Here is a 144,179-nt window from a genome sequence, read left to right on the forward strand (position 1 = left end):
GAAGAGTGAATAGTGTTTTTAGTGTTAATGCTAATTAGAGAAGGAGCAAGCAGTTAATCAGAAATTTAAACTCTTTGTGCAGGATTCTCAAAAATAAAGTTTAAAGAGAAGGCCTGTTTACTATCACAGTGTTTACCAGCCAGTCTGCCATGTGGTACACATAATTTATAAAGGAATCAATCACTCCTCTCTGATTATGGAGAATAATAACACTGAAGGGACTGATTTCTGGAACTGCTGCAGACATGGAAAATACAATAGGCAGAAGGTGTTAAAATCCAGGACACTGTGTCAAAGAGTTTTGAGTATTAAACTATTTGGGTAGCATTTTTAACAGGAAAAGGAGGTGGAGCTGTGGAGTTCTGCAGCATGTAAAAATAACACATTGTATTCTCCCTAATTTATGGTATTTCCAAAATATTACACTTCAGACTTTTGCTGGCTTCACAGGAGACCTCTTCAGTGCCTTTTCTCTTGTAAAGATTTAATTGATCTCTTTTGAGGCTAGGAGAGATCTAACATTTTGCAGATCTATTTTTATTTTCAGCTTTTGCCTTAATCCCCTTCATACACCTTTAATTTCTTCATATGAATGAATTAAGCTGTCCTCAGATAGATGAAGATGATGTGATTTCTCGACCCCATTCACCACATGGGTTATTCACAGTTCTTTCATGAATTTTACCAACAGTTCTCAGCAATTTACCAAGATAACCCACTTGTTACTTGTGTGTCGGTATTTCAGCAAGCCCATGAATAGGACAGCTGGCACTTTGGAATTTGCAATGAGAGCATTTATCTTTTTCAATGAATTCCATTTTAATGACATAAAGTTTATTCCTATAGCTTTGTTTTCTAGGTGACAATAGGACATCAAGGAAAAAAGTACATAGTGGTTTGGGTTAGCAAGGACAATAAGAAGGGAGTAAAACCTCCAATTTTTTTAACTTTCTGTTTTTTCTTTTGGAAGACAAAGGACAAGTTAATGGTATAGTTTATATGCTGTATTATCTCCTCTCAGCCACCTGGTTTTGTGTTTGGATCACATTTACTCTTATATGGTGTATCTTCAATTTTCATTTTTCATCCTTCAAATGTTATTGCATGAAAACAAGTCTTATCAATCAGTTTCGTGAATATATTGCTTATGGCAGAAGAACTACAGAGTCTACTTTAGTGAATAACTTCATCATCTTTGCCTCATCATCTCTGATCAGATAGGTGTCTGGGCTGCTTTTCCCCTGTAGGTGGACTCCTCTCTAAATATTATTCAGAGTATTGCTGGAGGTGGTCTACTGCAGAAATTTATTTGGCATTGCAATCTTCGTGCATAAAATATGTGCTGATCTTTTAAACATGAAAAGATTCATTGCTAGTCCTGCAAAAATGTTTAAAAATCGAGGAAAGATACCATATTGGGGAGGAGCAGGAAGAAAATGGTTAACCAAGAGTAATTTACCAATCATTCCAACAAAGAGACACATGGTTTCAATTTTCTTACTGAAATTGAATTTGTGGTTTAGAACAGGTTGGCAGGGTAAAACCATTTCATATGTAGCCATCCAATACTCCCTCCCTTTCTTTTTCATCTCCAAGTACATGTGGCAAGTTCAGAGATTGTTTTCTGGAATTTAGGAATCCCAAACCTAAGGATTCTCTCACTGTGCTATTTTTTTCACACTTTTATATTTTATTTTCTGATAATACAAACTGAACTTTGTAAACTTAAAATAACAGAGAATAATTTTGCTTACTTTTTGAGTACATTTTTCTTAAACATCTGTGAAGGCAAACACTCTGCTCTTACAACCCTCAAATGAGAGGAATATGTAAGGGAGTATACTTTTTGGAGAAATAGGTTAACTGTGTACATCATCATTACTTGAATTGTCAGGGAAAACACCTAGAAAATATTTTTATCCTTTTTATCACTATTACAACCACCAGGCACAAATATTCCTGTGTAAACATGAAAGAATGCCCCAGTAATCATTAAATTTATGTTAGTGTTATTGCACACCTAAAAATATCCTTAAACATCTGGGCAATATTTTGTGGCATTCCCAAACCTCTGCTCCTCTGTCTCCCTGGTCTGTATGTGCTTCACATGCTTGCACCACAGAAGGGAGACATTTGCTTGCAAGGTGTGTGAGGCTGTTTCTGAGGCTATTGCTGTTCACCTTCACTATGGCCTCTACAGAGCTTCACTCAAGGGGACCTGGTTTTCCTTGCACCTGAGTCCACTACTGGATTTCCTGCTAAGAAGCCTGAAGAGTGGCTACCAACATCTAAAGTGTGGCTTCACCTCAAATTCCTGTAGCTGTTTTGCAAACAAGGTTATGCCAACACACACTGTTTCCTTTCGTGAGCATGCCACACCTTCCAAACTCATGGCGGTCCTCAGACACCCGGAGCACTTGTCGAAATCCATGTCCTCCTCCTCTTGGCATTGTTGGTCTAGCTATGGCTTGCAATAAATTTTGTGGAGAGGCAAGCTGGAAGGTCCCAGAGGAGAAGGGAAAGGACATGCAGTGAGAGTGAACTAATAGTGACAGCTGAGAAAAGACCTTCCAGCTGGATCAACAGAATCACAGAACTGCCAAACAAGCTGAGCTGGAAGGGATCCATGATGATCATCAAATCCAACGCGTGGCCCTGCACACAACATCCCCAAAAGTCACACCAAAAGCCATAGAAAGAATAGATGGAGCAAAATCATTACTGCACAGGCTTTATTCCCTTACCTCCCTGACTCATCATAACAGTTGACATCATGGAGAGGGTGTCTGAGTTTCAGAATACAAAATCAGAATTTTTAATGGAAATAAACAAAATAGAGCAAGGAGAAAAATCAGATCATGGTTCACAAACAATAGATCAAAAGCTGAAGAGTTATTTTTCAAATTTATTTTTTATTAATGCCACTTCTTAATATCTACATGAATAGGTTTTTCTTCATAAACTACAGAGTGACTGATTAATAATTTTCAGCAATTCAGTCTGGGAGCAGGAATCATTATGTCTTGGCAAACAATCGTTGGCATGAAAGAAAAACTGTACAGGTGAGGTAATGCATGTGGGAACAGAGAATTGGTTCAATTATGTTTTGATAATCCATATAAAACTTGGGAATTACAAATAACACTGTAGAAACTAGGATTGTGAACTAATTCCCAAATGAACAAAAGCTAGGAACACTTTTGTGACCAATTAATCTAAGTGTTTTGTTCTAATATATATTATTATTTTCCCAGATAGATTTAACAATATGAAAAGATGAACAAAATTACTTTGTAATAGCATAAATCCTTAACCTGATGGATAACATTTCTTATTTACTTCATCTACTACTTCATTAACTCAATGAGTGCTTCCAAGTTCCAAAAATTAATACTTCCCAGGGTTAGAGTCTTTTAGACAAAGGATCTGAGAACAAAAATGAGCAAGTACATTGAAACTAAGAGGGAAAATCAAAGAGAAGGGTCAGGAATAGAAGCCATAATGCAGGTAGCTCTCCTACAGCTGGTTCCATGAGCTGCTGCTGTACCCTAATGCTTTATCTGACTTGGATTTGTCTCCTCCTAATTTTTTTAAGTATTAGAAAGTAATTTTAGCCTTAGCTAGAAGACTGCATTTCTAGGCAACCTTGACAATGACTATTATTTCTGTTGATTTCTGTAGACATCTGGAATTATTGAAAAAATCATGGATCTTTATACAGGTTTATTTAATTTTTTTTCCTGTATTATAAAGCTTCCCCTGTGGTAACAGAAAACAAAATTATTCATAAATATAAATTACGGTGTATTTTAGTGAAACTCAGAAACCTTAGTTATATATATACTTTCAAAACCTTGAAGAGGATATTCTCCCTAAAGGTGGAATAAGTATTTATTTTTTAACAAAATGCATTTTCAGCAGCACTTTCTAAATTTAAATACACTCTATAACCAATTTGAACTGTGATGTGTGCAAATGTAAATAGAATTTCATCTCATAAAAAACTGTCTTTGGTTCATAAAAACTCCTGTTCATGAATGAGAAGATACAGAGAAATGAAATGCTGAATTGGAAGCATGAGCAATTCAAAATCTGCCTTCCAGACTGACCCACAGACACAAAGTTCTGCTCTGAGACCCTTAGAGGGAAATTTGCCACTTGTCATATTACAATCATGAGTACTCTTTATTTTCCAGCTTTTACTGAACATGTTGAAGATACTCATGAGCTGTTTTGGCAGATACTTATTGATGCAGTTTAAGTCTTCTGTTAGCTATAGTCTTTAGTCATTTTAGCACACTGAGAACTAATATTCAAGTCTGTCAGTCCCATTTTGCATTACAAATAATTTGTAGTTTTATAACTGTCATTTCCAAGGACATCTGGAAAAGATGGATTTATGAAAGGTTATCATGCATTCTAAGGAGGCCAGGAATTAGCATGACTTTGTAAAGGTTCTTGTAAATTGAGCAGCAGCCATCACTGGCAATAAGCTGTTTTCTGCTCTAGTCAAGTATCTTTATTTAAATATTAAGGAAGAGGTGTGACCTTTGGCCTTAGAGATGACTATGATACAGCAATAGCACAATCTATTAGCTGTCAATGAAGTATTATGGCCCTGGCTCTCTCAAGACACCTATTTGTGGACAGTGTTATAATAACCCTTCCATTAGGCATCCCCAAGGCAAATAACCTTGGCTTTAACAGAGTCAGTTTAAAATTCCTTGGAGTAACATTAAGAGAATATCTGGTTTGTGTCAGTTTAGGATCAACTACCAGCATTAGTCCCATTCTGTAAATTGTAAGTAGCTGTGGATTTATTAGAATTTTTTTAAACATGCCCACAGGTAAATATTAAATACAAAGAATGTGAAAACTCCTATTGCTTCCTACTTCCTACATGGAATATATACAGATTAATGGACATCTGACAGCTTGGACCATTTTAAACGGGATCCATTTTCTACTGTATACATTTCATTTCTGTTGTTGATGAAAATTACACAGTGCCACTAGAATTAAATTGCACCAAAAAAAAAAAGAAAGAAAACAGTAAAAGCAATAAAAAGTAGTCTAGATAACATTCCTGTGAGTTGATATGTTCTGCTATATAAATTGTTAGGTACAATAGGATTAGAGACTATCGAAAAAGCCAAGAAATTTTCATATGTCATGTCTTGTTTGCCTCTGCTGCATTTTGATATCAAGGTGTCAGTATATTTAATACTCAATGTTCAGATCAAGACAAAATATTTTCAAACTTACATGGGATGTTCAGAACAAGTCTTTTCTTCGTGTCTCCTTTGTTGCTTAGACAAAACAGATCTGTTTATTCCCCCTCCATTATCAGCTGAACAACCTTAAAAATTAAAAGATATTGTCTCCATATATAAAATCTTCTAAGGTTGTGCTTTGCACCTTGTGCAAAAGAGCATCTCTAAAGTTGCCTTTCCTTGGAGGTAAAAATCAAGGTAAACTCCATTTAAATATTTTGAAAAATTGGAAGTACATGCAAATAGTAAGAAAAAAACCCACTAAAAATCCAATTAACATTTCAAATATTTTTGCCAGTATCCTGGCTATAGTGTTTCTTCTGAATCCAGCTTTAATATGTTACACAAATGGCATTTTAAACACAAACAACTGAATGTGCTTGCAGTTCTGAAATCAGAAGCTTTCCTGGTTCTGTAAGTATAGTTTCTGTAAAACTTCATTTTCTGTTGATTTTTAGCAGTGGAATATAATTCCTTAGACAGGAATAAAAGCATTCATGTGGTGGGGAACCACATGAGCTGTCCCCCCAGCAAGATTCAGTGCCTCCACGTCACCTCCCTGTCCCCAGAAGAGCTTTGATGGAGCCAAGACAGTAATGGATCCCCTCCAGCCACAACCCCCAGGAGTCCTCTGCTCAAGGAAGGTTTACGCATTGCAGAAGAAGAAAGCGCCTGAATTAAAATAACTCAGTGCTAAATTGGCCAGTTCTCTCTGCTAGTTTTGAAGAGTCCCCTCACCACCTGCAGTTCTTGACCTCCTTAGAGGGTTTTACAGGAGGAAGACGAATAAAGGGAAAAAAACCTGTGGAGGCAATAGCCTACCATGCTGTGATCCATCTTCTAATGGGTGCATTGGGATTTATCCCCTTGCCTGACAGAGGCAGAAAGACAACTTGTACTTGTACGTGGGTCAAGACTGGAAACACTCAAAACTGTCAGTGCAGATTCATGCTACACCCAAGAATATTTGGCTTTTTTACAAGGGCCATCACTACTCTGGGCAACATGGCCTTCAGGATTATTTTCAGCCTGGGAGCTCTGCTTCCCCCCCAACAGGTCATGGCATGGTAGACAGTCCCTGCAAGACATAGAAGATCCTGAATCAGACTGGACAATTCAAAAATGTTTTGACCCTGACATTCTCAGAGTTAAAAGCTGCAGGTCCAAAAAGTACAGCCCAGTGAAAGATGCATTCACTTTTCTTGTGACTCTGACAAGCTTATCACAAACCAGTGTTTGGGAGCTCCACACAGTTACAAAGCAAACAGTTAAGTTGAGGATTGCAGCAGTTGTTTTCAAGTGTTCAGTTCTCACATATTGCACACCATGAAGGCAATTTTCGCTCTCAATAAAGGGCACTTGACTTTTGGTTCATTCTCCCTTTAGCACTCCTCTTACACTGATATTGGATACAAAGCCATTTTCTTTCATAGGGCAATACATGGCAGAATCTAGGATGTAATTTAAGGGGCTCTATTGATATCATAAATTACAACAAGTCTGCTGAAGCAGTTTATGAATGGCAGTAAAAACCTGAAACTGAACTACATCATTAGAATCATCCATTGCATACATGTATTATTATTTATAATACAGACCTAAGTATCCCTGCATTTTATAGACAAAGGAGATAACGCAGGACCTTGCACTAAATGGGAACAGGGCTTCCACAGCCTTCTTGATAGCAGATGGGCTCTAATAATGGAATAGAAAAGTGATGTAACTTTATGAAGTTACTTCATAAATGAGAAAAGAATTAAGTCTTGGAAAGTGTGATACTGCTGCAAGGCTTTTTATAAGATCAGTTCCTCGTGCTGCTCTCTGAGTAACATCTTAGCTCCATATACCAGCAGACTGAATCTGAGAGGGACACTTAGGACCTTAATTATTTCTGTACACAAAACCTGTGTCCATATTTTTCCATATATTCCAGAAGTCTGATTTGGCTGTAAACCACATCACTGTCTCTATTTCTACATTTAAATTATTTGGCTGCTACTGGCATTTAGCAAAAACACTTTTACAATACAGTTAAGCAAAGAAAGAAAGAAAATTAAAAAGCTACCATCCCACTGAATGAATAGTCCTGAATCACTTGCTCTCAGTTTGCTGAGAACTTAGTTCTCCAAAATGAAATAATTCATAGCCTGTATTCAAACTTCAGACATCTGCTTCAGGAAATGGGCTTTGAAGGGGAAAGTCCAAATAAGCATATTTTTGCAAATATTTTAGTGTGTAATTTACTTAATTCTCTGCATTACTTTACTGTTCAAAACAGGACATGAGGCTGATGGTTGCAGTAATAACCATATATTTCTTAATTATCCAAAAAAATAATTTTGAAAGTGCAAGCATGAACCCTTATTTAGAAGGAAATCCTCAGTTAAGCCAACATGCTCTTGATGCAAAATCTGGTCCCACCAGCAAGGTTAGCAGGCCATGAGAACCTCCTAGAAACAATAAGAGTGCCTGAAGCCAACAACCATCCAGTTTGGGACTTCAGGGGTCTGAGGGAAGCAAATATCTATGTCTTACTGGATTTCAATACACTGAGCATCAAAACTAAATTAGCTCTTCTGAAGCAACAAGGCTTAAAGGGCAAATATGTTTATTTTACCCCCATGCTCAGTAATTTTAAGATCAAGATATCTAAAAACCCAATCTGGCCTTTTGAAATAATCACATAAATACTTGTCATCAGTAATATATTCACATTCTTTCAGAGCTACCAACATGTTAAAGCACTGACTGGTCTGGCAGGTTCACCTGGAGCTGCAGCTGCTCCCTGAGAAGCAGGAGCTGATGCTCCTCACACTTCTACCGGGCTCTTAGGGAGGAAGATCAGTGAAGAAGGGAGGGGACAATATTTTTTATCTTTCAGAATGAGGCAGAGTTTGAAGAGGGAGAGAATAGAATAATGTGAGAGGTGGGCAAGAAGGGGTACTCATAACTTACCCTACTGAAAGCTGCAAATACACTGAAATAAGCTACCTTCCTTTGGGAAGGGACAGATTCTGCCAGAGCCCAGCCTGGTACTCCTCTGCCTGCTTCTCAGGATGATATTTGCCCTTGAGCAGAGATCTTCCTTTGGGTGTACATCCCATTTGTGACATTTTGGGATCAAGAATGTATCTTGCTTTGTTTTCCATGCTCCTTAACTTCAGTTGTCTCACGTTTTGCTTTCACTTGCCTGAAGGATTCTCTGCCCACTGCAAAAGAGCAAATTTTAAGTAATTTGGAGTTTAAATTTCCAAGCTGAGACACTGTCCCTTGGGTGCTTATTGCAGGAGCCAGTTCTCTGGTCCATGCTTAAAATTGACCATCCTTACTTTACTTTGCAGTAAGACTAAATTGCTTTTTGTCAGTTTGTTTTTATAGCAAGCTAGCTCTGTATATTAACTGTTCTACAGTAGAAACTATTTTCCAGAGGAAATGATGGAATGGTATTTCTGCAATTAGTTTTGTTATTGCCTTTATTTTCCAAGTGGCTCTGTAGAAATACAATTTTATTTCTTTTTTTGAGGTTCCTCTCCCTAATGACACGAGGTGCCCAGGTCACAGAAAAATTAATTGATAAAAAGATATTATGTTAAGAACTTTTAAGGTTGTCACATTATGTTTTCAAAAGAAATATTTCCTTTAACTCAACCTACTCCTGGAACAGTATGTAAAATACTTTAGCTAACACATTTTTGTCAAATTCTGAGTATCAAACTTAAACAGTTTTGAATCTTTAGGAACTGAAGACAGGCTCATTAGGAGTAAATTCAATGTACAAACATGTTTTTCGGTAAAATTCTTAAAAATAAAAACCCACCAAAACTCCTGTTAACCACCCTTAAAAAAAGTTAATGTTTTCAGAGGGTTTGTAGGAGGGAGTACTCTTGGTCTGAGATTTTGGCTGCCCTCTTGTTCAAATCTCCTTGGGCTCAGAAGTCTGGGAGGTCTGCAGAAGAGCTCAAGTATGTTGCCAAATCCTGGCTTGTATCAGGGGCCAATACCAGATCGTGTAATGTCAGTATTATACTTGCAGATTTTGAACCTGTTGGATGTCAGCAGGATTGAAAAGTGACCCAGCTCTGGATTTGAGGCAGGATGATTAGAAGCCCTGTGACCAGCCATCTGAAGAAGAAACCCAGATGGAAAGTGAGACAGGGAATAGGTGTCCTTCCCTGGGGACACGGGCCCATGGGGCTCACCACCAGTTTAATTTGAATCTTCTGGCAGTGGGACTGTTTGCACAATGGAGCAAATGCTGTCCCTGCTGCCTCAGTTTCACAGACACTTGAGGGTCCTGAGTCATGCCTGAGGTACAATTTTGTGGTGATTCAGGCCACATAAATGTTACATTCTAGAATTCTAGAAGCCTGAAAGTAAATTTCTAATCCAAGGATTATGTTTTAAAAATTCAAAAGCACTTTGAAGAGCCACTACTTTTTGAATGGTTCCTCTTTTGCAAGAAAAACATCCATCTAGAAATATTTATGCATTGATTCCAGAAAATTAATAGATATGATATCACTTGAATCAAGGTCCTTCACAGAAAACACTGTTTATTGCCTCCTTTCACACAGAGGAAAGTTTCCAACAGAAATGTGTCTGCTAATCACAGCAATCTGTGGTGTGTAACTTTTTTGACAACCTAGCATCAAAAAAACCCAAAAAACCAAAAACCCCACAAAATTTCAATAACTGAAAATTAATATCTTAAGTCCCTCCTGGAAATCAAAGGGAAAAGATCTCAAGTCTAGTCCTAGGTGCTAATGTAAGGACTCATAGGTTTTCCAAGGAGGCAAGATAATTAAGATAATTTGCCAATGAAATCTTTTGAGATTCAACCCTAATATACACTGCTGTAAAATAGGAAAGTAAATATAAGAGTCAGGAAACTTCATGGCAGGTAAGGATGCCGACATCTTAAAGAGCATGAATTACATTAATGTATTAGACACAATCTTAGCACTTAAGTATATATGCTTAGACGCAGGGATCTTATTTGGGCAGGAAAATGCAGTTTGGAGAGTCTGAGATTTTATATCTCAGTGACATTTGAAAAAAAACTCACTGATTATTTCTATGATTGGAGTCGTTTCTCCTTCTCATACAAAGTGTTGTCTTGAACTCATAAGCATATGAATCTCTTTGACTATACTACTGTTTAATCTGCCTGTTCATAACTCAGCTTCTTATTCCATTATAATGCTTGAATGATTCACATGCAGTATTTCCAATCCACTTTTCCTATCTTGTGAAACTTTTTAACGAAATGTTAGCATTTGCAGGCACCAGATGTTTTGACATAAGGAGAAGCAATATGTAAATTTTAATCCATGGTAGGAACAATAGCCTGGAGGCACCTTCTTCTTATTACATGAATCATATACTTAACCACAATGTGGTGGATTATATCAAAATCATCACCACTCTGAATATAGAACACTTGTCTTGTGGTTGCCAATTAATGAAACTGGTATATATTTAACTTGATGGGTACCAGTGATTTAACCGATAAGCCTTGGCATACTTCACTGCTGCAGTCTCCTTTATAATTAGACTTTTGATCTGATTATTATCACAACTTCATACATTCTCCTCTAATCTCCCATTGGCTGTCACCACAAATGATGCTGACATTAAATCCGTTTGTCTGTCAGTTGCAAACATCACTACTTTTAATCAAGCAGTGTATCATATAGGGCTTTTATAATCTCTGAAATAACTTCTGGTTTTATTTTCTGTCATTGTTTATTTAATCATTAAGTCCCTGAGTCCTGAACAGGATGAGCATTGGCTTTCTACAAAGCAAAGTGGGGGCTTTCAGTCCCTTCACAAAGGAGCTGAGTACCTTTTATGGTCAAATCCTAAGTACATAATAAATATGGAAAAAAGCAAAGCTTCTTTCCATAGATAATCACTGAACTTTAAATAATATTTAGAATAATATTCAGTTTTAATACTGATAGGGGTGTCTTAATTATTTGAAAAAATAAAGAGACTGAAGAAATCTTTAGTACAAATAAAATGTTTATCTGATGTACACAAAAAAATGAGCACTGTTTTACATGAAATGATAAACTATTACAAAACTAGTTGAAATTTGTATTACTAGTCAGCAACTTTTGCATCATTTCATGCACAGAAAGCACCAAATATCTTCTAAAGAAGGCAGCACTTTTGATATTAGAAATTCAAAATGAAATCTGAAACCTTAACTAACTTCCTTAAGTGAGTATCTTTAAGTGCCAAATGTACCAAATTATCAGCTTTAAAAAATGTTTTACATCTTAAAATACAATATTCTGTTTATCCTAGATTGTCTGGGGAACATCTAGTACATTAAAAGGTTTTTGTAGAGCTTCTTAGTGATTTAACTGATATCATCATGCCTGCTAGCAATTTTGCAACATTCTGAAAACACTTTCCATAAATCAAAGCCTTAGCAGCAGGAATAAGCAGATGGCAGGAGACCATATTAAAGAATGTATCAATTATTTTTATTAATGGGATGCTGCTGGATCATGATGAATCATAATGGACTAAATGTTTAGCTGTTGTGAAGTATTTTGTCTGTTAGGTATCTCAGATGTTCTTACTGGATGTTACTAGATTGCCTTTTGGTGGCATTTTTGAGGGTCTGGACAGTGAAGTTTCACAAGGGACATGAAAAAGATGTTTTCATTTCAGTCCTTTAATTATATTCATACAATAAACATAAAATGCCCGCAAGTATAAAATGTAATTGTAAAAAGATTGCATATATAGTGCTTAATAAAGTACATTCTGTCTGCATACAATGACTTAGAAAACAAGATACTATATGGTTAACAATGAAAAATAGCAATTATTATAAAAATATTCTACAGACTCATAATAGCAATGTAAATGCCTTTACTTATCTAAGAGACAACATAATTTTAAATTACAATAATTTTACATCCTCCATTTATATATACAGTTCTATTAAATTCAGAAAGCATTATAATATCAATGTTCTTATTAAGATTAAGCAACTGAATTATATTTAGTTATTTTATTATATAAAGCAACTGCGTTTCTGTTTGTTAAAACTGTTTGCACTTACTGTACCTTTTCATACTATCCATGCTGTGCACAATGAAATAATTTAGTTTTATTTTCTTAGTATAGCATCTATATTCATGTCATGAATTAAACAGGATGTTAATATTTCAACTCCCTTTCTGTTTGTGTAATTACCAGTCTGCTGTTTTGTGGATTCTGTAGGAATATGTCCACCAGCTTTGAACAGCTGTTACTGAAAACAAGTAATAACTCCTCATTTAATACATCTTGACAAAAATAGCCAGTTCTTCTACCCCCTGCCCTGCTTGAGGTCCAGATCTGCAAGACTTCAAATTCTTTTCTCGGCCCAGAGCCATGGGCATATTATGCATCTCTTTCATGAGACTTCACTAAACAGATCTCTGCTGGAAATAACTAAAAACTGTATTTTTCTTGCACCACAACTCAGCCCAATAAAACTTGCATGGACAGCAAAGAAATTCTGCCTGACAGAAGATGTCAGGATTTGTCCCCGTAGTTATGAAATCCCTTTCCTCTGCAGAAGTTGGTAGGACTGGCCTTGGCTCTGCCCTAGAAGTCCTCTCAGCTTCCCAGCATTGTTTCCAAGGCTGTGGTGGGAGAGGGAGTGTTTACTCCAGAAAGTCTGGGATGTGACTACCAGCACATGCATTTCCTAAATACCTTCAGCAACATCTCTTAATTCCCAGAATGTCCTAGTCTGGTTTTGCAGGCTGTACCACCATTTAATTTCAAGGGTGAGCCTGTAATCCAAGTTATAATTATTTGTTGAAATACTAATTATGATGATTTCCTACTAGAGAAAAATGCAATTTTGGTGAAATACCATTGCCATAGTAAACACCCAGGAGGATTGATGTATTTATTGTTTTGGGCAAGGGAGCTGGGGGTGTTGTGTGCAGGAAGATGGCCTGAATATGTTTAATGATAGATGCAATACAGCGCCTTGCAAAATGAGCATTGACTATCTTAAGTTTCTCATGCAAGGAGAGAGAGAAAAATTCTGGTGCCTTAGACTGAAGCAATTGTCAGAAGAATGAAAATCAACTTTAAAAAATTTAATGGATGCACTATAATGTTTTTTTAGAACAGTGCTTATAAAAGTGATGAAATTCAGGATGTTATTTAAAGTCAGTATAGTTCAGAAGTATGGTCAAACTCACATGTAAAAGTTCAATGGGAAAATCATGTAATACATTCATATTTAATTTCTTTTTCTCCATTATGAGCAATCCACACTGGTGTATTTAAAACTAATGTAGTAGAAACTGCAGTACAAGGACAAATGGCATTTGATATTAACCAAATAACCCTTCCTTTCATCTGCTGAAATGGACAATACTCATACTAGGCTAGACATAATATGGGCATGAATGTTACTTTTAATTCATCATGTTTTGTATTCAGATGTCAATATTAGCAATTGTCTTTGACAAAACTATGACAAAGTGGTTCCTCTTTTAATTAACCCAATTAAAATAGGCAGTCAGTCCTATATCCAGTTATCTTTGGTTAATACTTGTTTGTCTTTCTGATATGCTATAAAAACAAAACAAAGAAAAAGTGCAAAAAAAAAAAAAAAAAAAACCAAACCAAAAAAAAAAAACACCCCAAAAAAACCCAAAATCAAAAAGCTAAACCAAACCAAACAAACAAACAAAAAGACAAACAAAAACACCAAACCAAAACAAAAGAAAATTACCAGAATGTGTCTGTTTTGTGGCTTTTTATCCATGACGTTTGAGTGTATCAAAGCCTCTTCTAATGGTCAGGTCTGTGCTTACAGGTCACCTTACATCCAAGTAGTTTGCACAAACTCATAGAAAACCTTGAGATTCCTAAAATTATAAACATTCTTGTGAAACTGGACAGACCATCATCTTTCATAGCCATCTGAGTGTGATTTATTATCCAGCTGCTAATTTTCCAGTTATGAAACTCTTGTGACACTGCCAGGGTTGGCCAGGCATGTGCTATGGCCTGGCAGGAACACAAACCTCACAAGGACTATTAGGAGGGGCCAGGTACCAATAACAAAAGAGGCAATTGTAAGAAAAAATTACTCTGGTTTTGGATAGTACGTTTTTAAAAACTTAAAATGTTCATGCAAAAAGTATCCACTTTGATCTCTTCTTACTGTTTCCAAACCTATGACACTTCTGAAGTGAGGTAGGCTCAGCGACAGCAAAATTAATACACACTTTTGAAACATATTTTGAGTCATTACAGAACCCCTGTGGCGGTTTCAGCTGGGGTAGAGTTAAATTTCTTCACAGTGTCTAGTGTGGGGCTGTATTTTGGATTTGTGCTGGACAGAGATGTTTTTGTTGGTGCTGATCAGGGCTTACACAGCCAAGGCCTCTTCTGCTTTTCATACTGTCACACTGGCAAGGAAGTTGTGGGTGCATGGGAGGTTGGGAGGAGATACAGTCAGGACAGGTGACTCCAACTGACCAAGGGATATTCCACACCATATCAAATCATGCTCAGTATTTAAAGTGGGGAGGAGGAGAAAGGGGGGATGTTCAGAGTGATGACATTCGACATCCCAAGTCACCATTAGGTGTGATGGGGCTCTGCTCTCATAGAGATGGTGGAACACCTGCCTACCCATAGGAAGCAGCGACTTAATTCTTTGTTTTTCTTCACTTGTGTGCATGGCTTTTGCTTTCCCTATTAAACTGTCTTTATCTTAACCCAAGAGCCTTCCAGATTTTGCCCTTCCAATTCTCTCTCCGGTCACCCTGGCCAGGCAGTGACTGAGTGGCTGCATGAGGCTTGGTTGCTGCCTGGGGTTAAACCACGACTATTCCCTAATGTGATATTTTGGCTTTGATTGAGAAAGAGCTATGAAGAACCTGTTCCAGTTTATTTTCCTATGTTTTAATATTACAATTTGAATGATTGCACTTAATGTTCTTTAGGAGTGTACATCACTCTCCAGAATTTGTCTATGTATAGAAGTGGGTTTTCTGGATGCCCCCTCCTAGCAAGCAGATTATGAGAGGCAGTGCATCGCATCAGTGTTTCTGAATATTGCCTTCAGTTTGAAAAGTCTTCCTTTCAAGCTTTTCTGCAGGGAGTCCAAAGCCAAATATGAAATGAAATTCTTGTTTTTTAGAGTGCATGCAGTAGGAATCTTGTAATTTCCCTCTGCTTCCAAATGGATCAAAAGCACATAGACAGATAGAGTCCCCTTGCAAAAACCTCACTGTGCCATCAAAGGACACTGAAAGTGTCATCCAGCAACCCAGTATTGTATCTGAATTCCAATTTCTTCCATATAAAAAAGGACACAGTTTGAATATTCTGGGAATAAATAGCTGACATAGCACTGTCACAAGTAGTGCTTGTTTTAAATTGTGCTAAATGTAACATGGAGTGTCTGTGCTGTCTTGTATATCCACACAGTCTTTCTGCTGCAATGCTGTGTCTTTTTCTGTCTGAGTTCATTTGAATCACTGTCATTGCATTAGTTTCCATTTTTATTCTGTGTCATTAAAATAGATACTTAAAAAGAGTGTCCTTTTCCAACCAAAGAAATAAAAAAAAAAAAAAAAACTAAAGGCATTCCATAGAAAGCTTAATGGATTTTCTCCTTTTAAAGAGAAGCCCACACAGTTTAAACTTCATGCTTGCGTGAAAGCATTACCATCTGACATTTTTAGATTTTAAAACCTGTAACATCTCTACAGTTCCCAGCTTAAGTAGTTCTCTGTAGCTTCACATTTTGTAGAATTTTTAGTTATAAAAAAATAAAGAAATTAGCAAATTACTAAACCTCATATTTGTAGCAGAGAAATGTGTGAGCAGATTGAAAAGAGTTTGAATACAGTTTTGCAGCATGGGTATTCTTTTGTGGTAACCATTTTCATAGTACTGATAAAAGTCATGGAATGACAGTAAAAATATTCCCAGTGAAGAGAGATTTATGCAAATGTTGGCTGTGAACAGAGGGTGAATTTGGGGCAGAGTGATATGGGTTCATGTCCGTCTTATTTTCTTGTGAAGTAAGGGCTGATTGAAATCCTTGTCATGTAGTAATTGATTCTTACAGCGTCTCTCCTTATAAGTATTTAAAATAAGAGCAAGCACCACGCTTACGTTTAACTAAGTCTTTTAACAAGTGTTTAGAGAAGTATTAGACCCTTTCTGCTTTTATAAATCATCTCCATCATCTGTGCTAAAGCTGCTTCTCCTGCTGCTCTCTTTTGATGCAGCTGGAGATGTGGAGGACAAGAGTGGGTCTGTTCCAAATGGTGACACTGTGTCGTCCAATAAAATTTCCTCTAGCCGTTGCTCCTCTTTTAAAGCTGCGCTGAAGGACAAATCCGTGAAGTGTGAAAGGGGATCGGAAAAGGCTGTAGATCCATTGCAGACATCAGAATTTTGTCCATGTACCAGAGGCATTTGTTGAGAGTAGTCTACAGAGTTCTCCTCTGGATAAGGCTGTTGCTTGATGACTTGTGCAGCTAAATCGACAGCACTGAGCGAAGACATGACCGGAAGGCCGTGTGCACGTGCCTGGATCTCCAGTTCCTAACATTTCAAACACAAATAATTAGACAACAATTTTAAAAGAGAAAACAGTCTCTTCAGAACCATTGCAGAAAGTATACAAATCATGCATGAAAATTTTTTATTGAAGAAAATTTGCCAAGTGTTTTTATATCCCTTTTTGTTATTAAGCAACTATTCTATGGGAGCAGAAGAGGTAGAGAGCCTCTCTAAAACCATTGCATACTGAATTCAATGAAGGTAGCAGAAAAATTTTGCAACTTGATAGTTCATTATAAAACTGTTATCCAGAGAAAAAGAAGATTCTTTAGTTGATAATGCTTATATTATACAGATATATAAGTAAATCAACATATGTAAGACGATCAGTTTTATGTCTATCTACCTATCTACCCATCCCATTTCCATAGGTGTGTGTCTATATTAGAATCTTGCTTTTTAAGCCATGAAAGGCTATATTCTACCTCTTAGTGTCAAAAGCAGATATAACATAAGATAGTCTTACTGGGGAGCCTAATGCATTAAATACTTTGAAAGGGAAAATTAAAGTACTGAAGGGAACTTTGTGACCAGCATTGATTTTTGGCTGCAAGAATATACTTATTTCCTTTTTTTTTTGTCTTTGTTTCTAATACATGCATAATGAAACTGTTTGTACAAATACTTTATTACTTTTCCACTAGTTACTTTATGTAAAGTATAATTATCAAAGAGATTTCCTAGAAATCTAAAGAATACCCCCTCCCCAATATACACAGAAATAAAAAGGCAAAGTCAATTTATTTTTAATAAACGTAATTTGAGGAAAAATTATATAGATTAACAAAATTTAATGGGGGATAAGTACTGAGAAAGCCTTGTAGTTTATGGCAACGCTTATACAAACCTGAATTCGGAGCAGAAGTCTTCTGTTAGCATGCTCTAATTTCTTCTGCCTGTGTTCTAATTCTCTGGCTCTCTGTTGTTCTTTTTGTAGCCACTTGATGTACTCCACCGATGCTTTTAAAATAGTTCCTTTGTTCCAGCGCATATCACTGCAGAATGTAGAGATAACCTTTTCACAATTGTGCATGTCAGCAGAATTCATAAGAACTTACAAAATCTTTTACATTAATATGAAATAATGATTTACATGACTATTATTCACTCTTAGATATTATTGCTTCTGAATGGAAATTTTAATAGAATAGTTAAGAAGCCCTTATATAGTAAAATTAATCCCAGAATGAAAATAAGTGTCAAAAGAAAGTAATAAAGTGACTTTTTGTGGGAGAGCTAAATGCAATATCATGATTCTACCATTACAGTTTTTATATTTTTAGTGAAAATTGCTTTTATTATTAACTCTGAGATTAAAATCTATGTGCAGTATTTCTGCATTAATGAACTAGGAAATATACATTACTGAGGACTTAAGCCTAAATTTTTAAAGATCATTTTGAATATACTACTCCTTTTACCTGACTTACTAATGAGGTTGCTTTTATGCTTGTAGAGAAAAAAATGGTCTGTGCTGACTGCCGCTCCTCATTGATGACAGACCAGAAAAATCACACTTTCATAACCATAATGGCTAGGGAATGACAAAAATCATGTTCAAAAATCTTGAAACAATTTCAAAAACAAGTTAAGATCTACAGCTACAAGCAGACCCCAACTCAAAATAAAACCTTTGCAAAAAAATTAGATTAAAACTGTGCATCATTCAGGAAATCATGGTTTGACTTCCAGCTTACAAGCAGCCTCACTAGCAACAGAGCACTTGTTCAAATTAAACTGTCCAAGACTTTCATGTATCCATTTATCAAATTTTTATGCAGTCTTTTAGGTAAGGTCTTGGAACAATAATGAATTTTGCTAAAAATATTTAATTTCTAATAAATTTCAATATTTTATGATGCTGGATGGGTTCACTGCATTAAATATACAGTTAAATGGGCTTTATCCAAACTATCTGCTTCACTGCAAGTTGCTTAGGCTGAGCAGAAGGTTGGTCAAGCTTCTGGTCCCAAAGCAACACAAAGCTGTTGTTAAGAACGAGTAAGAATCTGATGTTGGGTGGGACAAGCATTTTTTCAATACCTCTTCCAAAGACATATATTTACATGCTGTCATTTATGGAGGAAAAAATTAATTATATGCCCAGCTATTATCACTTTCGCTTATTCATAGAATCATAGAATATGCTGAGTTGGAAAGCACCCATCAGGATTAGTGAGTCCAACTCCTGGCCTTACACAGGACACCCCAAGTCACACCATGTGCCTGAGAGCATTGTCCAAACACTTCTTGAACTCTGCCAGGCGTGGAACCATAACCACTTCCCTGGAGAACCTGTTTCCAGTGCTCAGCTACCCACTGGGTGAAAACTTTTTCCTGATTTCCAACCTAAACCTCCCCTGCCTCAGCCTCATATCATTTTCTTGAGTCCCATCACTGGTCATGAGAGTGAAGAGATCAGTGCCTGCTCCTCCACTTCCCCTCATGAGGCTAAGCATCCTTAGAGATTTCTGCAGTTATTTATCTCCTGAAGGTATAGTGCAAAAGCCAGGCAGGTACAGGATGTAGGGACCCAGACCACCCAGATTTTCCAGATGCTTTACTATGGACAAAACATTATGGAGCTGATAACTTTAAAACACTAAGAAGAATATGCAAAATTAGTTGTGATAAAGCATGACAGTGTTTAACCATGCCACAGCATTCAGGTAATTTGCTAGAGATTTGGGAGTAACATTTTTTTTTTTTAATCCAAGAGTGCTCAAATTCAAATGTCAGTTACTTCTGGACAACACACAAACTGCGAGGCTCCTGAACACAGGGACCTCGCCTCCTCTCAGTGCTGCAGGCTAGAAATGCACAGCTTTTGGAATTAAAGGTTGAAGAGGTCAGAGAGAAAATAATTATTGTCTACAACCCTACTGTCTAAAAAGACAAAACATAATTGGGTATGTATTCTGATTTAGACATCGCCTGGTCAAAAAGCTAGAGCAGAGGTGGGACTGGGAGCCAAGAGCAGAATACATCTGTCCCATGATGGCTGAATCATGTCTTGGCAGTGCCTCTGCCTTCTCCTTCCTGTCCTTGTACCTCCTGAGCAGGTGGAAGGACAGAATTTCTTGCCAGCATCCCTTAGGCGCCCTCCTAGGAGAGGACATTCTCCTCTCAAATGGCTTACCTGTGTTCAAACTGAAAAGGTTAAGGAAGCTTTTAGTATGCATATTTTCTGGACAATCTTTGACTGCCATCACCATGTCACAGTTTCATTTCCACCACACCTTTTTAGAAAGTTAGGTAAAAATACTGAGAGGTCTCTGTTTATGGCTAAATTGCAGTGGAGTTGGAAAGGCAGTAAAGTGTCTGTCTGTCTATGCCAGACCACTCATGAATAAAGAAGCTAAATAAAATAAATAAAGTTACCAGGACAAGAACTTTTCAAACAGGGATTCTCCACTCCCATCTCAGATATGAGCTATATATGCTGTATGGAGAAACACAGTCTGCCTTGATGATGAGGTTAATCTCTAGTAAGTGCTAAAAACAAAACTAAGACAGGTTTGAACTGATGTTCCAAACCTAAAGATATAGTACTATGAAATTAGAAATAAACCCCTAGCTGGAAAAATGGAAATAATTGAGGAAATGTAACAGCAGCAGAAAAATTTTAATATATCACATATTTAGAAAATATTTAATTGTGTTTTCACCAAAAAAAATTCATGGATTCAAAATAAGACCAAATTATTTTTGGTTGATTTTTCTGATTGACATATGAATGAGTCATATATTCACGACTGTATTAGGAATATTTTTTGATGAGATTCATTCATAGTACACTTAATATCATCTTGTGATATGGCTTACTTTTAGTTCATGTTTCCTTGATAGTTTTAGCTTTTATTTCTATGGTAATTTTTTTCGTAGTTTTGAATAAATCTTCACTGAAAGACTAATGCCTGGATTCAAACTACCAGAGAGATACACCTGGTCAGCTTTTGCATGAGATACATATGGATAAATATCTCTTGTGGTAATATTTACAGATCTGAGAGGCAAAATTGTAATGGAGAGCTAGGATAAAAATGCAGAGGTTACTATTGTTATTTAAGAGACTGTTCTTTAACCTGTATACACGTGTGTATGTGCCTGTGCATGTGTGCATACCCCACATATGGCTCTACATCACTTCTCATATGTACATACACTGGTTAAATGAAGAATATTCTTATTAAATGAAAAATATTGAAGTTCTTCCAGTGTCTGAAGGCAACATAGCAAATGAAACAGCTGATGACCTTAGAAGTCAACATGTATTTCACTTTGTGTCTCTCTTTACCAGGATCTAAGGAATATCCTGGAGGTGTCTGTGCTGATTTTGCATCACAGGCACTCTTCACTCATTGCAGCCCAGAGACTGCAGCCACAGGACAGTGCTGCAGAGCAGCAGAGGCTCTGTGCAGATGTGCAGGGCTGGAAGAGCAGCAATGCAACTGGTGAGGATGAAGGCAAATTTGGTCTGGTAAAGGTGAGATTCCTGCAAACCGATAGTCTGAAGTGCATCTAGCTTTACAGACCAGGCAGGCAAGCAGATTCATCTATGATGGGAAGAAAAAACAACTCAACATTTGAAAATTGATTAACTCAAAGCACAAGAAGTGCATAAGAGGAATTCAGAATTTCTCTGCTCAGTTATTTGTTTTCTGTTATTTCTCTGAAAACAATGAATTCTAAATTGGGTGTAAATAAAACTACCTGAAAAGTTATAAAAATGTCACTAGGAAATCATAGTTTTTGCTTTTTAGAGATTTGTTAATTGCACTTAGAGGTAAAAACTGAAATGAAAAACCCTACAAAGACATTTTTAGAACCTTTAAAAATTGAGGAATCACTAGCAGTTGTTACTAATTTAATTGGAAGTTTCTGTATGAAAACAGAAAAAATACTTTCATTCTTAATTGTTTTGATTCTAAAAACTTAGCTATACACCTACTGATCTTCAGATATGGCAGGAATTCTTTTCTTCATTTTGATCTTTCAGTTCTATTAATTTGCTTTGGTCTGAATTTTTTTGGTTTTCAGTGTTTTTCTGCTGTTGTTTTTTTGGCATTTGTCTTCTTAATCATGATTTTTATTAAATGCATGCACGGCACCGTCATGTAAATTCTGAAATACATGTGAAATTTTATATTCAAGCCAAGTTTTTTGAAAGCAGTGAGATGTTTTGCCAGTCTGGTCATCAGAAATTATGCAAAGGAGGGTTACTTCTTTGTTCCTGTGTGTCCGTGTGGTAATTTGAAGTTTCTGTTAATCCACAGACATGTTAGTGAGTTTAATTAACGGGGGCCAATCAAAAATAATAAGATTTTTATGGCAAATTTTTTAAAAAGTAAAAAACACATTATGTTTTATTTGTCTCTGAATCCTGTCTCCTCTTAACTTTATCATCTGAATCTCTCTACAAAACTCAAATGCCCAGAACAAAACATGTAACTCTCACCAAGTAGAGTTTCCTATATTGGAGAAATGAAACATGGAAAAGAGACTGATCTTCAGCTCATTTCCATTAATTTAACTTTGTTGAAGTCAAAGGAGCTTCACTAGTTAACAGAAGCTGAACTCCTGTAGGAAGGATGGGAGCACGTGGTCATCTAAGATTATAACTAATTAGTAAAAGCAGTGTTTGAGAGAGTGTGATAGTTACAGAGTTTGCCAGACACAGGCCAGTTAACTAATAACAAATACATTTGCAAAGTTGAAACTGTGTTTGCAGAACACTTCTCTCCCTGTTTCCAAGAAATTATCTTTAAACTAAAGAAATTTGCTCAAAGAAGTACTTGGAAGGACTTTGTACTTGTTTTGAGGACTTGCACAATTGCAAAGTGTTTTATTCTGAACGAGGCAGCAAGTTTCCACTTTATAACAGCATGAGTGTACACAAACTTCTCCTTTGCAAGGAATGTGTCCCTGCTGGCTGCTAGAGGGTCTGTCCACAGAGAGCACATGGGTCAGGCCCAGGTAAATCATGCAGAGAGCAGAAAGGAAAGAGTGAGAGCAACCCACTGCTTCTGCCCAAATCCTCAGCAGTTCTCTTAATATTCCAGCTCTGTAACAGTACCAGAATTCCTTTTTCTCATTTAGCTTTCTGAGAATTTAAGTCCAGCTACCATTAAACTGTTCTTGTGTAGGCATTGCCAGACTCCATCACAATAAGGAATCCTGCTAACCTCCTAAAAGTTGGATTCTGAAAGGTTGAACACAAATAGAAAGGCAGGTATAATTAAAGGAGCAGGTTATGAGTTTTTCAGCAAAATATGACTGAGTATTTCTGGCATTTTTAAATTCTATTTTTGAATTTTGTTCTTTAAAACTGATTTGCATTTCTGAATCATCTAGCACTTGGATATCTAAGCACTGAAAGTTAAACAAAAGAGTCATAGTTCTTTGTAACTTACACTTATCTTCATTTTCTAATGCTGATGAAGGGAACTTAAAACACCCATTCATTTAGGTAATGTAATCCACACTTTTCATCATTAAATTAAGGAAAAAAGAAAAAAGTGAAAAGAATAGGGGTTTAATCCAGTCAAAAGAAAGTCCCTGCAGAAACTCTGCAGGAGCCAAACAAGCTCACTACATAACCAACAAAACAAAAGTGAAATAAAAACCCCACACAGCACTTCTAAGAAATATAAATCACAAAAGGTTTCCAAATGGCGTAAAAAAATGTCCTTTTCTGTTTCTGATTCTGAATGTAATCTTCTTGAAGCGAGCCATCTGGGACAGGCATGCTAACCACAATGGCTTAGTTATAGTAGTGTTTGCTCTTCAGTGCAGAGGCTGATTTTCTTCACTGTCATTAGTCTAAGCATCAGTAAGCTTTCTCCTTTTACAGCTAAGTTTCCACATTAAGAAGAATCTTCTGAAATCAATATGAGGCAAAAATGCTATGTGTGATAAAACGTTACAGATAAAGTATTGTAAGCCATGATAAATCTCTTTTTTTCAAAGAAGAGGGGGCAGACTGGGGGCACAGTAAGGTGCTATGAAGTAAAAAGCAAGAACTGAAAGAGAGAATAAGGATGCTGAGTTATGATTTGGCAAAACAAGACCATACCAAAAGGTAATAATAATGTTGATCTGCTCAACCAGTAAAACAACATTTTCAAATTACTATATTTCTGCCTAAAAATACAAATACAAAAAAAACTCCAAAACCAACTACGTATATTTCTTTGAATTAATTTATCCTTGCACTAAGCTATAGCAAAATTGTGTTGCAAACTGGTTTGTCAAAAGCCCGGCAGGTTTTGATGCCTTTTTTTTTCTTAGCACCAACTTAAAAGCTTTTCAGTAGGCCTGCTTTCCAAAGGAGTACTGATTATCAGCCTTTTGAAGACAGCAGTCTTTAGAATGTGAGATACTTAAGTTCACCTTGTGCTTTTGTAAACATAAACCACTCTGGGTCTGGTCACGCTGCTGAACTCAGTCATGGGTTTGCAAACTAAAACAAGATAAGGCAATCATTTCAGAATCTATACCTGAAACTTTTTCATCAGGCAACAACACCAAAAACTGAGGGTGAGGTCCACCATCCACTTACTGGAGCAAAACTGCAGGGCCAGGTAAATCATTTTAAGAACAGCTTAAATGATTACTCTATGTATTAATGTTTTGATTAAGTTCACAAAGTCAACCTGAATCCAGACCAAAACATGTAGGTGAAACACCTTTATAGGCAATCAAGAAGTGCAACTGGAATTTGTACCCCATGCCCATCTCTAATTGCAGTATTACCAGTTTCTATTTTTGCTTTATAGCTGCAAACCAACAGTGCCATCCTCTGTTTTTCTGAGAAATCTTTCAATTACTTGCCCAAATGGTGTTGAATACTGAAAGATGCCCCAGCAAAATTAAAACACTTCTATCAGTTTCTGCTTGCAATGGATCACATGTCCAAAACTTTATTTAGGTACTTAAAGTGCTTTTAATTCAGCTTTAACACCTAATTCCATATTAATAACAAAAAATCACGCCCATTTATCCAATCTCTGGTGGATGCTACAGAAGGAGCTGAGTTTGTGAATTCCCTAAAATGGATGCAGTATGTTAAATTTCTCTCTGGTGGCTTCACTTCAAATAAAGCCAACCTTCTACTTGTGTAAACCTCACACAGCTTTGTATTGTTGCAGAAATCCTTAATGTAATCAAAAGTTTCTTAGTCCTAAGGTTAAAAAAGCTGAAATATCAATAGATGTTTTCATTTGAAGTATCCTGCACATCTGTATTGACATGCAAATGACAAAGACAAAATCTGTATAATCAATTTTATGCAAGTTACAATCATGCTGCTGCATTGTCTTAAGTCTTCCCTGAGTGACAAGAGAAATCTAAGGCTAAAGTTCTGCATTAAAAATCACTCTGAATTGTTATTGTTAATCCTGCAATGGGCTTTTCTCCAAGGCAGCTTTTTTCCTGTTGATGACAAATATAAGCTTTAAGGGAATGCACATATAGTTCGAGCAATATGCATTTTGTGTTTCTGTAAGTATACGCATTAGTATAAAATGATATTATTATATCAATTATAGCAATTATTACTTTTATCCTTGCATTTTAGGACTGGTGCTTTCCCTGCAATGAGTTGAGGACTTTTGAAAAATGCTCAGTCTACAGACTCTTAAATTGATTTTTTTTTTTTCTCTTAGTCTGAGGGCAGACAGTGGCAACATAAATTTTGTGTTATCCCACTAGAGGGCCATGGCAAGAGCTGAAAGCACCACTGCTTCCTTCTCCAGAGACACCACACAATTGTGCTCAGGGACAGGGAGATGGACTTTCTGTTAGTTGGCTTATATTTTGTTTGTTTGTTTGTTTGTTTTCCCTTTAAGTGGCAGTTTCTCTTAAACACCTTGAAATTGCTTTCATATTATTATGCTTTCACATAAGTTTTTCAACAGGCACAAAAAATCTGTCAAAGGTTTGTTACTTCAACAGCCTGATCTGAGCCAGTGACCTGGTATGGAAGATTTTGTATCCCATTTCTCAATCCTATAGCCAGTATTCACAACTGTCTCTTTTCTCCTGTATTAATACTATAAACATTATTATAGGAAAGACAGCTGAACTCACGGATCATTAGACTTGGGGATGAGTGTGCCAAGCTCCTTGATTCGGTAATTAATATTATACCTTCTTCTTCTCTCGACTGTTAAAAAGAAACATTTACTATTTTTACACTGAAATATTTTTGGAGAAATTACACATAAAACATTTTAATTAGTTAAAAACATGTTATTCAATATACAGAAAAAATCTTCCTCAAATAACAGTCCCAACATGAGCTCCTACCTGTCTCTGACTTACTCTCAGGACAAACTCTATCATTAGTACTGTTTGTATCTTACCTTAACTACAGGGTTTTCCCCCATTTACAATTCAATTTCTAGAGAATGAAATAGTCACATATTGCCTAAATGTGAGCTAACATTTCTTTTTTCCTGATCTTTATATATTCTGTCTCCACCATGCTCCCACAGAACAGAGATTTCAGCTTAGTGGAGTCTGGTTGGTGACTCCAACAGGGATACTGGACAATTCATCCAGCAATTAATATTTTGGCATAACTCCTGTTACAAACCACAAGGTAACAGCTTCATTTTCCCTTATTTATGATTACCAGCATTTAAACTGACAGAGAGTACATAACTACAGCTCTATCCACCCTCTGAAACAGGGCAAGATTATGTCCCAAAACCACTTCACCCCCGTAGATCTTTCCTTCGGTGATGGGCAGCACAAAAAATATTTATGACAATTTTTAAAACATGGAGAAAATGAAAAAAAGACCACCATGGTTTAAACTATATATATTTTTTGGATTTAAATTTATGCTTTTCCTAAGATAAGCTATGTAGGTTTCTTGTTCACTTTGTAGTTTATTTAGAAGAAAAAAAAGAGAAAATAAATCTCTTAAAATTAGTACCCCTTCTGCATGCTCCCAGTTCACTTTACCAGCATTGTACTGGTATCCAGGCTGGTGTGTGTGATCCTTCAGAAAATTCACATTTTTCTAGTGGATAGGTCCAGAGAACATCACAATGCTTTGGGGAATTACTTGTATAAAATTTTGACACAGAAAGTGTATTCAGTGAGAATGTAGTTCCATTAGGGCACTGCTGGGTGTGAGAGACCAGCAGTCTCTATTGCTGTCCCACTGGTGTGAGCTCACCCTTTTGTCCACTGCCTCCGCTTTAACTCAATCCAAATCTCACTGAATAAGCAGGATTCAGCTTTTCTCCATCACTAACATCACACTGAGCTCTTTCTCTTGTCTTTTGCATCTTGGAAGACCTTACCTTGGGCTCAATATGCCAATGCCACTGTGCTCCGTCAGCCCAGCCCTGCCCAGCCTAGCACCTGGGCAGAATGGATACGTGCTCCTGTCTGGACATGTGCACTTAAAATCTAATGGCCTAATTTTGGATATAAATACAAAAAGCCCAGTAGAGCTAAGTTACAAGTGTTCAGCCAAGGGCATCTTAGTAGGTCTTCTAAGGCTGACTTCAACATTCTCATAGTCATATGAGCCTGTCACTTTCAGTCTCAGCCCCACCACCTGGATCACTTCTAGTCCTCTTCTTCCTGTATATAAAATGGTTTGCTTCCTGTCTGTGTGAGGCTCCTTGGTTTGTGCAGCAGTCAGTTATTTCCTCCCTAGCAGGCTCAAGCTCCAGGAACAACCTGAGTGTTATTATTTACTCTGATGAAGTACTCTACCTTGGTGGGATGCATTATCTTGTCTTGCTTTCTATAGAAACAGGAATTTCACTTAACAAATTAAAGCGTCTCAGGTTTATTGGTGATGATTCACAAATTCAGAAGACAGGGTTATAATCCTCCTGAGTGTACTGCTCAGTGAGCCCCTGCATTGCACAGGAATGGATGTGCTGGATCTTGCAGGAGAGCCCAGTGTACAAAAAGAGAGAGCAACTGAAAAATTTAAAAGATTTATTTCAGTTGTGTTGGCAAAATAATGGCACGGCAAACAAAATTGAAGAATTTGCTTTAACTATACTTTCCTATGGCATAATACCTGTTGTTTAATTATTATTTATGCTGTAGAAAACTCTGTAAGATATTCATCAAAAAGTAGTCAACTAAGCATTAGCTATAAAACAAGGCAATGAAAAAATATTCTTACAAGTGAACACTTGCAGAATTCCTTTTCCTTTATATTTTTGCATTTTTTTTTCCTGAAAAGAAACTTCCAGTGATTGTGTCAATGAGTTAGAAAGGGAGATTTTTAAGCTTGGAAACATGTTGCAATAGAACTTTCCTGAGGTGTGTGTATAACCTTTCCAGAGATATTCTGAGTTATCAGTAATATTTCAAAAATCAAATTATACATAAACCAAATCAGAAAATTATTTTTCAAACTGCATGGACAGGATTATAATATAACATTCTTTGTTTGGAAGTAAAAAACACCAAAGTTAAGAAACATTAGGCAATGTTTTAAACTCTGTCTGTTGCATGAAGGATTTCCAGTTCTTAAATCAAGCTCCTTTTTCATGGTTTCATTCAATATACAGTCTTTCAAGGGGACTTTTTCCCAGTGCCTTTATGGCTCCTTGTTACAAGAATCTACAAGAACATTTCTGTGAAATGTAGGCCATAATTCAACCTGAAAATTGAAAGTTTGTATCATTCCAATCAACTTTCAAAAACTGATTTTTCAGACCATCCCTTAGAAACCTGATCCCCTTAAAAGAGTAAATCACACTGATAAAGCCTTTATAGGCAATGCATGACTATGTCCAAGCCTTTAGACAGCAGAGCTATGTCCAGAGAGCCTTTGAGCTCTGCAGTGAACACCAGGAGCCCAGCAAAACAGATGCTGCCTGTCTGCAGTGCCCTTCAGTTTAGCTGCCAGTGGTGAGGGAACGTTCTCAGACATTTCTTCTGGGATCAGGAAGGACTGTGATAAGCCAAAGCAAACAGTGGAGGCAATAGTAAGACATGGCATCCCTGATGTATCTATGATGAGCCTCTATTTCCCCTTGTAGCTCCAGGTAACTTCTACCCACCCTCTTTCTTAGTCCAGCAAAACTCCCCATTTCTGCCCTAACAAGACAGAAAGCAGCTGCACTGGCATTTCAGAGATTATATGCTAGCAACACATCTAAAAACCTTCATGTCCTGCCTGTAACCCAAAAAAAAAAAAATTACAGACAGACATAAGGATGCCTTCTGGAAATTCTAAGTAGCAGAATATTGTCCACAGTGATTGCTAGCACCAGTGCCAGTGGATGTATACTTTCAGGTATGTAATTTCATGCAAGTAAAGCCATAAATCCCTCTTTGATTATTGGAAATCAAATAGCCAGAGAAACAAGACAGAAGTAAGATAATAAAGATATAAATAGTGGCTATTAACTAATTACTAATTTAGGTTTAAATATATGGAATCATAGAGTATCTCAAGTTGGAAGTGATTCATAAGGATAATTTAATCCAATTCCCATACTATTTCTGTTGGAAGAACTGGAAAGGAGAACTTGAAAATTTTAACTGCTTTATTCAACACTTTCCAAAAAGAATCTTGCAGCCTTTTTGTTTCCAATTATGCTTTAGAGGGAAAAATTATGACATTTTATAGGCAATTTCCCAGTAATTAAAATGATGGGGGTTTTTTTCTATTCTATATAAACTAATTTTTTTTAATTTTTTTAATTCTAATATTTAGACACTGAACTATGAATTTCATTAAGATTTTAATTTCACAACAGTTTTAAGACTATTCCTCTAAAACCAGCATGCCTATCATCTGTACATATCTGCACTGTTATCCATAAAGGAAACAGAAGTGTATCCCAGATGACAGGGGTTGTGGGGCTTGTGTGGCAGAGTCAGAACACTGGCGAGTCTCACAAAGTCCTGCACTGATCTCTTTTGGTGACATACTATTTCAATAACTTTAAGAGGTTAGCAACCACTTAGAAGTTGTCTGATGCAATTTTTTTTCCTACCCTATCACCCATAAAGAGATGGAGTAGGAAAGCCTCTTGCTTTGGCGCTTCAGTAAATATGGTGTGAAGACTGAATTTTCAGTGTTGTTTTTCTCATAACCTGCTTCCTTCTTGTCTGCTTTGCACTGTAATTCTTAGAGAAAACATCAAGTAAAGTGTGCTACTATGGAAAAATAATAGCAGGAGATTACATGGAAATAAATTAATTGTAGTATCAAAGTGTTTTGAAAGACAAAAGTCAGAGACATAAAATAATTTCAAGAAAGAAAACTTTATGGTCAGCTGTTTTTGTAGTCTGAGTTGGCCTGCTGAGAGGCTGGTCTAAAAGAAGAGCAGAGATGTGGTAGCTAATGTATCATGGTTTTGCATTCTCCATACATTCCATGTAATGAGATGGAAGATGAACATATACTTACTGAGATTGTGGTTATCCTTTTTTTGTCTCTCCTTTGCCATTGCTCTTGTATCTGCTTCTGACAGAAAGTAACATTTATTAAAATAGTCCTTAAAATGCAATTCCAGTACTTCTTTCATCTTCTGAAAATGGCCTCTTGTCACAGAGACCAGATTTCCAGTCCTTTTACTGCATTACATTTTTTTATTATTAAAACAGATCATAGACAAATCTTTATTCTACCAGTACTAAATTTTAAGCAAGTCTGGCAGGTTGCTTAACATTTTTTATGGTACTTTTTTCAAATTTAAGAATATAGAAATGCTATGGAGGGGTATTTTTCTCCAGTTTCCTGTATTTTACATCAGGATAAAACTTACAATACACTAAAGTGAATATGGATTTTCTATATCCCATAATGCAAGAGTTAATCATATTTGTAAGATATTTAATAAACTCACTGTTTCCTCTGAGTGACATTAACAAACTGTACATGATTTTTAGCATTCTTTGGATTAATTGAATGTAACTTTTAAAGTTCGTAATCCACTAATATAGCTTTACCTTGAATAGCCTTATTGTAAAGTTTTAAAAGAACTATTTGTTCTACCCTGGAACAAATTTAATGGATGATAATAATTTATATTGTTGGTCAGAAGCCAACATGTGGAAGAATATACTGTTTTCTAAAATATTAAGGTTTTTTAGAAGCACAATGTTCATAGAAACAGGGGGAAACATGGTTTCTGAATTTCTAAAGAGAAGAACAGAAAGAAAACATTTCTCATTTATCTTTGTTGTTTTTCTTAAATGAAACCAGAGACTGAAAATTCTTAGGAATTTAATTATGGATATCTTTTTCATGGATAAGATTCAACTTTTAAGAGACACACCATCACCTATGCAGTTATATACTAAAATCTCAGAGTTTTTACCTGTGAGCTCCCTTTTTACTGGTAGATTAGCTGGGCAAGAAGCATTTGTGAGACCCATATTAGCTGGTGCCATCCCCTGGTCACTGTTATATATATCCAAAATGCTGCTAGATAGCTTAAGGGGTAGGGAAGGAAAGAAGAATGAGGAAAAAAAATTAAAATAAGTAAAAGACTTGACTTTTTTAAAAAAATTATGCACGCAAGGAGAAAATATCTTTAAATATGAGTCTGGTCTTCTTTAGAAGGAGTATATGTGCATATATCTAAAGGGAAGGATTCCTGTCACATAATATTAACTAAAATTGAAGGCAAAGAGTCACTGTCTGCCATTTTTCTACAGGTGACATTTGTGTGGGCTTTAGATCTACAGCTGCTTCCAAATTGTATTTTCTAAATCCAGTGTCGCCATGTCTGCACTTCAAATATCCATTAGGTTGAAAGTCAACTTTACCATGCTGATTTTGACCATACTCTCCAATATGAATTTTTTAACCACAACTCTAAACTCTGAATTGGAACCTCATACAGGGCCTGGTCCAGCAATATATTCAGGGACCTAGTTATATGTAAGAGTTAAAATTAGAGTGGACAGAACATCAGAGAATATACTTTGAAGAAAGGAACTGTACTGCTGTCAGGACAGACCAGTTAACCTAATGGTTTTAACATTAATAATGTACAACCATGTATACCAGTATCCTTATTACCTTAAAAAATATAATATTATTTAAATAAGCCCATAGAATGCACACTAAGAAAAGTAAGGCTAAAGTATGTGGATTTCAGGTAATTGTACAATTACCTTTATTTGACTAAGTTTACACATTTGAAAAAACTGTAAAATATGCAAAAGTTTACTGAAGAACAGTTCAGGCTTTGCTCAGTTTTTATGACCCTACAACCAATCTTCCAGCATTGATCCTTTGCAGTAAAAGAAAAACTTTTTTGGCTTTTTTAGTCATGCATATAAAATTTGTACTGACATCTTTGGGGTTTTTTGTGGTCAACCCTCAAGGATTTAGAAACTGATTTTGGGTCCACATGGCCAAGAGAAAATAAATCCAAAAATAAACAAAAGAAAAACACCAGAAACCCCAAAAGGATTTAAAAGTAGGTGAAAAATATGTGGATACAAACACTGACTTGAGACAGTAAAGCATGAAAGGAAATTAGGAGTCATTTAAGAAAATTGTTTTTCATAGACAAGAATATGTGTTTTTACAGATTTGCCCATCAGCTATGGATCCTGAAACAACCTGGAATTTTCCAGACAGGTCATCAAGACACCAACCATAGGTCTGCTGGGAATCAGACTCTTGTAATTTCTCTTTTTTCAGACTCTTGTAATTTCTCTTTTTGTAGCGACTGTGAGTTTCATCACAAGTTACTTTGAATGGAGACAATTTTCCCAATTACATGCTCAGTGTGAAGTTTTTACATGGCAGTGCTCCCTGTATTTTACGTTAAAACTGGAATTTTAAACTAGCTTTATTTTTAAATAATGATTTTGTTAAATTAACTAATAATTTACTAGATAATCCGAGAATCTAGTTTGAGGTAAAGTCTCCCAGTTCTATCACATACTGTGAAATGAAGCAATCAGATTTCTTATTGAACACATATAAGTAACATGCTCATTTTTAAACAAGAGTTTTATTACTTAGGAAAACTGAAAATTCTTGAATACCATTAGAAATCACAACACCAAGTCAGTTTTGAAAATCTGCTTATACATTTGATCTCTCAATGAAAATACTTTTTTAAAGAATGTTTGGAATTCAGATGAGTATTACTCAGAACAAGCTTAGTTCAAGATGCAGGATTTGAATGCTAAGAACATTCTCACGTTAGATACCTTTGTTTCATTTGAGGGGTAAACTGACAAGTCTTACAGAATTCACTGCAGTTTTACCTTTGCATTTTCTTTGTTCCAGTGATAGGAACAAAGACATTACAAGAGTGAACTCATATTAGCTCTCATCATGTTTAATTACTTCCTATATTCATGTAAATGAATTTGATTTATTCAAATGATATGAAAACAGAATGACATAAAAAAATTGAGAGTCAATGTGACTCCTACACTCCTGCACATCCAGGTTCCAGTGGACTTTGGCAAGGCTGTTCTATGACTTAGGCCTCTGTTTTTGGGAAAAGTTAGGGAATATTAACCACTGAAAATAATATAATTAATAAATAATCTAAGAAATGAGAAACACGTATGTGTCATTCTTTACATAGTTCACACAGCTGTGTACATAAGTTCAATAGTTTGCATGACACTGGCGGCAATCTTCAATTGAGTAGATTATCAATGCCATTAATTAAAAAAACAGGCATGTAAACCAAAGCTTGATACAAACATGAGATACTTAATGGATTAGTTCTAATTTTCGGACAGAAATTCAAATTTTTCCTTGAAAGATAGTGAAATTTCTAAAGTCTACTTAAATTTCTAAAGTCTGAAATTCACCTGAGGGCCCTGAGAGAGCTGGAAGAAGAGCTCACTGAGTCATCTTGAGTCATTCACCAGAAGTCCTGACTAACTGAGAAGGTCACAGTTATTGGAGTAAATGTGGTGCCCATCTACAAGGCGGGCCAGAAGGCAGATGGACAAACAACAGGCCTGTCATCTTGACACAGATGACAAGAGATGTTATGGAAAGTTACTGCCAATTACACTATCAACTGTCACTTTCTTCTGTGAATTTAGTAGAAATCTGAATTATTTTGCAATGGCCACTATGACAGATAAGTGGCTTTGTAGATATGGCCACTGGTGGTCTCCCTTTGACACACTCATTCATAGTTAACACAAAAAATCTGCTATGAATTATTGTGCAAGATATAATTCTCAGTGTCAGGATTCAGGATCAGGAGAAGAAATAGAAAGTTATTAATGTGACCTGTTTTGGACACCTGAGTGTGTCCAAATGAACTGAATGATCTCTGTCCCTTATTCTTGACTCTGAAGAAAGTTTGGGGTGAATGTTGCAGGCCTCCCATGTGTACCTTCTCAAGCAATCTCACTGGGCTCCTAATGTGAAAGTCTCCAAATAAACTCTTACATTAAAAATCGCATAAGAAAGACTTCCTTTAAAATTAATAATTGTTCTGATTACCAGAGACTTTTATAATATACAGTCAAAAATATGTCAAAGTATTTTGTTGAAACTGTCTACCTGAATTTGCTCTGCTTTGATATCAAGTATAGAAAGTTCCAAGGAATTTCTTTGCTGATGTTACCGAACACTGAGCAATCTTATAGTAGAAATTGGCTGATTTTGATACGACATGAGGAAATATACTTTTTGTCTGACAAAACAGGAAGTCCTTTTAGAAATGTAGACATCTGTAAGTAACTAATTTTCAAATTATAAAATCAAAATATATAACACAATATGTTATAGAAATTGTGAGTCAAAATATATCCAGCTGTTTGGATGTGTACCAAAATTCCATACATCGTAATGCAATTTATTGCTTCTAGTGTTTAAGCAAGGAAAGTTGTTGCAGTGCTGAGGCTTCAAATAGCCTCCAGGCCTACATTAAAAGATAAGTTCATATATATATACATACACACATAATTTCACAAAAATTCAACACAATGTTACTAAAGGTACAAATCACCTAAAATGGCACAATTATACAATATGTGTACAATGATGATCTTACAATTCTATAGCGCTGTGAAACTTGATGAATCCCAAAAAACTTTAAAAATCCAGCTGATTGCACCATATCAAAAGCATGTTGTGGTTTTCAATTTAGATGTGGAAACACAGGGTTTTGGGTATGAAAATTCCTAGGTACCAGCAAACCATTTATCTTGCAGGTGTCATGTTGGTTCACACCTGTGTTGTTCTGAGAAGCCCTTGTAAGTCACATAATTTCCAAACCTTGCATTCATTATACTTATGTTTATGTATATATTTCAAGGAATTTAAATGCAAGTGGTTCATAAGGAATGAGAACAGAAATATTAAAAATAGCAGAATATAATAAGCCATCTTTCCCACTTCTGAAATACAGCCAGCTTTGGATAAAAGATCAACAACCTTTAGCACAGCAAATGGTTAACTGGGAATAACCAGTGACAATGTAGTACAGGAAGAGAATAATACAATTTCTAATTAAAACTGCAAGGAGCATTGAAGAAAGCAGGCTGTAATTAACGAAGTTAGCATTTGGCAAGGACACTGGGGTTAACATTCTTCCTTTTGTATAAAGTGTCATGGGATCTTCAATGCCTGTGCGCTGACTGGAACATGAGAATTTCCATTCATGGGGTTCAGTCCTGAAAGATACTCAACTTTGAAGCTTAGACCAATTATAAAAGCAAACTTCAGCTGGACTACCTGAGTGAATACACCTCACAGGCACCTGTGACCTTGTGCTTGCTGACAGTGTCCAGGGGAAGTCCTATGGAGGTCTCATCGAGAGAAGATTGCTGTGTTCAATACTTGGGTCTGAACTGCTGTGCAGGCAGGATTGTGTAGCAAATACTAAAGGTTTATTAACAGCATGGATGACTAGCAATGGACAGCTTTGATTACAATTTGCAGTCTCTAATACTAAGTTTGGGGAGGTTTTATAAAGGAAAACATAACGTGAAAGACATTGCCTTATGAAAGGAAATTATATGGTATTCCAAATCTTATAGCATGAAAGCTGTTGGTAAATATCATGTAATTTTAAGGAAGACTTAGCATTTCCATATTTTCCAAGAGAAGGATTTTGAATGCAGAAATAAAAATATACCAATACAGGTTGTCTATGCCAATTCACATCTAGTCCCTGAACAGGTCTATGTCACAAAAGTGTTTACTTGTATAATCACATATTATTTCAGTATTTTTCCATTTTGACTAATCTTTGCAAAATGTGTTTGTCTTACAGTACAATTCGAGTCTGTAAGGATCATGGTTGTATCACAGTGAGTGTTGCCAAACTAGAAAATAACAGAACAACCTTTTCCAAATCTAGAATTTTCTTAATTTGAGAATTCTGCTGAAAATGGTAATTCCCAGCCTGGACTAAAAAGCATTTCCTGGACCTTGAGTTTCATTTAACATATCATTACATAATCTAGTTCATGAGCCAATAATGCTCTGTCTAAAATCAATTAGGTTTCACATCCCCAATTGTTTTTATTTGGAGTATGTTAAAAAAGTTGACTGATTGCAAATTATTGTCAAAAAGCTTATCTTTTATTTCCATTTGTAGACAAACTTTATTTTGTTTTGTGTTCCTTTAACATATATATCATTGTTTAATGTTGTCTCCCACCAGGTGACTACTGGGAGTGAACATAGATCCTTTGAGACTTTGCTTTGCTAAATGGGACAGGCTGTGGTTCTTCAGACAGACTTCCCATGCAATGACATGTTCTAACAAGAGCCTGTCTCTACCTTTTCTGCTTTGAATTAGTTTTTCTGAAGGGTGGACACCTTTTTTGCCTATATATTTTTTGCCTATTCAAAGAGTTTCGTGACCAGCAAATCCCACACTGGATATTTCCTCATGTCTCTTGGAAATCAGTCTCATGATGGATACTAAGATCATATTTATCTCCTTTATGCCATCCCATCATTTTGATGGCTTGTAGTTATCCCCTGAACAACTAATGTAACCAGATCTTTTTCTGTCAACTCCAGTTAATGAGTTCTCAACTTACTGCAGACATTCCTGTTATTAGTATTTAAATGAATGATCTTCCACTCAGTACTATTACATTCCGTCCATTTAGACTATTCTGTCATCACAGTCATATAATTCTTCCTCTATGATACCCTCATCCTTCTTTGTATTGGCAATATTTTTACTTTTGCTACTTCAGTAAATTTCATCAGCATAAATGTATCTTTTTGTTCCAAGATCACTAATGATAATATTAGGTAAACTGAGATCGAGGATTGGTTATTGGTGCACTTCATTAATATATTTTTAATTTTAAATAGAAAAACTTTATTTTCTCTTTAGCTTGCTCCTTAGCCTGAAAGGAATTCTGTCCAGTTACTTTCTAAATAACCTGTACTGCATTTTACTAAAATGTGTTCACACACAAGGTTGTCAACAGCAAACCTTGGATATGCAGGACTAGCTAAAAAAGATTAATTCCGTTAGGAAACAGCTCTCCATAAACCCAAAGGATGATGGAGGGTGTGTTTATCTTTAAAAAGCAGACACCTGGCATGTTCTAGTCATCTAAAATGGCCAAACCCTAAGATATCAAGAGCTCTTCATAAAAGGTATCTGGACTGTCCTGACAGGTCAAAACAGTTCATCAGCCAGCCTGCTTTCCCCTGAGGAACCTGCAAACAGAAAACAGGATAGCCTGTCCTGTTGTCCAGCTGCCATTTCTCCAAGGGGGTCACTTCCCCACAGTCACACTCACAAGCCCAAGTGTGATTGGAAAGGTCAGGATGTTCCCAGAGAACACAAAGGTCAGGACCAGACTGCCTCTACCACACATCTTCATTCTGCCTGGATCAGAAGTGCTCATGAAAAGAGGCAAGTGGGAAGCAAGTAGCAGGAACAGTCCTGCTAGCAGGAACTTCCTTTGCTATCCTTTTTCCAGGGTTAATAACAGCAGACAAACAACCCACCAAGAGTGCCTGTTTCCTGCAGTAGCAGTGTGTGGCACGTTTCTGCAGCAGCTGCTGTGCTGTGCAGACCATTCTGATCATTGACCCTATTACACATGGTCAGATGGCCTGTACTGCACCTGCAGACTTGGCAAACCTAACAGGGAACCACAGCACATGGGGCTTTACTTGTCACTAGAAGCTAGCTGCCTAACCTGAAAGGTTGAGTACTGTATCTACAAGAGAAAATTTGTTTTGTTTCTTGGTAAAAATTGGTACTCACTCAGACTGCATCTAAAACAAAAGATTAGTGCAATATTTTATCATTTCCCACCCCTAAATATATCCCACTTAAATCATGTTTTCACGAGCTTAATTGATAGCAACACTTCAAGGAACAGTTTTGTAAAATGAGGCTACTTCTTCTTAGCCACAAAAAAATTTAGTACCCATCTATTTCAATGTGTTTCTTGCTTAATCATTTTAGTTAAAGGAAAAAAAACCCACAAAAGTAGGAATTTTGCACAATGTTTAGATTATTATCCATACATGCATCCCAAATACAAAAATCTCAATATGGAATTGTGTCCACAGTTCCCTTCACATATGCCATAAAAGTTTGTGTTTGTGATACTGGGGTACCAAACATAAAAACACAGTTGATTGCTTGTCATGCCTTTAAAATTTATTCATGACAGGTAAACAAAACCCTTTTTCAATCTCTCAAGTTCACAGATTGACCTCAAAATGTGCAATGAATTTGGCCAATTAGTGAGTTGATCAATAAAAGTATATTAACAAATATTAACAAATCCATTTTCTAAATAACAATACCTGGTATAATGGGTTTTTGCAGGTTTCGACAAGGGGAAAACTGGGGCAGTTCTTGTATCTTCAATGTGTGTTTTAATAAATTGTGACTTTTGGTCTTTTCAAATGTATCGCAGACAGGATGCATAATCTTGTCAATACAAATACTGTGCTGGAAAGACTAGGGTTCAGCTTTCTTTCTCAATTGCTTCAGCTTGAAGAAAGTTGAACATAAGCTGCGCTATCCTTTTTATTTTTAAGGATGTGTTTGCACTATCAATTGCCAAAGAAGCTGTTCTCAGAATATAGAAGATCCCATTTGCAGCTATTCTTGTCCTTTCTCAATTGCAATAAAAAATACTTATATTTGAGTACAAATGATCTTCAGCTATAACAACTAAAAATGCTCCAGTTTCTCTTTCTATTATGCAAAGAGACTAACAGAAAATACTATCCTTCTCAGATTTGTTTTCATCTGAAAAAATTGTATCCTCTTCTATATTTATCTTTAATATGTTTCATAATTACACAATCCTCAAGCAGGGACTTAATGTTCAGATATATTATATCAGATATTATATATTATGCATGAAAACTGGTTCATTTTTTATCATCCAATAATGATTATCAAGGTGGTTCATTATTCATCAGAGAAAAATGAACTCTCTTCATATTCCAGTCATAGTACATTTCTGCCCTGGTCATATACTTAGAAGTCCATTGTCTAGATAAATGTCTGATCAAATATGACCAAGCAAAGGAATTTTCTGGAGAATCGACCCTTTGCATGATGTACATGCCCTTTCAATTACTGCCTTTTCATTGTATGTTGTTAGCTTTTTCTTACTTTTCTGACCACAAAATTAACAGACACCGTCCAGAAGTTAAGTGATGCTGTGATAATGTCATCATCCAACTTGCAGCTGGAAATCAATTCATAAGAGTACTGCCCACAAGACCCCAGGTTCTGAAAACAAAAGATGCCAATTAAATGATAGATCTTTAGCTATTTTACTATTAATTCACAAGTAACACCAGTTAATGCACTAATTCCTGATTCCGCCTTACTTCAATTTTGTTGGATACAGCATGTAAATGCATATATCAAATCATTTAAATTCTCCCTCTAAAAGCAATGAAAAGCACCAAAAAAAGTGGAAAAATAAGACTGAGGGAGAAGTGAAAAAGACATTTATTTCTATCATACACTCAATATATTTTATGCTTTATACTATGTCCTCTGAGATGTTATCTAACACCTAAGTCTCTGAACATATTGCAGTAAGGTTTCTGTGTTCTAGTGTTTCCACATGGGTGTACCATGCAGAATTTCATTTTGGTTGAAAATCCTTTCTGTAGTGTTTGATTTCAGATAAATTCACAAATGCATATTTCTAGTGTAAATATAAATATGTATAAATATAAATTTAAATATAGTGTAAATAGCTACTTAATAAACTACTTTGCACATATATTAAAGGGCATTGAAGGCCTAGGCTGATGGAAAAGGAAGCGCTAAGATGATAATTAAAGTTGTACTTTTGGAAGTGTATGTATGAAAATGGACAAGAAATCCTTGTTTTGCACAAGGCAGTTTTGTCTTGCAGTAAAAAGCTGGACTGCACCTGGAGAACAAAGTAGCCACCATTGTTGCCTCTGAGCTCACAAGTCTTTTATTCAACCTATGTAAATGCCATTGACAGAAATTCATAAAGTTTCTCTCCAGAAGGCATCATAACCTGTATGCTGCAGACAGCAGTGAGATAAATATAAATCTTCTTTATGGCCTGCCACATCTTAAGGACTTCAAGTCTTGCATTGCTGTATACAGAGGACAACACAAGATGCAGCAGAGGCTTTGGGATAAAACAAAATCTTCTTGGTGGTCCCAAACAGCAGGAATTTGCTGGCAGATCCTGCTGCACAGGGGCTTGGAATTAATAAGGAATTCTGGGAGAGAAACCTGTTTTAACTATTCTTTTTTCTTACTGCTGTTAAACAAATGTTAAGGTCTGCGATAAAGACCATGTTTGTAAAAGGTACTTGCATACAAACAACTGTATATTTTTGAATAATACTTTCATTTCTGTATGTTTACCTTTTAGAAAGAGGAAACCAGAGAAGAGGAAAGAAAATTACCTTTTAGAAAGCGGAAACCAGAGAAGAAAAAAGAAAATTTCTCTTAGTTTCAGAGTTATGGAAACTTTACTACAGTTGCATGAAAATCGAGTCTTTTACCTCCCTTTAGCCAGAGCTCTACCCCCAAAATAGAGAAGGATTAGTAGACACTGGTCTGTTAGTGTGCCAGAGACAGAGCTGAGCTTTTTGGTCATTTTGCACAGCTTTTGAATGCTGCAGCTATGTAAAAGTAGATCACAGTTTTTCTCCTGACCCAAAGTAATGCATGCCCTTTTCTGTGAAGACCTTTCCTACAGCATGAGGTAAATTGTGCAGGCAAGAGGGCTGTACACTGCCCATTTCCACCTCAAACTACTAAATTGTGTGAAATACCAAAAGCAAGCCTTCATCTGACTTTCGCATGACATTCAAAACAGCAGTGGCAGTGATAACAAAAGATACTTCCAGCTGCAGGAAACAGGCCTGAGGAGTTCTGAATTTGTACTTTTCATAGGTAATTTTTTTGCAACTGAAGCAACTGAAAGACACAATTTCCTACCTAACACTTTTATAGTATTGAAGGAAGACAAAGAAAATATTTGCTCACCAGTTTTATTTTTGAGGCGTCTATTATTTCCTCAATAGCTACAGACTTTTCCTTCTCCTTCATCTTTCTTGTTTGTTAAACATGTAAATGATACCAGAGAGTGCTAGACAGAAGTTTATATACTTAGGTGAACTTTGATTCTTCCTTGGACTTTAAGACTAATCTAGTGTAGAATGGATTGACAAAGCATTTTCATTGATGTTATGCAGCCTTTTCAAGTTAGCCAACCTAAGCAAATGAGGTTGTTAATGTTTACTCTGGCCCTTTCTCTAAAATGGTTTTGAGCTTCAGCAGATTTTATCAATTTATAAGGGTTGCCAAATTACATCAGTATTCACTAAATAAAAAGTACTTGTGATTATGCAGTAGGGGGCTGCCTAGATCAGCAATGCTATATGCACCTCTAGTGGAAAGCTGGCTTTACTTCATGACTGAGTAATTGCAGCACTTGTTGAACAAAACACTTTGGAGTATACCTACTTGAATTTCTTCCTTCTGTATGATTCCTGAGAATGGGACAGACAGCAGCTTTTGCAATCCATCCAGATGGTCACCATCAATATTTAACAAATAATTAATACAAATAGAAATGATTAATGTCATGATGAGAAACTGTGATCTCAAAGACCTTATAATAGCAGTGAGATTTTGCAGACAGAGTGAACCATGCTTTTACTAATAAATAGAGTCTTCCTAAAATCAAATGCAGAGTTAACAGACTTTATCAGAACTTTATACCAGCTGCAGTTAATAGAATCATAAAAATTAAAGAAGGAAAACATCTATCTGTCCTATCCTGATCTAACTTGTACTCCGTACCTGTACAACACAAGGTTTTTTCCAAATGCCAAAGGAGCAAAACAAATACAAGCAAGCCATGCAGGCACTGGGGGTTTTCTCCGCAAGCTCTTTTCCTGCAAGAGTGGCAGAAGTGAAGCAATCCCACTGACTTGACTCCCAAGCAGACTGGAAATAAACAGTAGTTCCCAATCTTGGTAGAATAGGGAACTATGAGTGTATGAAATGAAAGTGAAGCAGCAATCAAAAGTTCCCTGAAGAGGTGACCCATTGCAAGATGCCACCTTTACAGGGTGCTGCCACCTTTCCCCTGGCCAGCTGTTTCCCCAGCTCGCAGCTGGCACAACCCCGACTTCCACCTCGCCCAGGTGCTTTGGCTTTCCTTCTCTGGCACTGGTTTAATTCTTCTTTTCTCAACATTCTTGCCGCTAAGGTCATTCAAGGGGATAGTTACAGAAAACATTTCTTAAATATTACAAATAAATCATAGTATCATAAAATGTTAATGGGTTGGTATTGACCTTAAAAACCATACAGTACCAACCCTCCCTGCCATGGGCAGGGACACCTCCCATCAAACCAGGCCTTAATCAAACCTGGCCTTGAACACTGCTGGGGCTGGGGCATTCACAACTTCCCTGGGCAACCCATCCCAATGTCTCACCACTCTCACAGTAAATAATTTCTTCCTACATCAACATGGGAACAGTTTTTTCTTGGCTTTATTTGGTACTGGATGTGGAAAAAAATTTGAATGAAAACATTTTCCATGAGGTAGCTTTGAATTTTCTTCCAATCTGAAATGAACTGCTCCATTTAGTTTAGTCATTCAGTATTGAGTGCACCAGCAACATGGAGCTGAAATGATTCAGCATATCAGGAGCTGGGCCTCTCCTGGTGGCTTTTTGAAATCCAATTTCATGGTAGTGCTGTGCCTGAAGCATTGCTCTGCAACTACTTCTCAGCTCTCATTGCCAGCCATCTAACTGCTACAGAGCCTCTCGCCCCAGGCTTCTTCAAAAATAGTGCTGAAAGCTCATGTTTTGCGCACCAGAAAAAAAAAGGCAACTTAGAGTCCTTGAAAACATTCACAAGATTAAATTATTTTTCTTGCTGGTCCCACCCAGGTCTGTGCAAGAGAGGCCCATGCTATTGCAGAACATAAATTTCCTGTCACTTCATTCTCATTCCAAGCCAGTCAATCTCCTAATGCTTTTGCCATAAGTTTTAGTGGACTGCATGTCAAGCAGAGAGCATTATCCTAGTTATACAGTGATTATTTGGACTGCAACAGTTATTTTCTGAATGAAATTACTGGTAAATTGCCAACTGTTTTCATACAGTGGTTGCTAGATAATTGGGTTTACTGGTGAGTCTTAGGGCTGTATATGCATATTATCAAAGCAAAACAACATTTAGTACAAAGTGATTCATAAGATCACAAGTTGTTAAATTACACCTTGAAAAGTACAGTGATCCTGATTTTTAACTCTGCTCTTTCCTCTCCTCACTGTGACTAATGTTCTTAACATCTGCTTTAATATGTTTCTTAATTTTTTCTCTTTGCTGATATTAAAAGTAATGTAGAGCAGAGCTTTTTGCTACCTGCCCTAAACTATTAATGATGGTGTAATATATGCTTTGTATTAACAGACCTAAACATCTACACTTCCTGTGTTCTGAACATTTGGAAGTACTAATATACCTTAAATTCACTACAAAATGTTAAATAGACTGTAAGGATTTTGAATAAGAATGAACTACTGATAAAAATGAAAAGTATTTACTTTTCAAATGTCTGTCACCATAGCTGACCTACATGACAGTAGTTTACTTCTAAAACTCACTCATATAATATTTGTTTCCTTCTTTTAAAGATTCTTATATGGTCAGGAGCAAACCTGCTGCTCCTAATATATACTTAGAGAAAAAATATTGTCTTATAATACACAAATACTCTGCTGTCTGTTAATTAAAATTTCATAAAACTAAATTATTACAAGGAAAATTACTTTAAATTGATGCCATCTTCAATGGTGTCTTTTTTAAATTAAATCTTACCTTCTCCATATGAACAAACAGTTGTCATTACATGATCGTTCATAAGAATATTTATGATTTATTTCAGTTATGCTTTATCAACAAAGATATAATTTGGTTTACAAATTCTTTCAGAGGAATCAAGACCTCTTGCATGTAGGGAAAATTAGTGTTACATTTTAACTGAACTTATAAAAGACTCTTATAAAAAGTAGGTTTCTGCCATTAGGGTATTCTGAAGAGCAATGGAAAGACAGGTGGAATATTGCCTAGTTTAAGCAATTCTTAAATGACCACCCAAAACCAGACAGTTTCATGAAATTGTAAATTTGGGTCCAAACACAAGCCAGATAATCCACTCCTCAGAAGCTGTAATTTTTTTAATGAGAGATGGAGGAATGTTCTTATTTTCACTTCTCTGATTCTACTAATGCATAACTGTAATTCATTAATTCAGGGTCAGACAATGAGCCTTTGAGCAATTATTCACATGAGTGATCTCACAGAATTCAATGTCTTCATTTAATGTGCCATTAAAATGGTACATGGGTGCACTTAACTAAAGTAAACATTAGTTCACTGCAACACACACCAGGTTGCACTGTAAAAAGTGGAAAGATTACTCAGCCACTGAGTAAGCCATTGAGAACACTGAGACAGAAAAATGGCATTGTGAATTTATCTTTTTCAAGAAAATATTTTGCTGAAAAAATACCTGAGCCTTTTACCACATTCTGAAAACCAAGTTAGTCCATTTCAGAATTTCAGAGATTACTCTGCACAGTTTGCAAAATCAAGACAAGTCCCAAATAAGGAAAGTCTAAAAAGAAATTCTGGAAATATTTAGGAATTATGCAGGAGAATTTTAAAGAGAAAGCCAAAATCAGCCAGATACAGAGGTAACTCAGCCTCACTGCAATCTCACTCTATGTTTGTGTCAGCCACCACAGCAGGCACCCTGTGCAGATGTCGGAACTACTACAGGTCCTTGCTGAAGTACAGCACAAACCCAGCACATCTCAGGGAAATTAGATGTTCTCTCATTCTTGATCATGCCTCCTAGTGCAATGCTTTTGTAATACACACATGTTTGGCTCAGATAAAGAAATTTCATTATGTTTAATGTGATAATGAAAAACTGGATATAGAAAAATTATTTTCTACGTGTGTCTCTATCTTTCTCTATTGCCCAGCTTATGACCAAAATTTTGCTGGCAGATTTAGGATGTTGCCTGAAAGATGGCTTAAAACCAAGTGGCATGAGCTAAATGCCTGAGATCATCTCCATATGCCTAATTCTTTTGTATATTTTTAAATTACACAATGGTAAAAGAGAAGACAGCAGAAGCAGAGACACCACTCCATTTCCTCACTCTGATGCAGTTTGCCTGCTTTGCTGAAGGCAGGCTTTATTTTGCCACAGTATTGAACAGAGCAATTTGGAAATGTGTGCTACTCCCTGGCTTACCTAGCAGCCTGCTGATTTCCTCAGCACAAATGGAAGTCCAAATACCAAATACTTGTCCCAGAGGCACTTAAAGAGTCCCAAATCTTTGCAAGTACAATACCATCAAGGTCTAAAAGACATTGCAGATTTCCTTCCTCATCAAGAGTAAGGTATTCAATAAATTTTAGAGACAAATGTCCTTCAAGGCTGAAGATAAAGGCTAATGAACCTGGAATTAGGACAGATTAACATCATCCAATTTTAAAAGGTTTTGAAGGGAGTATGACTTCAACCAAAAACCCAGAATTCATGCCTCTCATCACCATCCCACGCTATCATACCAGAAATTATCCTCCCCTTCATCACATCAATTTGAGCCAAAATATTAATTCACTCCCCAGGGACCATTTCTTTGCTATGTTCTGTACAGACATATGTGTAAATCAGTCCAGCTGCAATAGTTCTGTAGCTGGCATGCAAATAGCAGGTGTTCATGGAAATGTTAATCGGCATTAATCCTGGACTGTAGAGTGGGCAACACAGAAGAGTAGGTCTTGTCTCCTGAGGTATTTTTGGAGCCAGGGAAGTTCTGTAAGTCGGAAAAAGCTGTTCACCCAGAGGGCGATAAAGAGCCAGCACCTGACTGAGTCCTGACGCGCCCTTGGCGGATTGTCAAAGCCTGCGACAATCCTCCTGCCTTCATCAGGGCGAAGCTCCCCTTTACCGGGGCACAGTTTAAAGCCCTGAGGACAAACAGTTCTGGACATCAGCTATGGTAGAGAGGACAACATACATCCTTCTGTAAAGTGCATTACAGGTATTGATATGTACTACTTTCATAAATAATAACACACTTTGTGGTTTTATGTCCAGAAGAGCTCCATCCTTCCTCTTCAAATATGTAACGTATATGGAAACATAAATAGTCTTTGTTAGTCCACTCACATTTACCCACAAAGAGACATCATAAAATTGAAGTTTGTAAAATTAATTCTTGTGAAGATGTAACATTCCTCTTATTTGTCCTTGAAATTATTGAACTAAATGCAACTTGTCTGTATGAAAATCCAGAACTAGAGCCTTGCTTCTGGATAAGACACTGGAGAAACCACTGTACCATAGAAACTATTACATGGGGATTTTTAAACTTTTTTTTTAGTTGAGGTAGAAGGATCTTTAAGCAAGGCTTTAAATGGCTTTCTAGGGTCCAGAGACTTTTTATCCTTATTATTTTTAGCACTGCACAGACATCAGTAACTCCAATGGATTATGCACCAGGCATTTTGCTGGGCTAGAAACCAAATGCTATTCAGACCACTTATAACACCTATGTGTCACCACACTGGTGCCCTTTTCTATGATAATTATTGACAAAAAGGCAATCAGCTGAAGAGAAAGAAGAACAGTCCACTGATACTATTCCTTAGTTTCTGAACTGTGATGTGCTTGAATCACTTGAAGAAGCTTTCTAGTATAAAAAGCAAGATGAAAATCGACAAAATACTTACAGTTCTTTGCATTAGTAAAGGAGTTTCAGAACAACCTATCCCTTCATCATTAAAATTTGATTCCATATTGATTATGTCTTCAATAACTTCTTCCATCTGATAAAATGATATTTTAAGACATATCAGTACAAATAATAATGGAAAAAAGTTATTTTTAAAATACAAAGCATTAATCTTGAATATCTATTACAGCAATAAAACAATTTCAGGATTTATATCTTATAATTCAAACACTTCTATAAAATATTCACATTTTTTACTTCTTGTGAAAACAGTTGTGGTTTAGCAAGATACATCTTTCTCTTAAACACCAGCCCACACCCGTATTTAACCCCTTGTTGCAGCACCATGATCAGATGACAGGAGTGCATTGTTAAGCTGTAACTGTGACTTATCATCTTGATCAAATGTCATCTTGATCACAGTGCATTGCTGCATTGGTGCAGGAAGACTGAAAGGAACCTGTGGTTCGGCAACTGTATGAGTCACTCCAGGTTTGGTGTTACATGATGCCTTCTTGGGTAGGTAGAGGTTTTTTTGTTTAGCAGTACACTGGATACTTTTCCAGGCAGCCTTTTGGTCTCTCTTTTGATCTGGTCTGAGCCAAAAACTACTGAGGCAGATAGAATTGTTCAATAATTACTTGGGATTGAACAATAAGTATTTTGAAGGCCTGTAGATACATATAGATTTGGACAAAGTGCAACATGAGTTTTCAATTATAATTTTGGTGTGGTTCCATTCATAATATTATTTTGTGAGAGATCCCATGATAAGCATGTCACTTTTAACTCTATTATCTGCAGATTTTGGGAGCTGAAGAAGTTGTAGATGGTCCTGTGCAATGAAAGTATTGCACAGACATGGGACTTTTCATCACAGATTTTTGGCCACATGGCCTAGCACAACTCATACATGCATTCCTCTCCCTCTCTAAAACCAGAGAACACAGAACTACTGTGCCAGGAGTTGTGCCCAGACTTATCTAGGAAAGCACCATCAGGGCCAAAACAATACCAAGAAATGCTGGAAATTAAGCAGTATGAAGGAGTGTAGCTTACTGCACCAACCTGGGTGTTGGCTCTATATTATTTACTAATATATCTATAGCCTACTCTTAACCACAGGGCACACCCACATTTAGAAATCCCACTGTGGCAGCAATCCATCCCCCTGAGTCTGAGATGAGATTGTCCAAATCATTGCAAAGCTGCCAGAATCTTGCCAGTGCCAGGTATCACCCTCTCAGTCTTCACCAGGACGGAGAGTGGTACAGGGCAGTGCCCTGATCAGACCCAAAATGCCTGAGAACAGTTTCAGCACACTGCACTTTGCCAGCATGGAGGTGGTCACATAGGTGTGCACAAAGGCCATTTAAAATAGCATTTCAAAGTAGCTCCAGTAATCCATAAACCTGACTCAAAATGTCAGTTGTCAATGCAGAAGGAATGGAGAGGCCCCAGATGAACTCCCCAGGAAGCTTTATGGGCTCCCTCATGCTTAGCTACGTTACATCCAAATGCTCAAATGAGTCATGGTGTATTTGTAAGATTCTTCTGTTCTATTAAAGTCCAAGACATGATACAGCATCTCCATCTCTCATTTCTGTAGGAATTCCCCTCTTACCTAATAAACAGTCTCTTTTGAAATCTATTGAAGTATTAAAAGCCATAATGACTTACATCTCACACTGGATAAGAATCTGATATTGTATTATAGCTAAAACTCTATTAAAATCAATGGTGGCACTAAAGTTAGCATATCTTTGCCAATTTACTCAGGATAACGCACATAAAAATATAGCAGCTAACTGAAAAATGAATGAGTGATTTTTTCAGTTATGTATTGAAGTTAATCGGTATTTAACAATTTTTATGCAGCTAGGTTAATACCTTCAGACAGAAACAACTCCCATCTGAAAAAAGGATGTTTTTCTTTGCAGAGTGCATGTTCAGAAAATGTACAGCAACATATGATGTATATGTAAAAAGATGCAACAGTACATTTTATCTGGCAGCAGTCTAAAAGCTTGATCCAGCAGTAAGCTATTCACAGGCACACAAGGGAACAACCCACATAATTCAAAAGGAGACAGAAAGCAAGTGCCACAACCCCTTGAAAGCTAAGAAAGTCGTGTCTTGGCCACTTGTAGTGCAAGGAGAGTGATGTAACAATTTTGTAGAAGTAGACAGAGCCCAGTTCCCCTTTCTTTGCCCAGCTCCCAGGATCCTACCGCATTCTCGTGTTGGCCCCCGAGGGCCAGCAGCTTGGTGACCGGGCTGTCCCCGGGGCTGGCGGGGGCCATGGGGCCGCCCCGCAGGATGGAGGCCACCCCCACCGTCTGCACCGCGTGCGACTGCGACAGCGACAGCGCCTGGCCAGACAGCTTGGTGTCGAGGGTCAGGTACTGCTTCACCTGGTGCCTCTGGCTCTGCTGTATGTGGTATCTAGACTGATTTTCCAAGTGTGTTTGTACCTGGGAAGGAATAGAAATAATTGCTGAAGTTTCAAGTTGTTAGTATCAGGATTTATACATATGCTCACTTAAAAATATTTCAAATAAATAGATTCAGCTTTAATAGCACTTGGATAGAATTATTAATTTTTTTCAATTTTACACACTTGCACATTTTTTATTTCTTTACCATCTTACCCTTACACAGGTGAACAAACACTGAATAATTATAAAGAAAAACAGAACTTGAAAAGATAACCTGTTCCTGAGAAAAGACCAAAAATATGCTACACCTTTTTCTCAATTAAAAGTCTTGCGATCACTGCAATCAAATCCACATGCATATATGAACTCCAAAATTAATATTGAGTCTTTTGTACATGAAAGAATAAATAAATGCACAGAGAAATATCACCCAACCAATTTTAAATAATAACAGCAGTAGATATTCATTTACACCTCAATCCACCATTGTCCCACCTGGTAATAAGTACAGTCACTAAAATGAGGCTTTGCTGTACTTTGGCAGTAGAGTCCAAGCTGTAGTTCTGAATTACTGCTCACTATCCACAAGCTGTGCAGACTTCTTGGAGTGCCTCTTGAGGACGGATCATTTTTTAGTGGATTGAGCTTCATAAACTGAGTTGTCATGCCAAAATGGTTGATTGAGTAAGAATTTGAGTCATCCTTTGATTATAGAGATTGATAGTTGCCACTTCAAACAGGTCCCATTTCAGATCAATGTCACATTCCTGCAATTTTACTACCAGAGGAGCACTTCATACACAAACCTTACTGTCATTTCAGCCCTGTGGCTCTCTTCTCTTCCTATGGCATGACTGGTAACAAATGTCTTATCATAAATTTTTCTCAAGTGGCCTCTGTAAGCATGATTAATATTTCTTAAATAATAGCAAAAATTGCTTTGAAAACTTTGAAGACTTTTTACTGAAAAATATTGAGTCATTAAAGCAAACTCCTTTTTGATTCTCCTAAAATACATAAGCAGAGATAGATGGCCATAAAAGAAATTTTCATCTGAAGAAGTCATGTTTTCGTACATATTGCAGTACATACTTTATTTTAATCATTATAGTATAATTTTAATTGTTTATTTAAACTAATTTCTTTAAACTAAATTCATATAAAAAAGACTAAGCCATGCAATAATGAATATGAGATTAATTATTTTGATGTAAACCCTAAAGTTATTAAATAATATTCCATTAAAATATTGGTATAAAATCTTAAATACACTGGATTTTCCCCTGATTTATGTCAGGAAGGTATGTACGATATATAAGGCTGCAAAAATTTCATGTATATTTGGGATTTGCTTACATCATTATTTGTCTTAACTTGGATTTTTGTGATAATTTTAGAAACTGCATAGTGCAGTTAGTTTAAGCTCTGATTTATGATGTGTAAGGATACATGTAAAACCATAAATAATTCAGATACTTATGCATCTATTTAGTCCTTCATACTTAAGCTCATATTGAAAATTAGATACTCAAGCATTTTCTTAAATGATAATCCAAAGAAATCTATCACATGCCAGTCATTTTTGGGTAAAATCAAATATATTAGGGGAAAACAAATATGTCCCATTGGATGGCTGGAGCAAGGATTCTCTGTGTACCTTCAGTGTCTGCTGCTCTTTCAGAAGCTCCCGTGGACAATTCATGGTTGTGCTGGACTCTACACTCACTGACAGAATCCACACAGAGTGACACTGCCCAGAGCCTTGCAGTACCTAAACTGATGAAGATCTTTCCAGCAGTGCTGAACTCTGCAATCAACAACTTTGAAAACACAAATTCTTTATGTGGCATAAATGGGAGCTGGATCAACACACAGGCCACAATTGCATTTACTGCATTTCACCCCTACTAATTTTTTATCTTTAATGAAGCTGATGAACTCCTTGTCACGAGCAATGAATTTCTGCCTTAGAATTTCTACAGGCCTACCTGAAGCATAAAATCAAGAATATTGTATACCTTCAAATTAAATGGGAAACACAAGAAAATTACAGTGTCCAAGATCCTTGGACCTTGTTTTAAATGTGTTTTTAATAAGGAATTTTTAGAGATCTGCTACAAGAAAACCGCTGAAAGGTCAATGACTTGTTTGTCTTTTTTTTTCCTCTGGGCCCCAGATTGCTAGTGGCAGACCAAAATCTCTGTACATCCTGTTTTCTTAGTGAACCACCACAGGGCCATCCCACTGGGCAAAGGGGAGATCTGTGTAAGACATTCAGCTAACTGCTGATTAGGTAAAAAACAGTTTTTCAGAAGTGCTTATTTAGTGTGATAATCTTTCAGTGATTATATCCTGTCCTGAACTTACACAGGCAGGAAAAGAATTAAAGCTTTGCTGGCAGGATCTATGTTGCTGTGGTTTTGCAAACCCCTCCACCCCTTTACTGTGCCAGTTACAGGCATTACAAAGCAGAATCTTTGAGGTTAAAAATAGATCTATGCCCTGTTTTTCATCTTTACATATTCTAAATAAGTCTTAATACTCACTGCTAAAGTAAAACACTTTTTAAACTCAAACCACAATGTAAAGACAAAGCAGAATGGGAAACCTATTTTTATAATCATATTGTTAATGTACAATAAAAGTGGACTGGGGGGAGGGGATTTCATACTATGAGAAAGGAATATTGAGATTTCAAGTCAAGCCCTCCAAACCAGAACTTATTTTTAGAACTGTGCATATAATATGTGTGAACTAGGAGTAAAAACTCAAATCCTCATAATTTTATAAAACCAGATAGTCCAGTGTCTCATTCCAAGTATGACTGATTTATCCTCCATTGGGATGTTGCATGACTTCTATCTTTTATCAGTGGTATGAAGGTAAGTTTCCACTTAGATTTTCTGAATATTGCAGATGACTTTAACTCTTTTAAGTAAGTATTGCAAAAATTGCAAATGTTAAACTTTGACCTGATTTTGAGTTTCCTTTTAATGATGCATATAATATGTGTGAACTAGGAGTAAAAACTCAAATCCTCATAATTTTATAAAACCAGATAGTCCAGTGTCTCATTCCAAGTATGACTGATTTATCCTCCATTGGGATGTTGCATGACTTCTATCTTTTATCAGTGGTATGAAGGTAAGTTTCCACTTAGATTTTCTGAATATTGCAGATGACTTTAACTCTTTTAAGTAAGTATTGCAAAAATTGCAAATGTTAAACTTTGACCTGATTTTGAGTTTCCTTTTAATGATGCACAAGGAGCAGTTAAGCACTGGCACACCCACTTGCCCTGAGAGGCTGTGGAATTTCCATCCTTGGAGATTTTCAACTCTTTTCTGGACAAGGCCCTGAGAACCTGAAGAAGCGAAAGAAATCTAAAAAGAGAATGGGAAATTTGAATTGATAGTCTACATATAGAAAATATAAATAACCATTATCAAGTCTGGTGAAAAAAGAATGGTGTCAGATTAGAAGTTCAGTGAAATAAATGCAAAAAAATAAAAGACTGAAGGATCAGTTCCACATAAAGTAATCTCACAAGTAAAATAACCAAGATCAACATGGACTTGGCTGCTTAGAGACTTTAATCATGGGCATGTTTTAGATCCACAAAACACAATCCTTCTAAATAAAAAAAAAAGGAAAAAAATGAAAAAAAAATATTTTCCAGAGTAGAAAAATTTTTAATTTTTTCCCAATAATCCTAATATGATATCCTCCAGCAGTGCCAGGAGACCATTTTTTCAATTTAGACTCTCTTGAGGAATTCCCATAATCTGTGAAAATATTTTCCCAGAGTTTATATGGAATTTTAAGATTCAGATGTTGATGCTGATGTACTTTTTACTGCCACAACAGTCTGAATATAGGGTTACCTTCTCTTTTTTTTGTCTCTGTGGTTCAATGAATATTTAGTCCTTTGTTTAAAGCAGAAAAAGCATGAAGGAAGACCCTGAAATGCTTTCAGGATAGTGCATCCAATAACCTGGCACATCTGTGGAACCTGGATTCACATCTCTGACAAAAATTAAGCAGTGTGATTTGGCAAAGCAGACCTTCGAGCTCTCAGCAGACCATTTTCTATTGAATGCCTTTCTGCCATCCTATTGTTTTGTGAGATGGATGGCCTTGCTTGTTGGTATACCTGGTTTCTATTAATAGCTAGCAAAAAATAGGCACTCAGTGACCACCTAATGATCCAGACCCTGACTCAGACAAACCTCAGACACAGCCCAGGTATTAGTGTTGTTCTACTGGTACATCTGCTCTAGCCCATGGTGTAGTGGCTTACCTGGCCCTTCCTGCCAAGTGCCATCTGCAAAGTGTAACAAGGTGATGAATTTGTGCAGATGAAGTGCTGGTTCTCCTCCCAGACATTGCCTTGCAGCAGCTGTAGCCATGTACTTTGAATGCTAATTATCTAAGATTATTTGAGGTGTGCAGGACAGCATAAAATCTAGCAGTTAATAGATTATCCACTCCCTTCTAGGCACTGCTTTTGTTTAATATCTGGCTTTCCTAAACATGGTGAATTTAAAGTCTACTCAGAACCAGAAACTTCAAGCATGAAGGGAGTCAAAAGCATCCAACACAAATGCAAATATTATAACTCCACCAGTTCCACAAAGCCAAAACAGAAATGAAAACTTTGAGATGGATTTTGTAATCTAGAAAAAGATCCCAGTGCACAGGAAACTGACTATACCTATTTCTATTTTATATCTCACTGACAAGCCACTTTTGGGAACAAGAACATAATAGCCTTTCAGAATTACAGATGCATATTCAGACTTCTTCAATTGCTCTTTCTAATTTGAGCACACATCATCATGTTGTAACACTGCAGTACAGTTGTGTAACACCTTTTCCCATATTCACACTGTTTGCTTTCATTTCTAATACATTGCACAATGGCATAGCTAAACTTTCAGTAGTTTATTTACATAAACTGTTTTACTTCACAATTTGCTGATGGAATTTTTCTTCTGCTAGTAAAAGAATATATAGCATGTCAAAATTAAGAAAAAACACCTATTTAGGGGACCTAAATAAGGAATGAACAATGCCCCTGATTCCATTAAGCAGCAGTGCTACATCTTCCTTGATATTCCACTAAGAGCAAGCAGATGACATCTGTATTCCCAGGCTGCTTAGCCCAACATCATTCCCGAGAGAAATAATAGGAACACTGAAAAGAGATTCAATTAATAAATTATTAAAATATAGGAATATAATTAATGCTAGTCAACATAGTTCTGTGCAAAATAAGCCTTGTCAAACAAATCTACTTCTGCTCTTTGATGAGATTTTAAGTTAGATTGCCAAAGGTAACGATGTAGGTATAATACACTTCAACTTTTGTGTGCCTTTTGACTTAGTATCACTCAATATTCTAATTAAAAATATAGCACTGCACAGTATCAATAAAGCGTGTTTTAACTGGATTAAGTGTTGGCTGACGAGCACGCATAAGAGAGTTATCAGCAAAGGCTTGGCACCAGAAAGAGGGGCTGCTCAGTCTTGCATTACTGAATTTTACCATCAGTGATTTGGGAATAATGAAAAATAAACTAAAAAGCATAAATAGTTTTAGACAAGTGTTCGCAGTCGAAGTGATACAAATCTGCATATGCTAGAGGAAGAAATACAGGATGCAACAATGAAGTAAACACCTCAAGCAATGAGTCTGTAAAGAACTTGGGGTCATAACAAGCCAGCAGCTCAGCAGGAGTGTCCCACTGATGCTGTAGGAAGAAAGGAAAAATGGCATAAAGAAGGTACTGAATAGGAGCCTGGCTTTACTCTGCTTTTTTTTTATGGCTCAGGAGAGATAAATAATGGAAGCCTAAAAATATTTCTACCCTAAATATTTTTGAAATACTGTTGAAAAGTACAAAGTATGTAGAAAAGAACTATGAAAGTAATTGAAGACTGAGAAAGAGATATTTCAATGAAAGCTTAAAGAAGCTCGGTTATGTTCTTGTTGTCATTTTGTGAAAAAAATGCGAAATTCATGGGACATTCTGAATGTGGAAGTTAGCACAAAAAGCTTGTTAAGAGCCACTAGCCACAAATTGAAGTGAGACATAGCAGAAATTGTGTGCATAAGCAGTGAAGTACTCAAAGGAAGTGCTCTAACTACTGTTTTCTTCAAACAAACCATTGATGACTTTCTGGGAGAGATAGAATATCCAAATCCAGGGTATACTTTTATCAAACATATTCTTGAACTCAAAGCTGAGTACTAAGGTAATAACTGAATGCAATATAAAAGTCCATGATTTTAGAGGAATTAGAATGAGGAGTCTAATAACTCTTGCTGTGTTTAGATTTTATGGGGTTTTGGACTTGAGAGCTGGCTATTTTAATGGCAACTTTTGATATAAATTAACTCTGAATTTAAAAAATGCTTAAACATCTGCTACAAAATAATATGCTTAAAGATGATCATAGTATACTGGACAGAACTCAGCAGGCTTCACTGAAGTTTGCCATTTATACTGGATATTAATTTGTTTCAGTATTTTTAATAGCTTCTGAAGAAAAATTTTTCACCCTGATAGGATTGCATCATTCATCATCAATCCTGAACACAACACCTCTCTGCAAATGAGTGATGGGACTTCATGTTCTTTTCAGCCACTGTACTAGAAAATAAGCATTTAATTATCCACTCTTAATTATTAAAATGTTCTGTAAGTACCCAGAAATTTTAATTCCATTTTAAGATAAGAAACACAGTCACAACACAGACTATTTTTGCTCCATATCTTAGGACTTCCAAATGTATTTTAAAGGTTAGGAAAAAAAAGCATTTTTAGTTATGAAATAATCCTTTTTAACATCTATTACAAATGAATATCAGTTGTTTGTTTCTCCTGATCTCTTTATTAAACTTTTTGAGGGAAAAATATTAGTAAAATTATTTAATAATAAAATGAAAATTCAATTTAACTTAGGAATTATACACTTCTGTTATATCCCAAAGACTATCACCGAATACTGTAGCTGTTCACTTTAATGTTTAGTTTATAAAAGCATGTGTGATTATGCCAATTAATTACTTAAGCTAAACACAGTAATTAATTTTTAAATGTGAATATTTTTTCTATAGGAACTTTGATCTGACTAGATGAGACCTTCCCATTAATATGCATGAAGAAAGAATACAAAAAACATGTAGTCTGGAAACTTAGAGCTGTGTTTTGTTGATGCCTTACAGTAGCTTTCAATTTAAGAAAAAATTTTCATGTGACTCTAATGCACCATTTTTCATTTATTTAACCTTTGACATCATATTCATCAGGAACTTGTGAATATTCTTTCAAGGGTGAAGGGACTGAAGAAGAAGCATTTAAAAGTTCATTGACAAAGACCATATCTTCAACAATGACCGCTTCTTGTGTCTTTTAGTATCTCAATAAAAATAGCTGATAAAGGTGGGGTAGGGTGGGAGTAATTGGAAATTCTCCATCACACTTCCAAGTATTACGAAAAGCAAGAGGAATGTGGAGCAAAACAACTGCAAAACAGAGTTCTCAGAAATGAGTGTTGGGTAAGAAAACTTTTTTTGCACAGCATAGGCAGCAGAACAGTGTTTCTCTCAGGAGGAGAAAAGCAGCAGAGCTCTCAGGGCTGTGGCTAATAGAAACTAGATCTTACAGCTAACCATTTCCTGACAAATCCCCATGCAGGCACTGGGATTTTGATAACATTTCCCCATTGTGGCATTCCACTCACTGAACATCGATGGAGCTCAGTCCTTTCAGGTATTCCTCTGCTAACCTCCTTGTGCAATCAGAAATGAGTTGGGGGAAGCCAGCTACCTGCACTGAGCAACTACAGAGACATTATCAAAGAGAGCACTTCCATTTGCACCCGTGTACCTGAGACACTCTTGGCTTCTTAATTGAACTCCTGCAGTTAAGATACACACAGCTCTGATGGCTCCTTATCCATCACCAGCTTGACTTCTGAAGAAAGGATCCCTAAGGTCTTAAGGCCAGCTTGTCATGTTTTAAAATAACAATGAGTCTCCATGACTTTGTGGTCTTCACTGGTAGAAAAGAATCAAGTTTTTAACATTGCACTATAAAAACATTTTATAAAGTTAAGCAAAGCAAACTACAGGAAGTATTTTTACAAAACCATCCCTTTGATTTAACTTGGACTTTAAGCTGAAAATCTGAACTGTGAATGAAACCAACCACTACAGGTAATAGGCCACACAAGCATAACAATGGCTCACAATCAAATTAAGAAACCCCAGCTAATATCCTTGCTTTGACTCTGCACCGTGACCCTGTCCGTGCTCTCACTGATTCATGAAATCTGTGAATATAACAAATCTTTACTGTTCCAGTTCCTCTTTATTGTTGGTGTTATTACAAGACAGTGAATATGACTATAGCATTTCAAGAATGTGAAGAAACTTTTTGTATGGCGAGCTACATTTAAAGAGCTAGGTCCTGATACCTTTATTTAACTACTTGTCTCTGCCTCCAGAAGTTATTCAAATTAGGTCAGTTACTAAGCTGCTATTAAATGGAGAAGAGCATACCACAACAAGATTCAAGGAAAATCAGTTTTGAGTATAGAAAGCACAATCATCTCCTTTTGAATTAAAAATGTTAGTGTCAGCGAATTTCCATCAGTGTGGATTGGTCAGTCCTAGCAGGAGAAACAAAATAGCAACATTAAAAGTTCTGTATTTGTCAACTCCAATGGCTAGCAGAGACCCATAGAAATAGCTGTTATATTACAGTCACAGCAGCATGGAAAATCTGTAACCAGAATGATGTATTTTATTCAACAGTTCAAGATTTTCTGGTAAATGTCGTACATCTAAAAAAATCTACTCCAAAATATAGGACTTGTATAGCACAGGCTAATAGACAATAAGGAAAATTCTTGCAGATACAAAAGCTTGTATTTTAATTTCAGCATTTTTAGCTATTTAGCTTCCAATGAAAGCACTCAGGGAAGAAAAAAGATGATTGGTGATTGTATTATGAACAGCCATAAAGTCTATTTTGTTAACCATCTGTAAAGTTTGTAATATAGGTCTGACATTGGAGAAATGCAGTTGGTATGTGTACTACATTTATGTGTAACAATAATTTCAAAATACTTTGGTTTGTTCTTTGATTTCTATTTTTTTTTACGTGGCAGCTGTTACTTTTTTCAATTTTGTTTCACTTTAAATGTTAAGAGAACTCAGAAAGGAGTCAGCCTTAAAATGTACAAGGAGAGATCATGAAGTAACAATTTTGTCATTTTTTGCTGTACACTTTTTCTGGCTCCCCAGCTGAGCAGACTGTATCTTTTGAGATTAAGTGATGGCAGTAATATCTGTCTTGTTCGGTTACATCCAGCAAAAGAGTCCTTGAAGCTAGGTCTAAAAGGTGTATTTTCCTGGTATGTAAAGATCTGGACATCAACTAGAATGTGGTAGAAAAGTACTGGTGGTAAAACTCCAGGAGCAGAAAACAGTACTTTCACATTTGAGTATGTGTCTGGAGGAGGAGTGGTTTTTTGTCCTTACTTCCTCATTCCTTCGGACTTCATTGGTTTGGCAGTGCGAGCTGAAGAAAATTTCAAAGCCTGAACAAGTGAACTTACCTCTGGTGCACTATTCTTCCACAAAATAAAGTTTAAAAAGTTTAGTCATTTTGGATAAAATTGCTGGGTTTGCCTTGTTCTAATATGAGAGATTCATGAAGGTATGCCAAGGGGACTACATCAACATCCTCACAATAAGAAAAGAAGCGATTGGTTGAAAAGCACGGTCAGTTTGTTAAAAGTGGTAACAATTTTGCCACCAGATGACAGCACTGCTTATTACTACCCTGTTTTTTGTGTGTTTCAGTCCTCCCTCATTTTGACAACAAACTGTAAAGAAATATGCACCCCCCGGGCCATGCACTGCAAGAGCAGAGGAAATAAAGCCAGTGCCACAAGGTGGTTTGGTGAGACAGTCGCATCAGGGAGGCTGATCTGTTGGACAAGATATTTTAAGCCTGTGAAGGGTTATAGCTTCTGTAAAGGTACAGACAAAACTAGCTTCAGTCTGAGAAATGTGCCTTCTATTTCTATTTCCTCAGCCTCAGAATGATAAAGAGGGCAAGGGGGGAAGCTTTCAAAGTAGGCATCTTAGGTTCAGCTTCACAACACGATTTTTGTGAAGTCAAGGCAGCAACATCATTTTAAGCCAGCTTAGGATCTGGCCACAGAGTGTGCTTTCATACAAAGCGAGTAGATTGGGTTAGCTGACAGCAGTAGGTGATGTTTCTGTAAAAAAACAGGATGGCACTTCAAGGATAGCTATATGACAAAAAAATTAAAAAAAAAAAGAAGAATTCTTATCAGCTGGTAAAATAATTTTTTTAAAAATCTACCTGGCCTACTTTGTGTCCAAATATGTTTTCTGGCTGTAAGTGGCAATGAGTCTGAGGGTGTTCATGCCCCAAGGATGCTGCTGACACGCTGTTCACAGGGTTAGCAAAAATTACCTTCATTACCTGAATGTCAGCCAGAAATCAGTGTCCTCTTTTGGCACATACACTTCCACTTATGGACTGAGAGTAGTAGCAGTGGATTTACAATGCATTAAGCATGTGCCCTTTGAAATACTTTAATAACTTCAAACAATTTGTGTTTGTCACTATTCCTAAAAATCAGAGTTAAATAAAGAGCCTAGCTGTAAATGAAAAACACTTAATATTACCAGAAGTTATAATGAATATAAATGTTCACTTAAAAAGTCGTCATTGATTTTGAGGAATATTTGCTGAAGTATGATTTTTTATGTTTGGGTCAGAAAGCATGCATTTCAGACTAACACTGATGAGCATCTGCTCAAGACAAGGCAAGCAAAAAATTTATTTGGGGAGCACTTACAGCATGCAAAGCTCCAAACACTTAAGTTTTACTGTACTCTGCAGTTGACAGAAAAGCTCACAAAAATAGCATAATTGGTACTTTCAGTACTGAACTGAGAAAGCAGTCTTGCCTTTTGATGTGTACTTAAACTAATCTTAGTTCACAATATGTTCCATTCAGCACTAACTCAATTAGTAAGAAAAAAAAAAAGAAGATAAAATTTTAATGACATTTCTAATACGCGACAGATCAAAATTCAGCCTTTACATTCTGAAATCAGCCTTTAAAAAAAACTTAGAATCAGAACTGCTGCAAAAACACCATAAATAGAATCAAAAGTCAGCCTAGTAGAAAAAATCACGTGCTTCAGTGTCAGAGTTATAGTCCACAGTATTTCCATCTCAAGTTAGGTACAACAAACCTTTTTGCACTCAGTCAACACTGTAGAATAGGAGTTGGAGGAAAATTATTAGGCTAAGCTCAAACTACTTAACGTTTTCCAACTAATAGCCACTAAATAAAAACATTAATTAACAAAAGATGATTGATTTTACTGGGATTAATCAAGAGAAACTCCCACTTAGTTTAAATGAGAGTTCTGTGTGAATATAGAATTAAAGCTTACTACTGGTAAGCCATTATTAAGAGCATTATTTATAAGCTGTATTGTACAGAACAAGTCTTTCAAATTAAACAATCCTAATGTGGAAAGGAATGTACAACTTAAAAAGTTGTTAGAGTTGCCTAGAAAAATTATTGTGATATCTGTGTACCTGTGTGAAATATTTTTAGTTGAAAGAAAGAATATTTAATAATGGTAGCTATTATAAAGAGCCCTTAGCATTTTGCCACAGAACCTTCAGCAGGAAAACGTCACAGTGTTTGCACAGCACCAAAATGGTGTGCTGTGAATGTTAATGCCTAGATTTAGTAACTGAGTTTATTAGTATTAACAAATTTATTTAATTATCAAGTGAGGTAATTAGCATTTTGCAGCATAATCAGTAGGCCCTGTTACAGAGAGAAGGCAAGTGTTAGTCTCTGTTGTCTGGCTTAAGAAGCTGGCAGATAAAACTGTGATTCCATCACACACACAAAATAAAGTATGACTCAATTAGCCTGATTTTTATCAGGAAGCTAAAAGTACAGAAATATAGATTGGCCAGCATCATCACCTACCTGAGTGCCTGGACTTCTATCAGTTTTATCACCTCCACACAACAGCATTGCCCCAGAGCCTGGGTACCCAAACACAGAGCAGCAAACAAGAAAAGACTAGTACAAATCTGGCCATGAATAATGGATGTCTATGCGTATCCAGTCAGTTTGAGGGGAAGAAAGGAGAAATGGTTCATAAGGGCATTTCCTTAACTCTGGCTGGAATTTCAGTTAAAGAGGAAGGAACGATACAGAACTTTAAAGGAAAGAATCTTCCTATCTGTGTCTTAAATGCATTATTAGCTGAAGAATATGTGCTAGAAGAAATCAATAGCATAGCAGTATGGCTGTGTTAGCAGTTTCCTTCAATCTTTTTTGTCATTCTGTCATCGCCGTTGCCATTCAAAAGCCCACAAATCCTAAATGCTTTGTGACCCAGAGCTCTTCCTATCAGAGTCATTTGTTATTGTTGTAATCTGGAATGAGATAATTATCTTCAACATCAAACACTACAAACACTAGAGTTATTCTCAACCAGTTCACAATCACAGGTTTTTTAGCACTATCTCAAAGCAGTTTAACAACAGAATTCACAGAGATTTACTCAGGCTCATCACATTTTCGTTAACTGGATGCAGAGCATATACCTAAGAGAGTTAAATTCTGATAATACTTTTATTTTTCTCACTCAAGTTCAGATTTTATCCTTACATTAGCGGCCCTCAGGACCATCCTACTGAATTAGCAGATAGATAAGTGCTTGTCAGAGTGAGGAAGGCTTTCTTACAGAAAACTAACACAAAGTACAGCATAGGTAGACATGGCTTCAGACTATAGCTGTGCTGATGTCTGAGATTTTTTTCCTTTCTATTCCTTCTTTGACCACACATGCATGAGTGCACAGCCCACAATTAGTCAGGATGGTCTCTTTATTAGGCAGGAGTATCCTTCTCCAAAGATTACAAAATCCCACTACTTGAAGTGTAAAATTGCTGCTGTCCTTCCTCACTGCTGGATTTCCAGCAGAAGAATTTAGCTTGTCACATTAATACATGAGTCTCCAGCCCAGCTAATTTAACCTACATTTTCAATTATTTTCATGTAGACTACTAAAGTTTCGTATTCACTTCCAAAATACTATTTAAATTATTGTTGATTTTCTCTTTTCAAAAGCATTTATAGCGCAGTTCAGTGGAAACTTACATTTTACAAGGTAAATGAAAAGGTCCCTTTCAGTTATGTCAGCAAAACCCTTTTCCCCTGTAAGATCACTGTAAACCTTGAATAAAGAACTAAGCATTGTAGTATCAACAAAGAATACTCAAGTCACCTGAGATTTGCAAATGGCATTATCCTCCTATTTACTGGAAAGCTTTGAGGCAATATTCAGAGTAGCTGAAAGAGGAGGATATGCCAACTCAGGATGAGTACCACAAAACAAGAACTGGATTTAATACAATTATGAAATGGGAAAACACTATGACCAATTAAAAATGGAAAATTTAGACCATCTAGATTAAGCTGATAATGTAAGGAGAAAAAAAAAATAGGCCTTCATAAAAAATCAGAATACAAAGCAATAGAAAAAACATTAAGATCACTTTCTACTTAGAAGGTATTTTGGGTCTCCCTCTATTCCTAACCATAATACTTGAGAGCAAAAATAAAGCCCCGGAAAGAAATAAGCAGAATAAAACTAATGTCCTGGCTACAGCTGAGACAAATATCTTCTCAGTAGCTGGTACAGAGCTGCATTTTGGATTAAGTCTGAGGATAATATTGATAATACACAGATGTTTTCGTTGTTGCTAAGTAGTAGCTACTCTAAGCCAGGGACTTTTCAGTGTCTCATGCTCTGCCAGTGAGGAGCTGCACAAAAAGCTGGGAGGGAGTATGGCCAGCTGACATGAAATGGCCAAAAGAATATTCCACACCACAAAACACCGTGCCTAGTATATAAACTTGGGAGATTTACCTGCAGCGGAAAACCAGCTGTGGCTCAGAGACAGCATCTTTCAGCAAGTGGTGAGCAACTTCATTGTGCATCACTTGTCTTGGGTTTTATCTCCCTCTCTCCCTCTCCTTTCTATTACAATTATCAAAAGTAGTATTAGTATTGCTGTTGTTCTTGTTGATTTTATTATCTTTTATTTGCTTTATTTATTAAACTTTCTTTATGTCAACCCACGAGTTGTATTTTCTTTTCTTTTCTTTCCTTTCTGATTTTCCTCCATCACTGGGTGGCAGGGGAAGGGGAAGTGAGCAAGCAGCTACGTGGTATTTAGTTGCCTGCTGGGGTTAAACCACAGCAACTGTAAAGGAAAAGAAAGATTAGTCTGTCATCATAATGAAAACTAAACAGCCTTAACAGAATAAAAGAAAAACTGGAGAAGAGAAGACTTCTGTGTATTTGTACAGAACAAAGGGCCCTGATGTTAGACACGAAGCTCCAAACACCACAGGAGTATATCAGCCAGAAAGTTCTTTGCCAGCATGAGCTGGGAATCATATAAAAGACTACCAGGAAAACAAGAAACAGTCATACTCCCAGTAGGGGTTTTGATCATCTTATGGATCCAAACAATGTGCTTGTTTTGTTGCTAAGGTTTTCTTCAAGGTGGTAAATTTTGGCCAGACAGAGGATGGGCAAGCAAATAATTTTAAGATTTTATTGCTTCATTAAAGAAAATTTCAGCCTATCTATATCACAAACAAGACAGTACCAGCAGCATGACTTCACTGTTAAGAGGACGCACACAGAAACTTATTTGACACAAATTTTATGTCAAAGTCTGAAAAGTGTGTGTCCACAGTGTAAAAACTACTGTGGATTGGAGGGGAATAATGTCTCATGGAAGAGAAATCCTGGGAAGCATCTATTTTTTTACTAACTATACTTCAAATACTGAGCAGTTAGCAACCTGGTAATTTTGTTTTTTGACTGAGGACTCATTAAGAGCCACAGAACATTCCAGTTAACATTTTTAATCTCAATTCCTGTTTACAGATCTCAATTTCAGTGTATGGCGTGTCCAGTAGTCCTAGGATTTAGACTACAGTACAGAGAAGTATGTGTTAGAAGAGAGGTAAAAATGGATATTAATTTCCTAAATCTACTTTTAAAGTCCGCCATTTGAGAGGTCTGATATAAGGCACTCTGGGATGTGACAGATAGAGATGTGACAGACAGAGAAAAAAAAGTCTGCACAGCAGCAAGACAAGTTAAAATGATTCATGGTGCACATGGCTGCTGTACAGTAAAATTCCAAGTCATTTTACTGTAGGCTTCAGACATGGACACTGTCTCTGAAGATAATGTGTGGAGGGTAAGCAAAAGAGAAATGTTGGTAAGAAGAGAATTGCAGCTAAGTGTCCTGCACAGGCACAGGAAATAAAGTCTACATATAATGCATCCCATGTAGAGATTTTTTACAGCCTGATCGCTGGCTCAAATTACATGTTCTGTGTTATAGCTGAACAGTAAAATCAATCAGTATTGAAATAGGGTATATAGAGTATTGCGGATGAAAAATGGGAGGAATCTAGGGGCTCTCTACTAGTGATCAACAGATGTTGAACTCCTCAGCCTATGTCTCCTTTCTCCCGTGTCTGAACTCAATAGCTTTAGCAACACAGAGAGCAGAGAAGGTGGACACAAAAGCAGAAAGTGATTTGTAGAAGGGTAAGAAATAAGTGTATTTAATAAATATTAATTCTTAATTATTCCTTCCATTTTTCTGTTCCTCTACAACTTTTTATAATTGCATAGTTCTTGATTCCACAGATAAATAAGAGGGGTTTTTTACCTACTTCCAATTCCCAATTTTCCCTGTTAAGTAGCAGCTTACTTTATTTCCATCCATCTTTTTGGAGGTGGGATGGTGAAAGTGTTGGTTTCAGTTTTATCATTGCTTATAGGTACAAGATATCCTTATGCTTGCAAATACCTTTCTAGGCCCTGATCCTACAACTGCTTAGAGTTTCTATTGTGTCCTGTGAAGGGGTTTCACTGAATTCAGGGAAAATAGTCATATAGACAATTGCTTGTAGGACTGGAGGTTTAATCGGTAATTTTCCAGAGCATCCTGCATTAGTGAGCTATGAAAAAAGTCTTTAAGAAGTGTACCATGCTTCAGTTTTGTGAAAAAGAAGTAATATTCTATCCCTATTTACATTGCTGAGAATTGATCATGCAACTTTAAATAGCCAAAGAATATGTATGTCTTAAAAGAAGTAAGACAACTGGCATTTCTTGGCTTAAGTTAACATTTTTTAATCACCAGACCATGATGTGGCTTCACTACACTAGGTTCTTCTTGAATGCAGCAAAACAGTCATGCCATTCACAGGAAAATCACTCTTTCCACAGTACTTGCCAATAAATTAAATTACAGTGGATTGGCACTCAAGAGTGCTGTGTATTCCCTGCCCTTGCTACATTTTCTCTATATGGCCTTCAGCAAAACTTTGAATCTCTTTTCCTTGATAAATTTGAATTACTGTATCTATTTATCACTATTAGTATATCTTTTTCATCTCAGAAAATTCTGAGGGCAACAATTATTCCAGTCCCCTTGGGACAATGTCACCACCTCTTCACTGGGATCTTGAGCTGAAACATTTCTTATTCTTCTACAGCTATTACTACTACCACCACCATCACCACTAATAATAATAATACCTTGCTTATTTGCAGTAAAAAACAAAAACAAAAAACAGATCAAGCAACTTTATTTTTCAAAATACAATGTGAGGCTTTGAGACTAAATATAAAAATTCAGTCTTTCTCTTGCATAATAACCCATAAATCCCTGTTAAGAAATTGGTAGTTTATAGACAAGAATAGATAGGCAAATACTTTCTTGCCATTGTAAGATTTATTCTTCTGGTTTATTAGAAAATTAATTGTTATGTCACAAGAAAATTCATGGCAGCCAAGATATTTTTAACTAATGAAACATTATCATATTTTCTCTAAAATATTTACAATATTTTCATCTACAAGGGCTTAAAAAGATCATATAAAACTCTAGATATAGCTTGTCGTTTTGTCCTTTTATTGATAGAACATGATGTTTCTATCCTTAACTAGAAATGTCTTCTCTGCTCATGTTTATGCAAAACAGATTTTTTGGAAGAGAAATAAAAAAAGGTACTGTAACATCAGACGGAAACATCAAAGGACTAGTGGCAACATCTTAAGGCTTTTATCAAAGTAGTGAGGGAATGCATTAAAGCAACAATATATGTAGCGTACAAATGATAGGTCTATCACATTCAACAGTATGTCTGATGAATATAGAGGACACATTTTTAGATGCATTCTTTGTTTTAAAAGAAAGAGTTTATCAGTGGTTTTGCTTTCAAAACTAGGAGAGAAAAAAATATTTATACAGGGGTCTTTAGGTTGTGTCATCTAGTGTAGCTGCAGTGGAGCCACAGGCAGCCAAGCCCACTTACATCTGATGACAAGTTACACTTTTTATATTTTTCAAAGTCTGTGTCTTCAACACACACACAAAATGTATTTTGGGCTTTTTATTCCCTTTCACTTTTGTACCTATATGAGAGCTGTGTAAGAAACTGCTGGGAGCTGGCCTAATGATTATGAAGTGTAGATAGTTCTAGTAGCTCAATACAAGTTTCTTATGAAATGGAGGAGGAGCATGCCCACAAAATACCTTTCTGTCAATTGTTTCCCAAAACATGTTTCAAGAGTCTCTAAGCTGGCTTCACTTACTAGGGAAATGCTGTTCTTTCTTTTCCTTTTTTACCCTAAAACTTAAATTTAAAAGCTTTGTTTATACAAGCAGCACCACGACGTGATAAATTCCACAGCTAAATTATAGCCCCACCTTGACCCTTAACCTCTGTGTGGAGCACAGCTGTCTCTTGGGTTCAAATTCATGTGTTTTGCAGCCTACTGTAGGAAAAAATATAGGTTATTAATCTACCCCAGGAAGACATGGCTCTGCTCCCAGTCCTTGCAGTAGTGGTCAGCTTCAAGGCCCAGGTAAGTCCAGCACCCAACACCACAGCTTTTGGTCCCAGCAAGTCCATCAAATGCTCCTAATATTTCATTAATGCTGCCATTACTATGTAAAAATGCTTAGTGCATTGATGGATAATAAATATTCACAAGTTTTACAACTAAAATAACTAAGAGTTCCTACACAGGTAGTTCAGATACAGTGAAGATTAAAGCCTAGTTCTATGTGTGTGTGCACACCACACGTCCACACATGTGCACATATATGTATCTGTGTATAAATGTGTATTTTAAAAGCCTAACCTCAGTCACAGTGTCAACAATTTAGGAGTAAGCCTGCCCTTCACAGCAGCAATAGCAGCAAGACAATATACATGGAGGCATACGAACAAATAATGTCCTTCATAATGCATTTTTCCAGTTAGTTTATGTCCATGTAAAAAAAATGTTCTAGATCTAGTTCTGTCAAATTGTTCCTGCTGGATCATTATTACCACAGATATGTTTTCTAGGATCCTTGAACTCTGGTCAGGAAGAACCAGGAATAGCTGTCAAATGTTCAGCATCACTAAACTCCTTCTTCATGTCTGCTTGACCCCCCATTGATGTGCAATGAGTGTGTTGCTCTGGGTAGGATGCTGTAGGGATGCTAAGCAGTTGATTTCTACTGATTTAGAAAGATGTCTATTGATTTAGCAGTTCTTACAACATATTCTATGGATCTGTAGGCCGAAAGTTCACAGGCAAATACTAGTCCACATGGAGGTGAATAGCAGTGGACTAAAATTAGCATAGGAACTTGAAAATCGCAAACCTCAGCTGCTGGAGTTTTACTGCAAAGTATAGAATTTAAAAAACAATCTGATGATTCATCTTCACTGTGTCATTTTTATTTGCTTTTAATAAGGGCACTCTATTTTTCATTATAGGATGTGGCAGAGTTGGGGTGTATTTGAAGCTGGCACCAGTGCCTGTACCGACAGATACCAGAAGGTTTTTCTGGGGTAAGAGGATAAAATTCAGGAATAAGTTATTATTCTTGAAAGCATAACTAAAGTTCATGGGAAAATTGAGATATTTGCTTATATGCATCAGATATCCAGACTGATGAATGCTCACAACAGCAGGGATTTATGGACCTTTCTTTCTCATACTTCTTCTGTGAGCCCAATACAAGATTATTTTTTTCACGTCATAACTCATCATAAGTTCTCTACCCATTTATACTACTTCAAAATATCAGCAGACAAAATCTGTCTATTAGAGCCTATTGCTATTTCTGTATAGCCTTATAGCAGCATAAAGCAGTAGTGGAGCACGTTAAAGGAACGAAATGTGGTTCCACCCCATCACACCACTTACATCTACTTTCAGGCATCCTGGCAGGCCAGTACCTGCCACCACCTTGATCCATACAGCTGCAGCCCTCAGTAGCCACATTACTCCTTAAATCTTGTGATATGTCAGAAACCCTTCACATTGTACATTTTGAAAACTTGGAAAAGAATTTCAGGCTCTGTCCCACATGGCAGGTTGCTCAGGAGGCACAATCAGCCAATAGTTATCACCACCATGTGGTGGGTGGTAATACAACGTGTCACATTTCCTGCTTTTTTGAATAGGCTTGAATTTCTGGGGCTCCTATAATGAAATTCTGATTTTGGAATAAATTCTGAAATTTGTTTCTGTAATGGCGGTAATAATCCAATATATAAAAGCCTCTTTGTTAAAATTGAGGGACTCAAAAGGGATGACAAATTTAACACCCGTTTCTGTCTTTTGGAGTGCTTGATTCTTATTGCATTACATGTGCGTTACACATTTATGAAAGGTGTAACAATAAATACAACTCTGAGCTAACAAGGGAAAAGAAACAGCCCGGGAATACACATTCCATGCCTGTTAATTGCCTTGTTATGTGATCCTCCGTGCTTGTAGGAAGTCATGTTTTAGAAACATTCATGGAGATTTCCAGCAGAGAACATGATATTCTTTTCAGTAGGCTTACTCATAGACCAGCAACAGCTAATGAAATAATGTCAACTTTTTAATAATATTCAGGGCTCTTTTGTTAATAAAAAAAAAGCAGGCATTATAACAGCCAGCCATTATGTAGGCTGGCACCAACTGTTTAACTTTTCTAACAGATAAAAAGAGTTGTGTGCAAATTGTTTTGCTCATGAAAGTGAGACAGATGTAGGAAGAGGTCAGACAGACACCACAACATTTCATCCCACATCAGGCTCCACCTGGAACACCAGTTATTCAATTACCAGGGCTGACCTCTACAATCCACACAGCCTAATGCAGCTTTGCTCAATAGGGTTATGTGGATAATGGTTAACATAGGTAGACAATTTTTCAAAACTACAGCATGTTGTAGACCTGCAATTTTCAATGTAGGAATATTGAAACAACAGTACTCAATAAGGTTGAGACTAAAAAAACTAATACTGTCCCATATGGGCTAGGTTAGATTCAAAATTTTATGTGAAGTTTTACGCTCCCAAAACAAGTGTATCAACAAGTTTGTGGTTTCTAAATGTATCTAAGAGGTATGATAAACACACAGAGAACACAAGGATTCCTACTTAAGTGTGGCTTCCTATCTTCTAGAAAAATGAGTGGATAAGCTGCTGTTTATGAAGAAAAGCTGTCTCTGGAAGTCTTATTTTCCCTGCAAAGAGTGATTTTCATTTTTAGATGAGGGAATTCTGAATTTGCATGCATAAATGGATGTAATTGTCTTACAGCTGATCAGGCAGTGCCTAACTTGAAGACATCTGCTACTCCTTTCCCCTCGCCATCCTCTCTTCCAAATGGGAGCTCTGTTCCTGAGCGCAGAGCAAAGACAGACGGACATTTAGAGCATTCAAATATTTCATTGAAATTTTTTATTCTATCTGAAAGTAAGGAGTGGTAAAATAGGAAGTTCTACACAAGAGTTCCCTGAACTCATTTTACTTTAATGCTCCATAACATTGAGTTATGCATATTCCTCACCTGCACAAATTGTGCACATCTGTAGGGATATTAAGCGAAGCTCAAAAAACTTGAATAACAATACTTATATGATATTTTTCATTTCCTTCATGCTTTTTCTTGTACTGTTTGACAAAAATGAGCAAAACAACAATGATGCACTCAGACTTTCAGTAGCTGCAAAATACATATATATTTGGAGCCATCTTATTGAATTTCATCTAATAAATTTGTTGACATTCTATAGATATAAAATCATGACTGTCCTCAATGACATACAGGTTTTTTGGCAGTTTCAGGCACAGTCTGCTGACATAAAAATGGAACATAGCTTAAAATAAAATCTAATTGAAATGGTAGGAATTGGAAATAGCAATGTGGAGAAAAATAATGAACCAATGGAATTAACTTGAAAGATCTTTAAAGTCCTTTGAAAAATACTGATAGAAAAATGTTTGTGCATAAAAAATAGTCAGCTTAAACAAGATTCAAACAAACAGAAAATAAATTGTTTCCATTATTTTCTCACATAATTAATTATGGTAATTCCAGAAAATGAATTTCAAGAATAAAGTTTTATCATTATGTATGAAGTTACATTATTAAATATAACAGGAAATCTACACTTTGACTTTAACCCTGTAGAAAGGCTTTTTATAATTTAAATATGATTTGAAGGAGGGGAGCATTCTCCTGCATCTTTCTCTGTTCTGTTTCATCTTTAATTTAACCCTTTGAGCATTTTGCAGAATGAACAAGATTCATGTGCATCAAAGAAAAAGATAATTTTGATTAATTCAGTTTGGTTAAAAAGTAGAGGTATTTTAATGTGCTATCATGTTAGTAACTATAAAGATAAGCTAAATTCTTATTGGTGTTTATAACTGGTTGGACATCTTTTTGTGCTAAGACTTCACTATAAAGCAAGAGAAGCTGCAGACCTGATCAAACATCTGTAGGCACTAAGGTAACTCATACCCTCCCTTTACCTCTGGGAGCTCAGGCTCTCTCAAAATTATTTCCTCCTGGGAGGAGAAAGACGGTATCCATGTTCTGTCTTTTCTCAGGACTTATTTTCAGAAAAAGTAACTTTCTTTCCAGCTGTTAAACAGGTCATGGGTGCCCTGCACAGCAACCAGATCATCCACTCTGAGGGGGAGCAGAAAGCACCCCAGAGACACTAGATAGACATGTGGCAGAGTCAACCTCGGCTGCCTGCAGGTCCCTAAAGAGAACAGGAAACTCTCACTGTGCTCCAGCTTCACCCACCTCAAGGCATGACTACTTGAGGGGCTCTTAAGGAGCCAGATAACAGCAGCAGGAATTATGTTACCCCAAAGGTCCTGCAACATTTCTGGAAACAGAACTTGAAAATTTCCCACACTGCAGTGGAAGGGTTTTGTTTTGTCATCATTAAATATATTCATGCTGTTGAGCTACAGATGCTGTCAATTACATGGTTCTGAAGTTATCTCATATGAGTAAGGAAAATGAACATCCTTATTTTGAATGCTGGTCACATTGTCTGAGATCATGACTTATTATAACTCATTTCATTGAACACTGAGATATAGTAGCTGAGTATCTGAACCTCTTTAATTAAAGTTTCTATGGCATCATAATTTATACAACAAAGGTTTGAGCTGTCTTTACCAAATTTCTGGCAGAAAGAGAGCCTAGTATTAGAAACTAAAACTGAAGAGAGTCCATCCTTAGTTTAAGTTAACAGTGGATTCTAAGAAAAAGTAGTCTGAGTCATGCTGTTATTGCTCAAAGTCATTATACTTCACTTTCCTATTTTTAGTCCTTCTTTTAAAATAGACATCAAGCCCAGAGACCGAAGATTTAGGAACGTTGAGATCATAAAGAGGATTGACTTCTTTTATTAGAAGATCTACTTTAGAACAGGGAGGCAACATGTACTTGATTCACAGGTTAAATTTTGTGCAGGTAAACATCTGGACTACAGATGTTTTTAAATTGTATTATTACCTTTGTTTTTATTTCATTTGCCACATCATTCCTAGTTTTCATCTTTTAAGTCTGCCATCTCATTCATGTTTGTAAATCATTCTCATGTTATTTCTGCATTCTGTCCTTTTTCCCCCAGTGTGGAACACATCTCATGTTGAATGCTGTCAACATAGTCCACTAATGGCTTGCATTTACATTTGCATACTGTTTATGATGCTGCTAAAGCAATTGCAGTTCTGCAAATTATAAAAGAATATTTCATGTTTCTCAGATATTTTGATTACATTTATTGAATTCGTGAAGAGAAGTTATGTTGTCAACAGAATGGAAGTTATGAAAAGAAAAAGTAGAAAGTGATATCAAAAGTGTTTCCACATTTTGAATCCATAAGCTATGCAGTAGAGATTCTGAATTTCCACTTAAAACACTGTCATGATCAGTTAATATAATACTCATAAAAAACCCAAATTTTCCTGTTTATTTGGCCATTTTCAAATCAGTACAACTGAGAGCATATGTAGTAAAATCTGTTGCTGAACTGGTTTGCCACAGAATTGTGTTTGACTCACTGCTTCCCTTAAACAGTCTCTGAAATTTGTTGCAAAACACACTGAAATTTTTTTGTGTGTGTGGATTTTTTTTTTTTAGGTTTGTTTTTTTTAAGGCCTGTTCATCTTGCAAAATGTCCAGCACTTCCTTTTCCAGAATAGGCTGAGAAGTCTGACAAGTCTCGTCTCATGTTTTGTTCTCCCCTTCTCCATCCCAAACTTCCAGCTATTGCTTAAGACTGTGACTTAACAAGGCGTTCAGAGCAGTATGGCAAAATCAATAACACACTCGATTAAAATTGATCCAAGATACATGGTGAAGAACTTTATCTTAGGACAGTGAGGGTGAATTTCTATGCAATGACGGAGGGACTGGATCCTTCTCGCACATGAAGTGCCTCTAACACGGCTTGTGCAGCCATTTAGACTTAATAAATCTCCAAGTAAAGTTTTATCGGAGTTTGGTTGGACTTACTTTAATTGAACAGAATTAATCTTCATTTCAAAGTCACAATTCATTAAATACCCAAAAAAGGGGGAAATTATTTTGCACTACAATATATCACTTCACCCCCTAAAGACTTTGTAGCACATGCAGCCAATGCAGGGAGTTGAAGAGGGGGATCCCACCTGTGTAAAGGCAAACAGCTGGATTGAACACCCTCTGAAGAAGCAAGGCTTTGAAACATTACGTGAAACTGAGAAAACAATAAGTACTTCCTGCAAGATGTCTAGCCTGAGACTTGAGAAGCAGCTTCCCCTATCCTAACTTAATTTTTCCTGAAATAAACATTAAACCAGCAGGTTTTGAGCACACCCATATAGTCTCTGCCAAGATGAAAAGTTAACAGATCCCTATGGGTATGGCTGCTTGATCAGCAAGGTTATTTTGTGCTTCACTCTGCCGGGCTTTGCAAGTGCTCCTTTACTGAACTGTGGTATAATTATCACTTGCAGAAAAGAGTTTGTTCAGTTCCCAGCCTTGTGCTGACAACAGCCTGCAGCCCTGTGTTTTCACAGCTCAGCAGAATCTGTCCCATTGGTACAAGGCCAGTGACAGGCAGATGTAACCACAATATCGACCAGCCCTGCTCACCTTTCATCTAGATGGGCAGCATACTGGTACAGTTCCAAGAAGCCTCCCAACAAAAAAGAATGACTGTAAAACAAATCCTAGCCCCTTGCTCCTCACTTACTGCTTCAAGGTGGCTTCACAGCACAACCCTCCTGTGCCTTTTTGCCAAAGGATCCTCAGTGTTCCTGTAGATTTTGGTGCAGGGAAAGCAACTGCCTGGGAAAGCTCACTGTCTGGCAATGCGACTCTATCAAAGTGAAGCTTAGACTGGGAGATTAAAACAAAACACACCAGGACAACACACAGCTGAAGGGAAACTTTGCCTTTTACCAACCTGGTTTAGAAACTTCTGATTTGCACCTTTGTTTTCTTAAATACATTACATCTACAATCAGGTACATCCTCACACCTGCATTCACCCAACATGACCAGTCACCCTGGAGAGAATACAGAAGGGTGTCTCCCATAGGCAAGTGTTATTCCTCACAGCTCCTGGTCACATTTGTCATCTCCTGCTCAGCAGAGGTGTTGGGCGTTCCTGACCTTGGGGAGCATGTAGCAGGGCAACATGAAGAGAAAATTATGGCTTCCTATATAATATTGTTATATTTTTTAATTTTTTTTTTTTTGCTATGTTTCTTTCATACAAATTCATGTCAGATCCAGAAGGCAAGTTTTGGATTTTAAAATAAATTAGGGAGTTGTGTCCTGATTATGTCTGAAATAGGTATGTGAATTTCTCTGTGTTAGATCTTGCTTCTCCATAAGAACAACTGGCTCAGCCCACATGTCAGTCTTTTAGAATGACACAGATTAGATGAGCTAACCAGAAGCAGCTTTAGTTTATTATTTGAGATAAATAATATCTCAATTATATATTATAATTATATTGAGATATAATTGTATCTCAATAATATCTCAATTTCTGTGGATTTTTAAAGTTAATTTTGATTTAAAATTAGGCATCTAAATTAATATTCAGTCCTGTCAGTTGCCACAGTGGTGCCAGAATACATTTATGTATAGCTCTCCAAGAGTCAGTTGCTCTGCTCAGCATTTCAGGAAGCATACTGACTGACATGAAAATATACATTCAGGATATTCTTGTGAGAACCACAAAAGTGACTAAAGAATGCCAGTCTCCACTGATCTTATTGTAGACCATGTTCTTAAGCCACTCTTAGGCTTTGAAAATTCATTTACATTTTGGACATCCAAATTTGAGAGATTTGTCCATGACTGTGGAGGCAAAACACCAAGTATCATTAAATTCTTTAGATTCTAAATTGTGAGGGAGTTTTATTTTCCTTTCCCTTGGGGACAAATTGTCTATATTTAAAATCAAGTTTTTATGGCAGAGAGTTTAGTTGTGAATGAATTTAGCTGTCTATACATCCATAAACATGAACTTAACTTTTGTACATACAATCATTAGAGTCACTATAGTTCTAAAAAAATATTTAATAATTAAATATAAAATGAATGAGTGAAAGCAGTAAACTGCACAATGCAAAATTGTGCTGTCATGTGAATATTATTTGAATAGAGCCTTGCTCTGAATTAATCATCAAAACTTCCACTGAACTCCACTGAAGCTCTGTGTAAATAAGCAGTAAAAATCATGTACTCTTTTTGAAGTACAACAAGTTTAATTTTATAGAACAGGGAAATCAAATCTTGTCTCCTCAGAAGGCAGTTTATTAAGTTAATGGTCTAACTTAAACTCATTACTATGGTACAACAGTATGGCTATAGAAGTACAATGGTTTAATTGTAATGTGGTCCAAATACTGAAGGCATTGAACTAACTTTTTAACCCAGCAGCTCCTGCCACAAAAACACACTGCAGAGTCAATGGCAGTTAAGATACAAGCACTAAAATTGATTGTTGATGACTACACCACTGAGCCCTGTTGTGCAGTTGCTGCTCTCACACACTTGCTCGATAGGCGGGTGCTGCCTGCCAGGCTTGGAGGGATTCCTGGGCTCTCCCCAGAGCTGCCACCACCACTGTGATGTCCTGCATGCTGTCCTGCAGTCCCTGAACCCAGGTTAGTTCCTGCCAGCTGGTTTTCCCCAACACCAAGTAGTAGAACAATCCCTAGAAGGGGCAGCTGCCTCTCCCAGTACTCACCCCAGCTGCTCAGCCATAGCACGGGGGGCAGACATGACCATGCAGTGGAGGTCAGTAACGCCAAGAGAAGCAAGCACAGGGGTTTCACAGCTCCTGCTTCCCTTCCCACGAAGGGTGGGGACAAAGTTTGCTTCTTAAGGAACTACTAGAAATTTGCTTCTGTATTTGACTTTCATAGGCTGTTACAGACAGGGTAAAGTTTGCATAACATCACCTTCTTCTCACAAACAAACATGTTTTTTCGAAGTGAGGTGGAAGTTTTAGGTATTATTTTAACAGTTTAAAATTCTGAAAAATATATGAGAAAACCTGCCCCAGAAGCTATAGCATAATAATATTCATAATATATACATAGCTAGACAGAATTAATACAAGATGAGATGACACTTTCATCACAGTAGGGAGACTCAAGAAAAGAACTTGGATATGGATCAAGGCTTTCCGTATTTTGTATGGAAACTCTGGTTTATGTGGTGTTGAGGACACGCTTACCTCAGATTGTGATTAAAAAATTCTGTGATCAGGATAGGCTCATATAATGCAATTAAGTCCTCCAAATTAGGAATAACTAGAAATCACACTAAGACTCCTAAGTAGTTGGTTTTTTTTTTCTTACAGTAGTAATTATATATTAGAGCTTTAAGGGAGGCACTTTTGCCTCCTGAAAGCCTAGTTTTAACACTGCTGTAAGTGCTATGGGCATATTTGAATCTTCACATTCAAATACTTCCAAACATAGGAGTCACATCCACTGCATTTTCTCACACTGTATTATTCTCTGTGTAATAGTAAAGCATTCACCTAACTCTTCATGAGAGGCAAGTATTGGAGGACAGCAGTAATGACAAATGAGGTACAATTAGCATGGCATTTTCCTGGTTTAATTGTTCTTTACTTACTTGAAAGCTACAAAAATACTTTGAAAGTTTTCACAAACAAGTTTTTATTGCATTGCACAAAGACAAATGCAAGGAGGCTGAGGTTCAAACATAGATCACAATTTTTAGCAACAACACTGGAAGAAGTTAATATCACTTCTGATATACCAAGCAGGGAAGAGATCCAATACCAAAAGTTGTTCAGGGACAAAAACATCAGACAGACATAACATTTGGACACTGAAACAGAGCTGCCTTCTTAAGTGCTGAAGACGTCATTGCTATCCTCACAACATTGCAAAACTTAAAAAGAACAGGACATGCACTTGCCTTTCCCTGAGCTCTGCTCTTGACAGGGACAGCCTAGCTCCCCACAGGCGCTTGAAAATCTTAGATGGATTCAAAGGTCTACAAACAAGACAACATTCGCAGAAGTTTTTTTTTTTTCTATGAGGAAACTCGTTTGAACCTCCCGCCAGAAAAAAACGGTTTGCAAGTGGTATAAAAACCATCATGGAAGAGACCAGGAGGCAAAGGGCATAAAAAATTGAAGGCCTGGCCCTAGGGGGAGGGGAGAGATGTGCTAGCCACACTTTTCTTGGTTGGGCAAGACACATTAGCAAATCTAATATCTAAAACATTCTCCTCAATTGTTCCCTGTTTCTGTCTTCCACCTCAGTAATTTCCATGAGAAGTGGCTGGTCAGGATTCTTTTTTCAGCATCCTTGTGCCCTTCCACATCCTGCCATCCTTTTCCCTGAGATCCAGACATGATTTCTTGTTCTTTTGTATAAGCAACACACTTTGCAAGGAGGTACAAACATTATTGATTGCAGAGGTCAGCTCCATTCCAAAGCTAAAAACATTTCCTTTAATCACTGTTGAAGAAATAATTAAGTTAAAATGCCATTATTGTAACATCTTCCTGCTATATAAACCTTTTGCCTAATAATCTCAGAGGGCTTTGTTGTGGTGAATATTGTTTTGTTTGGAAGACTTGGTAATAAATTTGGTATATGAAAGTTTAGGAATAAAGTTTAGATACACAGATTGTATTCCCTGAGTCTAGTTACTCCCATTCTATGTTTTTTCCCTTTATGCTACCTAGAGATTTGAGAAAAAAATACTATTTTCTCTCCCAGACCAATTCAGCCCATATTTTGCTAATAGTTCCTGTAAGGCTCTGTGCAGTGCCAAATAAACCATACCAAATTAAGATTAAAAAAATACAGCAAAGATGAATCTGGATTTTGCAAAGTTAACAGCCTTTGAGATTTTCAAGCACATCATATCAGCCAAATGAAGACCCTGCTTCAGAAAGTATCCGGATCTTAGTCAAAGATGCCTCAGGTTGCACTGAAATGCCTTTTCTTTCAGGGAACAGTGGTTTGAACGGAAGCTCAGCACTTCCCTGACCGCAGGCCAGCATGAATCCAGCCCCTGGGTCCCTTCCTATGGGAACACTGGGCAGAGAGACCCTTTTCAAAGGAGGTCAGCCTTTGAAACACGAACTGACCTTCAGCAACCAAGATTCCCTTCTCTTTTGCAGGCTTTGTGCACTCTCTATTAGAAAGCAATGCAATGAGTTGTATTTTAATTCTCATCTGCTAAACGTCCTTAAAAGTCTGGAGCTGTTCCTGTTCTCACTAAAAGACAGGAACTGAGCATGTTTGAGAGACACAACTGTCCCTCAGCTCCTCTTCCTCTGCATTTCCCATTTACAGTTAGTTCTGCTACCAAACCCAATCCATTTTTAGTGCATAAGAGTAATTTTGATAATCATAAGTAGAAAGTATCATCTCCCTGTGCATTTCAGGGAAACTTTCTGTGGTCCAAAAGGATCCAGGCTGCTGCACAGTCATATACAGCTTTCTGCCTTTTCTCTGGAGTGCAGCTACTTGCAGGAGAGGGAGAGCAGGGAACAGGCTTCTATTGTTGTCACTTCCATCAGAGAGAAGACAAGCAGAGGGTACCTGATGGAAATAATGCCTTCAAGGGCATTCAAGGGGGTCCAGGTCCCACAGTCCAGCCTAGGATCCAGACTTGTATCCAGCTGCTACAGTCAAAACTCCAACCCTAAATAAAGATTGTCTTTTTTTCCTAGTCACATAAGCAGGAGCTGTTTAGTTAAGCCCCACATCATAAACACATTGTGATATCCAAAGTGAGAATAACACTTTTCCCTGCAAGAGCATCTCCTTTTTTATGGAGGCTGATAGGGGAGAAAATGGAAAAGTTTCCAATTCATTTAAAATTGAGTGACGGAGCTTTCTAAATCAATATTGGTGCCCTCAAATCTCAGACAAAAAAAATCTGTCAAAGGCAGAGAAGGGCTGTACTCATCATTCCAGCCATCAAAGTTATTTTGATCAAGTCTGTGTGTATTTTTAATAACGATTCTCCTTCTCCCCCAAAGTCTTGTTATTCACTTGAAGGCAAAATTATACAAAAAGAGGAGCAACTTTCTGAAAAAATGTAAGAACCTCTGAGATAAGATCAATCAGTATTTTGTCAACTCAGGAACTTGCAATATGTGTGACAGAAGGCACTTGGAGCATGGCTCTTCACAATACAAGTAGTTTTTAAATATTTATTTTAGCAACATATAACAGTGGCAAGACTAAAAAAATCACAGTTTACTCTTTCTTTGCCATCCTTAAAAGTTATTATTGTGAAATATATATATATATATATATTCATGGCATTCATGTCCTAGTGTGAACAGATGGAAAAGACTTCCTCAGTGCTGTGAAAAGCCTCAGAAAGAACTGCATTTTGAACTTAACAATTCTGAAATACTCTCAAAGTGTTTCATGTATCATCTCAGTCATGCTGAGATTTTCACAAGAAACCTCTGCCAAAACCACTTGGAATCACAAAGAGCAGAGAGCAAACATTCTGACTAACAGCTTTGTCACACTCGGCTTGGAGCACTGTTCCCAGCGCAAAGCGGTGTTTTAAAACAAACATTTAAAGTTTCTTAAAATTCCAGGAAGTGTTGCTTAGAATTTATCAAAAGATAACCATTCAATTTAACACTAAAGAAGCCTTTCCTAAGCTGCAGTACTTTTACCTATAGCACAAGCAAAGCTATTGATAAGGCACGTGTCCTAATGGAGGAACCTGCGTAATAGAAGACAACAACAAAGAACAACCACGCACAGATCAGTGACATCATTATGTCAAACAGCATGACTGCACTTAAATGGTTGAGGCTATTTGTCATGCACCACATTGTTGCGCTTATAGCTGCATTTATACACTGGTAATTCACATATGTATTTGAATATTTAATACATAATTGCTATTCTCTGAAATACTACTAAAATGAAAATTAAATACCACAAGTTGTATCAGAAACTTTTTCTCTAACTTTATTATTACTCAGTATTCTACTGTATGATTTCACAATCATAAAATGTAGTCCTCTTGAAATGAAATTCTGCAAAAAGTTCACTCAAGCTCTTTCCGGTCAATAGTGGTATAATGGAGATCAGAATCTGATCTGTAAGACTTAGACAGAAAATAGTTGCAGACTATCTCCTCACAGACTGTCAAAGGAAATGGGAAGTTTCTATGTTGCTGTGTATGACAATAAGGAGCACAGTTTGCTATTTAAAATATTTACACCATTTTGTATATTTGCTACGAACCTAAATTCAGAATAACATCACTAACCAAGAAGAAAAATAATTTTACACCCATTTGTCCTTATAAGTAAGCTCATAAATTTAAACCACTTCTCAAATTTCTCAAATACTAAACCAAAAGGACAGTTTTTAGCTGAAGTGCCTCACAGATTTTAACCATAAATGTAATTGTATTTACCACGATGGTTGGAAAATAACAATATTTACTAGGGAGAAATGAGCATGGCAAAATGACAGACAGCAGAGAAAAAATACATATCATTCACTCTTTGAAGATGACTGCTCTAATATCCTGCTTCTTCTGTGCTTTATCAAAAGCCATTCTAATTAACTGAGTATGTTCTCAACAGTTATATCAACCTTTTACAACAGCATTTACACTAGAAACAAACAGAACAGTGGAGATTCAATTTCTGATTTCAGAAACAAACAAACAAACAAACAAACAAACAAACTCAAACCCTCAAGTAAAATTTTGCAGATCAGAAAGATATTTTTATGGATTCAAAATAATAAATTTTCCCTTTACAACAATGCCTCCAAAACAGGGAGAGATAAGTCTCTAAACTGTCTCCATGAGTATGCAAATAATGTCATGTACATGTGACACATGATGTCAGGAATTCTATTTCATTTCTTACAGCTGAAGGAACAGAATATGGATGTTGCTCCTGTAAGAGCATTTGGAGCAGAGTTGTACGTACCTGCCCGTACCAGCTGTATTCCAGCATCGTAACCTCGGCGAACACCAAGTCTTTGGAAACTCAGAGCAAATTCGTGGATACCAACTGTTTCATGTAAGACAAAGCCTGGGACTATGCTGCTACTTTCCCTTTCAAAGGAGTGTGCTACACTCTACAACTTTTGCTTAGCCACCAGCACTGCTACAATCATAGCTTTGTTGAAGTGTTGTGCTCTTGCAGCTAAAACCTGTTGATAATGAACCTGAACCCATTATTTTGAGTCAATGAATTGAAAGAAATAGGGCAAAGAATGAAAGCCACAGGGCCAATTACCAGCATTCTTTGATGTATTACTTGCTAGCACCCACCAAATCACTTTGTGTCTTTGTCTTGATCCCCTCTGTTATTCATTAATTATTCTGGAAGGGTTAGAGTTCAGATAGCTAATTGCACAGACAGTCTTACTTGGTGGGGATTCTCCCTACACTGACACTTTCCCCAGCTGTGCCCAGCCACCTTGCATTATGCCAATTAATCCAATTCTTGGCATTTTTGTACAGTCCTCCAGGTTCTTTTAAAGCTTTGCCTAAAATGTTTTTCTCAGGCTTGTAAACAGAGACTGAAGAAAGTTTGTGAACTGGACAGATAATGTTTACAACTGTCTTGTTCTTTCTTTGTGGAGGTCACTGGCCCTAGTGACCCTGTTTTCTTCCCCATGCCTGTCACTTTATTTACAAGCATGGTGTCTAGTACTCTTTTTGCATTTGTAGGAATAAGAATTATTTTACAATATTTAATTTTCATTTTCACTTTTTTCTGCACCCTTAGCCACTCTCCACTTTTGTCAGAAGTGATCTTTGCTAAATTGAGAGGTAGATCCCTCTTTACATGTGAAGAGACAATTTCTAGGAGAGTGGTCTTCTAGTTAACAAAAGAAAAACACCTCATTTCTTTGTTGATCTTAGTGCTAGGAATATTTCCATGTACAAAATTTTGTAACAAAGAAGGGATGTATTTTAATAACAAGAATACAAAAAAGGGAAATAAAACCTTCTCTTCTGAGGTCAAAGCTCAGGATCCTGTTCACAAACTCAGAACTGTTGATGGGCTTCAAATTTCAGAAAAAGCAACTTCGGACTCATTGTTTTCACTCAAAATGGGAAAGACTATATCTGTCTCCTCAGGGTTTTTTCCCTCATTCACTATATGTTTGTTTTTCTCCTGCCATAGATGACCACTTTCCTGCTCCAACAACCCTAGAAAATTAGTAAGTTGGGACTACAGTTTGGGGGCACAAATAAGAAGGGACAGAATTAGGACCAAGCCTAATCACAATTAGATATACCCTATTTTTTAGGTAGTTACACTGCAGGCAATTTCAGGTCCTCATAGACACTTCCATGTGTCTGAGAAATGTGTAATCAATGGCTTTACCTGAAAAGTTGGAATGCAAAGAAAAAGGTCCTCAGAGAGTACTGTGAGCTGAAGTATGCACAGGCAAGAAGTCCTCTAAGAAAGCAGTCACCTAAATAACCAGGAAACAGCAGCCACAGAGAACACCCTCTAATTATTTTAAATTATTATTAGCAGTACCTAAGTAATTATCCAGCTATGTAATTATTCTTTTCCAGAGACACCAGTTAGCTAATAAGATTGTACTGGAGACCTTAAAGAGCATACTAAAAATTTATCCCAGGAATGTCATCCATAAATTACACTGAACAGACAATACAATGAGTGAAATGTGAATGCTGAAGTTCAAGGTATGGAGGAAAAATAAGATTTTGTAATAAATCTGTTTTTAAAAATATTAGCAGTGTTTTAGCACTTCAGGTGATCTGACTGCTAATCTCCATTTGCAGATAAGAGAAATCCAATATCCTTCAAGCAACCAGGTCAAAAGAACAGCTCAATAATTACAGGAGTCTTACATTAGAATCTGTAAAACACCCAGGAGCATAGGTTAGTTGAGGAAGATTAAAGAAAGAAAGTTTGTTTATAGATTTCATTTTTCTGCCACAAGAATCTAAATAAGCTTAAGATGGTGCTTCTTCCCCTGTACAAAGTCCAAAGAGAAACTTATTAACCACGGCTCTGTGTGACAAGTTATCCTTTGCACATGTATTCAGAACCACTCAAGCTCCATCTTCAGGTGAACAATGTGCAAAATATTTCTGTTAGTCTAAACAAAATATAGTTTCTGACCACGCTCCATAGACTGACCTGTTGACTGGACTAATGCAAACTCATCATCCATTCATTCAGACTTATTAAGTGTTCCATTTAAACTTGGCTCTTTTAGCATCCAAACTAAAAACCAGGGAGTTCTAAAAAGTGATTGACTTTTCATAGTTGTGTCCATGCAGAAAAAACGGAACTTTCACACTCCATTAATTACTTTCTCCTCATTAAATATAGCCTGAACATAAGGTTTTGTCCCATTAATATGTAATTCAGATAAAGCAGGTATAAATTAATTTCTCTTGAAAGAACTGCAATTTTAACATCTGAAAATTAATATCATTTATACAAATAGGAGAATGCTGTCTAAATCCAAAGCAGAAGAGTACTTTACATCAATGGTGCAGAGCTGGGCTTGTGATACTATAGTCAAAAATTTCAACAGACTGAAACATTCCCAAATAATCATTCCTTAAAAGAGAGATTTATGCTAAATCCATAAACCATCAAAACTGGTTTTGTGAAATACAGCCTCCAATTCTGAATGCTTGATAATGCTGAGTATATCACATAAATGGGGAGCCACCTTATACTGTGTTACCAGGGGCTGTGCTGAGGAGCATTTTCACCAGGCAGAGGAGGGTGGGAAGACCTCTGATCCTCTGGGATCTTACCTCAGGATGCTGCTCACAGATGACTAGACACATTCCAGCATGTGGCTGCTCTCTCTCAGTGGTTTCTCCTCTCTGTCTTGAAAAATGTATCTGCTACAATTCTTGCAATGCTGTTAAATTGAGGCAATATTTTCAGGGGCATCTGACCACACAAGTTGACACCTCACTCAGCTGGAACCCCTCACAGCATTTAAAGCAGAGATTAAATAACCCGTTCTGGGCAAGACAGTGGAGAATTTACAGTCTCCGTGCACAAGATAATTTCTATATGCCAGTTTCGTAGAATTTCTACATGTTGCTTTTCTACACTGAAGAAGACAATTAAATTTACTTTGTACAGAGTCCTAATTTTTCAGGTAGATTTCATTTTTACAGGAATATTTTAGGACTTTCCAGATCCCCCAACATCACTGAAGTGATCCCCAGAGCTACGAATGGCTCTTTATTTCAGAGAACTGAGAACATTATGTTTCAGATATAGTTTTAACTATTTTTTAATGCAGAAAAGTAAAATATCAGCCAAAGTATTTAAACAAACATACAACTTCAGTATCTGCATTGAATGATTACTGCTATACTTTCCACTTTTTTCTCTATACTGCTGGATTTGACATTGAAACTTTTAAAGTTTAAGATGTGCTTTCTGTCAATAAAGTCTTTTAAAGCTGTAAGGCCCTTAAGGAAGTAGTTCGCTATGTCTGTATAATGTTTTGCACACTGGGGCACTGATCTGGTGGAACAAATCAGAATTATCCAATAACTTCTGACTACAACCTGTTTCAGTCACAGTAGAGGCTTCTGAAAATGCTCTGTAGCTGCAGTCAATATCAGTCCCTTACAACTTCCACAGGAGCAGCCCAGTGCAAAGGTCCGTCACAAGTCCCTTATCACGTGTGGTAGCTAAGTTTGGAAGTCTTCTAGATTCTTTTCTCTAAGTCCAAACCTGTATGAAATGTAAATTATTTTCTTCCTGAGTAATCAGGAGGAACAGGAACTCCTGTTATTATACCTTACCCATTAATATTCAACTTCTACATCAGAACACTAATAAAAGGCCACCAAGAACCGCAACATAAGCTAAACTTGCACTAGATATGGAATACAAAAGGGAACAGAAATGGGACTTGATTGCCTACAAGAACAATTGATTTGAGCTTGAAAAAAAGCACAAACAGCAACAAAACTGCTTAGAGAAAAAGTAGCTGTTCTCCACTAGATTCTTAACTGCATGTAAAATATGTGGCCCTGGCAGACTAAAATCTGAGCATCTGAACTCTGTAAGAACTGAACATTATTAAGCTAAAAAATGCCTCTTTTTCCAAAGGGGAAGCAAGTTAGATCTCTTGTCAATAATGTGATAAATAAAATACACAAACAGTTCTATCAAACTATTTCTTCATTTCATTTAAAATGCTGCAGTCCAAGGCCAGCTGTGTGTTTAATACAGCAAGATTGATTCTGAAATTAGTCACATTAATTCATCTTTCTACTTTCAGTAATACAATTCAGAAATTGTCATTTCCCCCATGGAATTTCGTCTTATTTTAGATTCTCTCTCTTTTCCAGTAAGCAGGATATCTTTTTTGAACAGTAGAAAAAGCCTATTGTTCTCATTTTAAATTATTGGTATTGATTAGGAGCTTTGCCTGAATAATACGTACAAGAATGATGATGATGATGATCATCATCATCATCATCAATATTATATATTTTCCATGAACTTTTCTGCACTGAACAGGACTTCACTGAAGTAGATAAGGGACCTCAAGTGTTCAGATAAAAAGGGTATCTATTGAAACGCTGTAAGCTTAGCAAAAAAATACAAAACCTGGTTCAAAATTCAACACACCAGGCAGAAGCACTGATTTGTTACACTACCCTAAAAATCTGTAGTGCAGAAATAGACCCAGAGGATCAGCCTCAAAATGACTGTGAGCTGAAACGTGATAAATAAAATATTGCCATAGTGACTCTTATCATGAGAATTTTACATTTACACAGTATAATTTGAATGTTGCATACGAACAAGCTCTTCCATGAATAGTGAAACCAATAAACTGCTGTTTCCTGTACATTTCTGTCATATTTCCCTTAAAGCTTTCTCTCCCAAGGCTCCAAGTTACCCAGTTTTGGATTGTTTTCCATGATCACTGCACTGCAGTTTCCAAGAGGTGATCACATCTCCTGTCAGGGAGGGGAGCTTTCAGCACACAGGCTCCTGAGCCCACACAAACCCACTGATGGCTTATTGCACTGATGGCAGCGTCCCCACTCATCTGCTGCCCTTGCTCATTACTCTGCAGACTCATTAAGAGCTATCTTTTCCCATTGTACAGTTTATGCTTTTTTTCCTATCTGCCTGTGGATTTCCATGACACCTCAATGCAGTTCTATTGAAACTGGACTGCAGGAGCAAAAACATTGAGGTGGAAGGAAATGAAGGTTTATGAGAAGCAGACAACAACAGCCATCAAAATATGGCACATTTCTTTAGAAAGCTATGCTAAATGTGATCAAATATTGCTGCCATGGGAAAGAGATGGTTGTTACTTTGAAACTGAACTTCCCAGAACGCTGGTTCACACTGAGGCATATTCAAAAGGTTTTTATTTCTTGAATACAGAACAACCTAAGGAAGCACTCAACCAATAGGAGATAACAAGAAAATCTAGATTTCTACAGTACACCACTTATTAAAACAAAAATCAGATATATTTATTGTTTCTGAATTTGCAGGAATTTTAGGCATTTTAATCCAAAACTCTCAACTGATTTCAGAGAAGTTACAAAGTCACAATGGTATCCTCTGCATCCCAGAAAAACTACAAGACCTCACATCTACAACGATATGAAGATGAGACAATACAGAAGGAATAATGCTCTTGCTCTTTCAACAAATATTATTTTTAAAAATATTGTATTTTTTCATAATGTGAAGAAATCTTGTGAAACAACTCTCCAATTTTAATATTGATTGAGAGGCAGAAAACAGATATGGTAGGGAATATAACTTCATTGGGTTTAATATGTAGGAAATAGCACATATTGAAGGTAGAAAAGGATTTAAGCAATGGCATGTAGGAGGAAGGGGGTAGCAAGGAGAAAAAATCTGATGTAGTAAAACTGATATTAAAAATAGTGGAGGGGAAACAAAGTATAAAACCTTCTGAAAATCAGATCTGAGTCAGTCTACACTAAAGTGGATTTCAAGCAGGTGAACAGAAGTTCCAATATTTTTTTTAAGTTTCTGAAGTAGGATTTTCCCAAATTATGCCATCAGTGTCTTGTATGATTTAGTTTCTGACTAATACCTAATAATTGAAATTGCAGTGACTTGAATACTGAAAGACATTGAATTAAAAATGTATATTGTATTTGTGGAAGTCTTAAAGAGCACCATTTAATATTTCACCTGGGCATATTGTCTTTTCAGTGAGTATTTCAGAAATACTTTCTGAAAGAGCTAACTCACATTATGAACTAAAGAGCCACAAAGTAACCCAATAAACTGAATCACTGCATACAGCCAACATTGGCAGCAAGGCAGATGCATAAAATAATATGCTTATGTTTGGAGGAACACCGTGAAGCTAAAAAGAAAATCCACACTCATCTTCCAACTGTGAAAAAAGCAACTGTAGAAAAAATAATTGATAGTGTTCTTCAGATTAACTAGTTGAATATTGTTGACACTTCAGAGAGTTTAGGTATTACTGATGAAAAGGAAAAATTATATATTCACCTGTTTACTATGTAATTCGGCTTCACTAATTAACTGAAATCATGGAGACTGCATTTCCCAGTCATAAAGGCATTTTTGGGAATATCAGCTTAATGCGCCTCATCTAAGCACCTGACCTAGTGCAAATGTATTAAACAGTGTATCACAGCTACCTCAACAGCAATCATAGGCTGCTTGTCTGTTTGATTACCAGGTGCTTGCTTCGGTAATGAAACGTTATGAGTAAGAAGAGGTTAGACTCTTAGGGAGCAGGCATTTGGGAGCACTAGTTCAGTGCTCATATGCATATTTATGGTGTCATATTCAGTGAAGTGACAATGGACCACCCCTCACAGCTTTTGACATTTATATATACACTCCCACACATACATATTGAATGTCTTTTAAGTAGGTATATCTATGCTTACAGGGAGTCATAGGAATATTTATATATTAAGTATACCAAATTATCAGGGAAAAAGGGTTGAAAAGAGCTTATTCCTTCTAGTAGATTCTCTTATTATTTTTGAGAATAAAGTCCAGTTTAGCCTCATTTCCTCCAAGTCTGAGTTCCACGGATAAGGCTTTAGTATGTTTTTTTTTAATCAATGGGCATAATGCAGAGAAAGATGTTTCTATCTGCAGCAGATCATCACATTTTTAGAAGCAATACTGCTGTTATCACAAGAGTGGCCCATTAACTGGAGCACAGCAGTGAGGGAATCACTTCTGAAATGTCATCAGCCGTTCTTTTGGTAGAAACTGTGCTTAAAATAGCCCTGTACACACCGAGGCCTGATTTGATATAAAGATTTCAAATAAGAGCACAGAAAAGGTTCATGGTTTTGTTTGGGGTTTTTTCATTTTACATGTGTTCAATTTTATTCAAAAAGACACAGGGCTCTAAAGAGCTGGATTCCCCTTAAGTTTTATTGCCTATGATCCAAAATAATATCTTTCATAGCACATTTTTTTAATAATGCTTTAAATACAAATCAGTGGAGCGTCTGGTCAGACCAAGTCTCTTGAAAGTATCACTGGCTGGAATTCTTTAAAAATGTTTTTAAGCTATTTTTCTATCTGAACACAGAATGATTCTTCATGTAAAATTCTGCTTTTGTAGACTGGATGTAAAGCTCAATAAAGTCAAAAAGGCATCAGTGGGTTTTGAAATTGGTCTTTTGGTTTACAGGTGGCAATCTTTAGCCAGCCTGCAGGGAAGTGATATTTGTTTTACTGCACAACTACTGTAGATAATTTTTACGTTGTGGATACACGAGATAGTTAACACACAACATCTGATATGAAATATTTTGTGTTTGAGATCAGAAGAAATCACATTACCAATTCATCTTGACTACCAGTGGTCAGTGTAAGATGAGCACGATGTCAGGCAGGTCATAAAGCTGTGTATATCACTATCCTAAAAGATGCTTTGGCATCTCGCAGTCTTTTGTAGAGCAGTATTTGTTGTACTCCTGCTGTGAAAGAATGAAATGCACATTACTGACTTGAAGGGGAGAAAAGACTTCATGCTTCACTTGGCTGTAAGAGAAGTGGACTCAGTCTCTAGAGGAAGATCATCTGGGTTGCAAGAAGAATAGTTCCGTGGTTACCTGTTACACAAAGACATTAAAGACTCAGGTGCAATTTCCTACCTGAACTTGAGTCCCTGGATAATTTTGAGTATTCATCACAAGTGGCATTCATCTCTAAGAGGCATTTTTCTAGTCTACATTATGAAAAAGTCTGTCTTTTGGACAATAGGAAGAGAAAGGATCTCCAGAAAGTGAATCACTTTCAGACACCCCTGGGAGACTTCATAAAAAAGCAGGATTTTTTTTTTTCATTCCTCTGGACATGCTCCTCTCTTATAGTTCGTCACAAAAGGAGAACTTCTCATCACAGAAAGCAATGAACTTTAATTAGATGCCTATTATTTATATGACTAAAAAGCTGGATCCATGTAGGCATTTATGGAAGCTAAACCTTGATATGAGGAAATGAATTTGTGTCTCTGCAACTTAAATTTTTACCTGCAAGATGTGACACCTTCCTCACAGTCAGACTGTGCAGGGTGAAACATTACAATTTATATGATATTGTCAAAATGTCAGTGGAGGCCAGAAAATTGATTAACATAAATATATAGAAAAGGATGCTGGAGTCAATGACCCCCAACCCCCAAAAGGTATGAACTGAAGGCCAGTATTCAAATCTTGTTGGCATTTTTACTAACTGAAGAGAAAAACTAGAGAGAAGTAATACTGCAGTTTGAATGAACTAGATGATTCTTCAAGCACAATGTATGAAATATATTTTAACTATCAATATTATCACTTAAGCCACAAAATCCACATTTTCAGTACTACAAAGTGGATGACATTGTTTATTTGTATTCAGTTCCATTGAATTTTTCAAGGCAAAATTCTCACTAAGCTTCTCTATGTGTTAGATACCATAGTTCATCTCAGGACCTAATGCAATCTATTTTTTAGTTATTCACACCCTTTATTCTGTAACTATAGTCTACCTCTTTTGATATTAGGAAGGCAGGACACAGTTCAATTGTTAATGGTTCAGATAAAATCAAAACGTGGAGTTTGTTCTTTAGAAATATATCTATGATTAGTAACAGCACTAATGATGAAAGTTTTGAGCTTATATTTGTCATTAGTTCCAACACAAGTATTAGTTTCATAAATTTTTGGCAGAGGAAAAAAAAAAAGAAAGAAACCTTTTGTTTGCTTTAGAGAGCAATTGAATTTTCTTCGGCATAAGGAATTGACTGCAACTACAGTTGTGTCAATGCACCTCACAGTTACCAGGACTTCAGGGAGCCACATTTGGTCTGAACTTGCAAGGTCTTTGACGGTAACAAACTGAAGTAAATGAATATAAGGTAATAATGGAGAAAATTTGTGAAATAAAAGAATGGTGATTATCTGTGCATTTGTCTGAAATCATAGTATGCAGAGCAAGAATCAAATATCTCCGTTTGGAACCAGGTTTGCTACCATTGCTATTTATGCATTTTGGTCAAATGATGAGTTTAGACTATCTTCAATATTCATAGGATGGAAAACAATTTCAACAGAAAAAATAATCAATTATCACAATTTGTCATCTCATATGTAAAGTGAGTAGTGGAAATGCAGTATTTCAAGCTGTGTCCGCTTTGCTGCTTTCAGTGTTGTTCTCCCTAATTTTTCCTATCTTCTTTGCTTTCTTTCCATGTTTTGATCTCTTTGCTTTTTTACTCTGACTTCCAACATTAACTCTTATCATTTTTCTTCCTCTCAAACACCTTTTTTATGCATGGTTTTTGTGACATTTCAACAACAAGATACAGTTCTGAAATTGTTCCTTCATTCTGGTCTCCATCCAGTTTGATCTCAAATCATTGATTATAGCAGTCCCAAAGATATAATAGTGAATATGCTCTACAGGTATGATTAAAGACAGAGCCTGTAACTCCCAATGCATAAAATTCCAAAAAATAGACAAAATAAAACTTGGAGAAATTCTTTGTTAACTGGTGTTCCAAATACTGTTTAGTCAGGGGTAGAAATTATTTCCAAAGCCACCAAGTCAATGGGCATTTTTCTTTTAATTTCTTTGACCTTCGAAAAATTCACCATTTGTGTCTTTGAACAAATGTACAAATAAATGTACTTGATTAGGGATCTGATATCAAAGGGATCATCTTTGTCCTGGGTGGTCTTTGTCCTTATTTTCCATCATAAGCAATTAATCCACCATTGTGTGCATGTCTTATGAGATGTTCTGCCATAAAAGCAGAGTCATTTAAAAAGTACTCAAATTCAAAACATCATCTAAACCTACAGTTATCTGTAAAAGGCTAAATGGAAGATTTGGAACAAAATAGCTCCTGGGTTAGAGTCTCGTATGCTGTATTAACCTTGAGCAAAATTTTACAGTGCAGGTACTTAACCTACAAGGGGAACTTCATAATGGGAATACTGAGAAACCTGTGGCTATAACCAGTACTACTGGGCCCAGTATAATATTTCATTTACATTTCTTACAGAGCAATTTTTGTCAATCTTGCTGCATGAATGAAAAATCTCATCCCATAGTCTCCAATTCACTACCCTCATGAACTCATAAAAAGGTCTTTTAACCACTGCTGTGGTTTTCAAGTGGAAATAATAAAATGGCAAGAGTTAAATATTAATATTCAGTTCTTACTCTGTGCTTTTCTTTGATACCAATTACAACTTGAACTTCACCTAACTCAAAAAGACTGCAGACTTCTCTCAATTAGCAGTAATAGGATTAATACATAGCTTTGGAATTGAAGATTTAAATAGAAAAAAAAAGAAGAAAACTTGGCAAATGTACACTACATGTACCAAATTAATCTCAAAATAAATATGCAGCCTTGGGTGAAATAAGTGGAATGTGGAATGCTAGAGATGTGGGGGTTATTGTGGTTTTTCTGCTCTCTTGACAACCTCTGTAGGTAGCATTGCTTTGAAAACTATCATGGCTGTAGAATAACAGTACCTTTTCTTCCTTATGTTTATGGCCACTAGAAAGTTGCTGCAACTCACAACAGGCATTCTCCTTTGTATAGCACCAAAGCTATTTCTGTTTATTAGACTTTTCTCCATCACCACTTTCTATGGTTCTCAGCTTTGTGAGTTTCAAGCAATCTCACAGATTCAAATAATTGCGTTTAAATAGCTGTCTCCTGAGAAAGGAAAAAATATTTGGTGAAAAGTGTTAGATGGACAAAAGTGCTTCTATACTACAGAATGAGCAGCAGGGAACTGAATTTATGGAACATAATTCTTGGATTTCTTTACTCTTATTGAGTTGCTTGTGGTTTATTTTGTATTTGCATTTGATGGGCAATGATTGACTTCATTCTCCGTGCAATTTGAGGAACTACCTGTACATTGTATGATACAATGGCCTGAACTGAAGATGACCCTGTTTTAAAGTGTACATTTGACATCTGAAAAAAAATTATAATATCCTAAAATTCTCTATCAAATCAAAAAATACTGACATCAGTTATAAAGAGCTGCTTATATTCTTTTCTCCGAGGAAAATATGAGATACTCAATGGTGTTTTACTGATCAAAGCTCATACAGCAGAACATTTGAAGTGTAACTAAACAAATACAGAGCCAGCTGTGAGTCAGGACAGATGGAAGTGACAAGTTTAGTTTTTGCTAGTAAAAAAGGCCCTTTTCAAAATAGTACAGGAAGATGCTACAGAGATTTGCATTGAGCATGAGTTGTTGCATATTCATTTGGCCCTAGATATGACTGATAAAAATGATATAAGTAACTAAAAAAATTTATGAGGGTCAATATAGCAGAAATCATTATGAAGAAAGACTGTATACAATTGAAAAAAAACATATATCTTATATTTTTTTTTAGGTAAAAAAATATTTTACTTATTGTTATTAACTACCTGTGTTTGGAGCTTCCCATTCAATATGTATTCTATTCAAACTTAACCAATTTATTTATAATTTTATTAAATTTTTATTTTAGCAAATTTATACAAAAAAAATATTACTTTCCCAAGTTTTGAAGTGCTGGTCTTCACAAGTTCTAGACCTTTGCTCAAAATATTTTGGAGATCATTATATATAGCTATTAATTAACCTGATCTTGTTTGGTACTGCGTCTTGTAGATATTTGGACTGGTGGAAATATTCTTGAAAGAACAGATGAATGCATTCCCATTAGGGCTAGGCTAGAAAATGGCAGCTGAGATAAGCAAAATCCTCCGTCTAGGCAGATGGATCACAACATAGCCCAGAGGTGTCCAGCATAGCCAAAATGAAAATCACACTTAATTCTTCCCAGAATTTGATTTAAAATTTCCCTAATTTCCACTTTATAAAGCAGAGAATCACCTAATAACATTTTCTGATGTATCCAGATACAGAAATTGCCAACACATGAAAAATATGGACTGTAGAAGTTGGTCTGGACAGGATTGAAACCAATAAGCTGCACTTTGGTGAGGAGCAGAGAAGGATGGGATGAACGTGCAGGCTCCAGCCATTTAGAGATGGTTGTCATTCTTTATGAAGATTAAGGACCTGTAGCTTTGCATTCCTACATTAATCCCAAGGCCAGCCAATGTACAAGCTGCCAGAGTATAGACTTCCAGACACTGCACTTCCAGACACAGGAGTTTTGATCAGAGCCTTGAGCAACATGAACTCCCATTTCTACACTGCATTTTTCTGGCTTTACTCTGAGAACATTAAGGGCAGATATGCAAAACTGACTTTACATTTCTCTAGAAAACAAAGAGAGAGAACAAAAAGAACAATAATGAGCACAGTTGAAGAGGACTCTCTCATGTGACCACTGGCTAGCTCACTTGCATATTGAAAGAATATGACTATATGAATCCTTTTCAAACTAAGAAAACTCTTTCAGTTAAAAGTAAGAGTCATGCACATATAATTTGCTTAAGATCTACACATTTCAGAGTAAATTTAAGGCTCACAGAATAGTGAATGTGGTTTTTTTATTCTAAATATCTTCATATTGTTGAAAAGAAAACAAATAATCCTCATTTTTTTTAGGGATGTAAGGGAACCATACACATTACAGAGAATTTTAGCCTAGCATCCAGTGATTTACATTATTTTTTACAAAATTTAGAGTTGGTTTGACGTCATAAGTAAATCAACTGTTGTTAAAATTAAAACTTTTTCTCTGTTATGTCCAAGTCTGATCTATGTCATCAGTTCTCACTTCTATGACTAATATAAAATTCAGACACAATTTCCAGTTAGAAAGAAACTATTTCTGCCATGTCTTCTTCCCTTATTTTTTAACTCAGTGACAATTCTGATATCCAAAGTGGCAACTAATTGCCTTGACAATTAAATAGTATTGCCACAGTACAGCCTTTATGCATTGGTCCTAATAAATGTCAGATGAAGCTCAACTGCTCACTTCAGCAGATGCTAATTTAAGCTGAACACTACCAGCTATTCAGAGGGAGAATTTTTGCTTTAAATAAGATTAATCTCAGAAATTAAGTATGGGATTCCTTCTTATAAAAAGGCCATTGGTTATTCATTAAATCTGAATTACTGGTTTAACAAATACTTGTATAAGTATCCTTAATATTTTCTGTTATGTAATTACTAATACAGTGTATAATACTTAATATCTCAGTCAGGTCTCTTCAAAATTCAATTACTATAGCTCTTGTCATAGAGACTAGCACTGCTCTTTTAAAGCTCCTTTTTTTCCCTAGTGACCCTTCAGCTTGACTACTTCATCCTTGGCTGCCATTTGTCAGTTCAGGAATAGTATGACTGTCAAGTCAAGTGTAGATTTATATCGGAATCCTAACTCCCATCATGATCCTCACCTTTCCACTGAAGTCAGTAGGAAGCTGGGAATCCTGTTATGCTTTTAATCCTAGGCCAGCATTTCAAAAAATGCTGATCTCTTTCCAAGTTTGTGGAGCTTCTCTTTGCTGCAGCTGACACAAAACTGAGTCTCCTTTCATTAACACTGGAAAAGCCTGAGCACCCTCAAGGTAGAGATAGCAGTGTTTGCACCATTGTTCTCTACTTTACAATTGCAAAGTCTTTCTTAATTCTATTTGGGACCTGTTCATATTCTTCATGGGAAGGAAACAAAAGCTTATCCCTTGCAAATGGGTTCCTCCCCTAGTGTGCACCACCCACTGAGCAGCACAGAGTTGTCAAAAGAAAAGTTTCACAGGACCCTCTCTAAAATTTCATTCATAAAATATAATTTTAAATAATATATAATAAATATCATATATAAATAATAAATAAAATATAAATTTAAAAGCTATAATTTCATTCATAAAATCGATACACTCAGGAATGGTGGTGGACACTGAGCCCAGAAGTCATGAAAGAGTTCATATTTTCATCACTGAAGCCTTTGACAACTAGAAGAATGCAGCTGTTTGCAAAATGCTGATTTTGAACTGTCCCAGGACCCTGTAACTTCCAAGACTCAGTGAGGGGCAGCATTGATAGGCATAAGCTAAAACTGTGCCAGGGACTCTCCTAACAGTAGGACTGTCTGGACATGTCGTAGGCATAGTTAAATGTACAAGTGTCCTAGGTATAGTTAAATGTACAAATGTACAAGATAGACAGCTCACTTCTGCTCAGGGTTCTGAGCTGAGAATACATGGGAAGATATCAGGACACCTTGTGATTAAACCATGACTGGGTCTCTTCTTATATCTATCTTCCACAATTTGCCTGGGTCTCTTCTAATATGTGTCTTCCACACTTTGCTGCCTTCATATCAAGAATCACAGCAGACTTTAAAAAGAACCACCCTTACAATACACAGCTTTGAGTCTTTAAAAGGTTGTTACCTGCAATTCTAATTTTGAGAAAAAATCAAATTTTGATTCAGCATTAATGCTCTCTCCAACTACTGAAGGCAATAGACCTGCTGAACCTACTCTTGGAATCGCAGTTACATCAGTGATTTCCATACCACAGGAATTATCACACAGAAGTAGGTTAACAGCTGTGCTCAGATGTGTAGAGGTGTGTGCAAGAATAGACAGAGCAAAAATAAAAATGTCTAAAAAAAATGAAAAAAAAATTATGAGGTATATGGGAGTAAGAATAGCGACTGTGGACTTTAGACACTGTAAGGTTAAAAAGATGAAGTCTGTGAAGTGTGAAAAAGAGAAGATATATTATGAAAGTCTACAAAATAATGAGTGAGCCTGAGGATCTTACACGGATCTCTCTATTTCCTACTTACTCATCTCTTTTGGTCTCCATTCTGCTCCTCCTCTTTCTAGATCTTCCAAATTACGTTTTGTTCTTTTTCCCAATTCCCTTTTCCCTGTTATTTATGTACCCTTTCACATAATTTTCCACCTTTCCTTTTTTCTATATACTTCTTCTCATGATAGAAATAGTAATACAAAAATCTAAGCATTTTCTTAATGTAAATAAATGTAAGTATTATTAAAAAAAAATTATAGTGCATAGAACTAAAAAGTAACATATTTTAAGTGACTGCCATGAAAAAATCTGCAGAGACAGACAGCCCTGCTGCTGCAAACTGCTTCAGCAAAAAGTCTAGGAAGGTTTAAGCATAACAACCTCAATTACTATACTGTAGTAATTTAACATAAAATTAAATTTTAACCCTCAAGCATCATCTCATTAGCTAATTCAAAGTGGAATCAAGAAATTTTGAGAATTCTATACTTTCTCTGAAGCAAAAAAGACATAGGCGTGGAATGTATTTGACTGTGTTTATGACAAAATGCAGACACTTACATCCAAGCTAATTATCTAGATTTTTTTTCAGTCAACAGGGAGAAAAATATCACTTGGAGAGTGCAATCCATCTTAGTTCAAAGTACATGCTTAAGATAAGCCAGATAAATTGGATCTTAAATGGGTCCACTTGCCCCACTGGCTACAAAAATTGCTGAGGCATCTAATTCAGATGTAGACACCTGCTCTAGAGACGTGGCATTCACATTCTCTGAAAAATCCCTTTCTCCAGGATTTTTCTCCTGTGAAGCTGAGAAGCCTCAGAGAAAAAGGAAAACAATAATTATCTCATTTGCTTCTCCTCTGTTTTGCTCACGTGGAATGTGTTTGGAGATTGTTTATCCAACAGGTGATTGTTTCATTGGGTTCTGGTGTGAGTTGTATTTTTACTCAATGGCTAATCAGTGCCAAACTGTATCAAGACTCTGGAAGGAGTCACGAGTTTTCATTATTATCTTTCTAGCCTTCCGTAAGTATCCTTTCTGTATTTTTTAGTATAGTTTAGTATAGCATTCTTTAATATAATATAGTATCATAAAATAATAAATTAGACTTCTGAGAACATGGAGTCAGAGTCATCATTCCTTCCTTCGTCTGAGGGCAATGCAAATAGAATATGGAGATAGGTGAGAGCCCAGTGAAGGTATTCTGAAACAGATTATTAAGCTTTATGGAGAGCTGATCTATTCCAGTTTAAGTATTCTTGCATTTCTGTGTGCTGCTAGTATGTCACTTAAACAGCAGTTGTGGCCTGGAGCACAGCTCTATAGTGGTATTAGAGAGCCTATGGAGGCAGATGGGATATGTACATGGATCTGAAGTGGTTCTTGGACACAGAGTGTGTTTTCAGGCTTTTAAATTATATATCTTTTGGTGGGAAAAGTAAAAAACTGCTGGTCTGTTCTCCCTTTCATAATGTCTCCTAAACTGTCAAAAATCCTTCCAATTATGTGCCAATCCACCAAAAAAACATACCAGCTTAAGAAAGGGTTTGCATTATTGTATGAAGTGTGAGAGTTGCAGCAATCAAGAGAGCACATCTAAAAAAGAAACTGGAAAGATGCCAGTGTAGCAGACACTGGGCAAATGAGGCTCCCTATATGGGAGATATAAGGCAGGCAGCCCAGGACATTAAAGGAATTTGTGACTTCCAGAATACTTTTAAAAAGCCATGACTTCCCTCCTAGCAATGTCTGGACTGGACCTGTTCTGTCTTTAAATATAAAATTTGCCTGCAGAAAGGTTCCAAAAGAGAAAGTATTAAGTCCCAGCAGCCTAAAATACTTATTTCCAAAAGAAATATAGCCATTTATAGACAGTGTTTGTTGTTTTGTTATGTTATGCTTGTGAGAAGCTTATCTTCAAGCTTCCTTAGTGTCCCAGGTCACTGCAACAATATTATTCTTCCTAGCCATTCATTAAGAAAATAATAATAGAGTGGGGATTTTAAAGAGGTTAACAGGCAGACTTTTATGCATAGCTTTTCCCGGTATACGCAGTAAAACATTACTCTTATGTTTATACTCATTACTCAGGTACCTGAAATCAGTTTCCAATCTCTGTCTGTGGCATATCTTTGCTGTGTATATTGGAGAGTATGTTCTCAATATTTTGGTATCTCTTAGCTGTTGAGGGATTTTTTTGCAGGTTGTCTTTAAATTTCATTTTGCACTAGTTAAACAGATAATGCTCCCAAAATCTTTCACGGTAGCTTAGATCTTTTTTATACTTTAATGATTTACTGGTGTCTGGTTAGTCCTCAACCTTCCTACCACCTTCCTTCTGGATCTGTGGTGGTATGAATTGACACAGCATCCAGTAATGGTCAAATCAGCCCCAAATACACAGCTAAATCAATATCCCGAGCCCTACGAAATTAATTAATTTCTTTATACACATTTTATATGGAAATTTGGTTTATTATTTTGCTGCAATGTTGCTCATTTCCAATTGATCAAGGTCTCTTGACTCATGTCTTCGACAGAGTTACAGGTTTTCAGCACAAAAAACCACAAGAAGTGGCCTCAAATTGCTCTAGGGAAGATTTAGACTGTGTATCAGGACAAATTTCTTTGCAGAAAGTGCTGTCAACCACTGGAACAGATTGCCCAGGGATGTGTCAAAGTGACCATTCCTGGAGGAATCTAGAAAAGGTGTGGGTGTGGCACTTAGGCACAGGGTTTAGTGGTTGCCTTGGCAGTGTTAGGTTAACAATGGACTTGATGTTCCTTAAAGTCTTTTCCAACCTGAACTGTTCTATTCTGTTCCATTTGATTCTATGTTGTTAGTTTGTTTTAACTGATTGTTTGAAGAAAAAAACTATATTAAAATTTCCACCAAAACTAATATTGGACAAAAAACTCTCATAGAGAAAACAAATGTCCCTTCAAAGTGAATTCAGTGTTTAAGGTGAACTTTCACTAATACAGTGGAACACTCCTGAGGAAAGGGCAGCAGGGTGTAAACCTTTGCCCAGTGACTCATGGATGGCATTCCTCATAACACATTGCCTTTCACCTTAGCAGGCATTTGTTGAAGAGCAGAAGTCACTTTTTGAGTTTCAAATGACATCCTTCTTTCATCTGGATTTCTTTCCAGAATCTTCAATCAGCGTTTGCTAAAGCCAATGCTTCTTAATTTATAGAGCTTATAAATACTGCAGGGAAAAATCTGGTGGCTCTTTCACTGCCTTGGGTATTTCTATAGGTTAACCTGGCTTCCTGCAGAACACAGGTAACTTCCCTTGATCAACACAGAAAATAATCTGACTCAAGATTTTGCATCACAAAGAGAGGTCTCAGTCTTCAAACTCTTTCTTGGGCCTTTGCTACTGTTTTTAAAATACCAAACTAACCCTTTCCTGCTACTTCCCAAATCCTTGATCTCAAAGACAGCATTCTCAATGGCATTCTATGATAAATCTTCACTCAAAATGGATTCCCCATCAGTGCTTGCTCTGGGCAATGAAAAACTGCTTTAAGATGTTTTTATCATTTGACTGCCATGCAAACATGCTACATCTGTGAACACAAGAACTTCTGGGCAGAGAAAATTTCATACTTGCCAAAAGGTACACATCCCCATCCTTACGTGCTGTTAACCCCAAGATCTCACTCTACAGGTTATTGTCCCTCAGAGATTTTTAATCCCTCCATTTTCTCAACAAATCCCTTTCTCCTTCCAAACAGTCAACAAAGACTTTGATGAGAAACCTCCAGTAGAAAATTTACTCAGTAGTAGTAAGTCTTGCTACAAGGCAATGACAATGGGTCCTTAACAGTGTACTGGCATCCCACAAAGGTGAAAAGGAATCATGTCTAGTAGTCAACCTATCTATAGGTATATTACTTAAAACACTGCCACTTAATTATAGATTGGACACAATTTCTTGTCTAAATTCTGAAACCTGCCATGAAAAATACCTCCGATCTCCTGATATTCTTTGAATTCTTCTGAAGGTGTTCTTCCTATCTGTCCTGATTTAGGCAGAGGAATATTTTTTGTTTTCTCTCTTTTTTGTTTTGAGCCTTGCTTTTCAGTAATATGTGACTTTCCACACCTCTTTATCTTTTACTTCTTTATCTTCTTCTCTCCCCTAATTTGTTTTCTCAAGATTTTTCTTCAGCCCTTCCCGTTTCCCTATCTCCTGTTTTTTTCACCATTTCTCTCTCCTATTCCCCTTTTTAAATTTCCTTAGCACCCTTTTCTCCATCTTTTCCCACTTCTATTTGCATCATGATTTCCAACCTGCAAAGAAATGCTATCCTCACAGGCTCTGCAGCACCCTTTGATCACCCTCTAGCCTCTGCAAGCCAGCTCCTCCAGCAGCTCCAGTGCCCCAGTTAACCCAGAGACTCCAACGAGGTTGAGAGGGACTTCTGTCATAGCAGGAACGAGAGGGGAGCTAGCCTTGCCCTGAAAGGCGAAGCAAAGGGGGTCAGTTTGCCAAAGAGAGATTGGCAAGAAAATATGGTGCCAGCCGCATGCTGCCTCATTCATGTTCCCCCAATTAAAGCAGCCTGTAGGGAAAGTAGCATGCCACTGTAGTGCACTGGTGTACTGACCCCTCCGAGTGCTTGTTAGTGCTCACCATACTCAGCATTTCTTCTCCCTGATTGATAGGACAATGTGTGTGTGTATGGGAGAGAGCAGATTCATTACAGCACATTAGCCAGACAGGCAGACAAATGCCCACAGGGGCAGAAAAGCTGTAAGGAATAAATAAAAACTTTATTATTTTTCTAAAACTTCTTTTCCCCAGGCTACAGTGAAGAATACTGGAGGAAGGGGAAAGTGGAGGGAGCCCAGAAAAGAAAGGGAGTGGTGAGAACTGGAGGGAAAGTTTATTAGCAGTCAAAGAAAGGCTTAAAATATTCATTGTTGGATTCAGAGTTTGAATCTCTATTTATATTTTTAATTTTGGTCCCACTGCAAACTAGGAAAGAAAGGTTCGGTGCATCAGATATCAAGTTATCAGAACATTCCTGATGTAACACATCTGAAGTGTCTGAAACCTGGCTGCTCCACTTACTGAAATTTATAATTCCTCAGTTTTAAAAATGAAAAACAAACTAGTACCAGCCTTTATCAACAGCTGCCACCATGTGGTATTTAAAATACCACAGTTACTTTCAAATAGAAAGAAATATGGTGGCATCATCTAATCTGTCCAGTGACAAGTTTTTAGCCTCTACTCAGTAGCTCATAGCTGACAAGAGATGAGGTGGCTGTGAGGCAGCTCTGCAGCCCTGCATACTCTCTGCTAAGGGCTAGGAGTAGATAGCCTCTGCAAAATTGTCCTGGACACCGCAGCCACTGTACCAAACCACTTGCCCATCACCAATCTTTGGAGATGGGGGGCCAGACCACAGTCCAGAACTGCCCAGGCTGTCAACAACAGTGCATGAAAAAAGTGTATCCTCAAATGGCTGGTGCCAAAACCCTTTCTGCCAGGCACAGATTTACCAAGGTGCAGCATCCTCTCTGCATCAGTCATGAGATGCTGCCTGCTCTGACAAGGGGCAAGGAAGCAAACATGGAGCTCCTGGACTCTGTTCTCACTGCCTACTGGGTGGATCTTAGCCTGTCTGCTGTCTGGAAATACATTGTGGTGTTGAAAGAAAACTCCAGAGACATTACACTATCCAAGAGGAAGATAGAGTGCAAATTGTCAGCCCTGGACCATTAGACAGTTGATCCAAAGAGTAATGATTTAAAGGACATGATTTGAGACAGCACAGGGACAAGATTTAGTTAGTTTAATACATTGGTATTTGCTTGCTTGAGCCCTATATATATATATTTTTTTAGAACATTGTAATTCCAGCAGCTTCATCCTCACCTCTCCCCTGATTTCATTTAGGCGCACTCCAAAATGAGCTAAATGTGTTAAAATTAAGAATAGCTTCTGGCAGATAACACAGCATTCTGAAATCTGCTTTGTAAATATCTACTGGTAGTATAGGTACCTCTGAGATTGCTGGAGCTTTGTCTGATGAAAAGTGTGTTCCCATTGGAAAATATCCATTGAACGCAGGATACTGTGAAACTGGCATATGACACTGTGAATAATGTGCATGGGCTTCTTCTCGAGGGTGCTTGTCTGGCCACTTTTGATCCTGTAGCTTTCCTCTGAGCTGAAACTGTAGTCCAGTAAGTGCCTGCAGCATTGCTTTATTTCTTCCCTTCCCACTATTCGCAGAGCTGAAAAAATCACTATAAAACACACACACAAAATAGAAGGAGCAATTTAATTTCTTGAACAATGTACATCTACTATTAAAAAAATAAAAAACAAAACCAAAACAAAACTTCAGTATAAATCCAAATTAACACTATGGTTATCGGGCACCCATAAGAACACAATCCCTAACACGGTACTGGGGGAAAAAAAAAAGGAAAAAACAAAAAAAGGGGGAAAAAAAGATGAGAAGAAACAGTTGGCATTCAGTTAACAATCATGTTTGGAGGTTTGTGACTGACTTTGTTATTCCAAGGGAAGCCAGGTACCAGGCTCTTGGGATTAGGTACAAAGGCAAGAAAAAAGTGGACGCGTATGAATCTCAAAGGTGACTGCTGGGTTAATAAAACAGTCTGTTTTCTGTTCACCCACTCTTCCTCTCAGTGTGCAAGTACATTAAAATATGTCAAAAGGAAAGCCATTTGCTGGGGAAAAATAATTCAGCTAAAAGTCCAAATTTCCAGCTGGTGTGTTGCCTTCGTGTGTGCAAGCGCGCTAACAAAGTGACCCACACATCTCACTGGATGAAAGTTGGTATCCTCATTAAAGTAGAAACAAACACTTGAAAACAGGAACAACTGCCAGTTACAAAAAGGACCACAATTGAAATGAGAAGCCTTCATTTTTCCCCATTCTGTTTCCTACTTGCTCTACAGCAGATACTATATATATATATATATTTAAGTAACTGCTTGAAAAATAATGAAAGAAAAACTGATTTTGTATGCAGTAACCATTCCCATTTGCTGGAGGAATTGCATTGCTAACAACCATCCACATTATCATCATGTGTTTAGAAGAAGAAATATTTTCACAGTCCAGTTTCTAAACTGCCACATACAACACAACGGTTGGTTCCTGCAAAGAGCCACCCTTTCAAAAGTGAGTAGCTCTGGGGAAGAAAACCTTATATCAGAATAGCTCACACTAGAAAGCGATTGTAGGATCAACCTCCAACCCTTTAAAATAAAAGCACATTTATCGTGGCATATACTGCCTTTGCCCCAGGAAACACAATGAGACTTGAACACAATCACTAATTCACTGCGGTGTGAACATTTCATGTAATATGAACTGCACGAGACATTAGATCTTCCTTGGCCCAGGCCCTGACAGAAAACACTATTAGATACACAGAAAGCAAAATGAGGGAAGTGGTACACCACAGTGTGAGCAGCCATTTGTTTATTGATGACATGATTTTCCCTGGGGGTGAAAAAAAAAAGGAAAAAAAGGAGTAAAGAAGTATTCCAAAATCTCTAATGACCTCAGCAGAGTTTATTATGATGAACCACAGAATCCCTTCATGGGTGAGGTTGGAAAGACCTCGGGATCATCTAGACCAACTGCCCCACTCAAAGCAGGATCAGCCACAGTATGTTGCTCAGGGCTGTGCTGAATTTCAAATATCATCAAGGACAGAGATTACACAGCCTCCCCAAGCAAACTATTCCAGTGTTTGATCATGTACGCACTAAAAAAAAAATTCTCTTATAAGGAATTGAAATTTCACCCATTTCAGTTTGTGACTATTGCTTCTTGGCCTGTCATTGGGCACCCCTAAAATCCTAGCTCCACCTTTTTTCCTCCCCATCCAGTAGGTGTTTACACACATGAAGGTCATCCTGAACCTTCTGTTCTCCAGGCTGAACAATGGAAGCTCTCTTACCCTCTCCTAACTCACATGTTCCAAGCCCTTCAGCATCTTTGTGGCCCCTTGTTGACTCCAGTACATCCCTGTCCCTTTCCTACTAGGCAGCTCAGAACTGGAGCAGCACTCCAGCTGCAGCCTCTCCAGTGCTGAGAGGAAAAGGATCTCCCTTAATGCAGTTATGCAGTGTGGATTCCGATGCACCCAAGGAGAGGCTGTTGGACTTTGTTTCTCTTAAAAGGATGTGCTATGGGCTCACCTCACCAGAGTCTCCAGGACCTCCTCTGCAAAGCTGCTTCCCAGATAGTCACAGATAGAACAAGGATCTGGCTTTTCCTTTCAGTGCACCTTCAGTTAAGGCTGTGGTGTTACACACATCCCAAAAACTACAGCACCACCTGTCACAGCAGCCTCTTCTAACAGATACAAGCAAGAGGGAAAGCTGAGGAGCAGTCTAGCTAACACATCTGTGCTGATTCAAAAATAAAATGAAATAAAGTACTGTATCTCCTAACTGCTGATGTCATTCCTTAGCCACAGACTTCTTCCATACACAGGCTTTGATCCATTGTGCCTGCATTATCTACCAGCTCTACAGGTACTGCCAGCATAGTCAGCTCCAGACTAAAGCTCAGCAGAAACGGAAGGCTTCCCATGTGCCCAGAAAGTCACCTTGCTCTTGTGCTGGAGCATCAGGCTGCCTTAACCATGGCACCAGCTGGTGCTGCTTCCCAGATGTTCTGCAGTGTGAACCATTTCTCTTCCTTACCTCCCTGGCCCTCTCTCCTATTTTGGAAAGACTACTTCAGTAATCTCTCCAAAATAGGAGAGAGGGCCAGGGAGGTAAGAAAGAGAAATTTACTACTTGTAAATTTCTGAAATATGAAAAATGAGAAGATGGCTGTACCTGCCCCTTCCTGGTCACCATAGTCTTCTCATGCCTGTATGGTGGTCACACTTGCATATTAAAAACCTAATCTTGCAGTCCTTTTGCAAACTAAACTCCCCATTGACTGTTATGTCTTTGTATTAAAAAATTTACTGGATATGCAGAGCAGCAGTTCTGAACAAAGGAATTTAGTCATTTTTTCTTTTAGTTTTCCCTTCCAAAAATGCCCTAAGGCAGTCATCTATTTCAGTCAATGGAAGGCTGAAAATGTTCAATCAAAAAAAAATCTATTTTTGCGCAATAGAAACATAAAAGACATCTAAAAGCTGCAAATATTATTTTTGTACACATTGAGGACCAGATGTCTTCACATTTCATTGACCTTTTTGTTAACTCTTTGCTTGCCAAACTTTTGCCTGGAGCGACTTTTGACAGTGAAGGAATATGTGTTTATTAAGGAATACATACTTATGATCTTTTAGTTACATTACTAGGGAAAGAGCAGGACAGTTACATACACAAGCATTAAGTATAAAAGACATACAGGAACTTCAAACATTCTTCTATTTATAAAATATTCATTTATCTGTGCAATTTTGCAATTTAAAAAATAAAAAAAAAGTTAAATAATGTTTTGAAACTGAAATCCAATCTAACTTACATGGCTTGCACAATATCTTACAAGTAGCCAAAGAAAGTAAATAGTAAATCCTATTAATTTCTACAGTAATTTCAAATACAATTTGCTTTATTCAAAAGTGATTAAGTAATACCAGGATTTTTTAAAACATCATGCAATATCTTTTTCTTTTATTCTTTATAGTTTTGGGCTTTCAAAATTTTCTAGTCAGACCATCAATTCAAAGATTTCCAATGGAAACAAAAAAAATTGAAAGTTCTGTTAAAATTAAAACTACATGTAAATTACTTCAAAGCAAAAAGTATCATAAAAAATTTTCATGAAGGTTAGGTTCAAGTGAAAGGTAAACACATATGGGTTTGGAAATATTCAGATATAATCCATTATAGCCTTAACTCCAATCTGTAGCAATGGCAACCAATAAACGTGTATTTGTGTTGGTAGCAGTTTAGCCCTTGCCACTCCAGGAAAAATGGGTTGATGTTTAAAAATTCAATATACTTTATGTAATACAAAGTCTAGATGCTTTTTTTATTTTTTAAATTTCCATTTTCAGTAACATATAAGATTCAGAAATTCTGAAAAGAAAAGAAGCATTACACTCTACAAAGGACATAAGGAAATAAATAGGATGAGTTCAAATACTAAGTGATGAAAATAATGGGCAAGTTGGCTTTCTTGAGAACTGGAAAGATAGTTCACTAAAATAGATTTTCAGTAATGTGGAAAGGTATATTGGTGCAATAAAAACAAGAATGAGAACTGGTCAGACAGCTGCATTAAGTTAAAAGGAAGGAGATTTGGAGATTTCGAAAAAATACAAATCCTGATGCATCACATTATGACTCAGACAAAAACCCTGCTGTAGAGCACTAACACCTAAGAATTGCACCTAGAATAATCTAATGAGCAATACATACCTTTTTGAGTAGTCTGTATCAGAAAGATTAATAAAGTGGAAGGAAATTAAATTAATAAGGGACTTAGGATCTGACCTATGAAGAAAGCTGAAAGCAATTACATGATAAATACTTCTAACATGAACATATATAATTCTAACATATATATGTGCTTTTAATATATATATAATAAAATATATAACATATATAATAAAATATATAATACATATATTTTTAAATATATATTAAAAATGCCGAGAAAGAAACAACTATTGCAAGAAGAAAATAAGTTTTTCTTGTAATTATGGTAATATTAAGAATATTAAGTAGAATATCCCAACAATTCTTAATAGAAAATATGGAAAAACAGGGATATATTTTTCCCAAGGAAAAAAAAATTAATATAATCCCCACCACTTGATTTGTTTAAATTGAGACTTGGCAAGACATTAGTGAAGGTATTGTACAGTAGGTCATGATCCTGTATTGGCAGGGGATGGACAAAATGACCTAGCAGGTCTTTTCCCTCTCAATCTTCTTTGATTCTAAAAGGCTCTAAGTCAGCTGCTTCCATCATTTGTCTACAAGATCAGCAGAGCTAGAGCTACCACAGAGAGACCAGTAAGGGTGAGGGTGAATGCAGACTGGCTAATAAAATATCAGAAGTCCAGAAAAGTCAAGAAATTCTTTCTCTTTTATTGTTATAAATATATAAGTATATTCTTTTCAGGGTTCAGTGTGAATGACTGCACAGAAACCTAAATTTTAAGACATTGAAAAGCAAAATGAAGAGGAATCAGGCTGGAGTAGCAGCAAAGAAAATGTGCAGTCCCCTACCATCAACTTTTTGAAAATGTAAGTCTCAAAGGCAAGGGAGTAGCAGGATTTCATGCACAAACTTTTTTTCCTGATTACTATTCTCAGAGAAACAAGTTTTTGAATAAAAGTTCCTACCAACAGTTTCGTTGATGCCTATCTGTGCTATTTCCAGTTTTTCTTTAGCATTTAAAAGTATTAGAAAATAATGTTTGAGAAATAACCTAGAACCAAAGAAAGCTATTTCATTTGAGGATGTTCAGGAAAAACCTGGTGACCGTGGTGACAATTAGGGTTTCTTGTAAAGAAAGCAGGAGATGGTGACACACGATAGCAGCCACTGGTTGTGCAGATCTGTTGTGGCCTGGGTCTGTTGTGAACACAGAGTCTGAGCACCATCCCTGGAGTTCCCTGAGGGTTTCCACCTCCACTCTAGGTCAGAAGTGTGTTCAGCTGTGTTGGGTGTCAGGCTTACAGCATGTGAATGGGACAACTAAATATTACGGCTTACATCCCCATGAACATTGTGTGTCATCTCTGCAGAAGTGTCCAGCCTAGTGCACAAGTGTGAAAAGACATAAAGGGCAGCATCAGTAAGGCTCCAGCCAATGACACTCAGAAATGGGGGTATCTGTGCATGTGGCCACCCTATTTTGCCTCTTGAAGCTGAAGGGAAAGCCCTGTGATTTGCTGTTAGCTTCATCTGAAGTCATTATTGCATTCATATGAGGAAACAGAGAAGACCATCTCCAGGGGAGAACATGGAAAGGAACACATGGGATAAAACAACAAAGTCTTCTGAAAGGTAACACCTACTTTTTCTCTTTTCCAATGTATAACAACTAGATATTGTCACCCTTTTATTATCATAGTGAAAAATAGCCTATACCCTCTTGTATTCTATGACATTGTTGGTTTTAACTTTTGGCTGTGTTTTTTGAATGTGCACATACACACTCGTGTAAGCACAAGCATATTTTCTACCTAAACTAAAATGCATCAGAGCCACCATCAATGCACAATCTAATTTTATTAGCTAATCTATCCTTGTGGTGTAATTCTGGGGAGAATGTTTATGTAACAGAAGTCCCATGGCCTTTTGGAAGGGCATGTGCTCTTCAGTTAGCAAGGGGGTTTGAAAATTCCTCTTCAGTGCATCTTCCTGCCTTCAGAATCAAAAGCAGAATCAAGAACACAGGATATCAAATCCTAATAATTCATTAAATTAATATTTTAACACAATAACAGACATCAGAGACTATAATACAATTAACAGAGCACCTTGAATCATCAGCTCTAGATGCCCTCAGCTGTCACAGGATTTTCCATTTTGGAAGGTGTTCCTTACAGTATTTGTCCCAGGGTCCTTAATATTAATCCATTCACCAGACTACCAAAAAAGGGAGTATTTTCTATTTTTTGAATCAAAGACAAATCAATTTCTCATCCTGAAAGGAAACTAAATTGTCTATATTTTCTTTTCTAAAAAAATACTATTTTCTCTAATTTTTTTTGTCAATAGTATATATGCATAATTTTGCAATAATATGATTAATTACTCCCTGGTATCCTACAGATTAGCAACAATCCACAGTTCATGACTGCAATACATTGCCTTGCAGCGCTCATAGAGGAAATCAGAACTGCACATGGCCAATTAGTATATTCAAATGCTGATTAGTCCTGTCAATTTTTTTAATTAAAACATTAGGGACTTTGAATAATATGTATAGGCATCTCTTTAAAAATAATACATTTGCCATAAATCATCAGTCTGGATATTGACACAGAATGTGTAGTTTGATTTGAAAAGTTACTTTTCAGCTAGGGCCAAGTCTGATTTTATGCTGAGATTTAGGTTTCCAGCTCACAGAGCAAAAACCAGATGTAAGAATTACCAGCACAATGGCAACTGTTCCGTGTGAGGGCTTCTGGGAGCAGGTGATCCCACTGTGCTGGGTGGTTTGGCCCTGGGGAAGGGGCTCCTAATGGATGGATGAGGGGAACAAATTTCATCAGCAATCTGGAGTCAAGATGAACAATGCAACTTTGCAATTCTGGTGGGGTTGTTTTGTTCCATTTAGATGACCCACTAATCAATACAACTAATTGTGTTCAAAAAAGATAACATCATGAACATTTATAATACAGCCTATAGGGATATATGCTTGAAGAACTGTGTATCTCCATAACAGAAATCAATACTTTTCATCACCAACAATAAAGAAATAAACACAAACTCCTTTGATTGGTACACTTTCTACTGTCAAGACGCAAGAATCCTGTCCACCCCAAACAGATGGAAGAAGTAGCCTCTCTGTCACCCCACATTTGTGCCACCACATCATGAAGTTCCTGTCCAAGTGAAACAGCAGGATTAGTTTACATCAAATGCCTGGGGCTGTATATGGACTAAAGAAGCCAAGGAAGACTCCATACAGCCCTCTCCATCTTCATGCCCAGAGCTCACCTCACAAGGCACACCAGTTTTCTGAGGGTCTACAGACACCCTGATCAAAACTAGGTGTACAGCACAGTGACATAAGCACAGAGGCATCTCGTTACAGTCAAAAGGCACCACTGTGGTACGCTCCTTTCCACTTCCACCCAGAAACATCAACACCTACATCAGGCTGCTTCCTCACCCAAACTGGGCCTTCTGCAGCCCTTTGGTGTCCCTCCAGTAAGAGCCCTAGTACCTCCTAGGCAATGCAAACCAATGTTCTCTAGGACCTTTGATAGGATATTTGTCTTTCAGATGAGCGAAGAACAAATTCCATTTCCATGGACCCTCTAATGAAAATACATTCTATCCTTTATGGAATGCAAATTCAGATCACATACGTTCGACAGTCTCTCCTTATGCAAAGTATATCTAAAACAGTGCTATGAACACATTGAGTTCAATAATGTACAAAAAGCATGCTATTTCATGAAATAAATGTTAAAAAATCATTGCTTGGGTTTAAGCTTCTTAACGATTAAGGTTTTTTCAGTATCAGAAGAGCCAGAAGCTTTTATTTTTGAAAGGCAGAATGTATGAGACACTATTGTGGTCATAAAATTTGAGGGAATGAGATATTAAGAAAAAAGCACATAATACTAACAAAAATGTCTTTGTTGTATGTACAATCACACTATTTGTTATGGGCTGAATATCAGAATACATCTGGTTGTGGTTTTCCTGCATGTATTAAACTTTTTAAGCTAAGCATTTAGGGAGGAAGGAAGAGAAAGTAACACATTTGATAAATGGGTATATACATCTGAAAAAAGCTGCCAATGACATGAATAGTTATGGCAGGGTGTCCCAAGGAGGCTTGCACTCTAACACATTAACTGTGACCTTCCTATAGGAAAAAAATACCAGGTCTTCATGATCTACACCTTGGGCTATCCTTGCAGCAGCCACCCACACAAATTGAGAGCAAGGCATAATCCTGTCAGCCTTACATTTCCTCTGAGCAATCTGTAACAATGTGTGCAGCAGACCCGTTACCAGAAGCACAGTTGCTACATATTAAATCAGATGGAGAGCACAAAAATTCCTCCGCAAACAGCCTGAACACACAAGTATTCACAGAGAGTGTGAATACCTGCTGCCCAGTTTTAAGTTCCTGATATTTCTCAACTTTTCAATAGGAGACTTTCCTACTTTTGTGTTCTTCTCCATCTCCCTGTCCCTGTACCAAGGGGAGTCCTGGAAATGAAGATGAAGCATCTCTTTGATCTTTCTTTTGTGACCTTCAGCAGGCAAAAGATCAGCTGTGCAAAAATTTTTTCTCAGTCTCTGCAAATATATGCTGCAGCAATGCTTAAAGCAATACAAGAGATTTGTTGCTATAGTTTAGTTAATCCCAAGAAATTATATGTACTCTACAACTATTGAATCTAATAATATGATATAATGATGATGTTTATTATCATCATCATGATCACCATCATCACTATTATGTTTTACATACATAAGATTTTTCTGATCCTCAGTATCCTGCTGGGTAACAGTGAAGCACCATTTTTACCTCATGGTAGCACAATTGTTTTTCCAAAAGAAAACTGGAAGAGGTTTTAATGTTGGCCTGGTGTGTTTTGTCCATAACTTTGCTCTCAGATGTGCTTTCTATACAGAAACATGCACACAAAAATTTGCCTGGGGCTGGGTCCAGGAAAGAGAACTTTTCCTACTTTCAGAGCTCACTTCTCAGGACAATTGATCTCTCATAATTCTCTTTCAATCTATGATGTTGTAAAAATTATAAATGCAGTTGTGCAGCTTCCTCACTAGATAGTTACAATATCTGCAAAAACTGTCAAACTTTAACCTGGGCAAGATTATAAATTATCATTTTGTAACTACAGAAAGTTGCTTTAAAGGAAGAAAAACCTGATAGTTTTGCCTTCTCCCTGTTTCACAGGCTTTATTTTTGCCTTCTCAGTTCCAGAAGACTCAGGGAATATGAATAGAAATGCCTATCTCCATGGAGCTGGAAGGACTTAGGGGCTGTGGACTCCACACATAATTTCTTATCACTCGTATTCAAAACAAGAGTTTACATGCAAGGCAAACATCCCAGTTTTAAAACTAGAATATGTGTCTGAAAGTCTGAGAGAAAGAGAAACAGAAAAGTGTCTGAAACCTTTCTTCTAATATAAGTAGGAAAACTATCTTGCAGTAGATGGGAAAGAAATATAGGCAAATGTCACTTGACTTCTCAGACTGGGTACTTGATAAGATACGTGCATGGTAGAACTTCTCTCAACTCATCAGCAATCATGAACTGAATCCCAAAGTGCTAGAGAAAAGCCTCAAAGCTTCTGCCTACCCATTGTTATAATATTTAAATGAATCCTGAGTCCTAAGATTAGGATTTTAAATCTCCTTGATTAGGCTTTAATAAATCCCAGCACAGATGCATAGTTACTACATTTAAGCTACCAATTTGAGTAAGAAATTGGCAGCATTAAGTTAATAACACCAGTTATGAGAATCTTGTGCATTCCTTTTTGTCTCAGTATTTGCCTTCCCTCTGGATCTTTCTCTTCTCACTTATTCTCCCTGAGTGATATTTTTCTGTGCTGGACTCGCAGGGATAACAGGCCAATACTTTACTCAGACAGCTGCCTTCTTCTTCTTCTGAGATACAGTTTCTTTTCTCATGACTGCCACGAAATGGGAGTTTGGCCTCCTAAATTACTGGATCTCAATGACAAGGCCATTTACCTCCACATATCAGGGCTCCTCCAAGCAATGTGCTGCCCTTGCCTCACTACACTGTGACTGTCTATTAGGTTGCTTCTGTGAAATTTCTGAAAGATTTTCTCCTCTCCTCTTTCACCTTTCAGTCTTTGAGCATGATCGCAGGGCTGCATGGAAGGAATGCACAGAGGGCCCTGAGGACAAAGAATTACTCTCAAGGGAAGACTAAATGCCATCCCAACCATTCTCTGCTGACAGAACCAGAGATCAGCGCTCCTGGCTTGCCACTCTAGAAGCCTTGGACCTAATTAAGTGATTGATTACATATACACTGTTGTCATACAAATAAACACCTGGGTTAAAACATATATATATATATATGTATGTATGTATGTATGTATGTATAACACTGCTGGAAGAAATATTGGTTACTGAGTTCTTGAGGATTATTCTATGTTAATTACAGCTTCTGAAAAATTCAGGATTTTTCAGAATCCTATGACTTAGGATCCTCCCTGTTCAACTGTCTCAAGGTACCCATATTAATGTGTTTTTCATGTAAACACATTTATAAATGGCCTTTCCCATTTAAGTACAAAGAATTTCCTTCTAAGAAGGTTGCAACCTCTGACACATGACAGCTTTTTAAAGATAAAAGCAGAACTGTGCAATAGGTTATGGAGTGAGAAACCCCATGGATGTGCTGAACCTGACAAATTCATCTGGAATTCGGTTAGGGTACAGTTCAGCATTGCTCATCCTGCTAAAAGCACCATGGAATGTATGGGGATTGCAATGAAACCCAGTGTTAGGGGTTTTGTCATTCAAACAATGACTCAGCAATGTCAAATATCTCACAGCTCCCTATGGCAACAGTGGTACATTATTACATAATCAGCTATTTTTTTTATTTAAATATTTCCACAGTGGTGTACAGCACCTAGACAGTCCCTCTGTATGCCTCACACTCATTAAAAAAAACTTTCTTAGGTCCTGACAAGAACACAAAGCATGCACAGCACAGTAATGCAGTGCACAATGACGCCTAGATGTATACATCTTCTTGCCAAGGACCCGTCAGGCGTAGCTAACTACAATGTTCTGCTTTCACTGAGTTAACATTTTAAGGAAAAACCCAACAAATTGTACTGTATTTAACCCAGCAATATTAAAAGGTGGGTGCAGCTACTTCAGTACCAACAGACATTCCCTTCAGTAGCAGTAGACATTCCAAGTAGCTTCTTAATAGAAAATTCTGTGTTAAAACACCATGCTCCAAAATAGAAAAGTCATGACAAACCTTTTCTGTTTTATAGGGATTGACCTCTCTTTTTCAGGATCTGCTGTAGTACCTTGTCCAAAATAGCACATAAGTCCACTTCAAAAATATTGCAGACTTCTGTTTACTAAAAAAAGTTCGCACTGAGAACCAAAATTATATGAAATAAAGTCGCAAAAATAATTTTGATAGAAAAATCAATTCTTTTCCTGTACAATTGATGTTTGATAAATATTCAGAAGAGTTATATAAATATATGAATTTTACAAAATATTACTAAAACTTTTAAACAATATGTTTATGTAAGAAAATAAAATATTTTTGAAGATGCTCCAATCAAACTACAGTTCATACATTTTGATTAAAATGATAAAATACATGCATGAAAGCCATAAACTTATTAATAGTCAATAATAGAACTACAAATAAATACTCAACTAATGTCACATAATGTTATACACATATACCATGATGGTTTTATAATCTTGCAGATATTTTAGTTTATGGATCATTCCATTTTGAAGATATATATTTGCCATTTAATGAAGAACGTCACTTTATGTAAACAAAAAAAATTAAATTATTTGTTTTGTATGTTGTGTGTTTTGCTTGTTTTCTTTACTGAGACACCATATTAACAGAAGACTGGTAGTTTAAGCTCTGATTATAGAAAAAAAAGATGTATACAGATATGTCAGAGATATATATTTTCCCAGATTATACCCCTTTACTTTACCACTCTCTCTAAATGTGGGAGGCTTTTTCAAAACTTGCATATTTATGTCACAAGAAGATGCTAGATATCTGTTGCAGTCAATGAAGTTAATAACAGGATTTGATGGCATTCTGTTTAGGAACATTCAGTAGTCCTGTTTTATGACAGTTATATGAAAGTTTCCAAGAGCTGCCCACATTTCCTGCCAAAGAACCCCATAATACTTTAGCTTTAGTCAGAGAATCATTGATACTCTAATTATAAAAGCATACTTACTAGTCAAACTGCTGCAGGATTTCTGCATCACAGCTTATTCACTGAATCAAAGAGTATTTTCTCCTATCATGTTGATTTGTAAAACTTGCACTTGTCATTATTGCTCTAGATGTAGTTTGGGATAATTGAAAGCAGAATTCAGAAATTCAGAATCTCCTTTTCCTCCCCTCTCTTTTCAAACATTTATTTTTCAATACTTTGCTTACAGTCCTGTAACAAATACCGCTACCATGCTGGTTAAAATCTCTATGCATAACAGCTAATTGGCTATCTAAGACATCTTCTTTCAATGAGCAATGGTTATTGAATGGAATACAGTGGTATTCTTGGAAAGGGAAAAAAAAAAGACAAGAATAATGGGCACTAGAATGACCATACAAAAAGAGGAGAAATCTCAGATTAGCCCAAACTCCCAGGCCCTAATCACTGACAGAAGAATCTGGTAAATCAAGGAAAAAGACATCAATCCATTCAAACAGGATTAAAGGTTTAAACTGAAAACGAACAAACTCGTTAGCTTTTGTGGGAAAAAATTTGCATCAGGATTTTTTTAGATATGAAACAGACAACTAAAATATTTCCAGCTGCCTATTTGGTACCTCACATAAAAGACAAGGAAACAATACCACAGTATATAAAATCATGCTTAAGTAAACAGATTCCTGTGAGAATGTTGCAGAGTGCAAATGAGCAGGCAATAATAAAGATTTGAAGCTGTAAGATTATTGGCATAAAAATAAATATTTATTACTAAAATGTATTTTTGAATGACAGCACATATTTGTTAACAAATAGATATATGGGGGTTTTTTAGACTTTCAATCTTCAGGTTAGAATGACATACTTCATGTGGTGGACATTTACTAGTGCTCTGAGAAAAGCTGAAAGAAACCGCTATGATAGAATATTTTTCTGACTACAGAAGACAGCCACCAAATTTGTTTTACCCCTTTATTTAGTGGTAAAAGAAAAGAGAGGTGTTGTTCATTATGGTTTATGTCATCCTAAACTCTCTTGCCATAGTGACTATAATTTTAAATGACATGCAACAAAAGGATGAAAATAAAATTTCCATGCCACATGCAATACCATCTACACCAGTTTTATATCATTGTTGCTGATGTTTTTCCAAATGAAATTTTATTTCAATCATTCTGAAAATAGAAAGGCCTGTTATATAGCTGTTTCTGTTTTAATGAATAGATAAGTCAATTTTTAGCCAAATTATTAACTACAGTACCTGATTTATGAACCTTATTTTACATATATTTGTATTCTTTCTTACTGTTAGAAACCTTTGTAAAGGAGGGTTAGAAATCATTATTTTAATATCTATTTTTTCACATTCTTTTAATCCATTGTTTATCAGGATAAAAACTCTTGTCAATTGCTAGTTGTTTCCTTTTTTCAATAATTATTGGCAATCCTGATGCCATTCCAATTGTGAGATACCCATATCTTAGAATAATTATTTGATTTACCAGTATCTTCTCTTTGCTAATAGTCTCTCTAAATATCCTTAAGAAAGCTTCTTTTACAAGAAATGCATAATAGTACACATCTTATTTATTACATTTTTAGTGGACTTCTTCAATCCTAGTCAGCATATACAGTATGCCTGAAATTTAAATAATGACATTCTATGTGGAACTTATTATTGGCCTGGGAATATTTGACCTGGAATGCCATTAACTTATCTTATACATTTTAAAATCATGTTTAAAATGCTACAAAACTAAGATTGTAGTGAATTTAATTTCAAAGTCATTTTGGATGTCCTTTCAAACTGCATGTGGTAATCCTTGATTTTTGCACTGATGCTAAATGTTAATGAACAGAGCCACAGTGTACCATTTCACCTAGAGCAATGAAAACATTAAAATCTCTTTAGAAGACTGAATAAAACTTTATTTTATAAATATAATCCTTGTTGAAGCTCTATCATTTCACTGTACTTTTGAAATAAGAGCACATGGAAAATATGGAAGAGTTCCTTTGAGATAGCTAACTAAAGCTACAAAATGAGCACGGTACAGTATTTCCAAGGAACACGGTTCAAAAGTTGTACGATTACTACTAAGGTTGTTTTATTCTTTACCACATTTGGAACAGGAAGTCTGTGTTGTTCTTGAAGAATTCTGAAAAGCAATGTCACAGTCTGATGACCTCTTCTCCTCATTAAAACGTTCCCAAAGACAGCTCTCTGCATGATGTTTTGTAGCTTCAGCAGCCATGAACTAATTTGTACCTCTTATTTTGATCATGCACTGGTGAAAGAACCAAACAATATTTTTCTTTAAACACAGAGAGGTCTTTCAACAGCTCAGCATGCACTTCTACCCTCTTTTTAATCTTGGAGCACCTATTTATTTGCTCTTTTCACCACTAAATCTTCTTTGCTCCTTTCTGCCCCCCTGCAAAGCTGCTAGTTAAAATCTTCAGTGTTTTTTCTTCATAGGCTTAAACCATTAGAAGGGTATTACCATAAAAAGGGAGACAAGGACTCAGAGACATGGTGCACCAGAATTTGCATTTGTAATTTTTAATCCAATTAAACTAAAATAATATTTATTTAGCTACAACCTTTCTATAATGGGTATAAATTCACTAAAGCTAATGGAAAATTTTCTTCCTGGAGGAAATTAGTTATAGGTGTTCACTGTGATAACTGATTGGTTCTGCATATTGAGTGTCTCCAGATTTTGCATATAAGTAATTAGTATTCAGCTAGTTGATGTGTTTATTTTGCACACCTTCTTTTTTGTGCATGTGCAATTCATTATGCAAGTCATTTTTGCTCTACATAGTGGATTCTGTATATGCAAATTGCTAGTGTCTAAGGGCAATAGTTTTTAATACATACCTGGAAAGAAGGCTGCATGTGTTGGCATATTTGCATTACAACTAAGTGTTGCTTTTTCAGACAGCTTCTGAATAAAAGCTTATGGCATTATTATTTGTATTTCCTTTTCAATCAGTACATTTTAATCTGTAATGTATACCTGGTGTACAAAGTATGCCTTTTGTAAATCCAAACCCATCTAAACTCACAGAGAGCCTCGTTCTACTTCCTTTGATTTTGGCTCAAGTGAAGAAGACAGGTTTTTAGCCTCTCAGGGTTTTTAGTAAGGAGAGAAGATAGCAACCACTTGGAGAGAAAGTACTAAATCTTGCCTTTTAAGGGGAGAAAAGCTCAGTGTTCAGACTCATAAGCCCAGGTATAGCTGCAAAATGGGAGATTCCTTGCCCAGAACGTTCCCCTGCACTCCTGTGTCCTGTGTGGGCACATGTCCACAAGGGCCCACCCCATGCCTGAGCAGACCCCCTGCACACAGGGACTGCCAGCATGCTGCCACTGGGGACTGCAAACTGGCATCTGGAAAGATATCCACCCCCCTTGATGAAAATCTGCCATAAATCACCATTCTTGCTCTCCCATCCTGACTACCTGATTCCAGAACTTTGTGGCCCGAACTACTAAGGGTAGTCACAGGCTCTAGGAATGATGGCAAAGACTGTAATAACACCAAAGCAGCATTCCCTGTATCCATAGCTCCCAGTCATGGCTATTCACCTGCAGAAGCATGTGGGGGAACTGAGGATGAACATGTATTTCACTCACTTATTTAATACTGTACTGGATATCTACCTGAAGTATGAACCATTCAATCATCTGGAGAAAATGAAGCCACAGCCAGCTAATCATTCCTGGATGGCGCTGTGTATTCTACAAAGAAAGAACATTCATGCTCTGAAGAGATGATCTTACCTAAAAGATTATTTTTGGAATTTCGTTTTGATTTCTTGGGATGAAGGGATTTTCTCAAAAGGGCACATTAACAAAACAAAACAAAACAAAACCAAACAAACAAAAGCAGTTCTCAGCCAACTCTTGCATTATCCTTGGTGTAAATTTTTCAAACCCAAATAATCTGAAGCTTACACGAAATCTTTCTACCTTGCATTGTAAGAGGAACAGACATGTAAATAACAATTAAATTTTTCAGAAGTCCAAATAAGTAGACAGAGCTATATTCACAATTTTCCTACTTAGTTATCCTGTGTGTATGTATGGATCAGGGAATTGTCATCAAGTACATTCTTGCTGTTATGTGTTGTCCAGTATTTCTACAGAAAGAATAATGTTTTGTTCAGTACTATTCAGAATGAAGTTAAGGTTCTTCTAGCATGTTCCTCAGGAGACAATTTCATATTATGACTCCTCCTACATTTATATGAATCTTTTAATAGAGGATATATTTTATATATTTTACTTTGAATAGGCTTACATTTTTCATAAAAGAAATGCCATTGGACTGAATTTTATCAAGAGGTATTTCTGTTTGGTTTTTAAAACTAGAGCTGAATAAATAATGTGGTCTACATTAAAGTGAATCCTGGCCAAAAAAGTCTGGATTTTGAATACATCTCTAAAATGGTCTGTATACCATGAGACTGGTTCCCCATCACACTCTGGCAACTCCTGTTATGGCATTTTTCTGGAGCAACAAGACTTGCCCTTGTTGGAGGAGGATCAGACTAGGGAACATTTAAAACACATAGGTGCATGTGACTTAGTAGCATGTAATTTGCGAAGCCTCTCTTGATCATCTTTCCTAGAAGAAACAAATGTCAACCTCAAAAATGGGCAAGAAGGAAGATACAGGGAAAACAGACACACACAGGCTTACTGAAGGCAGCGAGGCAGGAGACCATGAAGATGATGATAGGTAAAGAGGCTGAAAGGGCTGAGACTAATCAGCCTAGAGAAGTCTAGATCCCTGATGGCAGGGAGTAAAAAAATAGAGCCAGACTTCTCAATAGTTCCCAGGGACAGGCCCAAGAGAGAGCGGGCAGAAATCAAAATATCAGAAATTCCAATTAAATGTAAGAGAAAACAGGCCCTTCAAATTAACTATTCAGTGATTCTGTGTTTTTTCAGTGCAAGTGAATCAGAGACACCCTGAACAACTTCTGACACTGTGATAAATGCTCTGAATTTTTTTCCATAATGATGCAATAATCCCAAGGAAAGTCTGTAGCTGTCATCCCCTGTTGCTTGGATTAAAACTATTTACCATACAGGGAGAGGTTGTATTTTCCATCATGAAATTATAAAAAGCCTTTGCCATGTTGGGAAGGATGATGTCAGGTTTGGTGTGGCTTGTTCATAGCAATCCAACCAACCCCTACTATCTTAGAGAGATGCACCAAATTTATGAAGATTTCTGTAGCTTTGGGAATAAATTTGCTCACAAATAAAGACAGCCCACTTCAGCAGGAATAGGCTGGAATTTTGAAAGGAAAAAATTAATCTCACTCTGCTGGAAAATTACCATGCCTTCCTCACCTAAAATCTGGTGTTTATAATACAATCCCTACCTATAAGATCTTCTGACCAGATCCATACCAGATAGGTCCAGAATTAAGGATGGAATATTCACCACAATTCTGTATGGTGTAAATAATTAAAGAGGTTTTTTTTGCTCCATAAACTAATTTGCCAACTTTACTACACCTCAACCTTGTTGAAACCTTTCCTTCTGATGAAAAAACTCAGAAAAGTGTACGACAAAACTGAGGAAGTTTCTGAAATCTTCTTTTTCACTAGAACTGATAGAGTTATTGAGGTAGCTATTGAACATGACACAGAAGCAGTCCCAACTGGACTGAGCAGCTGCCTGTGACTGCTCAGTAATGATTATGTTTCCATGCTGTTTCCTCTAACTGCTGGGATAAAGGAATACACTTTGTTTAGGAAAGACAGGCTTTAGGGAAAAGAAGTAGATGCCCCACTGTACATCAAAAATGTAGATCCTTGCTCAACTGCCAGAAGAAGTGAGATGCGCATTGAGCATCTCAAGGAGAAAGGTTTAAGTGAAAAAAAAAAATAAGGGCAATGTCATAATAGGGATATGCTAGAAATAATCTAATCAGAAGGAGGCTTGAATCATACACAGAAAAGTGCTGCAAAATAATGTCAGGATGAAGAAAGTCTAGTAGGATTTCAGAATATATTGAGGACAACTTTCCTTAGGAAGATGGAAGAAGGTACTAAGAAGTTTGCAGCTGTTTTACAACTGGTTCCAACTGGTAGGGAGGATCTGGTTCAGAAGTTTGGGATAGAAAGTAATCTTGGTTAAAGTGATTACATAACTATGTAGTTCACAAATCTAAAAAAGGCCAGAATCAGAGAGCTGAGTAAGGACAATGTAGTCCAAAAAAAAGCAGAATTCATCACATTGAGGGAAGTAGAATGTGGGGTCTCTTGGGAAGTTATTCTAAAGGGGAAAGAAAAGACTGCAACAGGGTACACAGTTACTGAAAGGGACTATATTAAAGATACTATGGTAGACTCTCATGATAAAAGAAACATGGAGCACAGTAAGAGACCAGTATGGCTCAATCAGAAGCTCTTTAAGAGACAAGAAAAGAAAAATGAAAGTAAAAAAATCTAAATATAAACAAAAATATAATAAGAAATACACAAGCAGGAACAAGGATCTACAAGCATACATGTAAGACTATAAAGGAGTAACATGCAGTGTAGATCAAAATGAAAATTAACTTCATTTAACAAAAAACATAAAATTCAACAAGAACAACAGTTTAGGAATGGGAGGACAGCAAGAAAATAATGCCTAGTACTTTATAAGGAAAGAAAGAGAGCAGCAGAAAGCAAAGGCTGAAAAGGTGGTATAATCTTTGCTTCAGCACTCACAAAGGGTGAGATTTGATCAGATATTGGTTCGCAGTACACTTAGTAATGCTATTGGCACTGTTTTAAATACAATTCTTGCCCATAAAATATAGAAATACACAGTACAAATTTATAAGCTTTGGTAAATAAGTGTGTAGCTACCCAAGAAAATGCACTCACAAGGTAGATATTAAAAGTTATCTGCCCAGTTGTGAGAAGAAATCAAGTGACAGGCTGCAGACACCCATTGCAGGCTGCATTCAGTAATTTCCTCAATGTCTTGGGTGACTGACTAGAGAACATACTTGTCACATTTGCAGAGCTGTTCAAACTAGAACAGGTTACAAATGTTCAGCAGAACTTGGTTTAATTTTTTTTAGTAATGTTAATAAACAAAAGGCACATCATGACATCAACGTGGTAGAATTCAGTATAGGCTAAGTGCCAAGTAAGGAATATTCAAGTGATAAATACAATAGGGAAATAGCTGACTATTCAGCTATACTGAAAAAAGGCTTTGGGCTTTCAGTGAATCAGACAGTTGATTTAAGCCAAGAATGTGATATCATTGTAAAAAGACATTCAAATGTGTCATACTTTGAGGAGCATCACATACAAGACACAATAACTGTTTAGTGTAGGAGACGTCACCTGGAGTGGAGTGCTCATTTTTGGGTACTGTAATGTTATACAGAGATTCCTTCTCCTTTGGGACACAGCCCAATAGTTAGTAATATACAAGACAGAAAATATTACCTCCAAGGTCTGTTAAAATAAACATTCTGTTTTATTTTAAAAAAATTAAAATTTGAGGAAATGGGAATATTCTTTCAGTATATGAAAGGGCTTTAGAGAAAGTATGAAACCCACTGTCCTTTATCAAATCTGCCCCATGCAGATTTGATAAAAGCTAAAAGAATTAAGATTTGCTATCAAGAAGAACATTTTAAATTTTAAGATGGTTAAGTATTTGAACAGGCTGTTTGGAAACATTTGATTAGAGGTGTTAAGGAGTAGGTTTGATAAAGAGAATGACAGGGTTGAAAAATCTCCAGTACACTCTCTGGTTGATTTTCCCACTATTATTCTATACTTATTACTCTATATTCATTTATTATAGCAGGATTCCACTAGACAGCTGTTTCATTTATTATTGAAGAAATCTATGCAGCATCTCCAAAAACACTTTATGACACAAGGAACATGAAGAAATTTGTAGTAACAATGGTCAGATTTTTCTGACCAATTAGCTAGAATACAAGTGAGTCTTTTAAACATAACAGGGTAAAAAAATAGTGACTAGACAAAAATATTGTCAGGCTTTCCATATTTTAAGAATTAAAAAATGCAGGGCCCTCTTTTTCAACAGTTGCAAGTAACTTTCTTGTCAAACAAGATTTTTCTTGTTTTTCCAAGCACACAATTGATTAACTCCTTTGCCTCACAGCACTCTGCCACAGCACAGTACTTCAAGAAATCTGTGACTGAGAAATGTCTGGAAGTTTAGTAAAAATCTGAATTTAGAACACCTGGATTTTTATGCTTTGCTACTCTAATTTTCATGTAAAAACTTTTCAAAATAATGAGTTCAGAAAATGTTGTCTTTTTTATTGCCTAAGCCAACAATTTTTAAAAAGAGCACAGATCTCCCATACAATTTCAATGTTTTAAAAGGGGACAGGCACACCCCTGAGATAAGCACCTCACCTCAGTAAATCCCACCTAGCCTACATGCGGCTTTAAATCATTGTGTGCCACTTCCATAAACCAGTCCAAAAAACTCACTTTACATTTTTCATAATTTTTTCTATTTTATATATATTTGGATTTTTTTATATTTTTTAATAAAATTTAAAATATTTTTCTCTTTTTAATATTTTTTTAATGTGATCCAAGCCACTCTTACCCCAGGGAATATATTTTTCTTTTGCTTGATAGAAATAAGATGCTGTTGATATATCATTGGGCAAATACCTTCATTCTCTGCAATAAGCAGGTTCACCCAATGCTGAAACTGAGTCTAGAAGGCAACAGCACTTAATTAACTATTTTCCATAAGGAAGAATGCACTGTGCAGCTTGTCTAAAATCTCATCAGTCTGAGTGAGAATTTAAGCCTTTCTGTTTTCACAAAGACACATTAGTCCTGAGTCCTGGTAACAGTGGCAGGGGCGTGAGCAGCTTGTTTAGCCTCCACCTTCACAATGTCTCCAATTTCATGGGCAGTTTCCCCAGTAACTCAGACAAGAGTTAGAAAGTCTGACCTTGGGCATTACCCAGAGACAGCCACCTGCTTACAGGACTGACTTCTGTTCCCTTTGATTTAATGGAAGGACAGACTCTTCTATTAAAGAGGTCAACTGATCCAAGAGGGACTCAGCTTACAACCAGGAAAAAATCTCTGGTGCGATTTTGTCTTACAGAGGATGAATTTTTTCTTTTCTAATCCAGTCACACACATGCCCAAACTATTTCCAGTTCAAATGTAGTTTCATCAGTACTATAAATTAAACTCTCTCAGTGTGAAACCTCTGAAAAAAGTCCCCAAAACATAGTATTTAGCTACCTAGTGATGCCAATGGACTGCTTCTCACTGGAGTAAGAGTTGGACTTCAGTATCGTATGATTTAGCTGTATGATGCAGAATCTTGGCAAATCTTACATATCTATTGGGCTTAAAATCTAATTTAAACAGCTGCTATACCTTCAGTACAGATTCTTCCTCCAAAGAGGCCTTAACTATTCTCCCAGGGCCTATTAAATGAAGGGAAGATTTTAGAGGACAATTCCCGTAAACAAACAGCAGATAAAGGAACAGTTTATCACAATCCCATGGATTTCAGTACACAAAAGGTTGAGTCTCTTCTTTGGCTGATCTTACAGTAGAACTCCACAGTAATAGTGCCTGACCACACATAGTTCTCACTAGTTTCTGGAAAGCAGTCATCAGGACTGTTGAGAGTTACACTGGCTAGTGTAACTCAATTTGTGGGAGAGAGAATTATCAAGATATTTATCTGGAGAGAGGAAGGACACTCTTCTACAATTCTAAGGAAGTAAATTTTACTCCTGCTTATGGATAACCTCAATCTACCTGCCTACTCCTGCTTATGGACTCCCTCATCTACCTGCCTTCTTGAAGACTGCTTTTGAGAACAACTCCCAGTGGCTAAGACTCAGGGTTCATGTGCATTTATTTGACTTTTCCTCTTCAGAATTTTGCCATTCTGAAGAACGAACTTAAAAACTCTGTGCTAAACTAAAAATCTGTGGCACCTTTCCCTTTATCCAAAGGTCTTTTGATGCACCGAGAATAATAGACTGAGCAGAATAGCTTGCATGTTACCTCTGAGGAGCTGCTGTTTCCTGATTCTCTCAAATTTCAGACCCAGAGTAGCCCAGATCTTCCTTGAGGTGGTTGTTACACAAGCTATGCTTTCCTACATCTCTACAGAGGCACTATTAAGTATCCCTGTCTGAAACCACTTCTGTTATTGGCCAAAAATATAACTCTCTTTCACCAACAGAAATGTAAATCAACATATTTTGGTGGTGTACTACTTCCCCCTAGGCCTTTTGGTACAGCTCAGTTTAGCTGCATCCCATATTTTGGTTTTTTACATGGCAGGGGAGTAGGAACTAGCTGATCATTAAAGGTCCCTTGCAACCTAAGCTATTCCAGAATTCTAAGATCATACCATAACACCTGCCCTCCCATATGTTCTAGTCTGAAACTTTCCTTGGAACTAGGTGGTGTCCTTGGCTTTGGCTCCAGAAATCAGTTTCAGACTGCTTCCAGGAGAAGTGACTTAGCATATCACAAGCCTACCTGCACACACCTGTGTGGGTTTCTTTCTAAGTGAATTGAGTATATAAGTGTAGTGAGATAGATGGGAGGATGGTTATTGCATTTATTAAATATTATTTGGCCTGCCCATCATCATAATGGTATGTCAGTAATTGTTTTGATGCTACTCCCAAGTAGCTTCAGGCTATTTGGGAGTAGCATCAAACCTGCAGGCTCCTTTGATTGGCCAATATCAAGGAATACCACTCTCATTTGTGCCCTTGCAAGTCAATATCCCACCGCCTGGAGATTTGAAATTGCCCTGAGAAAGACTCAGGATTCTGAATCTGTGTCTGAAGTAGTCAAAGTAAGCACTTTTCTTGCTAGTACGGCAGTACAGTTCCAAAACCAAGTTCAGTTGCAAGGTCATATAAAAAATGTCAAAGATGAAATGTAATAACATTGGTAGTGTGAGTAGTACAAATCCACTTAATTGACTGCTTTAATTCTAAAAAGCCTAAATTTTGTGATTCTATTTTAAGAAAGGAATGTTTGAGCTACCTGTATGTACTTCTTATAACATCTTCCATCCAAACATCTCAAAATTAATAAAATAGTTGGCAACTATTATTTGACAAACATTACCTTTGTTTTATGTTAGGCAAGAAATCCGAATTAAATTTTAGCAATTTACTTACCAGATAAATTAAACAGTAGGGGGGGAAAACCCCTCCTGCATCCATAATGAAATTAAATTAATTATAATGTATAATTTAAAGACAACTACAAAGACAAAATCGAATCTTCTACAAATAGGAAACAATTTTATTTTGTCCAGAAACTTTTAATTTAGAGTTTAAAGAGAGACAGTTTCTCTTCAGTCGTGAAAGTCCTGATTTTGATTTTAGGGCAACAGCATTTTTAGTTCACGGCATTTTCCGTATTTTACTTTTTCTCCACTAGATGTCCCCAGCCAGCCACAGTACAGTTGGCTTTCACGGATCGGATATTCGTGATCTGAAAGGGCAGATTCTCCTTTGAAGTGCATATTATTAAGATATCATGATTAATGACTTTCACTCTAGAGTTCATTTTATCTGGAAGATTAGCAAGACACAGATCCTTGAGAAGAACACAACAATTTAATTCTCTGCTTAAGATACAGCAGTTTCCCAATTTAGAAAGAAATTAAGAATCATGTATGCTTTCTTCTCTGAAAATATTTAAGTAATGAAAGTCTTAAAACAAATAAAAATCCTTGTTGTACAAAACCTTCTATATCAAAAGGGAAGCCTTAGCAGGTTTTTTTTTTCTTTCCTCTTAGTTACTTTCAAAGGATGTGTAATAGTTTCTCAGAGCCCTTCACAGCTGACTGAGCTAACAGCAGGAGTCTTGTTTAATTTGAGTTTTAATGGATCTTTAAAGTAAAATGAGACCAAAATCTGGAATGACTATAAATATCATTTTAAGCCAGGTTGGAAACAATACTTTCATATTAGACTTTTAAGACAGGTAACCTGAGCTAGAACTAATTTTGCCTTTTGTGACACGCAGCGAGCTCTGTGAGTCTTTCAGGCTTTGCAAAGCCTCAGCTGTGAGCACTGCTGCAGCAGAGAGCTGCACTGGACTGATGTGCCTCTTATTTTGAGGGATGCAATAAGGATTTGTAAAAGGCAACAGGGGGTCTTAAAGGAGAACCATTTAGCAGCATGTTTCTGACTCTCAGGGGATCAGCTAAAATGTTAGTGCCGTCTATATAAGCAGCCTATGTACCAGAGAGAAAGAAAACCCCAAAGCAAGTACTCTGCAACTCACTCATTCCCAGGAATGATGGCAAACACCGACTGGGGACCCACAACCTTCAAGTGGTTTCATCAGCAGAGCCGCTGGGACTCACAGTGACAATAAAAGGCATAATTTTGCCAGTACAAACAGTGAATAGATGTGAGAAACAGTGAAACAAAGCCCAATGCTCTTGTTGCCATCCATTTGTTACAGTTAATTAGGTACCTTTGTTCCTGCCAGAACTCAAGTCCGATACTCTTTGCTACCAGGGGACTTTGTCTGGGGTTTTTTGGTTTTTTGGGTTTTTTTTTTTTTTTAGTTTTGTGTAAAAGGTTTGAAAGAATCTAACAGTGGAAAAATGGGAGTCTTAAAGGTGAGTTGGTTGAGAAGGCTGCTGAGAGGCTCTTTTTGTCTTTTTTATGACAGAAATCTTGCAGGGTTTGTGTAGGATTTGATTTTGGAAAGAAAAACAATTAAGAGTCTAGTTTGCAGGTGGTTCCTCTCAAGGTTTTTTTCTCTGTAGCCCTGATGATCAGTACTTTCCCAAAAAAAGAGATGGTGAAACAACAATATTACAGGACTCAGGGAAGCAAACACCAAGCAGTAAAAAGCAGAGTAAAAGAGAATAGAGTGAAACATTTTCAAAACTTTCAGTTGTTTTCTTTCTCTGCATGGAGAAAATCAACAAAGGAATTCCCCCATGCCAGGGAAAATCTTCATTGACCCCATTGCAGCAGCTTTCCTGTCCCTTTATGAGCATCTGGCCCACAAGGAGTTCCCGACTGCTGTCACCTGCAGTAGCTTGTGCCCAGGGTTTGGCACTAAACTCAGGAGTCAGACTGAATTTTCACTGATTGAAAACTTCCCCACACCTCCCACTTATGCAGCTCTGTGGCTTGGCCTCTGGGCTGCACAGGGGCGAGGCAGGGATGGGGACTGGGGGCTGGCATGTTCTCAGGACACGTCAGAGCTGCCAGGCTGTGGGACAGGTCTGGGGAGGCTGCAGCCCCTCCACCTGCCCTTCCTCCCACCTTGCGCCACAAGGATTCTGGAGCAGAGCTGCTCCTGCTCTGATCACCCTGACTCACCAAAGGGTTTCACCCTCCCACAGCAACATGAAGCCTCAGTTGCTTCTTGCTTAGGCGGGAAAATCAAACAGAGGAACATCAATGTCACAAGTATCTTAGAAAATTAGCCAACCTCACTAAACATAGGCCAGATGAGATTCCTGGTTCTTTTTCTTTCAATCTTTTGTGACTTTAACAACTGGAGTAGTGTGCACCCTCTTCTACATACAACTAGCTGCAGTCAGCACTTTGTGAAAGAACTTTGTGAAGTAGAATCAGTTTAAAACTTCGTCATTTAGGCCTCAAGCAAATTAACCTAAACAAATTGCAATAAATGGCTTGGGCATTAGTCCAAAAGTCAGCAACCAAGTTTTACTGCTGGCTTCCTGTGTTACCTTCAATTCCCTGAAGAGCTGCCTCTCTGGGCATTCCTGACTGCAGAGCAGAGACAATATGCAACCGTCCTAATTTTGTGTTAGTCTGTGAGAGAGCACCAGCTTCTAGGAGTTAGTCTAATTTATATATTCTCACTGCATCTTATATTAGCTAACAAACAGGGTGAAATAAGTTACCATGGAGTTAAGGTTTCCCTGAATAATGTGCAAGGGTTGACTTCTACTTCCTCTGTACTCTAAAATTCATAGAAGCATGCCAATATGTCCAAAACCGAGAGATGAGGTCTTTGATTGTCTGGATTTTGTCCAAATCTAGGGCAGAGTATCTGAATTAACTCAGTGCAAAATTTGTGTGACTTTTTTTTGTGGTAGAAATGGTGTTCAGAGTGTTCAAAATGTAACTTGCACACAAGGGATGTTTGACAATGTAAAAGGAGAACATTTCCTCCCTGAAGTTCACGTGGTAGGCTGACTAAAGCTCTCTGGGGTTCCCCTTCTGCAGACATCAAGCAGGGGAAATATTGCCAAATATATCAGATCATCTCTTTTCTTCTACCCTTTCCTGTCTGCAGACAGAATTCCCCTTTGATATCCCATAGAGTTTATCTGGTGGACAAGGTAAAAACCTCAGCTTTTCTTTTTGTCATATGTTACATTCATAAATTTTCCTCTCCAATTCCCAACTTCTCTGCTTTGTCTTCTCCCTATTAGAAAGCCATATGTTTTCTCAGTTGTTCAAGTGTCCTGATACCATAAAGAAGGGAAAGTTCATTGACTACATAAGCCCACTCATTATCCTCTTCTACAGAGTTGAGCTCTGCTTTATTTATCCTTCTCATCTTTTTCCAGACTACATTCATCTTGCTGAAAGTTCATGTGTGGTCTAAGCTCGCCATCTAGGCTCCTGAATAGAGACATAGAAAATGATTCATTCCATGTCTGTTTTAAAACTTCAGGGGATAAAATTACTCACCTTGGGAGCAGTTTTTCTACTTCTTATCCCCCATCCTCTGGAGAGGAAGTCTATACAAAAGCTTAGACTGAATGCTTAACATGCTTTGATGAAAATTAGATGGAATGAATTTCAATCCCACTTACCAAAACCTTCCCTTTAAGTAGTTGCTCTGCTCCTCCAACTAATAGTTTGGAAATTGCAAAGGCATTTCAAGGAGCCTCAAAAGGAAGGAGGCATTTCATGATTTATAAAGCTTGCAAAGCAGCTGATCCACTGAGCGAAAAAAGGACTGGAAATACTCTACAAATTCTGGAAAAGGTTAGTGTTGCCTGTCATGTCTGTGCCTCAGCAAAAGATGTGATGTCTGGAAAAAGGGGATACATTACTTCCAAGAACATCCACCATCTCACCGCTTCACTGCTCAAAAATTACAAGTTAGAAGCCAAGAAAACACTAAGTTAAATTGCACCCTACAAAAAGGACATTCAGATTACCATAACTCACTACTCCATTCACAGGCCAATTAGCTAACACTGCATTGAGTTTAGAGTTGTGCACAGATTGATGTACACATACAGCTCCAGGGTCCTGGGGGAGGAACTTCCAACATGAGTTCATTTTGTATAAATTTGTGACACATATATAAGCCTAAGGCCTTTCCTGCAGGAAACTCACAGAATGTTTTACTTTATCCAGAGGTTGTGAAATAGGAGAAGGTGGTCTTTCCTTACAATTTGCTGAATCAGAAGAATTTTTGCACTTATATAGAGGCAGTTGGGAATATAATTTACCATTTGTGATTTTTAATTTCCCATCTTGAAACATCATAAAAAATTAAATTAAAATATTAATATGAACATGTAAAGAAAGTAGTAAATACTTTATATATTTTTTGTAATGAGTGGTATTTTGTTTGGTATAAACACTTGTAGAGAGAGTGTCTTAAAAATTCCCAGCTATACCAATATGTTGTATATTTTAATATGGCTTCCTAACTATACTCTTGTGGTTAAAACAGTATTATTTCATGATGTTATGAAACATTAAAGTGTATTATGGTACAGAGTTCTGATGGGATTGGGTGGGTTTCCCTTTAGACTCCACAGTTTTATTTTATCTTTTTATAACTCCTATGTTCTTGAAAGATGAAACTCAAAAACCTTGCTGTGCATAGGATTTTAAAGAAGTTTTCAGGAAAAAATAAAACGTTATTAACACAACCTGAAAGATGGTCTGAACAAACACTCTTTCTCCTGTCAGATGTAATAGTCTTCCAGAACAGACCAAATTTTGATCATGGATATAAGAAGCCCAGATTCAGGAATATTCTTCATCAGCTGTACAGAAGCTGGTAAAGTTTTTCTGTCTCTCTCATTCATAAGTATATGTTTAAGTGTTGGGGAAACAGAAGGATTCTGAATTTTATTTTCTGGAAAATTATTTAAAATTAAAGTTTAGCTTTAAAAAAATTGTATTTTCCTTGAAAGTTCAATTTTAAGAGCTCTGTTAGTTACCTTGCTAGGAGTATCTTCCAAATGTTATTCTCGTTTTATGATAAATCTATCAGATCATCAGATGTTCTGCTAGACCTCAGGAAGGCCTCAGACCCTGTATTAAATCATTACAATCTGGGAACACCTTAATAAGATGTTCATTTCACTTTTTTTCTCTTTCTTTTTTTTTGGATGGAGATAAAAATATTCCCAAACCTTAAAAGCAGTGACGAGGAAATGACAGTAATCATTGGGAGCTCCTAAAAGCAGTCCTCAAAGACAAAACAAATGCTTTTTTGAAAGGCATAGCACACAGAAAATCCTTATGATGCTTGGGGTCATAATTGCACATTTTAAGGTATGCAACACAAAAAATCCCCCAGGAATATTGTTGAAATCTCCAAAGTGCAACAGATCAGAATAGTAATCATAACACTGACATAGTAGTAGTAGTAATAGTAATAATAATAATAATAATAATAATAATAATAATAATAATAATAATAATAATAATAATAATAATAACTTAAGAATAATAACTTAAGCATAACTTCTGAGATGTACAAAATAAAACTTGGAGGGAGCAGCAACCTTCCAACACAATCTTATACATTTTGTATTTGTGGCACAATCCCTCACATTTTATATTTGTTGCTGACTAAACCAATGAAGGAGATAGAGCTCAGGTTTTCTAATGATCAAAGAACACAGAATGACAGTGATCCCATATCTCAGTACTGAAATATAGATCTGCCTGACTACTGTCACATAGCATCAGCACCTCTCAGAGAATTGCTGGCAGAGTGGAATAGTAAAATTCTCATCACTGAACATTTCAGCATGCATAGAATTCTACCCACTACTGAAAAATCGTTACTGAACTCTGAAGAGTATAAAGTAGCCATCAGTACAACCATAAAATAAAATGTAAAAACCTGCATTCATCTACTTTTACATCAGACCATGTAGATTAAAACACACTGCTACAGAAGTGTTTCAGGAAACAACTGGTCAAAAATCATGTCTATCAAGAGGATTCTTTGCCTGAAGTTCAAGATTAAGAGACACCAGTCTGAGTACCTCTATGAAGAAATCCTCACTGCATTAGGTATCTAAGCTTCCATTACAGTCAGCAATTTCAAAGCAGCAACATGAAAGTAATTCAGTTCCCATGGATCAGTTGAATCACTCTCCTTGCAGTCCTGACCATATTGACCAGATATCCATCGAGGTCAGGGGAGTCTAGCTCACAAGTGGACACAAGGTTGTCTGAATCCCAGGGCAAATCTCTCCTCTTTAAAGGATTTCAAAACATGATATTATGGAACTTCTTGAGTAAAGCATATCTTCATTCTGTTCCATCTGCTTACACTAAGAATCAGGCTGGTCCCTGGCTTGGAAGAACAACTTAAATGCTGTATGCAATTGATCTTCTGCCCTTTGTGTATGAGACACAATATATTATTTAATTGCAATATCATATCATTTTCTCTCAAGACCCTGTTTGAGAACAGAAGCAGCCTGATGGGACACATGCTAAAGGAGAATTTAGACACTGCACAACTGTTTGAGATCTCCTTCCATGGTTCTCATATGCTTTACGGAATCTGTTTGGGAATATATATCCTGTTCTTTGCTTTTGTATTCCTCAACGAATGCTTGTCTCTCTCTGAATCTCTCTCTCTCTATCTCATTATTTTTTGTAGGCAAGTGATTTGTAATTTTTCCCCTCTGATTCTAATTCAAAGCATCTGAGAAACAATTTACATGTAGAAGCTGGATACCACAGTTCAGCCACAACACTATGAAAAACAGACAGGAGGGAACTGATCTGTAACGTGTTCTTAGACTTAGAAATCACTGACTTCAATGAAAAATGTCAGTAATCACATTGAAAGAAGTACAAAAAAGTCTCTATAAGTGATTTCTTTTTATTAAGAAAATATAAGATGCTATTACAGTGCTCCAGCAACTCTTTGGAACTTCCTCAGGCTGCTGAGGCTGAAACCAACAACCCATTGCTTCCCAGGAGATTGCCCTAACCACACCAGAAATTTCCATCCCATGTTTTACACTGAGACAGAGCTCAGCCAGGCCCACTGATGAACACTGTGAGAAGGAGGGGTAGAGGTCTTGGGACCCAACTCAAGGGCCTGCTTATGCAGCATGGATTAAAACATCTGTGGAGAAAATGTTCAATTGGTTTGCTTAGCAGGAACTAGCCATTATTGCTGTCAGGGAACAAAAAAACAGACTTCTGAAGCTCAGTCTTAGCCACTGCTCTTACATCATTTATAAGCACATTTGGCTCCTACTCTAAAGTACTTCAGTAGCTTCTGTCATATTAGAATGATTTCATAGAATTTTTTAATATCTTTTTGAAGTAAATGAACACAAAGACCTATAAATAAGTTTTAAATTACTGTCTCTATCACACACTGCTGTGGAGGACATAAAATCTCCCGGGAGTTTGATCTGTGTTAATTAAATAAAAAAAAAATCTCCATAAGGTCTAAAGCATGCTTAATGAATTAACATGGAGGCCCCATTGAGCAAAAGCCTTTTAAACTCCAGTGAAACAAATCAACCCACATTTTATTATTATCCACTTAACAAATTTAATCTGTTGCTTTATATCATGTGAGACCAGTTTTTCATAAATGCTAATTAAAACTATTAAAAATGGAAATCTTCTAAGGGGCTTATGCAAAGTGTGAATATTGATGCAAAGAGATAGCCCTGTTTGTCGTTCTGAAGGGAAGATAGTGCTGCTGCTGTGCCCAGCTGTGCTGGGGAAACCTGCTGGGAGTGAGCACAGGCACCTAGAGCAATTTGGAGCATGAAGGGGCTACAAAAAGCACCCTTTAAAGGAAGCTGGTATTGCCATTTCACTGACACGGTAGCACCAGTTTTGAGGAATGCCATCATACTTGAATCACAGAAAACTAGAGTAGATTTCAAACTAAAACTAAAAATAAAGAATTCAAAATCATTTGAATCTTTCGAGTCCATACATATTGAAGGCAATTTAGTGATATTCTGTAACTAGGCCTGTGATTGATCAATGTATGGGGAAAGTGATGCTTATAGAAAAGACTGGAACTGAGTTGGGTAGGCTGCTCAGAGCATCCCAGGGAATAACCCTCCCAGGAAGCAGCAGAAAGTTAGAGAATTCCCAGGCACACAGTTCTTCTTTAGCAACTGGTTTTAATCTGCCAGACTTTTTTTCCCAGGCATGCAATGAAGAGCAAATACATTTGACTACTGCCAGATTTTCTGCTGTTAGAGCCTAAGCAAGACTGCAGATTAGTAAGTAAAAACATTAAAAGAATATTAAAAGTTCAGAGTTAAAAATCTGCATAAAGTTCACATAAGCAGACTTTATATCTTGCTTTCTTTACACAAATACCTGACCTTTTCTGTTTGTGTTGCACATGCAGTAATTTTTCTATTTTTTATTTAAGCTCTTCAGACTAATTAATTTCCCAACACTTCAAAAAAAATCAGAAACATTAGAGCCTCTCATTCACAAAATCATGGAAAATAACAACTTGAATTGCCATCAGGAAATCATCTCATCCATTCCCCAGATCTGCTATGTGATAAACTCTATCCATATTACTCATGATGGGGGTTTGTATTATATACCTTTTAAAAGCTCTAGTAAAAGAAATACCTACACAGAAAACTAGACACTTCTCAGTGGCAACATGTGTAGGCCTTAGTCTAAGTAAGTTCAGTTTTTATTATTATCTTCTTACTGTTTTCTCTAAACAAGAAGTCAGCTGCTTTTATTTTGCTTTTATATTTATGTCATATTCATATTATATATTAAATTATATGAACATATATTAAAATTTTGCATATTATACAGCATATTTATAATCTTTGTAATTATATCTATAACATGCATATTTTCCTGGCTATTTAATTTTATTAGACAAATATGTCTCTCTATTAGAAACAGTCAGTTTTTTAGAAGTTGCGCATCATGATTTTAAGACAGTAGCTATTTTCTTTTAATCTCAACTATTCCAACAGCATGCAGACCCTCAAACAATATTATTCTTCTATAAATTATACTCACTGTCTTACTTTATATTAATACATGCCACACTATAGAATAAATAAGCTAAGTTTACCAAAAAGGGCTGGTACATATTACTGGGAATTGTGATGATATTTTATTCAGTTGAGGAAAGACAGCTCTGAGTCATTCTCACTCACATGATGTTCAAGTGCTCACACAGAAAAATTACTATACACAACTTTATACCCCAGAGACTTTATACCTCAAACGTCTTAGATCTGCACTTTCACTCCAGTTTCACTTTCTGTCAACATAACACTCTGAGAACAACGTTCTGCCAACATGGAATCCTACCCTCAAACCTGTTTCAAGAGACATTGGGTTGGTTCAGCTGTTCCAACATAAGATTTTGCCTCCATCAGTAGATTCCTTATATACTTTAAAATGAGGTTATTGTCTTCTCTCTCTTCCCTAAAATTTAGTTGGAATGTGAAAATAAAAAAACAAAGGAGTGCTACCGTGATAGCTGCAGTTGCAAAAAGAGTTTCCAGTGAATGGGCCATATCCAGGACACTGAAAAAGTGACAAAGCGCCACCTTTATAATATCTTTCTGATTCTGTGTCATGAGCAGGTGAGAAATCTGAGAAGACAGAAAAACTCATAGCAGTAAAACTGATGTAATCAGGAGACAAGAAAACTGAGTAATTTCTGAAAAGCCAGTAGTCAGGTTCTGTCTTATTTTCAGTAGGACTGTTCAGAAGAAGGGAAAAAATTAAATAACTCCAAATTAGCATTTGGCATCAGTAATAATGTTCCTAAAAGGAAAAAACGTTAACCTACAGGTAAATAATGGGGTATTTCCAAACTTATAAATTTACTATGGCAATATTAATTTCAAAAAAGCAATGTGAGTATTTAGGCAAGCACAGTGACTTCTAACATGACCGAATTACTTGGAAGTGACAGAGTGAAAGACAGCCACAAGACAATGCAAATACAGACATCACCCTTCTAGTGATAAAACTGTCATAAATATTTCTCTATTATTAACTAGAGAGTGGTATCTGGTCAGTAAACAGCTGTTCTATTTGGCCTACAGCATTCACAGCATGGAACAAGCACTATCAATTTTCACATTGGGAAGGAGGCACACACAACACATTTGGGTCCTAACAAACAGAGTCACGGAGAATTTTAAGAGTAGTTGAACAAAATACATAGAAATACAAAAAAAAAAAAAAAAATTGTTATTTCTTCAGAAAAGAAAATGACACGTATATATCAGGCTAAATGCTTTACATAAGGAAATCATACTTTTTTTGTTGGTAAGGAAATTATACTTTTTTGTTGCTATTTATTTATATACCTTTATTTATGGAAACTGAGTGTAAAATTAAGCTAAAGACAAATGCTAATGTTAAAATCTATAATATAAGATAAACATATCTTGTGTACATATTCACAGTTTATCATTATGCTATTTTATTGCATGAGTCAGGCAGCACCTATGCACAAAATAGCTTTTTTTTCTAGTTTTTCTTCTATCTTCCAGACTCTTTATGTCTTTCTCTTTCCCACCTTTTCCATGTATTACCTTACCACACAAAGGCCTTAGTCTCACAAAGAACACAGCACCTTATTTTTTTTGCATATTCTCAGCTAAGCAATGTAAATGCAGAAACTTGCTGTTTTAGACTACAAAAGTTAGAGTGAAAAGGGTCACAAAGGTCCCAAAACAATGGTGAGTCATTCAAACACAACATAGAGACAAACTTATGGAAAAACCTACTGACAAAAATGAGGTTAAGGAAAAAAAATTAGTCCACACAAAAACAACAAGAAAAAGAATACCATTTTGGAATTCAAATACATGACATTAAAAGAGCTTCTTATATCTACGTCAAACTTCATTTTTAAATTATCTGTTTGGCATCCAGTCCTGCAATAAACTTTTCTGCAACTAACAGAACAGATTTTTTTCAGGTAAATGCATATATAACTCTCCTTCCTTCTTACACCATAAGGACAAGGCTTCTGGTCATTGAGGGTAAGCAAAGAGAAAAGTAGGATTCATGACACTTCCCACCCAAAGCTCCTTCCAAAGCCACAGAGAGCTGGATGTGCTGCACCCTACACACATATGGAGATGAATATTTGCATTCTGTGCCTGTACACCTGTATATTGCCTACTTCTGCCCATGCAGTTCCAGGTACTGAATCCTCAACACAAGCTGGGTGACACTGAGCTCAGCGCTGACACGATGTGCACATGCACCAAACACGCACAAAGAGGGCAGGGAGCACAACAGTGTCAGCACAGGCTGAACCTCTGTGGCCACGGCGCACACGTGGACGGGCATCTCAACTCTGGGAAGATCAAAACCTTGGATGCAAGACAGAAATTTCCTTTTCCGAGGCCAAGTCCCCACTCTAGACTCCAGGACTTATTTTCCCAGAAGGAATTGGTGGAGAATCATAACTACATTTAGGGTCCATTTTAAAAGGGCATGTTTAAGCATCACATGTTTTGCAGTATGTTGAAAGAATTTAGATCCCCCTTTCTTTATGTCTAAAAATATGCAGTGACATTTGAAAGAAGGAAGTATGGTCCAAATATAGATGTGGGAGATTTCAGTATTGTCATCTTGTGCTGCTAAAAACAATGATAAAAAAACCAAACACCCATTGTTCCATATACAGAGAGCCATTACCAGAAACTGAGCAATTACAGAACACTGCATATTTTCCACACATTCTGGGCATGGTTTTGATGCCTTTGTTCTTGTTTAACAGTACTTCACTTCTTGAGTAGCTCCACTTTTGTCAGTAATAGCACTCATGCAAGATGAATAAACGTTGCCTAAAGTTGCATTATTTTTAAAATTCCTCCACTGATCTTTTAAAACATAAGTAAATATAAATACAGCCTTCCATTTTTGCAGGTTTACTTTGGAAGAAGTCTCCTTTCAAGGATAAATAAATTGAAACAATCACTGAAAAATTTTTAAATTAGAGCAAAATAATAAAATTGTTACTTTGAATCATGGTAAGGTACATCATGGAAAGATAATGCTTTGAGAAGCTAAGATGCATTGATTGAGAAGTTAAGACCTTTTCTATTAATTATGGCTATTAATTGAAAAATATGTCCTAAGTACTTTGGAAAATATGATGGAAGTGACCACTATTAGGAAAGAAAAAGCATCTACCATTTTTGAAAGCAATTCTAGCATTTCATGATAAATTGTTGAGCACGTATATTTTTATGAGACAACCAGTTCTAAGTACACTCTGGGGGCAGTAGCACATTAATAGACTTCCTGCCTCTGTCAAATTTGCAGAACCTGAATGCCAATAAAACATCAAGTTTGGGGTTGGGGTTGGGGTTGGGGGGCAGGGGGGGGAAGCTGTGTTGGTTTTTTTTAATAATGGACTTTAAATTTAAATTGACCAAAGAAGAATCAGGACCTCGTTACCTCCTCCGCATCAGAGATTTTATAGAACAATCCTTCATTTGATTTTTTTTCTCTGTCTTTTATCTAGCTTCATTTCTCTCAGCTTGAGAAACTTCTGACAGCCAGTCAGAGATTCCTTTCCTACTACCTTGTATCCAAGCCAGCTAATATATGTAATAAAAACACTCTGTGTCTGTCATTATGCCATTCTAAAACTTCTGACCAACATCAGCAAGAATGATACAACTTTATGTCCTTCGTTTATACCTACTAATTGTAGCCAAGAGGTGAGAGGAATTCAGCATCCCTGAGTCTAATTGAGTGTAAAATCCTTACATCATATTCTACATCTTTCAAAATCCCACAACAGATTTGCTGTTCTTTCATCAAAAGTACAACAAAAAATGAAGAGAAGACAGATCAAGGCTGATTAATTATCCTTTCAACTCCACACAATAAGCTTTATTTGGCTGGAAGTCTTTCCTCCAGAAAAACTAATTTGGAGGTATAGCCCCAAAGACAGCACTAGAGCTTATAGAACCATTGAACGGTGTGTGTTGGAAGGCATCTGAAAGATCATGTAGTTCCAACCTCCCTGCCCTGAGCAGAGACACTTTGCACCAGACCAGTTTGCTCAAAGCTCCATTCAACCTGTCTTGAACATTCTCGGCAACATTCTCAGGGCAATTTGTGCCAGCATCTCACCAACATCACAATAAACAAATTTTTCCTCGTATCTAATCTAAACCAATTCTGTGTAAATGTAAAGCCACTCCTGCTTCTTCTATCGCTACATGTCCTTGTAAAAAGCTTGAACAGGATCAAGCCATCAGCCTTGACCCAGCCGCAGAATGCAGCGGACAGCAGCACAGGAACAGCCACAGCTCTTTCCCTCATTGCTCTTCCCTTTTCCCACCCTCAGCACACATGGGGATGCACAGGACACAAAGCTGACTCAGGCCTGAGCATCAGCCAGCACCAAGAATTGAGTAGTGCACCTGCACACACTGCTGCATCTGTGATTTTTAGCAGCACACATCTAAGAATGTGTTTCAGCCAAGAACACCAGAAGTGTGTCTGAACACCAACCTTTGGAAAGACTACAACAGCCATGCAGTAACATCAACGTACGCAGTAGATCACAGGCAAAAATTGTACCTAATATAGAACTTCACAGCATCTTCACAAAACAGATAAACACATTGGTGTAAACATTAACATGTTTAACCCATTAGTTTTCTCACTTCACAACTATGATACAAGGCATTTTATGGCAGTAAAATTCTTTTCCTGTTTGTCTATTACAATGACCTCCAACCAATTCAGAACATCTCTGGACATCATTGTAATACAAACACATAATTGAAAAACATTTTAGCTGCCGGAGCTTGATGTAGTGGTTATCTCTTTTGATTTTAATCAGTAAGTAATATATTTCAATCATTAATATCTGTTTTCTTGTTCCTATTTCTTGAGCAAATATTCTGAAAAAATATTACCTTCAGTAATGCTGCAGGCACACTATTTGCTGTATGCATTTTCTGTATTGGCTTTTCAGACAAAGAACGTGTTCTCTTTCAGTTCTAAATGAGTGTCTATGTCTCCCTGTAGATGAGGGCATGCTATATAAACCAAAATTACTTCCTCTTTTTTACAGAAAACTTGTTCCCCATTTATTAAACAGAGATGTTAAGTGATGACTAATATATAAGTGTAACTATTTTGACAACTGTCAGTCTCTCAAAGAAATGCCAGGATATTACTTTAAGATTAGAAACAAGAAATATTTATAAAATGCTACTCCTCTAACATAATTCTGCTAAACAGGCCATGAAAAATGGCACAGTATGTTTTAGCAAGTGTCCAATGCTGCATATGATAAAAAACCAAATATATGTGTTAGTCTAAAAAATAGCAACATTATTCAATACCAAAACATAAAGGAATACAGCTGATCACTATTTTCTTACAAGATCTACTGTATTTACAAAAATTAAAGATGTGACTATTTTAATAGCATTCTAAATCATTGTATTATTTGTCTCTTTAATCACTTTAAGTGTTGCAGCAAATCAATACACACTTTATGTCATTTTCCAGACAATAATATTTGATCAATTTTTCAGTAAAGTGTGGGTATGCTTAACAGGCACTGTGATGGTTAGATCCAGAATACAACATTTGCAATTTCATTATTAAAACTCAGGATGCAAAACGTATTTCCCACTCTGCAAATGGCTCCAAATCCAATTTTTCCTCTATTGCATTTGGTGAAGAAATATATTTTTTGTCTATATAAGATTTAGATGTTTTTCTAACCAATTCAGGAGCTTTCAGGAAATAAATTCTTGATGTCAAGTCTCATTTATTCACTAATCTTATGTGTACTGTATACAAAAAAAGGCCTCTCTGACTAAAAAAGGACTAATCACTTCATGGATGTTTACAAAGCATTTTTCTGACTTAGTGGCAGCTTTTCCAAAGTTTTCATGCATATGATTTTCCCTCCCATTTTCCCCAAAATGGTTTACAAATCATTTTTCTGATTTTGTGGCAGCTTTTCCAAAGTTTTCATACATATGATTTTCCCTCCCATTTTCCCCAAAATGGTTTACAAACCATTTTTCTGAGCTGGTGGTAACTTTTCCAAAGTTGTCATGCATATGCTTTTTCCTCAGGCATGGTATCTTTTCCATAGGAAACTTTTTTCCAGACAAAATTTTCACAAAATCTTTTCTTTTGTTTAGAACCTAATATATGCTTCAAAATACTCAAAAATGTAGTCAGGTCTGGATACTTCTGAAGTATGAGGGTTTCTTAGAAACATCAGCTTAGAAACATAGTATGATCAGGGCCAATTCATATTTGTGAAATATGCTGCCACATTACAAAATTCCAGGATATGTAGTTGTAGAAGCCTACCACCTGCCAGTACTTCAGTGCTCCTCAGAACCTTCAGTTTCATAACTTCTGAGTTTTTAGAGTATGCATATAAGAAGTAATGCATCTGTCCTGGAAATTCCCTGCTCAGGTGCTTCTATTCTTTCCCTAAATATGGTCCAACAGGTTTTCACACCTACCAACATCCAAATCCAAAGGTCAAGAGACCTCAAGAAACCTATTTGGTTTCTAAATCCTTTGCTATACCCAGTTTGTTTGCTGTTTCTGACTTTTGACATTGAAGGGCAAGTGAACATTGACACTTGACAAAGTTTTTGTAGTGCTGTTAGTCAGGCCAAAGCCACAGCCTTTCCAGAGGACACAAAAGGTGCCAGACTGGAACCCCATGAGCGTACAGGGACCACCGGGGTTCCTCCAACCCCTGCTGAGAGTGCACTGGAGACCACATTCCCATCTTAACATCACACATCACAAAATCTGATTGAATGTGAGTTATAGACCCCCAGGATGTCATTTTAGTTTATTTGCATCCATGCTCCCCTTCTCTACCCACGGTTTCATTATATTGCTTCACCGGAAACTTCCCTGACTAGATACCCAGCTTCCCACCCACACATACAAATACTGCGCCTCAAGATGCCCCTTGGCTTGCACAATCTTGTGAAGGAACTATAAGAGGAAGCATTCTCCCAAACTCAAACCTCCCTTCTCTACAGATTAACCTCACTGCAAAATAAATCTTCATACTAGAACAGCCATCAAAAAAAAGCTGAAAAGGATAATCAGCAAATGGCAGAAACTGAGGACACTGGTAATAGTGCCTAATAATTTTCCTCTTTGTATCTGGTTTTGTGTCCAATCCTACATACAACATCATCATGTACTGTAAGCCTCTAGAGATGAGCCAGAATGTCTAGCTTGTAATATTACATGGAGGTTGCTGTGACTGGACATTCTAGAGCATTCTCTGAGACAAAGCTTCTGACCACTTTGTCTCTTTCCCCAGAATTTTTATTGTCTCAGTAGTCATATTGAAGTTGGAAGAAGGACATATTATGGACATTTTAGTTACTACCTACTTTGTTAGAGGAATTTTTTCTATTCTTCCTCACTTGACTTACTGGTTACTTCCTCTTTATTCAGCATGACCGATTTATAAACAGATAACAATCTAGTTCTTGTTAGAAACTCCCAAGAGGTGCTGTTGTAGCAGATGCTGGGGTTTAACTGCTGAGTCATTGTGTCGTCTGATTATGTAAAAAGCTACTTCCAAATTTACAGTTTTATATCAAAATTAAAACAAAATCACTAGATACTTGTAAAATGCTTTATTCTGGATCTATATTTGTATCAATAAAGCACTCAGGATTAAGAAAATATGCTGCAGACCTTTACAGAGAAGTGGAATATTTAGTAGGATGAAGTATCTCAGCATCCTAGCCGCTACTTGATGGGACTGTGTGTGCCTGTGTCTCGAGAAGAGATCTTATACTAGGAAATAGCATTTCTAAATCTTAAGAAGGAAGAAAATTCTAGATGTGTAGCCTTAACTAACAGTCCTCAACATAGAGAACATAGGTGATACAACACTTTTTGGTGCTGCTTTCATTAGCAATGTATTGAGACAGATTTGCTTATTTTTCAAAAACATGCATTTTTAAATCAAATGCATGATAATGACAGCAAATAGGATAATGGAAATAAATAGCAGAAAAAAAATTATTACCAAGACAAAGAGATGACCTCTGTCCATGACCTCTGTCCATGACCTCTGTCCCTCCAAAATTACCTGAAAGAACACAGAAACTCCATACAAACCCTGAAGGCTGGGTGCTGCCACAGGCTCTATTTTCAGGACAGAGACAGGCAGAGGGGAATGCAAGATAGAGAGCACCTCCCCAGCACTTCCTAGAGATTGCCTATCTAGAGAATAAAGAGGGGCAGGAATATAGCCTGCAATAGCTGATTATATGCCTGCCTTAAGCAAACCATCTGTCCCACTTTTTCCTTCAAAGATGGAAACCTAATTTCAGCGAGGAAATTCTAAGCCTGATGTCCTGTATTAGTTCCCTTGACTAGCACATGCCCCATATGTACTT

At 36.8% G+C, this 144,179-nt stretch overlaps 1 protein-coding gene across 1 annotated transcript; it reads right to left on the bottom strand.

Annotated features, from left to right (window-relative positions):
* Positions 1-16,433: 16,433 nt before the first annotated feature.
* Positions 16,434-103,079, bottom strand: TFEC (transcription factor EC). Its single transcript, XM_030960170.1, has 8 exons — positions 102,879-103,079; positions 49,356-49,598; positions 47,123-47,218; positions 31,208-31,322; positions 30,295-30,351; positions 25,980-26,055; positions 17,737-17,884; positions 16,434-16,871 (listed from the first exon to the last, which is right to left on the bottom strand). The coding sequence occupies exons 1-8, from the start codon at positions 103,077-103,079 to the stop codon at positions 16,491-16,493; spliced, it is 1,317 nt and encodes a 438-aa protein (XP_030816030.1). The 3' UTR covers positions 16,434-16,490.
* Between the last annotated feature and the right edge of the window lie 41,100 nt (positions 103,080-144,179).

This window comes from Camarhynchus parvulus, chromosome 1A (assembly GCF_901933205.1).
Source record: "Camarhynchus parvulus chromosome 1A, STF_HiC, whole genome shotgun sequence".
In the NCBI taxonomy this organism is placed as follows: domain Eukaryota; kingdom Metazoa; phylum Chordata; class Aves; order Passeriformes; family Thraupidae; genus Camarhynchus; species Camarhynchus parvulus.

Coding starts and splice junctions, on each gene's coding strand:
- TFEC (XM_030960170.1), bottom strand. CDS start 103,079: ATGCTGCAGGCACTTACTGGACTACAGTTTCAGCTCAGAGGAAAGCTA. Junction 47,219..49,355: donor GGGGCCAACACGAGAATGCG/GTAGGATCCTGG, acceptor TCATTTTATCAG/ATGGAAGAAGTTATTGAAGA. Junction 16,872..17,736: donor GACTTCTGCTCCGAATTCAG/GTTTGTATAAGC, acceptor TTGAAATGTTAG/GAACTGGAGATCCAGGCACG.